This window comes from Acinonyx jubatus, chromosome E4 (assembly GCF_027475565.1).
Source record: "Acinonyx jubatus isolate Ajub_Pintada_27869175 chromosome E4, VMU_Ajub_asm_v1.0, whole genome shotgun sequence".
Taxonomy (NCBI): domain Eukaryota; kingdom Metazoa; phylum Chordata; class Mammalia; order Carnivora; family Felidae; genus Acinonyx; species Acinonyx jubatus.
This window is the reverse complement of record NC_069395.1, coordinates 66,191,669-66,331,819: the sequence shown is the minus strand read 5'-3', so window position 1 is coordinate 66,331,819 and position 140,151 is coordinate 66,191,669. Positions and strand designations below refer to the sequence as shown.

Below are 140,151 nucleotides of genomic sequence, written 5' to 3'. Positions count from 1 at the left end.
AAGGACAATTAAAGAAATCATACCCAGTACGGACTACAAGACAACTGCGTTGTCATCCAAAGCTCTGGATTTAGTCTCTTATCGGACCAAGATTTGCTACCATTACTGTGAGAGTCACCTCAAATTTACATAGAGCTAAGCACTGAGCATTCCGGCTCTGGAAGCAGGTTGGAAAACACTGGCATCCAGTCTGCAGCCCTGACACGGACAGGTTCGTGTCCGGCCTCCCCACGCCTGCTCGTCTGCCCCCTTGTACACATTACTTGGGTATCACTTTGTCATAACCTCCTGACTGAAAAGATTCCTTCTTATTCAGCCGAACCCCCAACGGCCCCAGCATTAATGCTCCAGATACAAAAAACACACACAGAAGCCAAGGACCATCGTTCTCCTTAAAATACCATTAAAAACACTGACCTAAAACTAGAAACAAACGTGCTGAGGTCTCAACTCCTCCTGAAGACACAGGACAGCCCCACCGAGCACAAGGAGGTTCTTACCTGGGGCCCGCGGGAGTCAAGTACAAACACCGTGTGAGTGTGCCATCTGTGCTGGGGTGTAAGGAGCGTGGGTTGTCACTGAGTGGAGACCCCCACCCCCCGGCCTCCATCCGGTCCTCGGGGGACGGCGTGACTCCTTCTCACCTTTGAGGACCGAGTCCTCCAGGCGCTCGGCCATCTCGTGGCACTGCCGCTGGTAGGCGGGGTTGGCCGAGCAGGGTCTGGGCTCCGCCAGCTTCCGCTGCAGCCGCTCCAGACGCTTCTGCTCCTTTTCAGCCTCTCGCTCGGCCTGCTGTTTCACCCACTCGGCCATCCTGGGACGCAAGAGACGATCACGCGCCCGCCCCTTTACGCAGAAAGAGCCCCTCCCAGGCGACAAATTCGCCCTGTCCCGCGCGTGCTGTGACTTTCCCTCGGACAGGGAGAGATGAGTCGAGAGCGATGGATGAGAGCGCTAACATTTCAAGTCTACGCATCCGTACACACGGCACGCACACGACCACCACCGACAGAAAACACCGCTCTCTTCGAAACAACCAAAACAGGGGGCGTCTTACGCCTTCTCGTGGTTGACATCTCGCAGCCTCCGCCCGCTGAGGTCCCGGCAAGCCTCTCGGTTGGTCGTCTTCTCGATCTGAGCACCAAGCGCGCGGAGCATAGATCCGAACCCTGAGCAGATACACACATTTGGAGAGAGCAGGTGAGGGGGTTCAAGGGGGTGGGTAAAGGCCAATTCGCGAAAACAGTGTTCGGCCACAAGAGTAAAAAGGATCTCTTTCATTCTTTTTTTTTTTTTTTTTAAGAAAGGGATGTCAGGACCCCACCCAGGTAAAAGTACCGATAAACTCGATTCAGCCTCACACCTTCGCCCTTCCTTTGGATCTCCGCAACACTGCATCCTCGCCACTGGGGCTCTTCGGAGGGCTTTGCCCAGTGCCACAGATCCCAAGATTCCCGGATGAAGAACTTAAACAAAACTTCATGGTGAGGGGCCCATGGGGTGGCTCAGTCAGCTAAGCAAGCGTCTGGTTTCAGCTCAGGTCAAGATCTCACAGTTCATGAGTTCAGAGCCCACATTGGGCTCTGTGCAGACAACGTGGAGCCTGCTTGGGGTTCTCCCTCTCCCTTCTCTCTGCCCCCGCCCCCTCCCCCGTTCGCATTCACGTGTCCACTGTCTCTTTAATTTTTCAAAAAAATTTTTTTTTGTTTTTGAGAGAGAGGGAGCACGCACGCGAGTGGGGGGGAGGGGCAGAGAGAGAAAGGGAGACACAGAATCCAAAGCAGGCTCCGGGCTCTGAGCTGTCAGCACAGACCCTGACACGGGGCTCGAACCCAGAAACGGCGAGATCATGACCTGAGTCGAAGTCGAACGCTTAACCGACTGAGCCACCCAGGTGCCCCAACTCTCTCTCTGTCTTAAATACACTTAGAAAAAATTTTAATAAAAAAATTAAGAAGTAATTTATGGTGAGATTTTGCAGTGAGTTTCAAAGGAAAAGCAATTTTAAGTTGTCACTGGCTCATATGATCAGCTTCATTCTCCCGGACACAGTTTCAAACATCAGCAGGATGATTGTAATTCGATGCCAGCTCTCTGAAAACCACACCAAAGCACGGTAGGTGTTGAGAAAGCTTCGGGATTACAGGCCAGTACATCAGGAGAAATACCCAGAACCCCTGTTATTCTCAGTGTTTGCTCGTTTAGTTTCTTTTCCCTCTTAATCTACCCCGACCTGGAAATGACTGTTATTTCACAAGCTGACGTCAGTCCTCCCTTGGAGCTACAATAACCAGACAAAATCTTGATGAAAGCAGCCAATTTAGTTGTGTTAACGTTCCTCCTTCAGCAAACTGGACAGAGTAATGATCATCTCTCATCAAATCTTCCCCGAAGTTTTAGAACCTAGGTTGCCCGAGTGCTATCCTGCTGACGAAGGTAGAAACTAATCAGACAATATAGTCCTCAGAAAGAATAAAAGAAACGGGTGCCTGGGTGGCTCGGTCAATTAAGCGTCCAACCCTTGATCCTGACTAGGTGATGACCTCAGGGTTCGCGAGATCAAGCCCCGCATCAGGCTCTGTGCTGACAGTGCAGAGCCTGTGTGGGATTCTCTCTCCCCCCCCGGCCCCTCCTCTGCTTGAGATCTCTCTCAAATAAACTTTAAAAAAAAAAAAAAAAAGGAATAAAAGAGAAAATATTCAAAACTAGGTAAGTAACTAAAGGATTTCAGAAGGCAAACAAAACCGGAAACTACAGAGGCCAAGGAGCCGGTGAATTTAACGCGCGGGGCTCAAGGTGGGGGCTCCACGGTGAGCAGCCGCCGCTCCTGTCCTACCTCCTTTGCCACCGCGGAGCCTGGGTTCCAGACTATAGACGGCGCCATGCCGCACTCTGTCACTGGTGTCCGTGAGCGATCCGTCGCACTTCACAAAGAAGCATTCCACTGGAACATCCTAGAGACAAGTTTGGGGTTTTTAAATGCTGTTTACGAGACAATACGAGTTTCCTGCAGGAAGGGGCCTGGCCCGTTATCTTTTCATTACTCCAGTTACACGCAGAGAGCGAGTGGTCAACGAGCATTTGCTGAACTGAAAGTCGAAACTACTGAAAGAAAAAAGTCATTTCGCACAATTTTTTCCTGACACTTCACCATGATACACGTACGAGAACTGTTTGTCTTTCGGGTGAAAATAAAAACCACCGCCTTCTTCTCTGGCAGGAAACCAGAGCCAAGGTAGGGAGCTGTATGGGGCTCAGACCCAGTAACTCTGCAAGTCCCATTCTGTCCTGACTTTTGTAAACGGGGAATGTCAAGCCGAACAGGTTTGGAAGTGACCGTAAGTATTCTGGGCCAGCTGGCGGCAGTGATCTCTGCTCGTGTCCCCGACTCACAGCAGAAGCCGGCAGAGCCCTAAGCCCGCTCCGTGTATTTCAAAAATTCTCAGAACAAGTGGTAGATAAAAAATATATAAACTGTTAAGTCTTTCCAACCAAGTCTGTGATGCCATAAAGTGAGACAACAGAGGAGTACCCTCCGAAGTACACAATTAAATCTGTAACATCAAGTGCTAAGAGACCAAACCCCAACAAAGGGAAAAATGCATGACTAGTGGGGTACCTGGGTGACTCTGTCCATTGAGCGTCGGACTCTTCATTTCGGCTCAGGTCAGGATCTCATGGTCGTGAGATCAAGTACCGTGTTGGGCTCCTCGCTGAGTGTGGGGCCTGCTTGGGATTCTCTCTCCCCCTCCCTCTGCCCCTTCCCAGCTTGCGCACACAAGCTCTAAGAATTTTTTTTTAAATGCATGACTGGAATCTTCCTAAAATAGACACAACGAACACTCACTCTGAACCACACCACACAGCTATTTCAACAGGAACTACCTGTTCATTCAACAAATATTAAGTCCCTACTGTTTGCCAGGTACTTTCTAAGCGCTGGGATACTGTAGTGAATAATACAGTGAACACAGACCTTCCCTCACGGAGCTTACACTCCAGTGGGGAAACCCAGATGATGAACACACGAAGTACATACTATGTCAAATGGCGATGAGCAGAGTGGAGGGGCAGCATACACAGACGGGCATGGTGGTAATACATTTTACATACAGGTGGTCAAGAGGAGCCTCTCGGGCCAAGTGACATTTGAGCAGAGAATTAAGCAAAGGGAGAGAACAGGCCACGTGGGGGACAGCACTCCAGAGAGCCCAAATGCAAAGGCGGGCAGGAGGGATAAGCCTAGATACGCATGGAACAGCAACCCCACCGATGTGTCTGGAAGAAATGTACAAAAGGGGAAGGAGAAGGCCTTAGAAGCCACCGTAAGGACTTTGGTTTTACTCTGAATGGAGCCACTGCAGGGTTTTGAACAAGTTGAGAGCTGAGTGATAGTCTTTAAGGATCACTCTATGGGGCGCCTGGGTGGCTCAGTCAGTTAAGCATCCGACTTCGGCTCAGGTCATGATCTTGAGATTCATGGGTTCGAGTCCCGTGTTGGGCTCTGGGCTGACAGCTCGGAGCCTGGAGCCTGCTTCGGATTCTGTGTCTCCCTCGCTCTCTCTCTGCCCCTCCCCTGCTCACGCTCTGTCTCTCTCTGTCTCAAAAATAAATAACACATTAAAACAATTAAAAAAAAAAAAAGGATCGGGGCGCCTGGGTGGCGCAGTCGGTTAAGCGTCCGACTTCAGCCAGGTCACGATCTCGCGGTCCGTGAGTTCGAGCCCCGCATCAGGCTCTGGGCTGATGGCTCGGAGCCTGGAGCCTGTTTCCGATTCTGTGTCTCCCTCTCTCTCTGCCCCTCCCCCGTTCATGCTCTGTCTCTCTCTGTCCCAAAAATAAATAAAAAACGTTGAAAAAAAATTAAAAAAAAATAAAAAATAAAAAAATTAAAAAAAAAAAAGGATCACTCAAGCTGGTGAACTGGAAATGAGACTACAGAAGCAGAGACGTCATATCATGACAATCCAGGTGAGACGCGAGGGCCATCTGCACCAGGGGTGGTAGACGGAAGGTGATGAGGACCGTGAGGGGCCCTAGTGCCCTGAGTGAGGGCAGTGAGATCAACAGAGGAATACAGAGGAGCCCAAAAATCTGGTCTAAGGGGAAGAGTGAGACGGCACGTATTTGGGGAGAGTACTGGTCTCATGCTGGGTGTGCTTCTTTGAGAGGCCTAATAGCCATGCGAGATGTGGGGTAACCTGGTGGGGACACAAGTCTGGAGTCTGGGGCAGAGGGCTGGGCTGGAGCCTCACATCTGGGAGACATCAACACACCGATGGTACTTACCGCCCTGAGAATGGACGAAGTTGCCCACGTGGGGGAGGAGGAAGCGTCAGAACAAGGATCAGAAAACTTGGCCCGGCCACTCTAAGGTTTAGAGACCAGGGAGATAAGGAGGAAGCGGCAAGAGACACTGGAAGGGAGGCTGGTGAGGTGGAAGAGAATGAGGGTGACGTCTGGACCGGTAAGCAAAGCATGCCAAGGAGGGAACGGTCGCCTGTGCCCACGGATGCTGAGAGGCCACGAGAGAGGAAGACTGGAAACTGATCACCAGATACGGCAACACATAAGACCCTGACCCGCGAGGCGCGAGTTGGTCTGCTGGAGTGATGGGCACGGAAGCCCAACTGGAGGACGTACCGAAGGAGAGAGGTTTACGTTCAAGGGTATTTTCTATAAAGAAAACCAGGGAAGATGAGGGGACAGCTGGAAGGGATGTGGGCTCAAGTATGCGCACTGGGAGGACTGATCCAGGAAAAAGGGAAAACACTGGGAAATGCAGGGGAGAACTAACTCTAAGTAAGCCATTCAGTAGGGAAGACGGGACAGGACACTGGGCAAAGCGAGGGTAATTACAATTTTTTTTTTAATTTTTAATGTTTACTCATTTATTTTCGAGAGAGAGAGAACACAAGCGGGGCACGGGCAGAGAGAGAGAGGGAGACACAGAATCCAAAACAGGCTCCAGGCTCCGAGCTATCAGCACAGAGACTACGTGGGGTCTGAACCCACAAACCGTGAGATCATGACCTGAGCCGAAGTTGGATGCTTAGCCGACTGGGCCACCCAGGTGCCCCCAAAATTCTAAATAACTTTAAAAGACATTCATGCGAAAGCAGAAAAATTATATACACCACACTCCATTTCCAAACAAGAACTGCTTGTTAAGACAACTGATCAACAAAATTGCATTTTCTACTTGTCACATTCTTGTCAACAATCACCAGTAGAAACAAAGAGTAAAGGAAATTTAGAATCAATTCAAGCGCCTTTAACCTTTGCACATTATCAAGTTTTTCGAACACAAAGCCTGAGGCTACCAGAGACAGACCAGTAGTTCAACAAAGCCAAGTTTACTGACTCACTGGGGGTGGGGGATTGCACTCGCAGGGGTGTCTCACCACCACCACCAAAAAATAATTGTTGCAGGATTTGGGGCAAGGGTGGAATTTGGGTGAAATTTAAATGAAAGTGTTTTGAGAGACTCAAAATGAGCTGAGCTGTGTCTAAAAGGGGCAACATCAGGTCCAGACTACGAAGTAGATTAGATCCAGGCTCCTGTCTCCTTGGAAACCACAAAGTTAACATAAACGTGGAATGTCGTGTTCAGAACTCCGAATCTGAAGTTCTGCGCCCGGGCTGGAAATCCAGAGAGAGTGCTTCTCTGGATCAAAGGGACTTAGATTCTCCAGGCAAGAGTGGGATGCTTCATTCTTACTGATAACGTTTCAAACAGGAAAGTGTCTCGTAGTCTGTAATTTTCTAGATCGAGGCTTCTCGGTGAATCAGAAAGCAGGAGACTGCCGAGGGAGTCACGATGACATTTCACAACCGCACCAGGTCCCCGGGAGAAATAAATTTCCTATTAATTCTGCAGCCGGCTTCATCTGTGCTATCCTAGGCTGCAGACCAGCCAACAGATTTTTACTCTCTCGGTGGGAACTAACACTGACTTCATCCTGCGTCCCAATAATTTGGCTTTAAAAAGCACAGATGTGGGGCACCTGGGGGGCTCAGGTCACGATCTCGCAGTTCCTGAGTTTGAGCCCCCGCATCAGGCTGTGTGCTGTCAGCTGGGAGCCTGGAGCTGCTTCCTATTCTGTGTCTCCCTGTGTCTCTGCCCCTCCCCTGCTCATGCTCTGTCTCACTCCGTCTCTCAAAGATAAATAAAGGTTTAAAAAAAATTTTTTTAATAAGTAAATAAAAATAAAAAGCACAGACGTGAACTTGAGCTATTTTTATTCGTTCCAGTATCTCATCAAATGCCCTTTTATAAGTTTCTTGTTTCTGTTCACACATGCCACGGTTAGATTTCTTGAGCACCCGACTGAATCCTTCATTTATATTTCTCCCCTCTTACTTAGAATTATTTTTTCCAATACTTCTCATGATTAAGATCCTATTCTTTCTGGTCATTTTGGATCAACTGCCATGAGATAAGAAATATTTTCAGAGATATTAAAATCCCATGTATTTCGTACTACATTCATGAAATACGATTTTCAGAGATATTAAAATCATTAAACTAATATTTCACTTATTCATGAAATAAGATTTTCAGAGATACTAAAACCTATTTTGTAAAACAGTTCCCCACCTGGATGGCCAAACACACCTCTGACAGCTTTCACACTGGACTGCAGTGTAGAAAAACAAATGGGGAAGCTGAAAAACCACATTATTTGGAAAGACGTGTTGCTTCCTCATGGAACCGGTCCAAATACAAATTCGGTTTAGACTGCAGTGTTAACATGTGTTAAGCCCGTAAGTAACAAAGCAGAAGAAACAGCCTAGGAAAAGAGGGACTTCGTGAAGTTATAAAGAAAAACAGACGACTCCATCAATTTCCAAAATTAAAATTAGATTCAGGGAGACCACTGAAGAACCAAACAGGTTCAAGGTTTACCAGTTTACGGCTGGTAAAAGCTGCTTGCTTGACTATTAAGTAAACCGCACACAGAACTTCACAAGTCCGTGACAGGTGTTCAAAAATATGCACGGACAAATGTGACCGCCAAATGAAGAGATGTAAACGACAGACCGCACGAACCCACGCCCTCACCAGGACACGAGTGGGAGGGCTGGGCCTCGACCAGCGACCTTAACAACCCACTTCCCGTCTCCCTCCGCCACCATCCTGTGGCCCGGGTTTGGACAGGGAACTCTGTCCCGGGTTGGAGCTAACCGGGCTGGGTGATCAGGGGACAAAACGCATAGGGTGCATGCATGGGAAATGTAAGGAAATGAACCTCAGAAGCCAGCGGGTCCCACGGCCTCCTGAACGCACGGAGGAACAATGCCCCGGGGCGCTGAGAGTCCAGACCGAGGGCTGGACTGAGCGCCTGAGAGCGGAGGGGCTGCTCCCCGCTCTGGAGGGAGACAGAACCACCACCACCCCAACACAAAAGCAAAACAAGGCCTCAGCAGCAGCTCGAAGCACCTTCACACTGGGGGGCCTTCAGCCCCAGAAACACAACCCCAGGGAAGAGACGCGCCCCCGCCAGACCCTGGTCACCCAGCCCTGCCCTCCCCGCCCCGCTCCGCCCGCCGCTGTCTCCCTCCTCCCGGGGAGCGCGAACCCCACCTGATCCTGGCAGTGTCGGCGGATCACATCGCGTACGGAGCACGAGGCCGAGGCACAGCGCACCGCCTGGCACCCGAGGCCGGGGCCGCGAACCCACACCAGCGCCGCAGCCTCCGCCATCTCAGCGAGCGACTGCCGGGAAGAAGCCACGACTCGCCGGCGCGCCTCGATGGCGTCACGGGGCCTTCAGCGCCCCGCCCCCACAGCGGCCGCTCGCCCCGCCCCTCCCCTGGGGCCAGTCACGTGGGCCGGGCCCCCGCGCCGCACCGCGCCGCGCCGGCGGGGAAGGGGAACGGGAAGGGCCTGGAGGAGGCCGATAAGGCGCCGCAGCGCGCGGGCGAGGCGTTGCTAGGAGACGCTGCTGGGGCGGGGCTCGGGGGACCCCGTATAAAAGGCCGCGCGGGGCCGGGTTTCCAGCGCTCTGGCCGCGCGCGATAAGGCGGGTGCGGGGCGCCGCCCGCGGGCCTCGGCCCCTTCGGTGACGCCGCGCGGTTATTTTTGGGTCTCGGCGAGCCGGGGCCGGAGGAGGCGCGCTCCCCCGGGGCGGGAGGCGCGGCCCTGCAGTCCCGGAAGCGGTTGGGGCGGCCTCCTCCGGCCTCGGAGCCGCCCCGCCCAAGGGCCAGGGAGCGGCCCGCGGGGGCTCCCCGGTGGCCCAGCGCCCACCTCCTAGGCAGCCGCTGCCGGCCGCGCGCAGGGCCTTCTTGCTTCCTGCTGTCGGCGCCGTTTGGACACCGCCTCCCCTCTCCCCGTGGAGCGGGCCGCGCGAGGGCTGGGGTGGGGCGGGGTGGAGAGCCCAGCGGCCCGCGGTGCGGGGACCCGGGGGCGATGGGGACCGCGGCTGGCCGCCCGCACAGCCAAGTCCCCCGAGGTGCAGAGGGCGAGGCAGACTGACCGCCCGGCGCGGGGACTCCACAGGGCTGACCCGAGGTGGCCACCCTATGCGGTTGAAGACACTGGGCAGAGGACACCTCGCAGAGACTCGGAAGTCACTGAAGGATGGCTGTAGGAGCGAACTCGGAAGGTCAAGGCCCCTGAAGTTACAGGCTCTAACTGGTGTGTTTATTTCCCTGACACCAGAGGGAAATGGACGCAAAGAAAGGGCCCAGGGACAGAAGAGTTACACCAAATGGTGAGGATGTCGTACCTCGAGAGCAGTGCTTCCGAGAGTGGCTCTGGTGGCCCCACCAAGTATGAAAACACAGTCGGGGGCGGGGGGGCGCTTGAGCGGCTCAGTCAGTTAAGCCTCTGACTCTGCGTTTCTACTCAGGTCATGGTCTCCTGCTTCGTGGGATCGAGGCCCACGTGGGGCTCTGCACTGACAGCATGGAGCCTGCTTGGGATTCTCTCTCAAAATAAACAGACATTAAAAAAGAAATTAAAAAAAAAAGGGGGGGGGCACCTGGGTGGCTAAGGTGGTTGAGCGGCAGACCAGCTCAGGTCATGAGCTTGCCATTTGTGAGTTCGAGCTCGGCGCCGAGCTCGCTTTGGATTCAGTCTCCCTCTCTCTGCCCCTCCCCTGCTTGCACGCTCTCTCTCTCAAAAATAAATAAACATTAAAAAACAACACAGTCCAAACTTTGGAAAACTTGAGCCTCCCCACTGTCCACCCTCAGTGCCCCCTGAACATGCAACCTCGAGGGAGCCAAGCCAAGCCCCAAGCCTCTTTGTTCATTCATTTCTTCTTCTTCCTTGGGATTAAAAAAAAAAAAAAAAAAAAAAAATGGCTATCTCAAAGGTCCTCCTCTCCACAAGCAAGCAGACAAAAGACCAGCCTCGCTTTATATAACATTTTTGTTTCAGGGCAATGATTCAAATATGTAAAGATCAATTAGTCCTTTTTAGTAAGGAAAGTCCACATCATTTATTTACTGGCATTAAATCTCATCCTTCTAAAACCAAGTCTGAATGAAACTGTTCACTCTTTATCTCATTCTTACACTTAAATTCCTATTATTAAAAAAAAACAACTCGAGGGGCACCTGGGGGGCTCAGTGTCTGACTCTTGATTTCGGCTCAGGTCATGATCCCAGACTTTGGTGGATGGAGCCTGCAGTCACACTAAGCCTGGAACCTTCTCTCTCCCTCCGCCCCTCCCCCACACAATGGTCTAGGTCTCTAAAATAAACAAATGAATAACAATAACGAGGAAACTGAGTTACCTAAAGCTAGAGCTCTGGCCAAGGTCATAGGAGTAGAAAAAATTCTAGGCAGGTAGCTGATTAGCTGGGCAGCTGAGAGTATACAGTGGTGTCTAATGGGCACTGTTGTGTGGCCAGGCTGGTCAGCGATTACGGAAACATAGAATTGCTGTCACCTTCCCCACCTCATGGTGTCAGGGGAGGCACAGGAAGATGCATGTAGGGTTGGGACCAGTAGGTGGTGAGTGGGTGGAGGTCAGTTCCTCTATTAGCAAAATAGTGTAGCCCTGCTCCGGGGACATATTCGGTGTTCTTTCCAATAAGCCACACTTTGTTCCTGCCCGCGTTCTCCAGAAGGTTGACTCTGGCTCCACCTTTGCTCTTTGAGGACTGGCTGGGGCCGGGAGGACACTGTGAGAGCGTCCCGGGGCGATGTGGGATAATTGTCCCCTGCCAGGAAATGACAGCTCCCGACAATGTTTGTGTGGCAACCCATGACGGGCTCAACTGAGCCAAAATGTCACGCTGGGCCGCAAGAACAGGAAGCGAGTCTGGACATTCTGGCAATTTTTACCAATGACAGCAGGGCTCCGAAACTAGCGAATTTGCAGACTACGTCCCTGTGTGACATTCAGGGCACACTTATGTGTTTTCAGCCATGTTCATGCTCAGGGGCAAGAAAAGGAAGTTGTTAATGCCATCGTTATGACAAAAGACAATGGTACGGCTTGGTTCCTCCTGTGCCACGAACACAAAAGTGCATAAACTCCTAAACTGGCAAGTGTTGCCTTCTAGATGGTTCCAGCCCCAGGAACAATGAGGTCAGCTCCTAGGATGGAAAAACAGCTTCTGGGTAGGAGCTGTGGAGTCCACACTGGGGGGTGGATGGCGTGGGAGGCGGAGCCTGACACAGGGACCCAAGACGTGTGGCAGCCAGAGAAGGCACAGCCCCACCCTGCCGCCTTTATTGGACAGAAGGAAACAGGACACGTCAAGGGCGAGGTGGAGTTGAGGGTAGAAAAGGTGTGCATTTAGCACTGGTGCTGGGCAGGAGCCGGAGAGGACAGAGGTTCCGGAGGAGTAGGGTGGCGGTGCCCGGCCGGGAGAAAAATCTGGACCCACAGCCAGTGCTGGGTACAGAAGCCCACCTCTCTGCAGTGTCCGCAAGAAGGAAGGATCTTCCTTCGGGGTGGACTTTCATCAATAAATTCAGTCACTCCCGATCGCCCTGGATATTACCTTGTTTGATTTATCACAACACTCGCTTCCAAAGGCCTCTTGGTTATCCTCATTCGTAAGTCGCCATCAAATAATGCTGTTACGATTAAAAAAAAAATTTAATTTCGGTCACTGTATTAGAATTATAAAGCAAACTGGCGTAGCACACATCTTCCATAAATGGAGTATCTGAGCACTGGAATTCTTTCAACATTGAAATTCAATTTCTCTCTTGGCAATAAAGACCCATAGTTCTTTATGAATTCTGCATGGCCAAGCCATTGAAAAGGGGATTTTTCTCCTGGAAAACTCATAGGTCTGTAGGAATATTTTTTAATGATCTGACGTTAGAATGTGTTGACTGTATTAGGGTTTTCTAGAGAAACAGAGCCAATAGGGTGGATAGAGAGAGAGAGAGCGAGAGAGAGAGAGAGGGAGGGAGGGAGGGGGGGTACAGGCATACCTCAGAGACATTGTGGGCTCAGTTCCAGACCGCCACAAGAAAGCCAATATCGCAATAAAGCAAGTCAAAGGAATTTCTTGGTTTCCCAGTGAATATAAAGGTTAGGTTTACACTATATTATAGTCTATTAAGTGTGCATTAGCATTACATCTAAAACAATGCACACACCTTAATGAAAAAATATCTCATTGCTAAAACACCCCAACCACCATCTGAGCTTTCAGTGAGTCATAATCCTTGTGTCTGGAAGGGTCTGCATATTGGGGGCTGCTAGTTGGTCAGGGTGGTTGGTGCTGAAGATTGGGGGGCTGTGGCAATTTCTTAAAATAAGACAGTGAAGTCTGCCTCATCGATGGACTCTTCCTTTTTTTTTTTTACTATCTTTAAAATTTTTGTTTAATGTTTATTTATTTTGCAGAGAGAGACAGACGGAATCCAAAGCAGGCTCCATGCTCTGAGCTGTCAGCACAGAGGCCGACGCGGGGCTCGATCTCACAGACCAAGAGACCATGACCTGAGCCTAACCCATGCTTTGGACGCTTAACCAACTGAGCCCCCGGGCACCCTCTGATACACATTTTAGAAGCCCACCAAACAGGGTAGAATTTTGAACATTCATGAACACATGGGTTAAACGCTAACGAAGAAAACTCAGCTGTCCAATATGGCGGCATGTGTCCCCAAAGCACTGGATACCAAGAGTCGTAGCCGCTCTGGTCCCCTCTCCTAAACACCTATTGTACTTTAAGGCAGTTCAAATAGAGGGTCAGACAAACTGTTTTGTGTACAAATAACCAATTTTCTCCAGTTACTATAAGATGACAGTGATTTCAACACATAATTTCTCTTTTAATTACCCAGAGCCTTGTGCCCCTCTGGATGAGAAGATAAAGGGATTCTCCGATTTTCTGTAAATTCGTAGAGGGCTCTCCTTTGAATATTTACTAAAAATCTGCAATGCATGTATCTGGGCTCTCGGAAGGAGTCATAAAGGAAACAGAATGCATGATATCCTGTAATCACCGTGGAAAGCCTCTGGACGCTGGCAGAAGGTTCGAAACAACACACATTAGCTGCTGCAATTTGAAGATGCAAGAAATTCATACACAGCCTCCAGCTGATATTAATATTAAATTAAAGGAGGGGGCCCCTGGCTGGCTCAGTGGGTGGAGCGTGTTGACTCTTGATCTCAGGATTGTGAGTTCGAGCCCCACGTTGGGTGTAGAGATTACTTGAAAGTAAAATCTTGGGGCGCCTGGGGAGCTCGGTTGAGCATCTGACTTTGGCTCAGGTCACGATCTCGCGGCTTGTGGGTTCGAGCCCCGCATCGGGCTCTGTGCTGACGGCTCGGAGCCTGGAGCCTGCTTGGGATTCTGTGTCTCCCTCTCTCTCTCTGCCTCTCCCCTGCTCAAGCTGTCTCTCTCTCTCTCTCAAAAATAAACATTAAAAAAAGAAAAAAAAATTTTTTTAATTTTTTAACGTTTACTTATTTTTGAAAGAGAAAGAGACAGAGCGAGAGCAGGGAAGGGGCAGAGAGAGGGAGACACAGAATCCCGAGCAGGCTCCAGGCTCCGAGCCGTAAGTGGGGCTTGAACCCACGAACCTGAACCACGAACCGGGAGATCATGACCTGAGCCGAGGTCAGACGCTTAACCAACTGAGCCACCCAGGCCATTCCGACAGGCGTGAAGTGATACCTCACTGTGGTTTGGATTTGCATTTCCCTGATGACTAATGAGGCTGAACCCCTTGTCATGTATTTTGGAAAATGTTCTTTGGAAAAAGTGTCTGTTCCGGTCCTCTGCCGTTTTTAATTGGATCATTTGCATTTTTGGTATTGAGTTGTGGGAGTCCTTTATCTACGTGTTGAATATTAACCAATGGGATATTTAAAAAAAAGAGAGAGAGAGAGAAACCAGGCAATTCCTCAGGGCATTTACGGAGCTCGGTTCATTGTAATACATAAAAGCACACTTTGTTCTCCATATACCCGCAAAACCTACTTTACCATATGTGTTTTTTCTGGCTTTTAGCATCGGTGCTGGTGAGCTATCTCGTTCTTTCCGCCTCTGGGGGGACAAGGTAATAACAGAACACAACGGCATTACTTGCCCTCCTCCTGCTCGGGAGCAGAGGCCAGCGCGCAGAGGAACTTACGGTGTCGAGAGAGCTTCTGCATGGTCCCAGCTCCCACCGAAGATTTAGTGGCCCGCCGTGCGAGTTGGTCGCTCAATTCAATTCCACCGCCATTCATTTCTCACCTCCTAAGTGCTGGAGAGGAGAGGTGGGCAGCAAGGGACTGGACGCAGAGACAGCGACATAAACAGGCGAGGGTCTGTGCGCCAGATGCTCCAAATCCCTAGCAAATACAAGCATCTTAAAGCATCTCAGACCAACACCGGTTGTGGCGGCGCGCACACGCACACGCACACGCACACGCGCACACGCACGGCATCCCGTAGGCACGTAGGAGAGACCGGAGCGGAGACGCCGGGTTTGGGAGGGGTGTGCGTGGATAAGCTGATTGGGGACACACGTTCGCGCACACGCGCTACTTTCTAGAAAGGCCCCGAGGAGCAGAGCTCGGGGTTCAGGAAACAGCGCGAAGTCCATCCGACGTTACTGTTAAACGCGTGTGCAGCCAGAGGGCGCCTGGGTGGCTCAGTCGGTTAATCGCCCAACTTCGGCTCAGGGCATGATCTCGCGGTTTGTGGGTTTGAGCCCCGCGTGGAGCGCTGTGCCGACAGCTCGGAGCCTGGAGCCTGCTTCGGATCCTGTGTCTCTCTTTCTGTCACCCGTTTGCACTCTCTGTCTCTAAATAAATAAATAAACGTTAAACACACACACACACACACACACACACACACACACACCCAGCCGGGGGTGGGGGGGAAGGGGTGGAAGCCGCAGAAGATAACGGCTGGGGAGTCGTTGGGCTTTTTAATGCCAGGCTGAGGCATCCAGACCTCAATCTGCACAGAAGGAGAGACCACAGAAGGCTCTTTCTGTTTCTGTTTGCGTTTCTGTTGAAATACAGCCGCCGCACAACGTTGCACTCGTTTCAGGCGTACAACATAGGGACTGGACAAGTCTACACTGTGTCCCTGTCATGCTGTGACAGGCTGCCACCTGTCACCCTGCAGCGATTACAATACCCCCGAGTCTTTTCCCTGCCTGTGCCTTCTGTCCCCGTGGGCAGAGCAGGTTTCAAACAGAGAAGAGACACGATCAGACGTGTACTTTAGAGCAATGACCCTGGAGACTCCTGGACCCTGGACTCCTCTTTGACTAGTATGGAAACAGGCTCAGAGAGGTTGAGTGGCTTCACCCAAGTCACACAGCAAGGGGGGGGGGGGGCGGTCAGAGCCAGGATTTCAGCTCCAGCTCTGATTCTGCAGCATGGAGACCTACAGTGAGTCTGCTGTTCTCAGGGAATGGGGCACTGGCGGGGGTCAGAGAACAGGTTTGGGGCGCCGAGGAAGCAGAATGGACAGGCGGCCGCCCAGAGAAATCACCGCCTGGAAGAGAGTAGGTCACGGAGCGAGAAAGGAGACGTTTGGCCAACCTCCAGCCTGGCGACTTCTTCCCACCAGAAACCCCCAAGGTCACTGCCAAGTACTGAGCGGGGCGTGTCCGGGGCTCCCTTCGGTCGTGTCTTTATCATCAAGGACCTTCTTGCCAGATGCCTTTTCGCCGCCTTTCCACGGGTCTGTCTGCCCCCCCTCCCCCCGCCACAGGCCGCGCTGTGAGTTCGTGTTCGTGATATTCTGCTGTTATCTGCACGAATCTGGAAGACGCTTGTGTGTTTGCGTCACAGACCTGTGCAAAGAGAAAAACCCCAGGAAAAGGCCAGCTGCTGCCACGGACTTTACGGAATGCAGGTGCAGGCGAACACGTGAGGTCCGCGCCCGGCCCAGAATCCCATGACGGGTCTTCGTACCTTGTTTGCACGTTGAAATGGTCATTTGCTGTCCCCGAAGCAGGGGCCCTGTGTGGTCATTTGCACGCCATCTAGGACTTTCTTCAGGGCTTTCTTCAGTGGCTTCCTGGAAACACCATTACCTTTTTTCTATGAAAGCTCAACACTCGCAAGACCTGTAAGCTGCCTGCCCTCAGGGTGTCCCAGTTGCTCTCAGGCCCCACCCCCCTGCCCCCAAAGCTTGTTTAACCTGCTGGATTCCCTAACCCAGTGACCGCCTCGCCTCTATCTACCCATGGCCTCAATTTGTAAAGCTGAGGGTCATCACAGATCCCCGTACTTTGTCATGCCCCAAATCTGATGGCTGTCCAAGGCCTTTACACCTCTCTCCCAGCCCTTCTGCCCCCAGGGCTAACGCCTGGTTTCAGCCCTCCCCACCTGGCCCCCTCCGCAACCCCCACCTGTACTCCACAGCTGCCAGGGACCTCCCTGAAACCGACTTAGTGACGTCAGATAGGGGACAGTCAGGTCCCCAGACTGGCCCTGCCGACCTCCGCCCCTCCCCCACCGGACTCAGCCCTGCTGGCTTCTTCTGCTCCTGTGTCCACCTCCTTATCCACCCCTGCCTGCCTTGCCCCAGCATCCCTCGCCCTCCACCAGCCCTCCGTGCTTCTAGCCTCCAGATAGTCGGTGCTCGATACGGATTCGGCCAGGGAACGTTTACTCATTGTCACTAGCTGCGTTGGAAGCTTTATTTTTCCTAACTTCAAGTTCTCGTTTTTGGGTGGGGATCGCGTCCTATTTGCTTCAAAACATCAGAGTTTAAGCTTTTTCTCCCATCGCCGTTCCCAGCCTAGAAAGGCTCTGACCTTTGGGGGCGCCTGGCTGGCTGAGTCAGAAGAGCGTGGGACTCTGGATCTTGGGGTCGTGAGTTCGAGCCCCACGCTGGGTGTGGAGATTCCCTAAAAATAAAACAAGCCTCTGACCTTCGTTATTCCAAGTGGGAAATAGAGAGGGGTGCTCTCTAGGACTACGGAGGCAGCTGAAACTCTGTTTATACCCAAATCTAGTCTCAAATTACGAAAGGTTTAACGTGGGGGTAGAGCTAAAAGCAGCAGGACAGGGGCGCCGGGGTGGCTCAGTCTGTTGAGCGTCTGACTTCGGCTCGGGTCATGATCTCGCGGCTCGTGGGTTCGAGCCCCGCGCCGGGCTCTGTGCTGACAGCTCGGAGCCTGGATCCCGCTTGGGATTCTGTGTCTCCCTCTCTCTCTGCCCTTCCCCGGCTCGTGCTCTCTCTCAAAAATAAGTAAACTTAAAAAAAAAAATGTTTAAAAAAAGTTACTCAAAAGCAGCAGAATAATCTTGAGTCCTGGAGAGTGCGGAAAACCTAGAGGTACACAAATGTTCTTAGTTTCAATGGAGTCAGATGTATCCGTGTTTCCTTTTGAGTTGAGCGGGTTTTCGTGTCTTAAGAAATGTTTCCAACTCCGAGGTCAGAAAGATTCACGTGTGTTTCCCAGTCGGAGTTTCTTATGTTTTGTTTTGGTATGAAAGTTCTTTATTTGGTGTTGAGTTTTATTATAGACCGAGGGAGGGATTCTGCTTCATCCTTTTTCATGCGGATAATAATTTCATCCAACTCCATTTATTGAACAGTCTCTCCTTTCCTCACTGTCTTAAATGTCACCTCTGACGTCCGGCAGCTTCGTACCGGCCCGCTCTATTCCGCCGGTCGGTTGGTGCCCCGGCCACCACGACTGCAGAGCTCTGATTACTATCATTCAAAATAGGCCTCGGTGTCTACAGGGACAGATGCGTCTGGCAGAACTTTTACAAGCATCGCGTCTCCTGTTCACAGGAGCAAAAACCCAAAACAACCCAAATGCCCCTCGGGACAAGAGTGGCTAGACAAGCTGTGGGTTTCTGTTTTGAGTTTATTTATTTATTTTGAGGCCGAGGGAGCGTGAGCAGGGGACGGGCAGAGAGAGAGAGAGGGAGAGGGAATCCCAAGCAGGCTCCGTGCCGTCGGCTCCGAGTCCGACACGGGGCTTGACCTCCCCAACCACGAGATCGCGCCCTGAGCCGAAATCAGGAGTCGACCGCTCGACCGATTGAGCCCCCCCCGGGCGCCCCCTTGGAGCAGCCGTGTTTTATCCCCACGGTACAAAATGATTCGGCAGTTACGAGAATGAACTACAGCCACCCATGACGATACGACTGAACCTCAGCAATCCATTAAGTGAGAAATTAAATTCCGCAAGATTGCATTCAACACAACATACCCTTTGCGTCAAGTCAAAGATGACCGAAATAGAAACGTACTTTTCCGGAATACACCGGCATGGACTAAAATGGTGTAAAAAGAAAAAAAGCAAGGGCCTGAGAGCAGAGGATTCGGGACGAAAGGTTCCTTCAGGTGGAGTCCCCGGTGTCCGCGGGGGCTGGGTTTGGGGGTGCCTGTCGCGTGGTTACAAAGAACTCAATAAACACATGCATGAATGAGGAGGATGTGTTTAGCCCAATGCTGAGGGCAGAAAGATTAAATAAAATAAAAGCTGTAGAAATGGGCTTTGCGAATGTATGTTGAGTTCTCAATGTCCCGGGACCGGGGGCACCCCGCGGGCCTGGTTGGTACAGCGTGTGGCTTTCGATCGCGGGGTCGTGAGTTCAAGCTCCACATCGGACGTAGGGCTTCTTTTAAAATAAATAACTGATAGGGGGCGCCTGGGGGGCTCGTGCGGTTAAGCATCCGACTCTCCGTTTCGGCTCAGGTCATGATATCACGGTTCCTGGGATCGAGCCCCGCGTCGGGCTCTGCAACGAGGGCGTGGAGCCTGCTTGGGACTCTCTCTCTCTCTCTCTCTCTCTCTCTCTCTCTGCCCCTCCCCCGCGCGTTCTCTCTGTCTCACTGTCTCTCTCTCAAAATGAATACACTTTAAAAACAAATAAATAAACAAACAGATAAACAAGGACCTAAATACCTGCTCGGAAACGGCCTGACAAAGATGTCATGAACACTGGCAGACCCGTGCGATTTAAAAACAATACAAAAACATCACGCTGTCCTGCGTGCGTAGACAGCACGCTCCTGGTGGGTAATACAGGGTTCTCTGCCCGGCGTCCCTGCCTGTCGCTTCCTCTCCCTACGGCCCCAGTTAGCAAGGGAAAGAATTTCTAGTTTCCCCGTGAAGACACGGAGTTGGGAGGGTTGTTCGTGCGAGCGTGGGGTCCACTCGGGGTAGACCATAGCACATCCTTCCCCACCTGTCTCCCTCTATCCATGCGTGCTCTTCCTATGGACCGGCGGTTCTCGAACCTCTGCGCCATCCAGAGGAGGTGTTCCAACGGAGTGCTGGGCCCCATCCCCAGGGCTTCCGATTCTGCAGGCCTGAGAATTTGCATTCCTAACAAGCTCCCGGGGCTGCCCGAGACCACGTTCCAGAGTCCCAGATCGAGGCGCTTGGGTCGTGACAGACCCTGGGATCCCTGGACCTCGGGCCTTCTACGAGAAGCCATTAGAAAGTGTGGAGTCCGGGGCTCCCCGGGGGGCTCGGTCGGTTGAGCGTCCGACCGCTGACGTCAGCTCAGGTCGTGAGTTCGAGCCCCGCGTCGGCCTCTGCGCGGACAGTGTGTCGCCTTCTCGGGACCCTCTCCCTCCCTTTCTCTCTCTGCCCCTCCCTGCTTGCACGCCGTCTCTGGGCCTGCGATCAGGACGCACAGTCAGCTGTCCACGGAGGGATTGGAGTCCAGAGGTGATAGGCCAGCCGTGATAGCTCAGGAAGCATTTTCCCGTCAGAGTAACGCAGGGAGGAGGCACGCCTGAGTTATCAGCCGCTCACGTTTGCCCAGAAGAGACGTCCTCTCACGGAAGCATGGCCTGAATTGGGCTCAAAGGGCATCCAGAGACTGAGCGTCGAGTCCGGGCCTCCTCCGCGGCCTGTCTGTTTTCCTAAAGTCTGAGTCAGGAGCCAAGGGCCACGCGCACCGACGCACGGGGACGAACCCAACAGTGAGCCCTTGAGGCCGGAGCACGAGCCTGGCTCACCGACGCCAGACTCGGGGTCAGGGCCGGCACCTTCCCCCCAAGGGTCTGGAGCGACATTTTCACCGTGGGCCTCGTCACTGCCGCCGCTGCAACCGAACGGCAGGCTTTCCGGCCCACGGGCCCTGGCAGGCCGAGGACTTCTGATCTCACGCGCTAGGCTAACCGAAGTCGCCCCTTGCCAACCGGGAGGTGGCTGGAGCCAGCCTCGCTGCCGAGAAGCCAGGTGGCCCGAGGTGAGGACACTCGACGTTTTCCAACACCTGCGAGGCAAGCTCGAACAGCATCTTGTGGTGATTTACTGCTTAATTATAACCGTACCCACGTCTGCCCGGGCCTGTACCAGCTGGGGACGTCTGTCCCTGTCATCCAGCACGAGGCAGTCACAGCGGCAGCTTCTGAGATGACCGTCGTTTACGGTTCACGAGTTATTTCTAAAGAGGTACCCAGCCAAGTCAACCAAAACAAGGATGCGGGAATAAAGCAAAGAGAAGAGAGAGAGGCAGGTTGTTGCCAAGGAAAACGGAGGCTGGCGGGGCGCCTGGGGGGCTCAGTGGGTTAAGCGTCTGACTTTGGCTCAGGTCACGATCTCACGGTTCGTGGGTTCAAGCCCCTCGTCGGGCTCTGTGCCGACAGCTCGGAGCCTGGAGCCTGCTTCGGATTCTGGGTCTCCCTCTCTCTCTGCCCCTCCCCTGCTCACGCTCTGTCTCTCTCTCTCTCTCAAAAATAAATAAACATACAAAAACTCAAATTAAAAAACAAACAAACAAGAAAACGGAGGCTGGAGAGGCCCTGAGCTTCGGCGTGATGCAACATTCTCCAACCTGGGCCACGGACGGGTTTTCGATCGGGATCAAGAGACCCCTGGAGCTGTCCCACGATGGGGTGCAGGAGTGGGGAGGGGGGACAGAGACAGAGAGACAGAGACAAATACATACTTCCTGGAGAGCAGAAGTCAGGCCAAAATCTCTACTTCCAAAGTGCCTCTGGGCTTCGATACCCTGAGCACAGAGGATCTGACGCGGGAGAGCCAGGGCATAAGACTGACCAGGGTGACCCCAGCAGCGAGGGGACAGCTGGCCCCGAGTCCACTGTCTCCCGGCCGGAGCATGAAAAGGGGTATCCGGGTTTCAGTCTTGCTCCAGAAGCCAAGCGTTCATCACCGGGATTTGGAGTTCCCTCCAGCCTTAAATTCGATTTTCCAGCCCGTCCCCAGTGGCGTCGAGAGGTGCCCCCTCGGTGGCTCTGGACCCTCCTCCCGGTCTGGGGAAACCTGAGGCACGCCGGGATATGTGGTCTGAGGCTTTGAAGGAGTCACGGGAGCCGTTGCCGTCATTCTGGAATCTTCTAAAGTCCCTTTCATCTGAAGATCTCAAAGACCCACGTAAACATTAATTATTCTCACAGGACTGGTTGGAGGTAAACAGATATTACGATCCCATGAGCCTCTCACCGATGCTTCGTCTACACCTGCAGACGTCAGTTCCCATCCTATTATTCGCTTCACGAAAAAGTAACTATTTTCCCTCAATTTGTAGGGAAAACGAACTTGCCTATTAAGTACGTAGCCGTGGGCCAAAGTCTCTGGGCTGTACAAAGAATTCCCCCGCCCTCAGGGAGCTCACAGCCTATTAAAGCGATAAGATAAGTACATACAATGAATAATAACATAAAAATTATTTTAAGACAGGACACGATTAGTGCAAAACGAGAGGTTTTCCGTGGGAAAGAGCATCATGGTTGCTGGTAGTCCAGGAGAGCTTCACGGAGGAGGATTTGGACTGGACCTTGGATACTCCGTGTGTGTGTGTGTGTGTGTGTGTGTGTGTGTGTGTGTGTGTGTAAGTGAACACGTGCATTCCAGCAGGGGATGAGAGCAGGGACAAAGGGACTGAGGTAGGAACGTGCCTGACTCCTTTAGATGCCAGACGGCTTGATATTGTCACAGCTAGAAGAACAGTGAACAATAAGATGGCTGACCCGGGGGCCCGGGACCAAATGGTGAAGAGCCTTGATAACAAATTCTCAAGATCTGGGGGCACCTGGGTGGGTCAGTCGGTTGAGCCTCTGACTCTTAATCTCAGGGTCGTGAGTTCGAGCCCCATGTTGGGTGTGGCGACTACTTAAAAACATTCTCAAGATCTTGACTCTTATATTGGGGTGCCTGGGTGGCTCAGTTGGTTAAGCATCCGACTTCGGTTCAGGTCACGATCTCACAGTTCATGGGACTGAACTCCACATCAGGCTCTGAGCTGGGCTCGGAGCCTGCTTGGGGTTCTCTCTCCCTCTCTCTCTCTGCCCATCCCCTGCTCTTTTGTGCGTGCCTCTCTCTTTCCCTCTCAAAATAAGTAAACTCAAAAACGAAAATAAAAAATAAAAATACAGTCAAATAGTCTAATACCTTCTAAATAGTCAAATATCCTTAGCTCAGTAAATTTCTAGAGTCAGAAGTAATAATAATAATCATACACAGTTGTATGGTCCTTTTAAGAACCTTACCTATATTGACCCATTTAGAGCCTGGAGCCTGCTTTGGATTCTGTGTCTCCCTCTCCCTCGGCTCCTCCCTCGCTCACGCTCTGACCGTCACCCTCTCTCTCTCTTGCAAAAATAAATGATAAAAAAAAAAACCTTAAAAGAAACCCCAACAGAAACCTTGATACTTACAAATCGATGAATCTCATTAGTGTATATTTGAGACACGGACATACCGTGTACATACGGACTTTATATTCTTGCAACTGTAGTTTGAGCCAGATGATGTCACAAAATACAGAAGATAAATCTGGGTCCCAACTGAAGTGAACCACCCCCAGGAAATTCAATACAGACTGCAGAGTTTAATTGTTTCACTGTCTTTCCTCAACCTTTTTGGGGAAGGACCCCTCCATCCCTCTGCCCTGTTCCCCCCACCTCCTCACCTGCCTCCTTCCCCCCTGTGTCTCCCTCAGCCATTTCACAAACGTGTCGCTTCGCCGCGTCTCATCGGGATTGCTTTTGTACGTTTGGGTACGAGGTAAGCAAGTGGCTAAAACCTCAAGGAGAGTAGACCGTATCGAAGAGAAGAGCCATTCCAAAAATAGTTGTCTGCCTCTCAGGGTTTTTTTTTTTTTTTTTTTTTCATGCCAGTAATGAAGCTCGCTGCCTTTAATTATAGTTTGAGACACTGTGTTGAAATATTTAATCTCAGAGTAATGACTGGATTTTAGTTTCCTAATTGGCATCCGTGCGTTCAGCATCTGTGCCAAAGCCCGAATCTGAGAAGCAGCGCACAACCCAAGACACGGACTGTATACGTAAAACTTTCTGATACCTGGCGCCTTAGCTCCAGAGCAATCGTGTCATACCCAAGGAAGGAAGGATACATATCACATATTTTATGATTCCGCTTATCTTTTAATCACTAACCAACAACCTGTTCGAGCGTAGGAGTCCAACAGAAAGCCTGTGCGTGATCAGCGTACAACGAAGAGTAATTATAGCCCCGAAGGACCCTTGGCCTCGGAAACAGATCTTGTGCTCATTCTCGAATGGTATCTCAGCTACCTGGGAGTAGTTCCCAGAAGGTACTGCCCCACCCACAACGGGGTGACTTATTTAAGACCTTGTGAAACCAGCTTGAAAGGGCTAGAAGGGGAGGTTGGGTGGAGAAGTCATCGGCTTGAACTCTGCCCACCGAAATTCTTTCCTGCCGCCCTGGGAGGAGAACCCCCAGATGCGTCGCTTGAGCCTCTTGCTCCGATCGCTGCTAGCTTCGTAGCATCTGGAGCAAGACACAAGTCTCCGTGCACAACAGCCTCTTTGGAGCGGCCCGATACTTGCTGTGGGCGTGGGACCTACATGCTCACATTCCCTGAATAATGTATGCTTCCTTTGGCGGTGTTTATCCAGCCTAAAGTTACACACCGTGGGGGTGGAGGTGGAGGCGGAGCTAGAGGTGGAGTCAGCTCATAGCGCTGCTCTCTCCGCTGCTAGTCTTGCAAACGTGGGAAAACAAATCCCCGACGGGCCCGACGGCAGCAGCCCTCTCCACTCAGGACAGGGTCTAACCAGCCACACTGGGAGCTTTGGAGCTCCGTGTGCTCCCGGAGGCCACGGTCCGCACGTTTCTCTGAAAGTGCAGACCGCGCTCTCTCCTGCCACGCGTGAGTAACAGCGCGTGGGACGGACACGAGGCCGGCGCGGGGACACGGTGAGTAACCACGGGAGCCACTCCCAAACACCGAACCATCCTGCTGGTTACTGAATAGGGTCACCGTGGCAGGCCTCTGGGGGCCACCAGATGCGGGCGGACGCCGGGCGCCCACGCTGACCCCTGCGGCCGCCTGCGTGTCCCCTGCATGTCATACGCCGCATCCTAAGTCCCCCGGGGCAGAGCCCCCAGTCTCAGCTTTTACTCTTTCCACCTTCAGATGAAGGGGCCCGATCACATTCCGGACGCCGCGCTCCATGCTGCTTCGTGAAACGAGATCTTTCTCCTCGCGTTACAGAGAAGAAACTGACGCTCAGGGGACAGACCGCCGGGAAGAGACGGCGCCAGGAAAGAACCCACGCCCATCTGACTCCAAAGGTGACACTCTTACCACTTCCTCATTTCCATCCCCCCCCCCGCCCCCCCGCCAACTCTGGCGGGAGTAGACCAGCAGTGGGGACGCCAGCCCCCAAGAATCACGCGCTCTGCTCAGGTCTGCTCCGGTGTCTGGAGGAACACAGCAGCAGCAGGTGGGAAGAGGAGCTGGTTCCTCTCGTTCCGCTTTCTCCACGGCGACACGGGCTGAAACCCGCCCCCCCCCCCCCCCGCCCCGTGCTTCCCCCTTGCACCCACCACAAGAACCAGCATGGCCTCCGCCCGAACGAAATCGAAGCGGTTGCCAGAAAAACACATCCGGTTCGGTTTGGGCCGCTGGGGATGGAGGGCCCAACTTTCAGCAGGATTTTTAATCCCAACCCACGAAGCGTGGGATCATGGCCTGAGCCGAAGTCAGACCCCTGGCCGACCGAGCCGCTTAGGTGCCTGGAGAGTGTGTTAAGGCACTGTGGCAGATTTACAGACTTGACAGTGAGAAAACCCATTCTGTTCTCATGGGGTTTATGAGCAAGTATTACTATTCAGCAAATAGTAATACAAGTAGGTGTGAGATTCTACGTTGATGATAGAGTGTCATTCACATAATCTAAAAACCCAACAGGAACATCACCGCTCATTTTTATAAACACACGTTGGGGGCGCCTGGGTGGCTCAGTCGGCTGAGTGTTCAACTCTTGATTTTGGCTCGTGGGATCGAGCCCTATGTCGAACTCCACGCTGAGTGTGGAGCCTGCTTAAGATTCTCTCTCTCCCTCTGTCCCTCTTCCCCATGCACACACTCTCTCTCTCTCTAAAATAATAATTAAAAAAAAACACACACATGGCATATTAAAAGCATAAAAATATGAGTGGCAGAGAAACACAATGAGATTCTTGATCACAGTTTCTCTGACAAGGGAAAAGAGTAGGACGGGGGAGGGGAACGGTGTTCAAAGTGGATTATGACCATATCCGTTTTGAGTCTCGTTCCTCTGCGAAGGGAAGGGAAACATTTGAAAGAAACATTTGTTAACACTGTACATTCTGGCTCATGACTGTATAGGTTCCTGATATGGTCTCTGAATTCCTCTCAATTTCTCTTGTCAAAATAAAATACGTTTACAAATGTTGTACGTCACAGCCACGATTGACTGCTGAAAGGGCACTGTGGGAGGTTATGGGGGTCTTGGGGTGGGTTGGAGGCATGGCCAGGAACTCTTCCCAAGGAAGGAGCAGAGCCTGTGGGAGTCGGGAGGGTCTCCCCCCAACCCCAGGAGTTCTAGAGTGACACGGGAGACGATTCTGGAAATCCAGATGGCAGGGACGTGGACGGGGCAGTCAGTGATGGATATGCAGGGGAACGGATGAACTCAACAGAAACTGAGGAGGTCAAATGGCCGGACCTGGGCGGGGACTGCGGGGAAGGGAGAAAAGGGAGCCAGACAGGGGCCTTCGTGTTCAGCTCTCGCCCTCCTGCGGGTGCCGGCGCCCCTTGAGCTATGGAATGCCGAAACGAGGCCAAGTTCAGCGAGGAGCGCCGTGGATTGGGTTTGGGACTTACCGATTTTGAGGTGCCCGTAAGACATGCACGGAAAATCGGGGTACAAGTGAGAAGGAAGTGGAGATAGATACGGGCCACCCCAAAGCCAGCGACACCGCTTGACTGATTGTCAGACGCGCCCAGGCCCGGCCTTTCCTCTGTGACGCGTCCACATGGCCACTCTCGGGTCGGCGGCTGAGCGTGCACAAACCCGCTTCATTACACCATGAGGATTCCTGGGGTATTACCCATCTACACCCGGGCAGCGTAACCCTTCCCAGCTTAGTTCCGCTTGACTAAGGTGTTGAGGAGTCTGTCTGGATTTCTGTTTTCCTCCTGTCCACCACCAGGCCCGCTAGGCTCTCTCTCGAATCCTTGCGGGTCCCTTTCAGGTCCCTTTCAGCTGGACTCCGCTGTGGTCCGAACGTCTGTGTCCCCCTCCCAAATTCTTCTGTTGCAAACCTAACGCCCAAGGAGGTGGGGCCCTGGGGGGCGATTAGGTCCCAAGGGCGGAGCCCTCATGAATGGGATTAGTGCCCCCCCCATAAAAGAGGCCCCGGAGAGCCCCCCACCCCTTCCACCTGGTGGAAGCGGGTCTCCATCAGACACAAAAACCACCGCGGTGGGGACTGCGGCTGGGGCCCGGCCCTGCGGGGGACCCTGGGAGACAACCTCGGACACACCTCCGAATTTTCCTGCGCGAGGGGTGAGGAAGTGAGGGACCCCCTCCCCCCCCCGCCACGTCCCATCAAGTCCACGGGAGTCAAGTCCAGGCATGTCTGTCCGTCACGTGGAAGGAGAGAATTACACGTGGGTAGAGAGTTACATACAGGTGCCTGGGGTAGGGCAGCCTTGAGAACGTCCTGGAATGCCATATGGGGAGGAGATGCGCCTCCCACGAGGACTCTCACACCCCGGGTGACAAACAGACTCTGAGGTGGCCCCCGTAACCCCCACGTCCCAGGACCCACCCCCTGATGTAATCCACTTTCCACGAGGGGGGCGGGACGCACCGTGACCCGCGATCACCGGCAGAATGTGGCAAAGGGGACGAGGTTACGTTATAAAGCTTCCCGTCCTCGATGGCCTTGCAGAACAAGCTGCCACACCGCAAGACGGCCTGTGGACGGACCCAGGCGGCAAGCCGCTCGTTGGGGAGGAGCGTGGCCTCCGGCTGGGCCCCGGGGGTCACGGCAGCAAGGCGCGGAGTCCTGCCAACAGCTGAGCCCGGACGCGGGTCCGTTGCCGGTCAAGCCTCCAGAAAAGCGTGGCCCGCGGACACTGGGACCACGGCGTCTTGTGGGACCCGGGCCTGACCGCACCTGCCGGGCCTCCCGACCCCCCCGGGGCGTGAGATAGCGAGCAAGCGTGGCTTTGAGGCTCGGGGTTTCTGGTCATTCGCTGCACATCACGGGAGCCAAACGCGCTTCCTCGTCCCCTGCGCCTCCCGCCTTCTCCTGGGGCCTTTCCTCCGCGTCCACCGCCCGCAACTGTTTTCCTTGAAACCAACGTCTCGCTTTTTTTTTCTTGTTACAGAACTAATACATGTGTATCCTACAACGTTTATAAAATCTCTATAAGCAGGGCGCCTGGGAGGGGCTCAGTCGGTTGAGCGTCCGGCTTCGGCTCGGGTCATGATCTCCCGGTTCGTGAGTTCGAGCCCCGCGTCAGGTTCTGTGCCGGCAGCTCGGAGCCTGAAGCTGCTTCGGATTCTGGGTCTCCCTCTCTCTCTGCTCCTCCCTCGCTCATGCTCTCTCTCTCTCTCTGTCAAAAATAAATAAAACATTAAAAATTTTTTTTAAAAATTACTAAAGGGGCGTCTGGGCGGCTCAGTCCATTAAGCACCTGGCTCTTAATTTCTGCTCAGGTCATTCTCACAGTCTGTGAGTTCAAGTGCTCTGTGCTGACAGCGTGGAGCCTGATTCAGATTCTCCCTCCCTCCCTCTCTCCCTCTCTCTCTCTCTCTCTGCCCTTCCTCTGCTAGCACTCTCTCTCTCTCTCAAAATAAATAAACTCTAAAAAAAATAAGCAAAAATTAAAATTAAAAGATTATTTTTTTTAAAAACTTGGGGGCGCCTGGGTGGCGCGGTCGGTTAAGCGTCCGACTTCAGCCAGGTCACGATCTCGCAGTCCGTGAGTTCGAGCCCCGCGTCGGGCTCTGGGCTGATGGCTCAGAGCCTGGAGCCTGTTTCCGATTCTGTGTCTCCCTCTCTCTCTGCCCCTCCCCTGTTCATGCTCTGTCTCTCTCTGTCCCAAAAATAAATAAACGTTGAAAAAAAAATTTAAAAAATCGGTGTAAGCCAAAAGAAACTGGCAAAATTCACTCAACCTTTTCGGAGGTAAGTTCAGATGCTCGCACGGGGCTTTCCCTGTGAGTCCCACGTGCATTTATTCCTTTTCACCCCTGCTCTGGACGAATCTTTGCCCAAATATAAGTTTCTAGTTAGAAACGATTGCATGCACATGGATTGTTCCTGGGCTTTCCCAAAGAGGAGCTCACTCCAAACACCCACCTACTTGGAAGGAGAGGGTATTCCCGGAGAGAAGAGCTCCCGAGGGACAGCAGAGCCATCGGTCAACATTTGCTCCGAGGGGGTCTCAGAATGCTCTCAAGAGGACACACGAACCAGGTGTCTAAGGCCGTGGATCCTGAACGTGTATTCGGTAAATAAAAGTCTTCTGAGCTGGGAATTCAGTGGCGGAATGTAGCAAAGGAGGGACAGCAGGGACAGCGTTGTTTTGTACCCTCCCTTCCCTTTTGTCTTCGGTCTTCACCCCCGGCAGGGGACAGCACACTCTCCCGCGGGCTCCGGGCTCCGGCTTGGAGTCTCCAGGTGGCGGCTCTAAGGCATTTCCTCTTTTCTCTCTTCCTCCCCAGCTGTCCCTCTTTCTGCCGCTCACAAAGCGGTTTCAATTCTACCGGGATGTGGCCTCCGTGAGGCCACCGGCCCATCAGTGAAGCTCCAAGAGCTTAGACCTAGAGGCGAAGCCCCTTGCGCTCACCGTGACATACTGTGTCGTCGTCGCTCTGGGCGCTCTCTGTGTCCCCAGCGCCGCGGGGAGCCGAGGAGAGGATGTGAGGCTGGAGAGGGGCCAAGGGGGAAGCCAGGAGCTCAGCCGCCACGGCACGGCACGCCCGCTAGGGTGGTCGTAATAATAAAGACAGCGACAAACGTCGGGGAGGGTGTGGAGAAATCCCTGTACCGCTGGCGGGAACGCAAAACGGTGCAGCCCTTCAGGGAGCAGCCTGGGGGTTCGTCCGGAGTCCCCCCTAGAGCCACCGCACGACTCAGCAATGCCACTGCTAGGTAGACACCGGAGCGTCTGTTGACAAGAAAAGTCACGTGGACACGAATGCGCCCAGCAGCCTCGTGCATAACAGCCCAGAAATGGAAACAACCCAAACGTCCGTCAACTGCTGAAAATGGAGAAGCATATCCCACTCAGTGAAACTGATTTGACCAATAAAAAAACAAAAAACGAAAAACAAATCACAGTCCCGGGGCTCCTGGGGGGGCTCAGCCGGTTGAGCGTCCGACTTCGGCTCAGGTCACGATCTCGCGGTCCGGGAGTTCGAGCCCCGCGTCGGGCTCTGTGCGGACGGCTCGGAGCCTGGAGCCTGTTTCCGATTCTGTGTCTCCCTCTCTCGCTGTCCCTCCCCCGTTCATGCTCTGTCTCTCTCTGTCCCAAAAATAAATAAACGTTTAAAAAATAAATAAATAAACATTAAAAAATTAAAAAAAAAAGAAGAAGAAAAAAAAGAAACGCAGTCCTGATACGTGCTACGATGTGGATGAACCTTGAAAACCGTCATGCGGAGTGAAAGAACCCAGACATCAGAGGCCACTCATTTTATGATTCCATTTCCACGAAATCTCTAGGCCAGACAAATGCTTGGAGACTGAAAGCAGATTGGTGGGTCTGGGGCCACGGATGGGCGTGGCTACTGATGAGGTCAGGGTTTCTTTCTGGGGTGATGAAAACGGTCTCGAAGCATGTGGTTGCGGGCACAGCTCTGTAAGTATACTAAGACCCCTGAGCTGCACGCATTAAAAGGGTGAACCTTTTGGGAGGCGACTCGTAGCTCAACCAAACATTTTTTTGTAAACAACTGAATATCAATATATCAGAATATCCTGCAGTTGTGTTTTTTTGTTTGTTTGTCTTTGGGGTTTTTTTTAATTGTTTTAGTTTATTGATTTTGAAAGATTGAGCGTGAGCACGACTGGGGGAGGGGCAGAGAGAGGGAATCCCAAGCAGGCTCCGCACCGCCAGCAAAGAGTCCCACGCGGGGCTTGAACCCACTAACCGCGAGATCATGACCCCAGCAGGAGTCAAGAGCCGACCGAGACACCCAGGTGCCCCTGTCTTGTCGTTTTTTTAAGGGTTACACGGAAAACGTTTATTTTTCATTTACCACTCGCGTTTAAATTACGGGAAGCTCCAGGACAGAGGCACGTTCCTCTGCCGGCTTAGTTTGATCTTCGGTCACCGCGTTCTGAGCGCGTTCCAATGAACTCGTCCCTTGGCGCAAGATGCGCGCTTCTGCGAACAGGTGGAAGAGACGCGCGCGCCCTAGGGTCTCCGGACAGGACTCGGGCCGCTGACCCTGCATCCTGCAGCCGCCGCTTGCTCTTTGGAAAAAGAGGCCCGTCCCCCTCACCCTGAGGCCACCGGGTGGTGTAGCCTCTTCTCTCAGCGTTCCCAGACGCCTTCTCTCCCGTCGAGCCCACCCTGTCCTTTGTGTTGAAGAAATATCCCTGGTGCTACTTTCGCTTCGACTTGCCAGTGCACGAAAGTTCATCTTTTGTTGAACGAGCGTATCTCGTCCCTTTGCTAGCACCCGTTTAGTGTCTCGTGCAAAAGGACCTCATAGCTGAGGCTCCAGCGATTATGGGACTTTCCGGCGCTGACCAAGGTGACCAAACTCTCGTCTCTAAGTGCCTCCCTGCCACACGGCCGGCCATCGCGGCCTAAGAGCGCCTATGAGCCGTATTCCCTTCTCCTGGATCTTGACCTCTGAGAGCAAGGCTCTCCACGCGCCCCGGGGCTGCCTGTCAGGACGGACACCCTACAGCGTCACTCACCTGAACACACAGAGGAGTCACACACGCTGAACGACACACGCTGTCAGGAGCCCGGAGGTGTTTACTCAGCACACGGATGGCCGTTCCCCACTGTTCCCACCGTGTCGAGGTTCAGTCTCCCCACGTCGGGGAGCTAATGACAATTGCCTATTTGCCTCTCTACCGAAGACACCGATCTGCGTGACGGTTCAGCGGGTGACAGCGGGGAAGCTGGGGACATTGCCGCGAACCTGCAGCCCGCGCCTCTGTCAGGGCGGGTCATTGGGGCCAGGTTTCGCCAGTTCTACACCTGTCTGTGTGCATCTGTGTGTGTGTGTGTGTGTGTGTGTGTGTGTGTGTGTGTTTAGTTCCGTGTACGTCTCCATTTCCCTTTTATTTAGGCTGCCGGGCGCTGCTGGTTTGTGACCACAAAACAGGTGTGACGGCCACCACCGTCGAGAGCCCCCCGTCACCCATCTCGCTGGTGCGTGGCCCTTCTGGCCAGCCATCCCTCCTCCCGTGCACCTGGTCCCTGCTTGCCATCTCTACAATTTCGTCGTTTCACGACGGTTAGACGAACAGAACGACACGCTCTCGCCTTCCAGGCTGACTGTCTCCACCGAGAGGGCTTCTTCGGCCACCCATCCAGGTGCCCGTGTACCCGCACCTCCTTTGGTTTAGATGCGGAGTCATATGCCACGGTACGGATGGACCACGGTGGAGGCCACCACAGTGGAGGTCATCGGTTTGGGCACTGGGGGTGGGGGTTGTTTCCGGTCTGGGGCCAATACGAAGAGAGCCACGACGAACATCCGTGCACAGGTTTTGGCGTGGATGTAAGTCTCCGTTTCCCTGGGACGGGTTCCCCGGGCGCTCACGGCGGGGTCACGTGGGACGTGCTGACTTAATGATGAAAGACCCAACCACGGTCCTTCGGAGACGGGCTGTTCCGTGTCACACGCTCTCCGGCGACATCCACGTGGTCCGATTTCTCTGTGTCCTCGCTGGCATTTACTGTTGTCATCGGTGTTTCTTTTAGCCATTCTGATTATACATATATATTTTTAAAGTTGAACAAACATGCATCAGACTTTTGGCAGAGTGGTTATTTCTGGGGTTTGTGTGTGTGTGTGTGTGTGTGTGTGTGTGTGTGTAGGGAAGTGCTTAACACGATGGAGGATTTTTTACTTTCTATGTTGTATATTTTTACAGTGTTCAGATTTTGCCTAACTCGGGGCAATTTTGCGTAACTGAGCCCGGCCGGCTCGGCGGGTGAAGCGTTTGACTCTCTATCTCGAGGTCATGAGTTTGAGCCCCACGTCGGACGGGGAGTCTACTGAAAACGATGTCTTTTGTGGGTCACCTGGGGGGGCTCAGTCGGCTCAGTGTCTGACTCTTGGTTTCAGCTCAGGTCGTGATCTCACGGTTCGCGAGTTCGAGCCCCGCATGGGGCTCTGCGCTGGCAGCTTGGGATTCCCTCTCTCCCTCTCTCTCTGCCCCTCCCCTGCTCTCTCTCTCGTGCTCTCTCTCTCTCAAAAGAAATAAATTTTTTAAAAAAATTTCTTTTTTTGCATAACCCAGTGAGTGTTTGAAATCTAAAACTTAGCGAGGATTTTTAAAGAGGTAACAGGGAAAAAGTAAAGTACTATAAACTAGTCTGGGGAAGAGCTTGCCCACAGAGGAAGGGAGAGGTGGGCGGTAGAGGGGAAGTTAGCCTCGAGGGAACGTTCTCTCTGATGGAGCCCAGAAAAGAAACCAACAAAAAGGGGAGAGGCTGATAGTTCCGGACGGAGGGAATGTCTGAGAGCTAGCTCTTCCCTGTTTGGCCAAGACCCTCCCTCCTCTGCCCTCCTCTGCGTCCCTCTCCCTCCTGCTTCCAGAATTCTCTATACAACTGAGAGGCAGGAGGAAGGAGAGGCGAGGCTTGCTGCTCTCTAGCACAACTGTACCCCATTCTCCCAGGCACCCCTCCCAGCGCCCTGGGACCACTGTCTCCCCTGGCCGGTACGGGGACCCAGAGCAGGAAAGTGAGGGGACACCCAGGTCTCTGAGCCCCAGGAACGCCGGGGAGGGTGGCCCGGTGGGGACGTCTGCAGGGGAGCAGGACCTGGTGCCCGATTCCCTGGATGTTCTTGGTGAACCAGGAGGCCACGGTTGAGCCATGGAGAACCAGACCGTGCTGCCTGAAGATGTGGTCGCCTTGGCCCCTCCTGAGGAATAAGGCCCTCGCTCTGCTCTCTTACTTAGGCTGCCGGGCGCTGCTGGTTTGATGACCACAAAACTAACAAGGGTTTAGGGACGCCACCCCCGGGGCTGGTCCGGTCCTATCATCCCTGTTCTGTGAGGCTGGATGGGGAAACTCGCCCCACGCCTCAGCTCTCTCGGCCATAAAATGGGGGGATTTGCTCTGAAGTTTCAGGAGAATAAAAGACTTACACGAGGAAAGCTCCTAGAATAACGCCTGGCCCTCGGCGGGCGCCGAGGACACATCGGCTGTAATCAGCCCAGAGGGAGCGGCGGAAGGGGCCGCCCGGAAGAGGTGGAGAAGGAGAGAGGACCGAGGACAGGCGACGAGTCCCCGAGAGGAAAGCTGGGGCCCGTCTGAGGTTGTTCATTCACGCCAAGACTGGTGTGGGGTGTTCGCTGTCTAACAAGAAATGCGCTGGGCTAGGCAGGGCTAGGACAGGTATGTCTGGGCTCCGTCTTCCGGCCACCCAGGGAAGGGGACGGCGGGGTGGCCCCACGAGGACAATGTGCTGATCCAGGCAGGTAATTGGGGCTGGAGGAACAGGAACCCACTGGAGCTCGCGGGGTCGAAAGAGGGTGTGGAGGGCAGGGCCCTATAGGAAATCTCACTTCTTAGATCCAAGAGCAGGGAAGGGGGGCAGGGGGGCGCGTGGGTGGAGCCTCAGGGGACCGATGGACGCAAGGGGAGGCTCCCCTCTGCTCTCCCAGGGGTTCTGGTCCCTTCTGCCCCACCTCTCCCGGGGCTGCTCTGCTCATCTCTGTCTCGACCAGTGCCCTCTGCTTAATTTTCTCTCCCACGGCCACTCTCGTCTATCAGATGCCGGCAGCTAATTCACAGTGTAGCCCGCCAGCTGGGGGACCGGGGGCCAGACTCCCAGCCCCGGTCCGTCAGCAGCGGGCAGGGTAGTCCGTCTGCCTCAGCAAGCGCATTGCCCCTTGAGTTTCCCTGCAGGATTGCTTTGCGTTTCTCTTCTCGCGTCGCAATGTCAATGTGAAGACAGAAATTTGGGGCCTTTGGGTTGAGGCTTTTCGTGCTTGGTCAGACCTGTCCACCTTGCCCTCCCACCTCCTAGGCCCAGAAGATTCTGGCTTAGCCCTCTCCAGAAATCCTTTCAAAGAACACAAAGGCCAGCCCCCTCCCCCCCCCCCCACCGCCTCTCACGCTCACTCCACACAGCCCTGGCAGGTGCAGAAGTAGCCTATCTCCCTGAGTGTCGGCCCTGCCTGCCCACTGTTGTCATGCGTCAAACCTCAGGCATGAGAGACATTGGCTCAGTAGATTCCTAGGGAGCCTCCTGGGCAGGTGGCCGTGACCCTCTCCTACCAGCAGAAGGACCCAAGGGTACCAAATGCCACAGGGGGACGCCGCTGTCCTGCTGGCCCTCACTCAAGAGACAGACGTAGGCAAAATGGTCTAGTAGGTGACGTTCGTCCCCAGTATGTCCTCCCCTCCCCTTTCTGCATCTCCCTCCAAGTTTGCAGCTGGTGGCATGCCTGGGGTGGGGGTGGGGGGGTCACCTGCCCTCCCAAAGCCCCTCCCCTCCTGCCCTCCCCAAAGCCCCTCCCCTCCTGCCCTCCCCAAAGCCCCTCCCCTCCTGCCCTCCCCAAAGCCCCTCCCCTCCTGCCCTCCCCAAAGCCCCTCCCCTCCTGCCCTCCCCAAAGCCCCTCCCCTCCTGCCCTCCCCAAAGCCCCTCCCCTCCTGCCCTGGGAGCCCTGCTCCCCAGAACAGGTGGCCCATCTCACGGAGTCCCCAGGTCCTAAACACACAGACCGGACTCCCCTTCCCCAGCAATTTCTGTGACTCTGACGTCATCGCCTGTAAACCGGGGGCAGGGGAAGGGATGATTGCTGTGCCCTTTCAATTCCAGCCCACAATACACGATGCCTGTTTTAATTAACCCTTTAATAGAATGAACAAATGACTGAATGAATCTTCAGGACTTTCATCAATACCTTTGTATTAAAACTAAATTTGGAGTTTATGTAATAGCGGCCGGGGGGTGGGGGAGGCAGGGGGGCACAGAAACCAGAAAACCACCATAAAAAGGAGCATCTGGTTTTTTCTCCGGCCTCCACCCTGGACCGGGCGCTGAAATGAGGCTCTTCTCCCAGGACAGGCAAAGCGGTCATCTGAACTCCCCCCTCAAAAGCCCCTAAATCATGGCTAAGAAGTTGTAAACTTTCGTACAGTGTTTCTGTCGGTCAGGACTGACGGACCTGCCTTTGTACAGAATGACGACACCTGCCAACAGAGACGCTTCCTGGGTCTGATAGTAACTCAAAAGACCCATTGTTTTAGCCACAGGAGGGCAGGGCATTGATTTTATTTGGTGCCCCGATATCTAACGCTGCCCTGAGACGATGGCACCATGGGTGGCCTTAAGTCACTGACACCACAGTGGCCAGAGCGGGGCCCTCAAATAAAGCCATTGGCACGATTCGTTCTGGCTGGCAGCCGTCACATGTATGTATGTGTGGGAGCCAGGAAAATAATTCCAATTTCAAACCAGGGGTCCAGTTGCCAGACTGTGACGTCAGGCCACGTGTCCTGGTGTTGTTGGTTGTGAAAATGCACATCACAATATCATATGGTTCTAATTGTACTTAGAAGAATTTTTGCATGAAAAATCTTTCCATGATAAAAGCCATATAATCATATTACTAACATTTTGGAATATTAAGAAGAAAAAGATCCCACCCATAATACCACTAGCCTGGCGTGTAGGTAGGCATACACAAGTGTATAATTTTCCCAGCACGTTACCAAAATAAACACACAATTTTATATCCTACTTTTTCCAACCAAATTACCCTTTTTTAAATTATTTTTTTAACGTTTCATTCATTGTTGAGAGACAGAGAGCTTGGGGGGGTGGTGCAGAGAGAGAGAGGGAGACATAGAATCCGAAACAGGCTCCAGGCTCTGAGCCCCACGCGGGGCTCGAACTCGCAACCCTGGGATCATGACCTGAGCCGAAATCAAGAGTCGGACACTCAGCCAACTGAGCCACCCAGGAGCCCCCAAAACCCTACTGTAGAAGGGAAAGTACAGGTACAAAATGAACAAGAAACAGAAGAGATGCTAAAGATAGTAAAAACTGGCCGGGGGTGTCTTTAAGCCAGGTGAGCAGGAGAAAAAAAGATAACGCACACACTGCCTCGTAGGAAAAGTCTTCCTTCTCTGCGGATCCCTTGGAAGGCGCCGTTGCCCCGCGTCGTCTCTCGAGCTCTGCTCATAGATGTGCTATGTGGGAACGACTCTCGTTTTGCAACGTGGTCGTAAACGGGGGCCAGACACAGACCAACCAGCTAGGCTCTGACCCAGGGACGGGGACATCAGCACTCGTGGGCACCTGCGGAGTCAGGTCCTTCCCACGGGGTTTCTCCCCTAATAAGCCGGGATCCGGGCGCCTGCGCGGCTCAGTGGGTTGAGCGTCTGCCTTTGGCTCAGGTCACGGTCTCACGATTCATGAGATCGAGCTCTGCATCGGGCTCTGTGCTGACAGCTCGGAGCCTGGAGCCTGCTTCCAATTCTGTGTCTCCCTCGCTTCCTGCCCCTCCCCTGCTCATGCTCTCTCTCTCTCTCTCAAAAATAAACACTAAAAAGAAGAAGAAGAAGAAGAAGAAGAAGAAGAAGAAGAAGAAGAAGAAGAAGAAGGAGAAGAAGGAGAAGAAAAAGAAGAAGGAAGAAAGGTGTTTGGTAAGTTTCACTGCTCACATGGCAAATGATTGATATTTACCCTCCTTACAGGAAGATTTTTGCATTTAGATACTAATCTCTCTGAGGGGTGGTGGCTCAGCCGGTTAAGCATCCAACTTTGGTTCAGGTCATGATGTCACAGTTTGTGAGTTCGAGCCCCAAGTCGGGCTCTGTGCTGACAGTGTGGAGCCTGCTTGGGATTCTCTGTCTCCCTCTTTCTCTGCTCCTCCCCTGCTCGCAATCTGTCTCTCTCTCAAAAATAAATAAAGATTTAAAAAATTTAAAAAAAAACCAAAAAACATTGTGGAGAAAGGTTAGGACTCATCCCCTCCCCAACACTCCCTGCCCCCGAGGCTTCCACAGAACCCCGAGCGCCTCCCAAGGATGCGTCACCCCAGGCTGAGGGTCACCCCTTTCTCAATGGGGCAGGAGCCACATTTTTCCCTTTGTAGCAAATGCCTCACATAGAGAAGGTACACAGTAGCCACTCAATAGATGCTGTCGAACTGCCCTCGTCACCCCTCGTGAGCCACTAGAAGGCCGGGGAAAGACCTGTGGGCAGACCCTGGCCTCACATCTGTAAAAGGCGACTTTGCTGTTCCCGCTTTGTCAGGAGCCGGAGTCACCTTCTCCCAGTTTTTATACTTCAATTTTTGCTGATGAGAGAATACAATCTTACTGTAAAAAAATTAAAATCTGAGGGCGCCTGAGCGGCTCAGTCGGTTAAGCAGCAGATTGTTGATTTTTAGCTCGGGTCGTGATCTCGTGGTTCACGGGATCGAGCCCCGAGTCGGGCTCTGTGCTGGCAGCGTGGACCCTGCTTGGGATCCTCTCTCTCTGCTCCTCCCCTGCTCGCTTGTTCTCAAAAATAAAGATTAAAAAAGAAAAAGAAATTAAAATCTGGGAAGCATAGACTACAATAAAGTAAGAAACAAAAATCTAACCCATCCAAATACCCACTACGTTTTAACCGGAATTATTTGGATCGATGTTTTTTCATTTTCTTTTCCCATTTGCTAGCACATATACTGACTTCTAAATTTTCCAAGCACTGGGCCGATTAGGAAGAGGGATTCTATGCCCACAAATGAAAATTTGTAGGGGCCCTTAGTGCAACAGATAAACTTTTAGTGATCTCTCTCTCTCTCTGTTTTTAATTTAAGAGAGAGCTCGCACCCTCGGGGGGCAGAGAGAGAATCTCAAGCAGGCTCCATAGTCAGCACAGAGCCTTACGCAGGGCTCAATGTCACGACTGTGAGATCTTGACCTGAGCCAATCAAGAGTCAGATGCTTAACTGACTGAACCCCCCAGGAGCCCCTTGGCGATCTCTTAGTGTTGGAGTTTCCTTTGTTTCCTGCTAAGGTTAAGGGACAGAGGGACAGAACCTTGCCTCTATAATGACAAGAGATGCCCCATCAGTGACTCCTGGTAGGTAGCTGTGAATAAGCCACTTTGGTGTCCAAGATAGCCCAGAAGAGCCAGGAAAAGCTGATCACCCTTGGAGGGAGTGCAAAGGTATTATCCGGGATAATTGAGTCTTATATAAAGTGGGGGGGGGAACCCTTCTCCATGGAATAATGGACTTTTCCCGTTGATGCTGAGTAGCACTGGGGTGTCCTTGCTGAGTATCCAGGGAAGGACAGCCCTCGCAGGCCCAAAGATGGCCCAGGTGGATTCAGTCTCTCTCTCTCTCTCTCTCTCTCTCTCTCTCTCTCTCCCAGGGAGATGTTAACGCTCCTGTGGACCCGGCACAGAAGGATCTTCCTCCCTCCCTCCTGTTCCCGCAATCACCATCCTGCCGCAGAGACTGAGGCACATTGTGGGGCTTCGAGTAACGTGTCTACCTCTTCCTTAAGCTTCTTCCCTAACCCTCATGTAGGAGTACCGGGCCGTGCTATGCCCTGGGGGACACTGACTGGCTACCCAGCAGGGGACGGAAGCCAAATCAAGCATGAGGAATCCTCTAAAGGTGACCAGGCCCTGCCCGCCTCCAAAGAGGTCACAGCGTGCACGGAAGAATGAACACGGCCATTGCACACTGTGGTCAGACACGGCAGATGACGCCTTCTGGAAACAGTAAAGGCAGAGTTGGTACAGTGAGCCCGGAATCTGTCAGTGCCCCGTACCTATCCTTTCTAACTCTCCCAGGGACCTGGCGGGGCAGGATTAGTGGTACACTTCAAGGTAATTTTACTCATTTTACAGACGGGGAAGCTAAGACCCAGAGAGGCTAATATTCAACTAGCCGGAAGCAGCAGGGCAGGATTCAAACTCAGGCCCATTCGATCCTGAAGCCTTGCCCCCTCCCGCCGGGCCTCCTTTTATCCCTGCTGTGCCTGGGGGTTAGGGAGGGAGGTGGGGGGGTGGGTTTGGGCTCAGGTCACCATCTCACAGTTCGCGGGTTCGAGCCCCACGTGGGCTCCGCGCTGACAGCGTGGAGCCTGCTTGGGATTCCCTCTCTCCCCGCTCTCTCTGCCCCTCCCCTGCTTGCTCCCTCTCTCCCTCTCTCTGTCTCTCTCAAAATTAATAAATAAACCTGAAAAAAAATTTTTTAAGAAAATTACTTTATTAAAAAAAAGAAAAACCTTCCCAGGTGCCACTCGCTTGGCGATTCGAGGCGTGGCCCTGGGCCTCCAGCCTCGGAAACTGCTGTCACTTCTTGGCACGCCCTCCTCACGGCGGGCCGACACTGACTGGTGGAACCAGGGCACCTGTTTCGTCATTTACGGAGAAGGTGAAGGTCTCCTGCGTCCAGAGAAGGCATCCCCGATGTACACAGGGGGCCCGGCTGCAATCCCACGGCTGCTGGGGGAGCAGGGAATACGGAGGGGACGCCACGAATCATTGACAGTGCGCCCGAAATCAATAAAACATGAATAGTGACCGCCCCAGGCCAACGGGCAGATTTCACGCTCACATCCTCATCCCGAGAAAAACATTTCCGACTGCCCTCTTCCCGCTGAGAATACAAGGAAACGTGTGCAAGGAAAGGCACATCTTTCCAGAAGCGCCTCTCCTACGAAATGCATCTCACGGTGGATTGCAAAACCCTGTGTAGTACAGTTGCTTTTTGTTTATTCTTCTGTCGTATACTTTTTGAAAAATGTTTTTTAAGTTTACTTATTTTGAGAGAGACCAAGAGAGCAGGGGAGGGGCAGTGAGAGAGGAGAGAGAGAGAAAAACCACGCAGGGGCCACACTGTCAGTGCAGAGCCCAACGTGGGGCTCGCACTCACAAGCCACGAGATCCTGACCTGAGTCGGATGCTTAACCAACTAAGCCACCCAAGCACCCCTTAGTTTTTTTTAAAGTAGGCTCCACGCCCAACGTGGGCTTGCACTCACGGCCCTGAGATCAAGAGCTACATGCTCAGGGCACCTGGGTGGCTCCTGATCTCGTGGGTCGTGGGTTTGAGGCCCGCGTCGGGCTCTGTGCCGACAGCTCGGAGCCTGGAGCCTGCTTCGGGTTCTGGGTCTCCCTCTCTCTGCCCCTCCCCTGCTTACGCTCTGTCTCTGTCTCTCTCTCTCTCTCAAAAAATAAATGAAACATTAAAAACAAATAAAAAGTATCCAAGCCCTTGCTCCCTCTGCGATTACAGTCTAGGTGGAGAGACCACAAATCAGGAAGCAAGTCAGCAAAATATCAGCTTGTGAGCATTGCTGTGATATGATCCCGGGAAGGTGACAGAGGACAATATGGGCGGTAGGGATGGGAACACGGGAACTTGGGGTCGTGCCCTGAGACCTCAGAGCAGACCAGCGGTCTGTGGGCTATCGGGGGGGGGACAGGAGATAGGTCCCTTGAGCCCTAAGGACTAGGGCCCCTGGGAGGGCGGCCTCAGCAGCGTGGGCCAGACCTGTGCCCCATGGTGAGGGCGGCGCCCCCCCCCCCCACTCACGGCTCCACGTGGTATGAGCACAGCCCCTCCCATCCCTGCCTTAGTCCTGCGGGGCGGGGAGCAGTCCCATCGTGGACAAGGACACGAAGAATACTCACGCCAGGCCCCCCGAGGAGCACCGGTGTGTCCCCAAATGCGGCCACTAGGGTTGGAGGCAAGGAGGCGACACAGGCTCCCGGGGCAGACCTGAATTTCCGTCTCCCTGCCGCATACTTCTCTCCACTGTAGAGCACAGTCCCTTTCGGTGGTGACCCAGGCGCATGTGCCTGCTACAGCTTTGAGCTGCATGATTATTTGTAAATACTTGACCTTTCAAAAGTTCATTGGATTTGGGGCGCCTGGGTGGCTCAGTCGGTTAAGCGTCCGACTTCAGCTCAGGTTATGATCTCACAGCTCCTGGGTTCAAGCCCCGAGTCGGGCTCTGTGCTGACAGCTCAGAGTCTGCTTGGCATTCTCTTCGTCTCTCTGTTCCTACCCCACTTCCGTGCACTCTCTCTCCCGCAGAAATAAATAAACTTAAAAAAAAAAGAATTTAAAGAGATCTTCATTATAAAGTCTTGATCGGGAATGGAATATGGCCATTTCAAGCATAAAACTTGATATAAAATATTATGTTCACAGACACAAGCTCAATGCTACCAATTGAAACCTTTGAAAACATCTTACTTGGGAGTGTTACGCTAGTTTCATGGTTAATATCTTCCTTAAGATGCAACTAGTTTTGTTTAGTGATTATGTAATGCAGAAAAATGAATAATGAAATTTTTTAAGCAATGGCTCCAAACCCCCTCCACTTTTCTTTCGTGTACCCTACAAACAGGATCCCTTTCTTTTTTTTTTTTTTTAATTTTTTTTTCCAACGTTTATTTATTTTTGGGACAGAGAGAGACAGAGCATGAACGGGGGAGGGGCAGAGAGAGAGGGAGACAGAATCGGAAACAGGCTCCAGGCTCTGAGCCATCCGCCCAGAGCCTGACGCGGGGCTCAAACTCCCGGACCGGACCGCGAGATCGTGACCTGGCTGAAGTCGGACGCTCAACCGACTGCGCCACCCAGGCGCCCCCAGGATCCCTTTCTAAGAGTAAAAAGATAGGAGAAAGTGGGAAATACCGCCCGACAAGACCAGTGAGGTAGCTCCCTGTGAAAACAGCCCCAAGGTGGTGGGCTGCAGCCCCAAGGTCGGGGTTCATTATACTATTCTTTCTACTTTGGTCATATCTTTGACAATTTCCAGGAGCGATCCCCGTCCTGCGAGCGCCGATTGTCACCAGAGCTGTGGGAGCCCCTGTGTGGATTTGAGCAAGGATGCGACTTCAGCTGATTTACCTTCTATAAAGGTGAGGAGAGACAGAAGTGGGTCATCCTGAGGACTTTTCAGAGGGAGGGACCAGCAGGACCACGAGGGGGAGAAGGGGGGTTTCCAGGAGGATGCCTGTGCTTTTTGGTGTGAGGACTGAGTAAATCACGGTGCTCTTTACTGGGCAAGACTGAAGGGCAAAACAGTTCTGGGGACAGCACTGGGATCCAAAGCCTCAGGATGGATTTTTCGATAAAGTGCAAAGGAGAGAATGTATAGATAAGAGATTGAATAGGCAGATCAGCCGTTTATTTGACTCCCACGATACCTACTGAAATATCTATAGATGAAATGATGTTAAAAAAAAAAAAAGTCTGGGATTAGCTGCAGAAGAATTCAAGTGGGAGAGGCAGGACAAGTGAGTAGATGAAATGCGAGACTGGTCACGAATAGCTCATTTTTGAAGCGAGATGATAGGTGCATGGGGGTTCATTATACTATTCTTTCTACTTTGGTCATATCTTTGATGATTTCCATGGCTAAGGACTACAGCAAATTCGGAAAGGTCCCTAACCGGGAGTGGAGTTAGGGTACTAGACCAGTGGAGACGGACAGATAACCCTGCTACTATCCTAGACTTCACATTCTTTGGGGGAAGAGACAGATAATACACAAGTAAACAAATAAGATCACAGAGCCCGATGCGGGGCTTGAACCCACGTATCGCGAGATCAGGACCTGAGCCAAAGGCGGACGCTTAAGCGATGGAGCCACCCAGGCGCCCCAGCCAAGAGCTTGAGAAGGAAGAACCAATTCAGGACTCACCCTGGTGCCCCTTCAGCATCCTGTTTTTGCCTGGGCAGCTCTCCCGCTCCATCGCCTGGACTGGAAAGCCTTCTTCTGTCGGCTACAGCTTTCTGCCACTCGTAGGAGCTCCAGAAGACCCCCTTCCTGTCCCTCCACCAAGCGCCTCTTCCTAGCCATGTTCCTAGAGATCATAAGCCCTATGAGGACAGGGTTGTTGCTTGCGCGGTCACTGCTGTGTTCCCAGCATCCAGAATTGTGCCTGACGCGCAGCTGTCACTCGATATATATTCACGCAGCGAGAGTGAACTTCCAGAATCCACCAGGTAAGTAACCCGACACGTACCCGGGTGCTTATGTATTCCACTCCACAACTAGAATGAACTTGTGGCCTATCTTCACAGGGATAGATAACACTTCCATTTCACAGATGGACAGTTCAGTTGGTTCAGATCATCCAAGACCCGAACGATTTCATGTAAAAGTCTCTCCCTTCCTTAGGAATATTTTTTACAGCCAAAAAAATAGACGCTCTGGAAAAATGGAGCCCGTGAAGGGAACGTTACCCACGTCATTTAACATTTCTCGAGGAGATAACGAATTTAATTGATGGGACACGGCTTTCCTGGATCGATTCAACAGCAAATATTTCGCTTCCCTGAAAACAAAACAGAACAAGCAAAACAAAACTCTGCTCGGCCTCAGTGACAGGAACTCTCCGCTAGCAGCTCTGCCTGGGCTGTTTTTTTGTTTTGTTTTGTTTTTTGCATGTGTGCTTTTAGGAGAGGCTTCCAGATCGCATGTGCTCTGCACAGCAACCACGGACACTTAACATCCATTAAATAATAATGAGACAGGAGGCCTGGAGTTTTTCTGCTGCTCCCAGGTCTGTCCCTTACTTAAGTGACCTTGGACAAACCCATTCCCTCCCTGCTCTCTGATTTCCGCGCTCCCGTTTCAGGGTAATGTTTACGACTAAGGTGCTTTATAAAATCTGGGGATCGCGACTGGCACTTCGCCCTTCGCCCGGGCGGCGTAGCTCCCGCGCTATCCCCCGGGGATGCCCGCAGGAGCCCCGGGGGAAGCGCCCGCGCACCGCCGTGCCGCGCTGGCGGGGCCGTCCCGGGGACGGTCCGGGCGTCCCGGGCCGCGGCGGGTCGGCTTCCCGGGCTACCGAGGGCTGGAAGGCGGGTGAAGGCGACCGTCCCCGGACTGCCCCTCCCTCCCGGCCGCCGCTCTGCGCCGCGCGCCAGCTGTGCCGGCCGCCCCGGCCGGCCGTCCCCGGGCACCGGGCCGCGGCCGCGGGGGGCCCCGGGCGGCCGGCGGGGAGGCGCGGGGACCGACAGGCGGGCCGCGCGGCCGCGCATTGTTGTCGCCCTCGCCGAGCACAGCCATCTTGCGTCGGGCGGCCCGGCGCCGCCACCTGCGGGGAAAGTTGCGCGCGGGCGGGCCGTCCGCCCCGGGGCCCCCGCGGCCGCGTAGCCCCCCCCCCCGGGCCGTCCCCCCCCCCCGCCGCCCCGCCCCCACGCCGCCCGCAGGCCCGGGCGTTCACCGGCCGCGCCCGCCGCCCCTCCCCCACCGCCCCTGGGCGCCCCGACCCCGGGCTCCGGGCGCGGGATGACGTGGGCGCCAGCGGGGTGGGGGGGGAGGAGGGGGCGGCGGGCGGCGGGCGGTGGGGGGGGGGGTAGCCGAGCGCGGGCGCGGGGCCGGGGGCGCGCGGGCCGGCGGGCCGGCGGGCGGCCGTCGCGGCGGGAGCCGGCGGCCCTCCGGCACGTCTTTTGTGTTTGTACACACTCGGCGCGAGGCGGCCGCGGGGAGGGAGCGGGCGGCGCGCGGGGGAGGGGCGAGCGCGCGCCAGCGAACGAACGCGCGGGGGGAGGGGCGGGGGCGGGGCGCTGGCGGGGGCCGGGGGCGGGGCCGAGCCTTCCCTCCATTGTGTGTGATTGGCTGGCGCGCGGCGCGGGGGCGGGGCGGCGTGTGTTGGGGGCCAGCCTCGGTGTCAGCCATCTTTCAATTGTGTTCGCAGCCGCCGCCGCGCCGCCGTCGCTCGCTAACGCCAGCGCCGCCTCTAGCTCGCCGAGCTCCAGCCGAAGGAGAAGGGGGGTAAGTTTCCCCGGCCGCCCGCCTCCCCGGGAACGGGCCCCGCTCGCCGCCCGCCGCCGCCCGGGCCCCGGCGCCGCGGGCACGGCCCCCCCCCCGGCCCCCCGGTCCCGGCCCGCAAACTTTTTGGCCCAGAAATGGAGGTGAGGAGCGAGTTTCCGCGTCCCCGAGGCGGCGGCGGCGGCGGCTCTCCCCCGTCTCTCGCCGCCTCAGCCCCACAGCAGCAGCCGCCGCGGCGCCGAGCCGCTCTCCCTCCTCCCCGCGCCCCCGGCTCCCCTTTCTTCGGCCAAATCCCGCCCGCCGCCCCTTCCCGGGACCCCAGACCCTCACCACGACCCGCGCGGGCCCCTTCCCTGCCGCCCCCGGGCCCCGGGCCCCGGTTTTCGGGCGGGAAAAGGGGGGAAATCGCCGCCGCTTCGCACCCCGGGCTAACTCGCTTTTTGCTGCCTCCCCACAGTTGTTGCTGAGCTTCACCATCTTGTCTCTCTTCTCTGGTCACCGACCATGTTTTCTCCCCCGTCTCTCTCTCTTCCCCGTTTCGAGAACGGAGGAGAATTTTTTCAGAGAGGGACATTTTTTTTTTTCTCCTTTTTTGGAGAAGCGGAAACTTGATGCATTGGAAATGCAAAAAAAACTTTTGCATTTTGGAGGGCGGCACGTGGCGGGGGATCGGGGCGTTTCGGAGCGGCTTGGGTGCGTCGTGCCCCCGGGAGGAAGGGGCTCCGGGCGCCGATTGTTGGCGTGTGGGTCGGGGCGCTGGGGGCCGCGGCGGGGGCGCGGGGGGCCGGGACCAAAAGTTTCCGCGGGCCGGCGCGGGCGGCGATCACAGCCCGGCTGCGGGGCGCTCGGCTGCGGCGGAGCCCACGACGGCCGGCCGCGGGACCGGGCTTTGTGGAGAGCCGGCCGCCGGGCGCCGCTGTCCCCTCCCGCGTCCCCGGGCGCCGTGTTGTCAACACGCTGTGGAAACGCGACCCCAGGCGTGTTTTCAGAGCTTCGCCCGGGTCCGTCCGCTGCCGGGCGCCCGGCGGTGGGGGGCGCGGGGCCGGGGGGGGGGACCGGAGGCTTTTTGCCGAAATTTGATTCGACCTTTCTGTGTTTTGTGGCTTCGTTCTTTGGACTTGTTTGCGGGTCGGATGTTTGCAGACGTTTCTGATTTCTACTTTAATTAAAGAGAGGGAGGCCGAGGCCGTTAGGGGGGTCTTTTTGTTTTGCCGTCGGTCTTTTGAGGGATGGTCGGCGTTAGAGGTCCCAATTTCCGAGTCCCACAGTTTGTTTCGAGAAGTCCTGTCTGGGTGGCAGGCGTGATCTGCACCCTGGCGAATTATATAACATGACGGACATTGTTGGGTTTGTTTTGTTTTGTTTTGTTTTGTGCTGGGCCTAATTTCCAGCCTGGCGGGGGCGGGGGCCGGCAGGGGCAGGAAAACTTGAACGTCTGGGGGGTCGTGTGTATGATTTTTGTTTTTGATGCTGGTAGGTAAGTGAGGAGGTCTCAGTACCATGGCTCGTACAAAGCAGACTGCCCGCAAATCGACCGGGGGTAAAGCACCGAGGAAGCAACTGGCTACAAAAGCCGCTCGCAAGAGTGCGCCCTCTACTGGAGGGGTGAAGAAACCTCATCGTTACAGGTATTTTTTTTTTTTTTTTTAAAGAGGAAATAGTGGGATAGAGTCCGTCTACGGAAGCAGCAATTGTAAAATATGATGAAAAGATGTATAACCAGCAGACTTTTTGATCTAGGGAAACCGATGTTTTTCTTCTTTTGAATATTTGCTAATACTTTAAAAACGTATGCGCGTGTGTGTCCCAAAACATAGTGTTGGGTTTTGTCGGAATGTTTTATTTCATTTGAAGCTGCCCAGAGCCCAAAGGAGACCTACTGAATCACCGATGATGTTAATGAGATAGGTTCTCGTTTTATTTAGTTGTTACGTTAGTAACGTGTGTTTTTAAAATAATAAAGTGCTTTTAAGTACATGTGTGAGGATGGACGCTCGTTTTTGGCAAAATAATACATTTTGATACCAATTCTATTTTAATAATACTCAAGGTGGGGTGTTTTGTTTGAGTAAAGTTCTCCTTCATTTACTTAAATTGGTGTATTTCCTTGTTAGCAGTCTGGTGTTGAGCTGCCCTCAGCAGTGTTGTTAAGGGCATCCGCCGTTAGAGGGCAGAAGCTGTCTGTACTTAGCCTCTGCAAATGATTTTATAGTTACTCTAAAATAAAAGCTCATAGAGTAGAAGAAATAAGTCAGACTTGAGGTACGTTTTTGTTGACACTTAGTAAAAAAAAAAAAAAAAAATGCACGAACACTCTGCCCTGTGGAAGGCACACCGCGCCATCAGGAGCATCCAGACTTCATTCCTGACGGATGAGCCGTAGTCAAAGTAAACGTGTTCTGGGAAATGGGCCTTGAATATACCTGAGTGTGTTTTTAAATGAAGCCCATTGAGTGGTGTTGGTGTGTCTTTTAGAAGAAGCAAAGCTAGTAATACCAAATTGACAAGAGTCTGAATGTTGACTTTTTATTAGTGGCCTCACACCCTCCCAAGTAATGATACGCTGTTGACGCCCCTGTGTTAAGACGAAGAAAGTGAATGGGACTCGGATAAATGCCCTGCTCAGAATCTTTCATGTTACGCTTTTTGCTTTCAAGGAATTGTTCTGTTACTCTCGACAGCTTTGAATATTCAGATCATAAACTGATGAGGGAAATTTTATACCCAAGCTAAAAAACAGAAAACGGGTGGTTTATTTTTTGGAAAATGACTGGATTTGTTAAAGCTAACCGCTTATCCTCGTATGTTTTTGTGTATGTCGATAACCATTTGTTTAATGTTGTTTTGTTTTGTGTTAAGGCCTGGTACCGTGGCACTCCGCGAAATTAGACGTTACCAGAAGTCCACTGAACTTCTGATCCGCAAACTTCCTTTCCAGCGTCTGGTGCGAGAAATTGCTCAGGACTTCAAAACAGACCTGCGCTTCCAGAGCGCGGCTATCGGTGCTTTGCAGGTAAAGTGGCGGGTGGGGACGGCTCTGAGAGTCGGCCGTCCTGCTGTGTACCAAGAACAGTTCTAAATCTTTCCACGTGCTGCTTTGATCGGCACAGCCCGTAAGGTGGGCCATACCTTTGCTTCGCCGTTGAGATGTCAGAAAGGTTAGCTTGCTCAAGGTCATACACACCGAAAATGCGACTTGAACCCATTTGGGTGACAGTCCTCATTTAAGCCCATCTGGCTCCGAACGGTATACCGTTCATTCCGGTATACCGTCTTTCAGTTTTTTAAACATTGCGTTGAGAACGGTGTCTTGAGGAAAAAGAACCCTCTTGTTCGGTCATGGGTGCTGCGGGACATTACAAAGATGTGGGACTAAGGTCTGTGTTGGTCATCAGCTTTAAGCAGTGATCGCTGGAAAAGGCATGGAGAGTTGGTGTCTTTCTGGATGTGCAGAGGCCACGCGAGAGGGGAGCGCGGTGTCGTTGGGGAGGCTGTGCACTGAGCTGAAGGAAGCACCCAGCTAGCTGGCATGGGCTTGGCCGTAGGGAGAAAAGGTGTGCTTCGAGATCAACACCGTACGTGTTAAGGGGCAGGGATGTCAGGACTTGGAGTTGGCCAAAGAGGATTATGGATCTCCGCTTAAATGGGAAGCACATTGAATTTAATCTCCACACCAGGTGTCAGAACTCTGAGAAGTACGGTCTTAGAGGTGGTTACATATCCATAATATTTGTGTCTTGTGCCAGCATTAAAACTTGAAATGCCCATGGGTAACATGCTTGATTAGGGGTGAGAATATAATTAATACCAATCACTAACGTGTAACCTGTTTTATATTGTGTTTGGCATGTTTTAGATCGGTGTATCTCAGACTACTGCCTCCATGAGAGCAGGGGTTTGGAAGTGACTAAAAGTGCGGATTTCTAGGCACCACAGACGTGAATCAGAATCTCTGGGGGTGCGGGGACCACAGTCCACATACACTCCATTGGAGGATTGTGAGGCTGCTGTTGCCGTGGCAAGCTTTGGCTTTACATGTGAGGGAGATTTGATAGGTGGGTTCTATGCTGAAGTGCGATTGGTTGAGCTGTTTCTATGGTTAGTCTGAACTGGGTTTGATTGGTGGATTCCAGGAGTAGGCATCCATTAAATTCTCAATGAATTGAAATTACTGAAATTTTAAACTACTAAAATCTTCTAGCGCTGGTACTTAAAACTCTTTTTTCTGTTTTAATCGTTGTTTACCGTAAGGTCTCCTTTTGTCTATCACTACAGTTGCAAGTCACATTTTGCCCGCTGTATTTTCCAAGATTGTCAAGCATTTGATACAAAGCTGCTAGTTTTGGTTCCTAGTCCCAGTTAGCCGGGACTGTGCTTAAAGAACCCATTATACTGGGAAGTCCCAACGCGTTCGTGTTAAACGGTCGGTCCGTGGTAGAGCCTTGTAAATGGAGATTACTAAGCAATCTGGGCAAAACACTATTGTCTTTCCAGTTCAGGTGTAAACTTCATGGTCACTGGCATGAAGGTGTGTGGTTTAGGTTAGCAAGTGTTCCTGTATTGGTTTTGAGCACAATGTTTCCTTCTGCTGCCTGTACTCCAGCAGTTAGATGGCTCTTGTTTGGAAAGAGTAATCTTTGTTACCAGTTTTTTTGTGCACGTGTTTGCTTTCTGTATCCACGCACTTCAGTTCTCTTAAAGACAGGGATGGAGAATTTGCTGGTGAAAATAACAGAAAAGAGCAGTTGAAATAAAATTCAAAAAGTCACTTTATTTTTGGTTTAGAATCACACAGTTGACAAGTTTCCTAATAGAACTAAATGAGATGGGGAGGTGGTGCAGGGGGGGTGAGGGGTAAAGAAATTAGTCTGGGTTTGCCATACGATACTCAGGAACGGACGGACTTAAAATCTAACCTTTGTCTTTAATGTCTGAGAGTTTAGACTTGAGGTATCTTCGTGTTAAAAACGTAGATATTGGTGTTTCGAAATGGTGGGAGAATCAGACATTGAATATAGTCAACGCGTTGTAAATTAACATTTCCTTCTAGTTGTAAGATATTTTTTCTTTTGCCATTATCTCAAAATTGGTTTGTTGGGCTATAAATTTATGTGGCAGTCTTTCGTTCCCATTAGAGCCTTCCCGTTGAGAAGGTTTTAGGATCTGTGTAATAGAATTAGAAATATATGGGTCATGGTCAAATCCCCCGTGGGTATAGAATACTCTCCCAGAGCCGACCAGACATAACCCTATAAAACCAGTAGCCGGCCTCCAAGACAGAAGTGAGAATGGCCACGTGCCATTCGGAGCAATACCAGGGAGCCCATGGATCATTCTGCTCTTAAATGGTCTCAGAACCACGGGACCTGTTGGCTTATCCATCTAGCAGCTCACAGTGCTACGTTTTGCAGAAGCATTCTGGATGGGCGTGAGGCTGGGTGAAACAAAATCGAACTGGTGTCTTGCCTGAGGAACGTCAGTCCTATCTGATGCATGTGGTGAGCCCATCGGAGCCCATACTATGCCTTGGTCTCCACACCTCTCAGCCATTCCTTAGAATATTGTAAGAATGAATCCCCGGCTGGTAAGGGCTTTTGCTTTCATTACATCCTTTGGAACGTTTGCATGGAAAAGATGTAAACTTACTTGGGGTTAGATTTAAAAAGCAAACATTTGTTGAACATCTACTTCAAGGCCAGGCGTCGTGAGTAGAAAACAAGACTCTGTTATAAAGTTATGTACATAAGAGGGTGGCTCTGGCTCCGCTGTACGAGGCCAGAGAAGCAGCAGGGAGTCTGGAGGAAGGAGTTCAAGGCTTTGTGCCCTCGGGAGCTGGGAGTGGAAGCGCTTGCTTCCTCCTGCTCGGAAAGTCTGAGCTAGACCTTCGTGGGTAGATAAAACCTGACTCTTAAATGCAGCAGGAGGCTCCTGGGGGGCCCAATCAACTAATTAGCTCAGGTCATGATCCCGCGGTTCCTGAGTTCGAGCCCCACATCCATTAGTGTAGAGATTCCTTGGGATTCTTTGTGTGTGTGTCTCTCTCTCTCTCTCTCTCAAAACTAAATAAACATTAAGAAAAAACGCAGCAGAAGAACATTGTAGGGGTTGTAAAATTTAGAGGAAACAAGTTTTCATAGAAGAGAGACATAAGGCAAAAAAGTTGAAGATATATAAATGTGAAGGGCGTACTTTTTCACAAGATGATAATGTGAACCAGTTGAATTAATTGTTGCTGCGTTGATGCTTGGGAAAGCAAGTCTCCGTAGTTTTATTGCAAAATCACAAGCGAACCTGCCTATTCCTGTCTACATCTTTTGTGTTATGTAGCATAAGTGGCTGAAATTGCTCAAATGTCGGGTGGCATCATTTTTAGCTTTATTGTTACCTAAGGGTTCCGAAATGGAAAATATTTTTTTTTATTAGGACAAAAACAGCAACTACAGGAATCTTGGTTTTTCTGAGTATCTCGATCAGAGAAGTAACTTTTCTACAGAGAAGGCGACAAGGCCAGACAGCCCCGTCTAATGCTCCTGAGCCACTAAAACAGCTGGGCGGGTGACCGGACTGGCAAAACGGTTTCTGCCTCTCGGAATGAGGAAGCAAATGTGACTTCGGCTAAAGGACTCTTTAGCTTTTCAGACAGCTGTAAGGTCTACTAACCTGACTTGCCAAGTGTCCGTGAACAGTTCCCACAGCTGGCGGTTTCTGAGTGGTGATAGAGAGAGGGGGGTGCCTTCAAAGACTCCTCGAGTGTAATGAGAAAAACTGGAGGGATCCATATTAATACGAGAGGGGAGAAGGTCACTGCGGGTTGGGGAGCACAGAGGAAGGTGCGCTTGGAGGGGGCACATCTAGGCAAAATAGGTCCAAGAATGTAAAGAACACCAGCGTGTTGTGTTCTGGGACCCGTGGGCCCCATGTGCTAGAACGGAGGTGGAAAAGAAAAGGTTGATGGGGACCATGTGATGGAAGCCAGTTGTCCGCTGTGTTGGATTATTGGCAAGCAAAGGTTCAGGCAGATACTCCGGGGCGAGTGGGATTCGGGATGAGGAGGACGCTGGCGAGGAGACAGGATTAGAGTCTAAACTGGAGTTCCTGGATTAAATGGGATTCACCGAAGACATTTCGGTGGATAAGAGATCGCGTGTTAACAGGAGAAAAATCGAAGCTTAGTAATGAAATCGTTTGACTCTTGTGTAGTTTGCTGAAGATTTCCAAGCTCGAGCCTTCCGCTTTTCCTAAACTGCCTTTCAGCTCGTCCCCCAGGTTTTAAAACGTACCTGTTTGGTGAACAGGTCAGCGTCTCCTGGAGCGGCTTTTCAGAGGTCCGAAAACCTCATCATCTGAACCGGTACAGACTTCCCCGTGGCGGGTGCTAATAACGCCATTGATGCCTTTTTCTTTGCTCCTTTGCAGGAGGCAAGCGAGGCCTACCTGGTGGGCCTCTTCGAAGACACCAACCTGTGTGCTATCCATGCCAAACGTGTAACAATTATGCCAAAAGACATCCAGCTAGCGCGCCGCATACGTGGAGAGCGTGCTTAAGAATCCACTCTGATGGAAACCGTTTCATTCTTTAAAAAAAAAAAAAAAAAATTTTCTCTTCTTCCTGTTATTGGTAGTTCTGAACGTTAGATATTTTTTTTCCATGGGGTCAAAAGGTACCGAAGTGTATGATTGCAAATGGAAAAATCGGGGACAGAAATCAGGTATTGGCAGTTTTTCCATTTTCATTCGTGTGTGAATTTTTAATATAAATGCGGGGACATGAAGCATTAATGCAAGTCAAAATGTTTCAGTGAACACGTTTCAGCAGTTCAACTTTATAACAATTATAAATAAACCTGTTAAATTTTTCTGGACAATGCCAGCATTTGGATTTTTTTAAAACGAGTAAATTTCTTATTGACGGCAACTAAATGGTGTTTGTAGCATTTTTATCATACGGTAGATTCCATCCATTCACTATACTTTTCTAACTGAGTTGTCCTACATGCAAGTACATGTTTTTAATGTTGTCTGTCTTCTGTGCTGTTCCTGTAAGTTTGCTATTAAAATACATTAAACTGTACCTGCTTTTGGTCTTTATTCTCACCCCTGCCCGTGTAGTTCAGTCACTTGAACCTTTAAGAGTCATTTTAGTGCCAAGCGGTTTGTCACCTCCCGTCTGAGACGAGACCGTTGAGAGACGGAGAAAGGATACGTTTTGTGTGGAAAGGAAGCTGGAGCTGTTGGTTTTCCTCCTGGTTTAAAATTTGCAGAGAGTAAATCTGTTCGTGAAAACCAGATCTTGACCCTTTGGATACGTGGTGCTCCAAACGGGCGAGTCCCCCCCCCCCCCCCACCCCCCCCCCCCCCGGCGGAAGCACATGGAAACGGGGAAACCTTCCTGAGGCCTGTCCATTGACAGACCTGCGCCGTTGAACTTTGCTCGGCACGTGCAACGGTAAGCGTGGCTCCGCAGCGAGGGCCCTGGAGGCGCGTCCACCCCGAGGTGACCGGTCAGGCCCCAAGACTTGCTTCCCGGCGCGGTTTCCCTCGGGGAGGGGAGCGCGCGTTGTGCGGCCGGGAACGCGGCCCTGGTGGACGCGCTGGTTCTAACGCCGCAGCGCGTGGAACTGCTCTCGAGTCCGGCGGAACTAGGTCATCGACGGGCCGAGAACAGTCCGGGAGAACGTTGGGCTGCCGCGCCGCTCGTTCACGGGCTCTTTCTTAACTTCATTTTCATTTTTATTTTTTATGTTGATTTATGTTTGACAGAGCATGGGCGGGGGAGGGGCAGAGAGGGAGACACATTTCAGAGCCTGCTTGCAGTTTGTTGACGTGGGGTCATAGTTTTGTGTTTGTTCTTAAGTAAACTCTGGTCCACGTGGGGCTTGAACCCTGAGGTCCGGAGTCACATGCGCCACCGACTGAGCCGGCCCGGCCGCCCCTTAAGAGCCAATTTTTAATGAGCTTCCCCAGTCCGGTTTTGGCAGGCGCGCACAATAGGCCCTCGCCGCCTGTTCGTGGAAACGGACGGCAGAGCGGGCGTCTCCGATGGGGTAGGAGAGGCCGCGCTTTGAGCCGAGTCCCGTAGGGTTTGTACTAAACTGTGCTTTACAAAGCCTTAGCTTTGCCAACTAAAAAGCCTGTTTCTGCCTTTCGCATGAAGCGGTCACGGTACCCGTTAACCCATCTTGTTGAGTGAGGAGTCCTTAACTGCTGCGGTCCGGGCACGAACATACAGTAAGTCGCAGGTTACAAAACGGGGCGGTTAGAAGCCGCCCGGGACCGCATAGATGAGGCTGGCGCTCCGCGCACGCTGTGATGGGCTCGTCCCGATATTCCACGGTCTGTCAACATCTGATGTGTTCTATTCCGAGGAGGTGGGGAATTCATTCCTACTTACAAAGGAAGCGATAACTTCGGGAGGATTATTCTTCGTTACCGGTGTGTACGACTCACACAGTTTTAGTTCGGGGCCGTTACTGGACTCGCGTCTGTGAGTGACCTGCCGGCCCCTTGGTCCCTGGGTTCATGCTCAGTAACAGGCTGGTAATCCTCTCCCCTGCTACGCTTTGGAATCCTTACCTGACAACGCCGCCCGGGAAAAGTGCCCAATCGGATTTGCCCCCAAAGTGACGGGGGGGGGGGGGGGGGGGGGGGGGGCTGCGGCTCAACTCCGTACGCCTGGTTAAGCTCAGTCTTCCACGTCTTCAACAAGCTGACCCACTTTGGAAGACCAAAGTAACTTGGCCAAAACAGCCAGTTAGCGCCCCTTAGGCTTCCAGAAAATATTCCTAAAGTCTTACGGAAGAAAAACCCGACATTACAGGGTAAGATACAAATTTAGGTTCGGTAGGTCTTGGGAAATCAGGGGAATACTTGAACTGGGAGAACTTTGGGGCAGGAATTTGGAGACCGTTCTCTTAAGCAAGTGGAGCGAATGTCACCTGGCTGATAGACTTGGGTGAGCGGGTGCCCGAAAGTGCCCAAGTTGTTTCCCCTCCGATCTGCACAGTCTAAAATCCGAGAGGAAATAAATTCCAATTTGCAGGCTTGACCCTATCAAGGATCTGCTAGATGCTGAGGATGTAAAAGCATAAATGCCCCCAACTCAACAGCCGGGACGGGGTCACCCTTCTCTACCGATGTCCTACATGAAGAAGCTTGTCCGAGGTCACAGTTCACCCAGACAGGATTTGGTCTCCATTGACTCCGTCCAGGGCCTCGCCCTCCCACTGCCATGCTCTGAGCGTTGTCGTTTTTGCTGGGAGTGACAGACGTTAGGGAAAGTCTCTGACAGTGGGAACAAGTCAGGAAAAAGGACAAAACTGGGAAGGAGGGGGACAGATGATAGAAATCACAGGAAAACCCTCTGCCTTTTTTGCCACCTGTTCCGTCTCCAGCAGTCCCCTAAATTCCTCCCTCTCACTCACTTCCGTAAATCCCATTGACTCCAAAAAGGCATCCAAGCCTTTGCAGTGACACTCCTGCCCCCTACTCCAAGCTGCCACCTTCCACCCGGACCACGGCAACACCTTATATCTGCCCCCCACCCCCACCCCCACCCCCACCCCTGGCCCTTCACACAGCCTTCGAAGAAATGCTGCTAAAGCCAATCATTTCAGGACGTCCCCAACTTAAAAAAATACCGAATGGTCAGGGCGCCTGGAGGGCTCTGTCGGCTGAGCATCCGACCCTTGATTTCAGCCCAGGTCATGATCTCACGGTTTGTGGGTTCAAGCCCCACGGCGGGCTCTGCACTGACAGTGTAGAGCCTGCTTGGGATTCTCTCCCCCGCCCCGTTCCTCCCCCCTTCCCCTTGTGCTCTCTCTCTCAGAATAAATAAACTTAAATTTTTTTAATTTTATTTTGAGAGAGAGAGAAAGCACGAGTGGGGGAAGGACAGAGAGGGAGACACAGACTCCAAAGCAGGCTCCAGGCTCCGAGCTGTCAGCACAGAGCCAGATGTGGGGCTTGAACTCATGAGTCGTGAGATCATGACCTGAGCCCCCCAGGTGTCCCCCCCCCACAATTCTTTTAAAATATCAAATGGCTTCCATTGCACACTGACTACCACCTAAACTCGTTGGCTCATGAGTCCCCATGTGACTTGGCCTTCCAGTCTGTCCACCTGTCGCTTACTAGGCTGCAGCCAAACCCCTGCCCACCTGCCTTTTTGTCACCCCCTTGGCTTTATTGCCTGAGGATGCATCGAAACCTGAAATGCCCTCGTTCGCTTTTTTATTGGGTATGCCCGCTAACACGAGCTGCAAGAACCAGGCTTCGCGAGCTTTCCACGGTAGCCCCAGGGGTGGCACAGAGTAAGCCTGTATGAAAATCGGCCGGAGTCCCGCTAGAGGGACGGGGTGTTGCGGCTTTCCTTCCGATTTTAACACTTCTGAGACCTTCACGGACGGGCTGCTGTTGGATCGGATCCCCACTGAACCTCATGTCATTCGGTGTGGGGCTCTAAACGAATCAGGACCAGGAGGGTGTACCTTCACCATTGATAAGGGGAGTCAAATCGATAACATTGTGGCGAAACCCTAGGCCAGAAGCATTCTCCTAAAGTCGTCATGAACACTTTTCGGCGCTATTAAACGTCTCTTGGAAAGTTCTAGTCAAGGAGAAAATATGTTTTTGCAAAAGGAAATCATTATTTGCAGGACGCCTTCATGGTTCAGAGTTCAGGCTCTGGGGGCGACGGGGTGACTCCGTCGGTGAGGCGTCCAACTCCAGCTCAGGTCATGAGCTCGCGGTTTGTGAGTTTGAGCCCCACGTCAGGCTCTGTGCCCACCGTGTGGAGCCTGCTTGGGATTCTGTCTCCTTCTCTCTCTCTGCCCCTCCCCCACTCACTGGTGCGCTCTCTCAGGAAATGAATAAACGTTAAAAAAAAAAAACTTTTTTTTAATTAAAAAGAGTTCAGGCTCTGGAGGGGCGCCTGGCTGGCTCAGAAGAGCACATGACCCTTGATCTCAGCGTCATGAGTTTGAACCCCACCTTGGGTGTGGAGATTACTAAAAAGAAATTTTTTTTGGTAAAGATCTCAGGAGCTGAACTGCCACTCTAAGCCACTCTCCTAGCGGTGTGACTTTGGAAAACTTGCCTAGTCTCCCATGCCTCATTCATGAAGTATGTAGGAAGCACCTACTATGCGCCAGGCGCTGTGGTGGGAATATGGAAGAGAGCAAAACAACGTCCCCAGTCCTCTTGGGGAAAGTACAGTCTCGTGGGGGAAATAGACGATAAAGAAATAAAACACATTTAAAAAATAAAGTAGGGGCGCCTGGGGGGCTCAGTTGGTTAAGCAACCAACTCAGTTTCAGCTCAGGTCACGATCTCACGGTTCGTGGGTTCGAGCCCTTGCATCGGGCCCTGGGTTCTCTCTCCTTCTCTCTGCTCCTCCCCTGCTGTGTCTCTCAAAATAAATAAACATTAAAAAAAAAAAAAAAAGACCTGCCTGAAGGAAAGGAGAGCCATTTTATTTTTGAGAGAGAGAGCGAGCGAGCAGGAGCAGGGGAGGGGCAGAGAGAGGGAGACACGGGATCTGAAGCAGGCTCCAGGCTCCCAGCCGTCAGCACAGAGCCCGACGCGGGGCTCGAACTGAGAGTTGTCCGCTGGAGATTGGCAACACGGAGGTGATCATGATCTTGACAAAAACAGTCTTGGTGAAATAGAGGGCGCGAGACCCGATGGGAGTGGATTCAAGAAGAGACCGGGGCTTCAATCAAAATAATTGCACTCGCAGGCGCCTGGCCGGCTGGATGGAACGCACGACTCTCGATCTCGGGGTGGTGAGTTCGAGCCCCACGTTGAGTGGGCTTAGAGCTGACTTGAAAAAATAAATAAAAAGAGAATCGGAGGAAAGGAATTGGAGTCAGCAAGAATAGGGAACTCCAGAAGGTTTGCTTAAAATGCAGGGAGATGGAAAGTAGCTAAAGAGAAAACAGGACCGTGGGTTGGTTGGTTTGTGTTTTTCTCCCTGTAAGATAAGAGAAATAGAATGATTGTTTGCTACTGAGTCTCTTCTATGTGTTGTTGGGGTTGTAAGGATTGTATGAATCAAAACATGGCAAGTACTTGGAACTCTTTCCGGCACGTAGTAAATGCTCAATAAATATTCACTGCTGGTTTTGTTACAAAATTATTTTTTTTCCATTTTTTTTAACGTTTATTTATTTTTGAGACAGAGCATGAACGGGGGAGGGTCAGAGAGAGGGAGACACAGAATCTGAAACAGGCTCCAGGCTCTGAGCTGTCAGCACAGAGCCCGACGCAGGGCTCGAACTCACGGACCGTGAGATCATGACCTGAGCCGAAGTCGGCCGCCCAACCGACTGAGCCACCCAGGCGCCCCTAAAATTGTTATTAACAAATAATACTTATCCTGAAAGCCTAAGAGTTTCAATTACAAAATTATTGGGTTTAAAAAAAAAGAGTTTAATGTTTGTTTATTTTGGAGAGACAGAGAAAGAGACAGAGCATGAGCAGGGGAGGAGCAGAGAGAGAGAGGGAGACCCAGAATCTGAAACAGGCTCCAGGCTCTGAGCTGTCAGCAAGGAGCCCGGCACGGGGCTCAAACTCACAAACCGCGAGATCATGACCTGAGCCAAAGTTGGACTGGACGCTTAACCGCCTGAGCCACCCAGGTGCCCCACAAAATTATTGGGTTTAATGAGATCTCAGTAAGATAGCAGGCTATAAAATATACAAAGGTCAACAGAATTTCTATACATTACCAATAACTAGTTACAAATTTATAATGAAACTAACTGTTGGTTATAAGATCAACATAAAAACTGTAATGTAAAAAATTCTATCTACAATGTCCACTTCTCTATAACACACCAAAAAATAAGCTTAGGAAGTGTGTGAGAATTATTTTTAAAAAATATTTTTTGAAGACCATAGAAAAGATCTGACTAAATCAAGAAAGATGTATGTTCCTTGATGGAAATGCTCAATACTGTAAAGATTTTAGATTCTTCCACACTGAGACAATCTCAACAAAATTTCTAACAAGATTTTTAATGGAACTTGGTGCTAATTCTGAGTTCATCCGGGAGAGAAAATATGCATGCAAGAATTAAGAAACTTTAGGGGCGCCCGGGTGGCTCTGTCGGTTAAGCATCGACTTCGGCTCAGGTCATGATCTCACGGTTCATGAGTTCAAGCCCCGCGTCGGGCTCTGCACTGACAGCTCGGAGCCTGGAGCCTGCTTTGGATTCTGGGTCTCCCTCTCTCTCTGCCCCTCCCCTGCTCACACTCTGTCTCTCTCTCAAATAAGATAAAAAAAATTGAAGAAAAAAAAAGAAATTTTGGAAACTTCCTTGAAACAAACGTCAAAGTATATTATAAAGCTAGAAGATGTAAAACTAATACCTGCAGAAGGTAAGCAAATAGATCAATGGAACTAAAGAGTCAAGAAACAGAACCCAGACTGTGTGGGAATGCAATATATAATAGTGTTAAAAACTTGGATAAGAGGGGCGCGCGGCTGGCTCCATCCGTGGAGTGTGCAACTCTTGATCTTGGGGTTGTAGGTTCGAGCCCCACCTTGGGTGTAGAGATTACTCAAAATAAAATAAAATCTTAAAAGAGGAAGAAGAAGAAGAAAACTTGGCTAAAGGTGACCCGTCGAGTTTTTAAAGCAAAAGAGAATTGCACTATTCACAAGAGAGCATGTGTCCATACATGTTTTTGTTTTTTTTTTTGTTTGTTTTTTTTACTTCTTTTAATGTTTATTTATTTTTGAGAGACAGAGATAGAGCATGAGTGGGGGTGGGGCAGAGAGGGAGACACAATCTGAAGCAGGCTCCAGGCTCCGGGCCGTCAGCACAGAGCCCGACGCGGGGCTCGAACTCTGGCACCGTGAGATCGTGACCTGAGCCGAAGTCGGATGTTTAACCGACTGAGCCACCCAGGCGCCCCTCTTCACATGTTTTAATACGCTTCCCCAACATCTCCACCATAAACCTACAAATGGCAGCACTGTTTTGTATAACCGAGACATCTGAACAACCCAAATGTCTATCAGTGGAGAAATGGCTAAATAAAATTTTATGGAGTGATACTAAGAAGTACCGTGTAGCCATTACACAGAACGAGGCAGAGAAACCTCTAGATGCTGACGTGGGAAAAGGTCCAAGCTCTACAGTGACACAGAACAAACACACTGCGGGTAGTAGGTTTCTTTCTAGGAGTTTAACAACAAAGGCAGTGAACACACACCCCAGAACCTCTGTAGGTACGTGCGTGGAGATGGCCATATTACACACACATATTACAGGCCCGGGCCTGGAAAGGTCTGGACACGCCCGCCGGGCGGCTCACCGCCCCAGCCCCAGGGGGACCTTGGGACAGGGCAACCACTCGCTCAGGAGCAAGGCCTCAGACGCCGCCGCCCAACTTGTCACAGCGGCGGGAAGGACGTACGGAGCGCCGAACACCTGCTCGCCCTAACCGCGCCTGGCTCTCCCGGGGACCTTCGGGGCCGAGCGCCACCGTGTGCGCCGCAGAGATGGCAGAACCCGGGCTCAGAGCGTCCCCACCTCCCCAGCCCCGCCCGGTCCGCGTCTCCGTCGCGTCCCTGGTTCCGCTTCGCGGGAGCCGTCGTGTCTGGACCCCCAGGTGGCATCCTTTTGCTGTCAGCAACGCGTGCACTGCGGCACCTGCAGGCGGCCTAGCCCGTACCCGCGGGCGGGACACGTAACCTCCACCAGCCTCAGTTTACCAGTCTGAAACACAGGGACCACGGGGACAGGCACGAGGGGATTTCATGGGGCTTATTAGGAGTGAGCCTCTTTTTTTTTTGTTTGTTTTTGTTTTTAAAGTTTCTTTCTTTCTTTTGAGGAATCTCCACCCGCAAGGCGGGGCGCGAACTCACCACCCCACCGGGAGATCAGGACTCCCACGCTCCACCCACCGATCCGGCCGGGCGCCCAGGACCGAGCATTTTTAAGACGTAAAAGACACGTGGTACAAGAACCCTGGGGTTCCGGACGGCACCTCTTTGGGTTTGCGTCGTGAGTGGATGAGATCGTGGAGAGGGTGCTGGCGGGGCCCGAAGCTGAGGGCGGCCGTGCGGGGTGCGTACACGACACGACAGGACGCGCGACAAGGGCTCCGCGCAGCCGGGGTCCCCGGGGTCCCGTCCACCTCCGCTCGGGGACGCCGGCCCTCCACGCCCTCCAGTCCCGCACATCGCCCCCACGTTCGCAGGGCGCACCGGGGGCTCCTCCCCGTCTGAGCGCTTCTGCAACCGTCTCCCGACCTCTGCTTGCGGTCTCCGCTCCCCTGCTCTGCATCCCCCCTCCCCTGCCTTCCTCTTTCCTCCCCTCTCCTGCGGACTTCCCTCCCCTGCCCTCCCCTCTCCGCCCCTTCGGACTTCCCTCTCCTGCCCTCCCCTTTCTTCCCGTTCCCTGCCCTCCCCTCCGCTCCCCAGCCCTCCCCTGCGGCCGCCCCTCCACGCCCTGGCCGCCTCCCCTGCTTTCAGCTCCCCTGCTCTCTCCTCCCCTCCCCTGTGGTCTCCCCTCCCCCCTCTTCCCCTCCCTCAGGCGTCCCGGAGACCTCCCCACCGAGCTAGCAGAGCGGGCCAGCCCCCGCCTTCCTCCAGGCCCCCTCGCCTCTCCCCCGCACTCCGCGGGCTGCAGCGGCCGTCCCCAGGCCACGCCCCTCGGGATCCACGCCCCTCGGGATCCCGCCGCGCCCTCCCTGACCACGCCCTCCGGCTTCCGGGGCGTCCTCGGGCCACGCCCGGGCCACGCCCCTCCCTAGCGCAGCTCCCTAGACCACGCCCCTGGAGAGTCTCGCCGCGCCCTCTCAGACCACGCCCTCCGAGACCACGCCCCCGCGCTCCCGCCGGGTCCCAGGCCACGCCCCTGATCACGCCTCTCCGAGTCCCGGCCGCTGCGCGCCCGCCTAGCGCTCCGCCCTGCAGCGCGCCCCGCGCGAGTCTCCCCCGCGACCGTGGGCCTCGGCCGCCCGGAGCTGGACGCGGGCTCGCTGTCCCCGCAGCCCCTCCGGCCACAGGTTCGGGACCCCGGCCCGCGAGCTGCAGCCGCGGCCCTGAGAATGCCGCGCCTCCTGCCGAGGGCGCCCGGCACGCGGCCCCTCGGAAGACAAAGCTGCTTAGTGCTCGCCGCGTCCCGAGCAGGTGGGAGAGAATGATCTCTTAGGCGGCCGAGGAGCCAGCAGCCGCGTCCCCCGGCGGGGCTGGGGGCAACCCCGGGGCAGCCCCCGCCCCCAGCTTCCCCCTACCCGCCGGCTCCCTTGCGCCGGGTTCGGCTTCGTCATTCCCGGGGCCGCGGCCTCGGGCTCGGCCTCTGCTAGGAGCTGGGACAGAGGATGACCCGGCGGCCCCCAGATCCCCGGTCGGGAGAAGGCTCGTCCTACGGGGACACGCGGGAGGGAAGGGGCTGGGACTGAGCGCTTGGCCAGGGTGTCATTCCCGACCGCCTCGACGGTGAGCAGGGCTTACACGGGTCAGGACCAGAGAGAAACACCCGGCCGCGCTCGGGCTCAGGATCAGATTTCACTTAGGAACCAGGCTTGCGGAGTTGCGGCAAAGAGGTCGGTTAGGAGGTCACCCCAAGGCCTGCGGAGCTGCCCCTGGGGAGGAGGGAATCCCAAGTCCTGGAGAAGCCAAGTCTTGGGGACAGGGAAGGTGGACGGGTATATAGGTGGCCTTCCACAGTCCCACGGTGGAAAGTCCCAAGGGCAAGGGCGCCTTTAAAGGCTCAGCTCCCATTGTCTGGGGAGAGGGCGTGGGGAGGCGGGAGGAAGGGATCCCAGCACAAGCATCACCTGCAAGGCAGCCTTGCCCAGAGGTCTTAACAGGACCATTTTGTACATCAGAGACTGCCTCCCCGCCCCCCCAACCAGACAGAATCAAGCTATTTTTCCAAGGAGAGGGCACATCCAGCCAGAAGGTGCTTCCTCCCTTTGGGGATCTCAGCCCAGGATCTCCCCAGAGCCTCCCTCCCTTCCCCTCTGCAGGGCAGGGGGGGCACCAAGGAAGTATTTCCCACTCTGGGGGAGTAAAGAACAATGGCTGAGACCCAGATTTCCGGGGACCCAGGAACCTAATGTTGAAAATGGTTGACAAACCCCTTTCAGGGGGAGATTTTGCCTCGTATTCGGGGTGAACAGAGATGTTCTTGAATATCTTCTCCACCATGAGCCAAGCACCGTGCTAAGCTTTCACGCTGCCCTCACAGCCACCCTCCCCCCCCCCCCAGATATAAGCGTTGTCCCCCCTGTTTCAGAGACAGGGACACTGAAGCTGCCGGTGGTGAGATGACAGGCCCCAATCACATAGCCATTAAGGGGCAGAGTCAGAATTGCAAAGCAATCTTGACCGCCTTCAATTTTAGCAGGAGAATGACTCCAGATAGGGTACCTAGGAAAGGTGTGAAATGCTCGGTAGGTTTTGTGAGGCCGCTAAGGACGGACACGGACACACTCTCAGGTCCGGTGAGCGGTGGCTTTCCGGCTGGACCGATGGGGACCGTACCTGGGCGTCTCTGCCCCGGCCCGGGTCCGAACCTCCTGCTTTCCTGCTGCCCCAGCAGGCTCCACTGGGAGCACTGGGCAGGAGGCCAAGGGGACTCCTCCCCCGTGGGCCTCCCGTGTTCCTTCTTGGGCCTCCAGGTCCTGGGCATGCCACCCCCAGTCTGAAGTGTTCATCCCGGTTCGTGGTCTGTCTGGCCTCCTCGTCACACGGCCGAATCCCCAGAGACATTAGCCCCACGTGGACGGGGCCCCTTTCAGGAGCCCACCCCCCAGCCAAGGCTCAGCGCCCACAGAGCAGCACCCTCTCGGAGGTCCCTGTGTGAGAAGTTTCCACATTCTCCTAATTCTTGCAGCCCTGGGAGGCTGGCCTTTTCCAGCAGTTGCTGCCTTCTTGAAGCCTCACGGTTTTCTCCTTACCTTTCGGTTACTAGCTAACGAGTTTTTCTTATGTGCTTAACACTCCTGTGGTTTTTTTTTTTTTTTAATTTTTTAATGTTTATTTATTTTTGAGACAGAGAGAGACACAGCATGAACGGGGGAGGGGCAGAGAGAGAGGGAGACACAGAATCGAAGCAGGCTCCAGGCTCCGAGCCGTCAGCCCAGAGCCCGACGCGGGGCTCGAACTCACGGGCCGCGAGATTGTGACCTGAGCCAAAGTCGGACGCTTAACCCACGGAGCGCCCCCCAGGCATCCCAAGACTCTTTTAAAATAAATGTCCGTTGTGACACTTGCGGTGACTTCTGTCTCGGGACCAGGCGTGGGGTGTCCGGGGCTCTCCCGCCCCCTCCTGCCCAGGCCCGAGTTTTGTGGCCGCGGGAGGGACAGCACGACACAGTGGGCTGTGATTCAGAGCCTCCGCTGGACCCCGGAAGCCAGGAACCCTTCCACAGTTGCTTCTGAGTGATGAGTGTGTGGTTAAACCAGTTAATTCCAGGGACATCGATCGGCCCCTTTGCTGCTGCGCTTCGGATGTGAAGCGACTTCCTTGATTGGAAGCAGTGTCGCGTGGAAGGTTAGGACATGAGCGAGGCAGGCCCGCGCGTGGTGGTGCCGGGGGACCCCTTCCGGGCGGGAAGGGCAGTTCCGTGTCCAGGATCTGGGTGGAATCTGCGGGGGACAAGTCTCTGCCCCTTCCACGAGGGGAAGGGACCGGTGTCATCAGCCTGCTGCTAGGAGGCCGGCCGGGCCCCGCGTGGTCGGTCTCTGCCGCTGGCACAGGGACAGCAGGTGGCCCCGTCGGCACTGGGGAGGAGAGGCCACGCAGAGCCCCACACCTGCCACCACAGCCGCTCGGTTGCCTCGTCCCTGGGACAAGACGCTGACTGATGCCCAGAGGACGAGTTTCCTCACCTGTCAGGAGCCTCTTCGGCAGTGGATCCCCTCCAGGGGGCAGTCGCGTGGGACACAGGTACCCTGACATGCCTTGTGCATTTGGAGAGACCCGTCGGGTCCTTCCCTCAGCCTCCTTGTCACCAGTGCCCACCATATTCCCTCCCTACCCTCCCCCCCCAGCGGACCTGTGCGGATCCACACTTCTGGCCGTCTCTCAGTCCAGACAAATGTGCCTCGGAGCGCTGTCCCCGGGGCAGGATCCCTGTCACCGCCGTCCACCAGGGCTTCCCCGGACGAGGGCTGGAGGGCTGCCGCTGTCCCCTTGCTGCCCATTCCTGCGGAACCATCCGTAAACTACACCTGAATTCTTTCCCTTTCAGCTGATTACAGGAATTTTCTTTTCTTTTCTTTTCTCTTTTCTTTTCTTTTCTTTTCTTTTCTTTTCTTTTCTTTTCTTTCTTTTCTTAAGTTTATTTATTTTGAAGGAGAGAAAGAGAGAGAGAAACCCAGGCAGGCTCTGCGCCGTCAGCACAGAGCCTGATGTGAGGCTCGAACCCACGAACTGTGAGATCATGACCTGAGCCGAGATCGAGAGTCGGATGCTCAACCGACTGAGCCTCCCCACCGCCCCCCCAAGGCGCCCCCAGGCCCGAGGATTATCAGATCTGCTACATCACCCGGTCCAAACAGAAGAGGACCTTGCCCCGCCCCCTGCCCTGGCCGCAGAACCTTCTCGCTTGCTCCGGTCCTCACTCGAAACTCTCGCCTCCTGTATTTCTTTACAACGACCCCCAATTTTTTACCTGCACGATCGCAACCTCACCCTTAGCAGTGGTGTCTGGGATGGACTGATTGTATTTCTCCTTGTGCGTAAAACAAATACTTGATTGAAAATAAGAAGTTTCCATCTGAACGCTCCCTGAAATACCCAGGGCCCTGCAGTCCCCCCTGGGGACACGCTCGCAGGGGCGAGGGGGGGCAGGACGGGCACAGCTGTTTGACCACACTTTTCAGTTCTTGTTTCTTGGAAGCAGCTGAAATCTGACTCTGAGCCCTTGGCCACCAAGGTGGGCAGAAATTTGATTTCGGCTGTGATGGCAGATGGGCCACCCTAGGTTCGTCTAGAACGAATGCCAGTCCCACATCGGGGGAGGGGGGCGTCTAGTTACCATCCCCCTGAACCTGGATGGACCCACGGCTCCCCTGTAGTCAGCGGAAAGCCGCGGAAGTGACTCTGTGCCACGGACTGTGACGCAAGGTGCACCTTGTGAGAGCCCGAGGCACCGGGCAGGCAATCTGACGCCCCTGAAGTGACCGGGCCCCAGGAGAGCCCTCTTCTGGGACCAGGCGTAAGCGACAGAGGCTTACGGGACCCAGGTCACCCCCAGCCCAGAGCCCCAGCCATCTCGGGGTAAAAACAAGCGGCCTCACTGTGGGTTGGTTCTAAAAAAATTCTTTTTTAATTTAATGTTTATTTATTTTTGAGAGAGACAGAGACAGAGCGTGAGCAGGGGAGGGACAGAGAAGGAGACAAAGAATCCGAAGCAGGCTCCAGGCTCTGAGCCATCAGCACAGAGCCGGCCGCGGGGCTCGAACTCAAACTGTGGGTTTGTTTTTTTTCTTTTTGAAAACTCCCGCCCCGCAGGAACCGTCTGCCTTCAAGACAAATGGTTGTTTTGTGCCACCAAGTCTGGGGGGTTTCTTACACGGCAGTAGGTGTGGGAGACCCTTCCCGATGGCCTTCTTTAGGTGACCGTGGGGTCACTCCCTCAGGACCCATTGTCCCCTCGCCCCCAGCGGAAAGCTGCCTTGTGTCCAGGCTCTGGAGGTGGACATCGAGGCTCGGGGCCAACGTTGCCCACACAGTCCCCATGTCGGCACAGTCTCGGGCTCGGGGCAGGGGCCTGTGTGACTCATTTGGAGCCGATGACAGTGGAGAGGATATATGATGGGAACTTTTGCATTTCAGATTTTATTTTTAAGTAATCTCCACGCGCAGTGTGGGGCTCGAACTCACAACCCGGAGACCAAGAGTCGCACGCTCCACCCACCCGGCCAGCCAGGCGCCCCCGATGGGACCTTCTGAGAAAACAATGAGGATTTCTCCCTCTTTGGAGACAGATTCCACAGGTGCCCCCACACACGTACGCAGCCCCCCACCCCACGGCCAAAGAAGAGGCGCTGACGACTTCGCCGTGACCATGAGAGGGAGCCAGCTTTCGGAGGAAAGTTAAGAGTGTCGAAACCAGATTCGAGGCAGAAAACAGCAACAGCAACAAACCAGGCCCCAAAAGGGAGAGCTGTGCCCCTAAATCAAACCCAGCCTGAAGCTGTCTCTAAGTGACCGCAGGTGAAGCCGGGGGCACGCTGTCGTCTCTCAACCAAGGAAACGGGTCACGAGGAGGCATTTAAACTAAACACGTCCCATAAGAATTCCAGGACTTGGGGCGCCCGGGGTGGGGGGCTCAGTCGGTTGAGCATCTGACTCTTGGTTTCAGCTCAGGTCACGATCTCACGGTTCTGTAGGTTCGAGCCCCACGTCAGGCTCCAAGCCTGCTTAGGATTCTCTCTCTGCCCCTCCCCTGCCCGTGCCCTCTCTCTCAAAATGAATAAACGTTAAAAAAATAAATAAAATGTTAGGGTAAAAACATTCTTTCTCCATCAGGATGCCCTTGCGCACAGAAGTGAGCCCTGCTCCGCGCGAGGGATGTCGGCATGGGAAGCAAGCTAACAGAAGCGCGAAGAATGACAGAGGGGCAGAGAGAAGTAGCCAGGGCCTTGGTGACGTCAGAAACCTCTGGAAGCCCTCTCCACCTCTGCACTGCTCAGTTATTAAGTTAATACACTGCCACGATGTTTTTTTATCTATTTATTTTTTTGTTGTTTTCAACGGGCTTTCTTACTTATTCATTTTTACGTAAGCTCTGCACCCAACATGGGGCTCGAACTCATGACCCCGAAATCAGGAGTCTCATGCCCCACCCGCTGAGCCAGCCAGGTACCCCATTAGGCTTTGTTTTTATTTCTCTCTCATCTATCTATCTATCACCTATCAATCACCTATCTATCTGTCTAAAGTTGGTTTCACTGCTCAGCACAAAGCCCAGCGCAGGGCTTGAACTCAGGACCCTGAGATCAAGACCTGAACTGAGACGCTTAACCGTCTTACCCACCCAGGTGCCCCTAGGCTTTACATTTTTGAGTAGTTTTAGGCTCCCGGCAAAATTAAGCAAAATGTACGAAGGGTTCCCCTACAGCCCTGCCCCACACAGGCACGGCCTCGGTCGTTTGCTGCATAGTTCAGCCCACTGTCAATGCCCCCCCCCCCCAGAGTGGGACATTTGCTACAGTCAGTGACCCTGTGCTGACACATCGCAATCGCCCGAAGGCCGCAGTTTAGGGTTCATGCTTGGGCTGTACATGCTGTGGGTCCACCATCATTATTGTTTTTTTTAAATATTTATGTATTTTGAGAGGGGGGAGGGACAGAGAGAGAGGGAGAGACAGGCTCCCAAGCAGAGATCAGCGCAGAGCCCGACGCGGGGCTCGAACCTCGAACTCCCGAACTCTGAGATTATGACCTGAGCCAAAGTCAGACACTTAACCGACTGAGCCACCCAAGCACCCCTTGATAAATTCTTATTTATTGAAAGACCTCCAGTCGAGAAATAGAGAAGTAATTATTAGGTAGGAATGCACGGCACATGATTATGAGGAAGTTCCACCAGATCCTATTCCCAAATTATAGTCTCTCTGCTAAATTCCAGAGCATTTATACTAGGAAGCATTGATTTTTTTTTTTTTTAATGTCATCAGATGCGTCTTTTTTGCAAGTATTTTCTCCCCATCTGGGGTTTCTCTTCTCGTTCACTTGATAGCATCTCTGTCCCAGAGCAGAAGGTTTTAATTTTAATGAAGTCTGGCTTCTTGATTATTTCTTTCATGGGTCACGTCTTGGATGCTGCAGCTAAAAAGTCGTCACCAGGGGCGCCCGGCTGGCTGGTCAGTTAAGTGTCAGACTTCGGCTCAGGTCATGATCCCACAGTTGGTGGGTTCGAGCTTCATGTCGGGCTCTGTGCCTACAGCTCGGAGCCCGGAGCCTGCTTCGGATTCTGTGTCCCCCTCTCTCTCGGCCCCTCCCCCACTCACACTCTGTCTCTCGCTCTCAAAAATAAATTAAAAAAAAAAACATTAAAAACATTTAAAAATAATAAAAAATAAAATAAAAAGTCGTCCCCAGACCCAAGGTCAGCTAGACATGCTCCTAAGGGTAACTTCTGGGAATTTTAGTTCCACATTGTACATTTGGGCCTGGGATCCCGTGAGAGTTCGCTTTGGTGAAGGCTGGAAGGTCTGTGTCTCGCGTCCCCTTTTTTGCATGCGGATGTCCGGCTGTTCTAGCATCACTTGCTGGAAAGCACAATTGCATTTCGGTTTTTGAATTTGCAGACAGCCGTCCCCCGCCCCTTATCCTTGGGGCACGCCTGCCAAGACCCCCAGGGGACGCCTGAGACCGCAGCTGGATCTGAGCCCCATCCAGACTGGTACACACACACCTCCGAGGAGGTTTAATTTCTAAACTAAGCACAGCGAGGGGCGAACAACAGTAACTAATGATCAAACAGAACGATTATTACAATGTATTGTAATAACAGGTATGTGCAAACGGTTTCTCTTTCTCTCTCTCTCTTGCTTTCAGAATATCTTACTGTCCTGTGCTCGCCCCCCCCCCCCAAATCTTGTGACGATGTGAGACGATGAGATGCCCCCGTGGTGAGGTGACGTGCGTACCTGACGGAGCACTGGGCTACCGTTGACCTTCTGAGGCTGAGTCAGAAGAAGGACCATCTGATCCTGACTGTGGTTGACCACGTGTCGCCGGGCTTCAGGGACTTCCGGAAGTTTCCGTGAGCATTTCTGTACAGGTTTTGCGTGAATATAAATTTTCATTTCTCTAGGGTAACTACACACGAACGGGTCCCTTTATCTTTTAGGTCAGTTTAATTATTTGGGGTTTTTTTTCTTTATTTTTTTAAGGTTCTATTTTGGGGGCTCCTGCGTGGCTCAGTCGGTTAAGCTTCTGACTCTTGATTTCTGCTCGGGTCCCGATCTCATGGTTTGTGCGATCGAGCACCGCATCCGGCCCTGCGCTGGTGGCATGGAGCCTGCTTGGGATTCTCTCTCTCCCTCTCTCTACCCCTCTACCACTCACGCTGTCTCTGTCTCTCTCAAAATAAATAAAATTTAAAAACTTGAAGTTTACATACTTATTCTCCAGGGAAGGACGCTTGCTCGTGGGGCCCAGGCCCCAGGCGGGGAGAAATCCCAGCAGCCCCGTGGCAGGTTCACGTGCAGGTGCGTGGCCACAGGTGCAGCTGAGGTCCCAGCCAACAAGCAGCGTGTGATCGAGCCGTCCTCTCGGTGATTCCGCCCCCAGCCTTTGAGTCCAGGCCCAAGCCGATGCCACAGAGGAGAGACCAGCTGTCCACGGCAAACCCTGCCCAAATAGCAGATTTGTGAGCAAAATAACTTGACGCTAAGTCCTGGGGCGCTCATTCTGCAGGAACAGGCAACCACAGCAGGACCCCTCTTCTGTCCCCGGCTCTCTCCTGCGGGCCTCACAACGTGTCCCCCCCGCCCCCCACCGGGGCGCCCAGCTAAGGCCGGAAAGGACAAGGTGGTAACTTACTACCTTGCCAGGTGTGTCCCCAATACCCTCTCCCCTCCTCTATAGTCACGTGGCCCAGTTCAGGTTAGCCCGTGCCGCGGGACCACATTGGGCCGCATCCCTGGAAGCGAGCTACATCTGCCTGCTTCCATCCCAGACGACTGGGTGTGAGCGGATGTAACGCGTCTGCGGACGTCAGGCCTGGGGCATGTGCCCGCACGCCGGCTGGGACACAGATGGGCTGACCTTACGACCCCTCCAGGGGGTGGAGGGACCACCGCACCCAGGAGACCGCGGTCCCTGAAGGACGACAGCAGCGGACCCGTCCTGAGCCGCTCTGCTCTCCCCGCGTCGGTGCCTGGGACGGAAAGAAACCGCGATCTTGCCCGAGTCGCTGTCTCGGGGTTTCTCAGTTACCCCGGCTTAGCCTCCACCCAAGTAATACCGGAAGTGAGTGTCTCAAGCCCGGTGAGCTGACTCTCGCTGAGACGAAGGGCACAGGAGAGCCCGTCTGCTTCCTTAACATGGGACAGGAAACACACAGGCAGGAAACATAGCTGGACACTCACCTGCTGTGAGGAGCCCCGCGTAGCAGGTGCCACCGAGGGGGCCGCGGGAAATCGGAAGGCGGAGAGAGAGCTTTCAGAAGGAGCCGTGAGCAAGGGTCCTGCGGAGACAGAGGCCGAAATCGAAGGCCAGAACCGGGGAGACGGAAGTGGGGGCCAAGGGCAGTCCAGATAAAGGAAGGAGAGGCACAGGGCTGACGCGGGAGGGCGCCCGATCCTTCGGGGGAGACGCGGAGGCCACGGTACGCGGTTCAAAGGGCTCGGTAAACACCGAGGAGCCGGTGCCGTGGGGCTTAAACCCAACGTGGCCAATCCTAAACGATTCTTTCCTGTTTCTATTCGGGAACTGTCTGCAAACAAATCTCTACTTGATGAGCAGCTTAAGCATAATTGCACCTCGTGTGTTACGTGCATATTTCACTGCTTTATTAAATCCTTCAAACAACATAGTTCTGGGAGGTGTAATTAACCTCTTGAGAACATTACCTCGCAACACAATAAATGAACCATACGCTTCGGTTAGTCTTTCGAAAGACCCCTCAGTCTGTGCGGTCTGCAGTGGCACTGAGTGGGGCCGTGTGGAGGACCCCATTCCCCACGCCTGAGTGATTGGGCCAGAGAGGGACACGTGGCCCAGGCAGGGCCAATCAGAGTCCTTCCCTACGATCCACCCACAAAGTCAGGAAGGGAAGTTTGCAGGGGACCTAATCGCAGGACTCTAAAGAGGGGCTGCCCTACGGGGGAAGAGAGCCTGTTGTCAAAGCCGAGCAGAGATGACAGATGGACAGAGACCCAACGGTGCCGAGTCCCCGGAGCCCCTCCCCCACCTGTTCCCAGGCTCCTGCCCGACTCGACTCTCGGGCTAGTGCATTCCTCCCCAAGTTGCATTTCCGTCACTTGCCACCAAGAATCCTGGCTCAGCGTGACCCTTAGTGCGACATCTCAACAAACTTCCAAACCCTTGACTGCAAAACATACTAACATGTCACGAGCCACGTCCCCCAGGGGGACAAGCTGCCAAATAGCTATGACAAGGCCCTGACCATAAGATGCACCCCGGTTTCAGAAACAGAAGAATAAGGGGGAAAAAGGGACTCCCTAGAACGGATAAAATATGGCAGCCATGTGCCCGTGGATGCGTCACTGAGTCTCTGTCATCGTCAGTGTCCTCATCCACAAAGCAAGGACGATCATACCCACGACACAGGATCAGGAGGGTTAGAAATACAACACAGTGGAACTGTCTACACACAGACGTTCTTAGCAGCGTTACTCAAGAGTCAAAAACTGGAAACACCATCAACTGGTTGGAGGGGTAGGCGGAGCGGGGGCCAGCCGGGCTCCCCAGCGAGAAGCGGGAATGACACCATGCTGTGCCACGATGTGCCTTGGAAACATTCTGCACCGGAAAGAAGCCAGACGTGAGAGACAGCACATCGTAGAATTGATTTATGTGAAATGTCCGGAAAAGACAAATCTATAGAGACAGAAAATGGATGAGTGCTTGTCTGGGGCAGGAAGAAAGCAGGAGCGACAGAGAAGGGGCGTGAGGGATCTTATCTGCGCCGCAGACGCGTTCTACAAACCCACCCACCGTGACGGGCGCGCGGCCGGGCGATCTACTAAAAATTGGTTGGGGTGTATCCTCGAAATGAGTGAATCAGACAACATGGAAAATACGACTCGATAAAGTGATTACTATTATTATTTTTATTTTGAGAGAGAGAGAGAGAGGCTGAGCAGGGGAGGGGCAGAGACAGAGGGAGACAAGAGAGAATCCCAAGCAGGCTCCGCATCGATAGCCCAGAGCCCGATGCGAGGCTCGAACCCACAAACCGTGAGATCACGACCTGAACTGAAGTCAGGAGTCAGCCGTGCACCCGACTGACCCACCCAGGCGCCCCAATAAAGTTATTATTAAAGAACTAGATGTCGGGGTGCCGGGGAGGGAGGGGGCTCAGTCAGTTAAGTGTCCGGCTCTTGGTTTTGGCCCAGGGCACGATCTCACGGTTCTCGAGTTCTAGCCCCACACAGAGCTCTGCGCTAATGGCGTAGAACCTGCTTGGGATCCTGTCTCTCCCTCTCTCCGCCCCTCCCCTGCTCAGTCTCTCGCTCTCTCTGTCTCCCTCTCAAAATAAATAAAAGATTAAAAAAAAAAGATGTCAAGTGTCTAGAACAGACACGGTGGGTGCTCAAGAAATGGCGACCCTCCTCTGATCCTGGGGTCCAGGTTCCTGACTCCACAAGGCCGCGCCTTCCTGGGCAGCTGGGTGGGAGGTGCGCTGTTCTTTGACGTGCTGCAGGGGCTCCCTGGGGGGCACCCAGAGGAAGCACTGCTTCTCGAAACTGCTGTGGTCAGAGACCGCAGCAAGGCCCCGTCTCCAGAGAGCCGACTGGGGAACCTCCCTCCACCCTCCGCCACCCCCACACACAGACCGAGAGGCTGGTGACCTACGGTGTCTCAGATCCGCCCTGGACTCAGTAAAACTCACAGGAACACCAAGAAACGAGGCTCATTTCACGTCCTGGAAAACGAGTCGCGTCCCCGAGACTCTGCAACCCAGGTGAACCTTAGGCTTGTCCGCCTCCTGAGGGCAGGGCGGCAAGGACGAGCCTCGGGACCTGTCCGCCCATCGGTTTAGTGACCCTCAGCGTGTCCAGATGCTCGGACACCGCCAGGAACTTGTGACACCATCCCAGAGAGACTCTTCTCGGAAGGCCGTCCAGCACAAGGCGGGACTCGGCTCCAGGAGAGGCCCTGGCCTCCCTTCCCTCCCCCTGCCCGGCCGCTGGACAGAAATGCGGGCTTCGGGATCAGGGAGCCCGCCAGGAACCACGGTGCTCTCTCTCTGCTGCAGACACCCAGCACGGGTCACCTTGTGGTGGACGACATTCTGGGACGCTGTGAGTGGCCACACCGTGCTGGCGGCTTCCTTCCCAGGGCTCCTTCCCGGCACCTGCTGGGGCCGATGGGGGAACTGAGAGGCAAGGATCAGAGCGCCAGCAGCCATCTTGTGTCACGAGGCAGCCTCAAGAATGGTGAAGAATTAAATGAGAATTAAATGGTGAAGCCCGGGTTCCTGTAACTGTGGGGCTGCCGTCCCAGCCTGGAGTCCCTGCCTCCCGATAACTCCGTTCAAGTTGACGTCGTGTCGCACGAGCCGCGTCTTCCTGAAACACAGCCTGCCCGTCAAATAAACTTTTCATTCACTGACTTCCACATGCAGGACGATCCTGGGTGCTAACCAGCGGTCCCCTAAAACGTTCTGTGCGAATCATCTCTCTGCAGATTCAGTCGCTGTTCCCCGTGGACTCACTTTATGAGTCTCAGGGAGGCCTTTGGGAGTCGGTATTCCATTGGCAGTGATGCCCTGCCCGTGTTGGCACAAGGCTTACAAATGCGTCACTCCCCGCTCGGGTGGGCAATGACCAAACAGCACTGGAGAGTCCTGCAGCGTCACTCGAAAGAGAAGAATCTTTCTGCCAGATGGGTGTAATTCCCACCCCTAACGTGTGTGCGACCTTGCAGTCAATAGAGCAGCCCACGGCTGAGGGGAGGTGACCCCGGGTCCACCCTGGAGGGTGGGGCCGGTGTTTTGGGTAGATGTGGCCTCAGAGGCAGGCCCCCGGCAGAGGCCAGGGGACATAGGAGGAGCGGGCTCACCCGAAGGCCCTCCCGGTCCTCCGGTAACTGCCCACCCTTGAAGCGGGTGCGTTGCAAGCCAGGAGGGTAGAGGCACAGCCCCTGAGCAGGTGCATCCGGGGCCCCTGAGCTGGCTGAAACCAGCCCCTGGGGAGAAATTCCCAGAGAGCGCATCCTCCCTAGGACATTCACGGCCTCGGGTGTTATTAACAAGCATTTTAAAGGGGTCCAAGGTCAGATCCATTTAGGAAAAGTGCCCACACGGATCTCTCCAAGCCTTGCCCTCGCCCCAGTCCCACTGTTCCAGGACCCTGGGGGTGGGCGAGCGCAGGGCACCCTCAGGGGGACTCTGCCCACCACGCAGGCCGGTGCTAGGTTAAGGCGCCGCTTCTTCCCAAGTCCCAGCTTCCTTTCGTTACCGACCACCGGGCACCAGGCACCGCGCTGGGCTCTGCTCAGCGCCCCGGAACCCAGGGTCGTAGGACGGCGGGTGGCCAGTGAGGCGCGAGGCAGGGGCTCCAGGCTCGGCGAGGGCGGCGCCCGTTGGGGTGCACAGATCCTCACGTGGAGGACTGCCAGCCGCACCCCTCCCCAGCACGCTCCCCGAAGGCGGATGGGAAGGACCGAGTTCCTTGTGTCCAGTGGGGCGCCAGGCCCCGCCCACAGCCCGAGAAGAGGAAGTAACTCTGGGGGCGGGGCGGGGCCAGCTCTGCCCGAACCGGGGAGGGGAGAGGGGAGGAAGGGAGAGGGAGGAGGGGAAGGGAGGGGAGGGGGAAGGGTAGGAAGGAGGAGGAAAGGAGGGGGAGGGGAGGAGGAAGGGAGAGAGAGGGGAGAGGAGAAAGGGGAAGGGAGGGGCGCCCTGGGGTGCACAGGAAGCAAAGGAGAAATGCCACTTCCTTCTCCCCTGGCTACTTCCCTGTTTTGTAGTCAAAGAGATGAGCTCTCCTCGCCCAGCTCAGTCCCTGGAGACCGCTCTTGAGGTGAGTTGTGAGTTCGAGCCCCACACTGGATGTACAGATGACTCAAATCTCAGAGAAACAAAGGCGGGCAGGATTGGGAGGGGGGGCACACCCACCTAGGGGCAAATCAGGTGGCTTCCGGCAGTCCTGGAACAGCACTACCCAGCGGCCGGGCCACCCATCCGGACACCCACCCATCCGGCCACCCGCCCCGCCACCGCCAGGCCCCAGCTCGCTGCCTTGCCCTAGGTCCTGTGGACGCTTCACGCCCCACAGAAGGCCTCTGCTCTCTGTCCCTCAAGGGGACACGTCCTTGTCTCTGCCCCTCAAGGACGTGACTCCAGCCGCTGTCCCCTCTCCACAGGTCACCTCGGGCGGCAGGGACAGTGCCACCATCTCTCCCACTTCTCGGGCCACAGGAGCGCTTTCCAGCTCACCTCCCTCCCTCCCTCCCAGCTACCCGCTCCTCTCCCTTTACTGCGAAACTCTGCGGTGCGCCTCCCCCTTCCTCCTGGACCCACCCTGGGCTCCCCTCCTTGCCCCTCCAGCAAGGCTCTTGCCACCTCAGCAGTGACCTCGTGGCCGCTGGACCACGTGCTCAGTCCTCATCGTCGACCTTGCGACAAGGGACAGGATGCTCACTCCGTCCTCCTGGCGACACCCTCTCAGGGGGTTGTGGGACACCACACCTGCCCGCCTTCCCACCCGGCTCCCTGCTCCTGCAGGCTTTCCCTCCCTCTGACTGGCTGTGTTATGGGGGGTCCGTGGCTCAGTCAGTCCGTGGACCCCTTCTCTCTCCAAGTCCCTCCCTAGATGGACACTGTCCAACGTAAGCCTAATATGAACCGCATGTGTCCTTTAGCATCTTCTAGGGGCGCCTGGGTGGTCGGTTAAGCGTCTGACTCCCGACTTCAGCTCATGGCATGATGGCGGGTCACGGGATGGAGCCCCGAGCAGGGCTCCGAGAAGCCTGCTTAAGATTCTCTCTCTCCCTCTCTTCTTCCCAACCTGTGCCCCCTCTCTCTCTCTCAAAATAGAATATAAAATAAAATCAATTTTCTAGGAACCAGGTTGGAAACGTAAAAAGGAAACAGCGAGGGGCGCCTGGGTGGCGCAGTCGGTTAAGCGTCCGACTTCAGCCAGGTCACGATCTCGCGGTCTGAGAGTTCGAGCCCCGCGTCAGGCTCTGGGCTGATGGCTCAGAGCCTGGAGCCTGTTTCCGATTCTGTGCCTCCCTCTCTCTCTGCCCCTCCCCCGTTCATGCTCTGTCTCTCTCTGTCCCAAAAATAAATAAACGTTGAAAAAAAAAATTAAACAAACAAACAAAAAAGGAAACAGCGAGATTGATTTTAAGACTACATTAACCCTAGGGGCACCTGGTATTCGATGTAAAAATTATTGAGATACTTTACTTTCTTGTACTAAACCTTCGAAATCCAGTTTGCATTGAACACCTGCAGCGTCTCTCAATGTGGACACTAAATTTTCACTGGACTTTTTAAATTTATTTTTCGTAATCTCGACGCCAAGGCGGGGGCTCAAACTCACCACCCCGAGGTCAGGAGTCCCATGCTCTTGCAAGTGAGCCAGCCAGGCGCCCCTCCCTGGAAACTCTTTTTTTTTTTTTTTTTTTAAATGTATATTTATTTTTGAGAGACAGAGAACGTGTGCGGGAGGGGCCGAGAGAGGGAGACACGGAATCCAGGCTCCAGGCTCCGAGCTGTCAGCACAGAGCCCGACGCGGGGCTCGAACCCCTGAACCGTGAGACGGTGACCTGAGCCGGAGTCGGAGGCCTAACCGCCTGGGCCCCCAGGCGTCCCTCCACTAACTTCAAGTGCTCAGTAGCCACAGGAGGCTGGTGGTTCCCGCAGGTCACAGCGCGGAGCTAGATAATCCCAGCAAACTGTGGCTGTCAACGCCAGGAGGGCTGGCGGCCGGCGCATCTCCGCACTGCAGACCCGTCGGACCGGTGTCTGCTCAACCCTGCGCCTGGATGTCTAACGGGTGCCTCGGCCCGGCCTGTTCAAACCGGGCTCCCACAACTAGCAAGGCGTTTTCCCCGACCCAGCTAATGACAACGACTCTCTTCCGGTTGCTGAGGCCCAAACCGTGGTGCTCCTGGACTCCCTTCCCTCTCTCCTACCTCCTATCTGGCGCGGCCATAAGCCCTTCGAGAGACGTCCAGAATCCCACCGACCACTTCTCCTGTCCCTGTCACCCTCCTTGGCCACGCCCGGTCGGCTCTCCTGGGATTGGGATTTGTTCTGAGGACCTTCCGTCTGGGCCGGCAGCTCCGGGCGCGGCTCCTGCCGTCTGTTCGCCACTCAGAACGCTGTCTGGGAAAGAAGTCACACTTGTGCCCCCCTCCGCTCACAAGCCTGCAGGGCTCCCAACTCCCCCAGGAGAGAGTCAGCGGTGGCCCACAAGGCCATCCAGCGCGTGACCCTGCCCTGGTGCCCCTCCACCCCCAGCTCCTGCTGCTCCCGCCACACTGCCCCCCCCCCACCTCTCCCCCCCGCGGCTCTGGAGCGCGGCGGGCCACCACGTGTCTCTCTCTGCATGACTGCCTCCTTCAGGCCTGTCCTCAAACTCCACCGTCGCCTTCCCAGTCACCTACCTGAAAGCCACCTCTCCTGTGAGCACATTTCCTATCCCCCCCCTTCCCTGCTGCTTTTCCCCTAGCCCTCGTCGCCAACATGTGGCGCATTCCACTGAGGCTAGTCTGCCTCTGCCATCACAACCTCCGCTCGATCCCCAGTGCCCGGAACGGTGCCCTGGAACCTCTGAGGCCCCGCATGCACATTTTGAACGAACGGATGGAGTCGCAGGCAGGGAGAGCCCTGGCGCAAACCCGGGGGCGGCTGCTACCTTCCGAGGCCTGGAGGCGGGGAGGCCTCGCGCGCCGGAACTGCCCTCTGCGGGAGGGCGGCGGGGCTGCGGGCGAAGGGGCTGCGGGGAAGGCGGGGGCGGCGACCGCCTCCGGGCCCATGGGGTCCGGGCGGATCCGGAAACTCGGAAGCAGCAGAGCGCGGCTTTCAACGCCAGGTGGGTGGGTGGTATCGAGGACCCTGAACGACGCACGGCCCCTCGGGCGGGCCGGGCTTTGTCCCGGGAGGAGGAGCCGCGGACCCCGGGCCCCGGTGGGCCCAGGGCCCAGGCGGCCCTCCCCCCGCTCCGTCCTCCGTCCCGCCCGCGGGGCCGCAAAAGAGGCGCGTGGAGGCCGCGGAGGCGCGCGCGAGGGCGCGGGGGCGCGCAGGGCCGCGCGGAGAAGGCGGGCGCTCGGCCGGGAAGGGCGCCGGCGCGGGGAGGCCTCGGAGGCGGGGGGAGGCGAGCGCGGGGGAGGGCGCGGGGGCGCGCAGGGCGCGGGGCCGTGCGCGGAGGGCGGGCGCGCCCCCGCGGGGCGCACAAAGAGGCGCCCCTTCCCGGGCACCTGCGAGCCGCGCGGGGCTTCCCTGCTCGCGGCCGCCGACCCCCCACCCCCACCCCGCGGCCGGTATTTATTTGCGCTGGCGGAGGGGGGCGGGGCCTCCGTCTGGGACGAGAAAATCTTTCCAGGAAGTTTGCTCCTATTAATACTCGAGTTCCTGGCAGCTGCTCTCTGCGCGGCGGGGCGGGGCGCAGTCCTGGCGCCTCCCGGGACCGTCCCCGTCGGTGCGGGTTCTCGGGAGCGGGGCGGGGTGGCCGGGCCGCCAGCTTTGGGCGATTAGCGGGCGGGGTGGGGGGGGGGATGGCGGTGGGACCCCTTCCCGGGCGGGGGCGACCTGGAGGCCCCGAGGTCCGATGCCCGCCGCGACCTTGGTGCAGCCACGGGGCGGGAGGACGCTGCGGCAGCCGCTTGACCTTTGAAACTTGCGTGCTTCTCGCCGCCACCTTGCAAGCTCAGCGTCAGCTCCAGTCTGCAGAGGGGGACAATGGAGCTCAGAGAAGTTCGGCACGCTGAGGTCACGGCGCCGCCGCCCAAGCGAGGGCCCAGGTTTCTGACACGTGTCTCGCGGGACGCGGTCCCTTGGAAGCAGGCGTAACAGGACTGATCCTGTCGTAGCGGCCAACGGAATCGGCCCCCAAAGGGGCACCGCGGGAAGCTGCCGGCCCGCACGCGGCATCTGGGAGCCTGCCGGGTGTCGTCGATCCCCTTCGGGCGCCGCAGAGAGGCCTGCGCGGCGCCCATCACCTCCCCGCCCCCCGGCGCATCAATCACTTCGCCAAAGAAAATTTGTTCTTAACATCCCTCAGGTGCATGTGTAGATGAGATCGGAAGCGGTTGACAGCCGCCTCTGGAGTCGTGGGTTCCTGACAAATGCTAAGGGACACATGGGCACAGCCACATGGCACTGTCTCTTCCCCAGTATTTTCTTTCTTTCTTTTTTAAACGTTTATTCACCTTTGAGAGACAGAGCGTCAGCAGGGGAGGAACAGAGAGAGAGGGAGACACAGGATCCGAAGCAGGCTGCAGGCTCCGAGCTGTCAGCACAGACCCCACGCGGGGCTGGAACCCATGAGACCATGACCTGAGCCAAAGTCGGAGCCTTAACCGACTGAGCTCCCCAGGCATCCCTCTCTTCCCCAGTATTGTGAAGGCAGCCGTGGACACAAGGGCAACCTTTCCGCTCCGGGGTATCGGCCCCCACCTGCTCAGGGACTCTGTCCAGCTCCGCGTGGAGGTGGGTCACCACTCCAGGGCCGCACTTGGAAACTTGGGCCAAAGGAAGTTTGGCTCGTGAGCCTTCTTACTCTCGTCGCCAGGGTCCCCTCCCCCTCCCCGCCTCCTCCGCCACCCACCCGTGTATCTCCCAGGTGGCCGGAGGAGGATGGAACACATCCGGGCATTTTCAGGTGGGACCTGCCAGCCAGAAAGTCCTCCCCGACGCGCCCTCGCAGGAACAATACTTAAAGCCCCCTGATGGAGCACGGAGAGCCGGCTGTCGCATCTGTCTCCCTGGGACACCGGGCTTGGTGATCAGTGGGGGGAATCTCAGCCCTCTGCTGGCTGCAGTCAGCTGAGGAGGCTTTCTGGAAGCTTAAGTCCTCAAGCATGGCTGCCTCCGGGAGCTTCCCCCGCTGCCCTGAGCTGGACCCAAAGGGCCCTGCTTCTGTTTGCATTCATGCTACCAGAGCGGTCCGTGGGGGTGGGGGGAGGGGGGGGCCCGCGACACAAATGCCCACTCCCCACTTGGGTGGCCCCGGCCCACCAGCTGCCTTCACTTTTGGTAGCATCAGCTATTTTAATGCAGAGTTAGGCACACAATCCTTGCTAAAAATAAATACAAAGGAAAACCCCAAAGTAGCTGAGCCTATTTCAATACCTTTTACTTTTCTTGTCCCTGGTTCTTTTGTCTTCTCCTTGTAAGTCTGGAGCTGCCTGTCGCACAGGGCCCACCCTGAGCGGCGCGGGGCTCCCGCCCTTGTCCTGTGGCCGCACAGCCCAGACGTGACCATGGGCAAGAACAGAGTCAGAGGGACTGAGGGAAGGAAAGAAGGGAGCCCCCACAGCCATTTCTTGGAGCGCGGTTTATTTAAAAAAAAAAAAAAATTTTTTTTTTTTTACATTTATTTATTTTTGAGAGAGGGCACGAGTGGGGGAGGGGCAGAGAGAGAAGGAGACACAATCGGAAGGCGGCTGCAGGCTCCGAGCTGTCAGCACAGAGCCCGACGTGGGGCTCGAACTCACGAACCTCTAGATCGTGACCTGAGCCCAAGTCGGACGCTTAACCGACTGAGCCGCCCCAGCAGCCCCAGGGTAAAGGTTTTTCTTGGGTTGCTGGGTTCTGATTGCCTTGGGCTCTAAATAACCCACGGACCGGACCGAGGTGGCGTATTTTGGGGTGTTGTGTTTCCCTCTCCCACTGACGCAAAGAGGACAGACACCTTTGGGGTATCCACTCTTCCATTTAATTAAACAAGGAGGCCACGAGACTGATGTGGCGGCAATCCCCTGGGGGCCCACCTGAGCAAACCAAAATCCTAGTCTGTAAATGCCTCAAGGTCCCAATATCCAAGATGGAGACAGGATCACAAAGCGGGGGGGCTTAGGCTATGGCCAAGTGCACCATTTCCTTTCTCTGCTCTGCACTTTCTCTATTTAAGTCCTGCCCCTGGCTCCTGGCCGAGCCCTCCTCACCACTTCCTGCTTGGTGCTGGGCCAGGCCAAACGATTTTTGCTCAAATAAATTCTTAAAATGCCTTTTTTTTTTTTTTTTTTTTTTTAATATACAACCTGGACTGGAGTCGATGACCCTTCTATTTTTCTGGGGACTGATCCTCATCCAAGGAGGTAATTTCCACCTGGCGTGTCATTATAGCCTTCCCAATCCCTGGTCCCCTAAGGTGGACAGCCTCAGGGGTGGACACACGGCCAGATCCCTGGAAGTTGGCACTGGGCAAGGGAGAGAAGGAGAGGGACAAAGTCCAACACCTGGGTCCCTCAGTGAGTTTCTACTCCCTCCCTTTTCAGAATACGGGTCAAACTTGCCTGTTTCTTTGCACGTCTCACACTTTTTTTTTTTTTATTGAGAAATGGACATTTTATTTTCTGTCATGTTAGGAATACTTTTTTTTTTTTTTTTTACAAACGGACATTTTAAAGTTTATTTCTTTGAGAGAGAGAAAGAGGGAGAGCTTGAGCGCAAGTGGGGGGTGGCGGGCAGAGAGAGAGAATCCCAAGCAGAATCCACGCTATCAGCGCAGAGCCCCAAGCGGGGCTCGAACCCACGAACTGTGAGATTATGCCCTGAGCCCAAACCAAGAGCTGGACGCTCAACCGAGTGAGCCACCCAGGCGCCCCCCAGTGGACATTTTAGATAATACATGGTACCAGGTCTGGGTTCCGGGCCCTCCCCTTGCCATGGTCATTGTTGGATTTGGGGCGTTCATTGGCTTGATAGGAAGAATCCTGTGGAGTGTGGCTCCTGCTCCCTGCTCAGTTTTGTCTTTTCTTTTTAAAATTTATTTTGAGAGAGAGAACACGCGTGAGAATGTGAGTGGGGGAGGGGCCGAGGGAGGGAGACACAGAATGCGAAGCAGGCTCCAGGCTCCCACCTGTCAGCACTGATCCCGACACGGGGCGTGAACTCACGAACCGTGAGATCATGACCTGAGCCCAAATCAAGAGTCGGACGCTCAACCCACGGGCCTCAACCCCAGGAGCCCCTTCTTGTTTTGTTTTGTTTTGAACAGTATGTGACTCTGTTGTGATTCCTTTTGGTTTTGCACGCCTCACTCTTGATACGAATTTGACTCACTTATTTACTTGTGTAGATGACACAGTCACATGGTTCAGAATTGGAAAGGATCCAAAAGGTACCGAGGGCCAAGCCCCCTCCATCCCCGGGGCCCCGCACGCCAGCCCGGTCTGTGGAGGCCCACCCAGCTCGGCATGCCTGGCGGAAGGTTCCAGCTCCCAGCCACACGGCAAATGTGTCCCTGCCACTGGGGTGATGGGGCCACCGCGCAGGCAGGACCGCCTTGACCAGAGGGAGGCCTTGTCCTTCAAGGACCCAGCGCGTGTTCGTGGGAGGGGTGGGCAATCAAGGGACCAACACCGTTTAACATTTTAACTCAGGGGAAACTGAGGCTCAGAAAACTCAGGTGACTTCCCAAAGGACACTCAGCTTTTAAGGAGTTTTATTGGTTACCTACTGCTGGGTAACAAATTACCCTAAGACTCAAGTGACTTAAAAACAACACATCTTGGGGCGCCTGGGGGGGCTCTGTCAGGTAAGCGTCTGACTCTTGATTTCAGTTCAGGTCATGATCGCGTGATTTGTGAGTTCAAGCACCACGACCGGTTCCACACTGATAGAAGCCTGCTTGGGACTCTCTCTCTCTCTCTCTGCCCCTCCCCCACTCACTCTCTTTGTCTCTCAAAATAAGCAACAACAACAAAACTAAAAAAAAACCCAATACATCTTGCTTATGCCGCACATTGTATGTGGGAGTTCAGGTCTGGCTGTTTCTGGCTCCGGGTCTCTCAGGAGGCTGTCGCCAGGAGAGGAGCCCGAGCTACAGTCATCTGAAGGCTTGACCGGGGCCGGAGGCTTCACCCCCAAGGCCGCTCACTCCCGCGGCTGGCAAGTTAGTGCGGCCTGTTGGCGGGAGCCTCAGCCCCTTGCCAGGGGCCTCTCTGAAGGTGGCTCAAAGGGCCTCACGACACGCTGGCTTCTTCCCCCAGAGCGAGCAAGGCCAGCGAGAGGGAGGCACGCGGAGGCCACGACACCCTTTGTGACCCAGGCTCGGACGTCACCTGTCATGACCGCCACCTCCTGTTCCCTCTATGGGAGTCATCAGGCGAGGTCCAGCTGGCACCCCACGGGAGGGGACTGTGCCCCATCCCTGGAAGGGAGTCGTGCCGAGGAATCGAGGGCACGTTTTAACGCCATCACAGGGCCGATCCAGGCCTTGACTTTAGTGTGCAGGACCCCAAAGCCCTGGGGGCTCGTGGGGCCCGCTCTCAGGATGTGAGGTACTGGGGCGGGCAGTGAGGCCTTTGCCCTCACGATGCCCCCATCTGGATGCATCACGAGGACAAGACCCCACGAGGCAACAGAGGCCCTGGCTTGAGGGGTGCAGACGGCGATCACGGCCAAGGCCAGAGTGGGCCCGGGGCCCGGGGGGAGACTGACATGCTGACATGGCAGGAGGGAGGAGGTGTCCCGGACCAGGGCACGTGTGACAATGAACCCGGAGAGACGGAGCTGGGAGAGTGGCTGGGGGACACCGGGGGGCCCCCGAATTGAGGGGGAAAGCCACAACCAGGTCCCGGGACTGGAGAGCTAGGCCCTTGTGTCCCAGCCCACCCCACGCTGGCCGTGTCTCTTCCTGGAACAGCACGACCGTCAGCTGCCCGGGCCCCAGCATCAGGCTCCGTGGTCCCAGACCAGAACACTGCATGACTCTCCCTACCTTCTGGGCGTCACGGCTCCACCTGGGCCCCAGGACGGGTGCCGGTGGCCTCACATGTGCCTTGTCTCCCCCGTGATCACAAAAGCGCCTCTCCTTTCTGGGCTCGGATTTCTGCTGAACCTCGTCTTCCTGCCGTGTCCCAAAGCCCTGCTCACCCTCCCTCGGGCTGCTCGGGGACCCGGCCTGTCAGGAAAGCGTCCCACTCTGGGTGTCTCTGACCCCCACCTCCAGGCAGCTCCCGAGGGTGACCCCCGTCCCTGGGAGAGAGGCCCCCTCTTGCCAGACGCACCCTGGATGATGTGAGGGCTGGTAGCCTTGGGGGGGGTGGGTCCGAGTCGGGGGGGGTATTCTCCCCCGTCAGGTGATCCCTTTCCAGGGGGGGCGATGTCACCTCCTGAGGGGCAGTGTCTGCCATCAGCGGGGAGGTTCATTCAAGGAGCACCCCCTCGACACTGACGGTAACGATGATGACTGTGAGGGAGCCGAGCCCATCAGCCAGGCCCCGCACCCCTGCAGGCTCCTCACCAGGATGGCCGAGGGGGAGGGCGATGCTCTGTGACATCTGTCACCCCTCCGACCTTGGGCTGCTGTGCGCTATGTTCAGGAAGGGAGGAGGGGGAGGGAGGACGGGGAGGCTTCTGAGGCCGGGCACCTGCTTTGGTGGGTAGGAGGAGGAGTAAAAGGCCCATTTTGGGGAGCAGGAGGGAGTCTGAAGGAGGAGGTGATGGGTCGGGATGAAGCAAATGTCTTCCTGCTGACTGCAGGCAGGGAGACTGAGGGGCTTGGTACCTGCCCGAGCAGGCCCTGCGGGGGGGGGGGGGGGGCGGGTGAGGCCGAAGGGAAGAGGGCCCTCGGGGCTGAGCCAGGGGGGACAAGGCCTCCCGACTCTGCCGCTCTTGCTGTCCTCATGGGACATCTGTCCCTATCCCAGACAGGGGTCCCAAGGGGCCGTGGCTATTCAGTCAGTGGATAACCAGTCCTGCCTCCAGGAGGCGGGGGACATGTGGGAAAATGGAAGGAAGAAAGCCCAAGGGGCTTCAGGGAGGAGGGTCCAGGCTACGCGCACAGCCCCGAGCCCCAGGCTATCCTGCGGTGGCCAGAGAAAGTTCCACGGGGAACCTCTCGCAGCCTTTTGGCCAACCCTGGCGGTGGAGGTCTCTGGGCAAGGCACCCCTGGTCTCAGAGAGGCCGAGGGACTTGGCCCAGGCCACACAGCTCGTAAGCAATGAAATCAGAGTCCTTTGCCCCAGTATTAGGAAGTAAGAAGTGCTCTCCGGGAACCCCCAGCTCCTCGGGACAGCCTGATTCAGAGGAAGGGTCAGGAAGTGCGGGCAGGACAAATACACAAAGAACAGACAGAATAGGACGAATGAGATCTGCAGCACCAGGGCCTTCTGCACCTGCTGCCCACGGGACGGGGCCCCTCTCTCCTGAATGGCCTCTAAAGCCTCCCACGTCGCAAGGGTCCGGGACAGTGGGGGAGTGTGCGGAAGGCAAGCAGGTGGCCCTCACCCTCCGGCCAGGGCAGGTAGGGCGTCACCCCCAGAGGAGGCACAAGGCTGCCGGGGAGGGGGCTTAACAATCCAGACGGGTGTCAGGAGGGCCCCGCCAAAGACCGGCTTCCCTGGCCTCGGCCTCCTCCCGCAGCCCGGGAGGCCGCCTCTTCGGACTCGGGAAAAATTCACAAAGTGCAGGGGACTTCAATGCGGTGAACTGGCAGTGACATCTACTAATGGACAGGTCCTGCCCAGCACCGAATGGCCCAGGGAAGGGCAGAGTGACCACCCCCCATGCTGGAGTCTCTCCTTGCCAGAGGGCCCACACCCCACATGGAGTCCTCGAGCCCAAGATGCCGTCTCCTCCATCCTGGAGTCTTGTCTGGACTGGGGTGGTGGGGAGCAGGGAAGGAGTGGGGGTCCCCACAAGCAGCACCCACTCCAGGCAGGGCTGGAGGTCCTGGCCAGCACACCTAGGACAGCTGGCCAGTGAGAATACTCCCCAGATGGTCTCCAGATCGCTTCCAGCTGGGGCATATAGAGTGGCCAAAGAATCTGTCCTAGGGAGTGGGGGTGTAGAAGGGGAAACTGAGGCAGGACGAGACCCAGCTTTAGTAGCCCCGAGCTAAGTAGGCCAGGATCCTGACTCCCTTCTGGAAAGGACTGAGGGACCAGGAGGAAACTGGTACTTACTGACCAGCCCCGAGCCAGCTCCCCATCGCATACCTGCCCTTGGCCCTGAAGGGGTTCAGAGCAAGTCTCCCCAGAATGTGCCCCTCTGTGGGCTATTTGAGGTGAAGGCCATGAAGGCGTAGCCGACTCAAGAGACACTTGTGCCCTTCCCTTAACGTTCTAGAATGAAAATCGTCCTGCCCAGAATGAAGAGTTGTGACCAGAGAGAGATTATATGCGAGTGGCCCGCCTGTGTGGCCAGGCAAACATCTTACCCAACACCATCCCATTTCTTAGCGCCAGATGGCAAATGTCTCACCCAACCTCTTTGAACCTCTCGTGTGTGGGGTTCTGGGAGGTACGAGATTAAATTCGATGTGTTCCTGTTAGTCTGTCTCGTGTCAGTGTCGTTCGTAGAGCGGCCAGAAGGAACTTGGAAGGGTGAACATTTTCCTCCCAACAGCCCTCCGTCCACCTTAACCAGGGAGGCTGGTCTCCTGCCCCGGTTACTTAAGGGAAGGTCTGCCCAACGCAGCGCCCGGTCTATGCCTGCTCGGGGAAGGGCCACACAGGGGGCCGCCAGGGTGGGGTCCGGGGGACCTTCAATCGCCCAAGTTAGAGACAGACGGGAAACCTTGGCACAGGGAGGGCCAGCACCTGCCCTGAGGTCACACAGTGACCTAGCTGGGTTCTCCGACGGGTGGCCCGGGTCTGGATCCCAGGCAGAGTGTGCTCCGGGGAGAGGGCGACGGCGCCGAGGCGCCCTCCGGTGGCCGCCGCGCGCAGAAGCCGGCCGCCCGGAGTCCCCCGGCCGGCAGCCGGACGGGGGCGACAGCGGCCGGGGACCGCCTCGCGCTCGCGTTTCCTTTTTAAAAGAAGCACGTCGGCGCCGAAAGCGAATTTCTGTAAAATCGAGGAGATCGCTAGGGCCCCGCGGTCTGCAAAGCCCCCGCCGCCCAGCCGGCGCGGAAGAGCGAGAGCGGGGAGCGGCGGCGAGCGGCCCCCTCGCCTATTGTTGTGGCCGCGCGGGGCCCACCCCGGGGGGGCGGGGCGCCGGCCCGTGACGTCAAGCCCCGCCCACCGGCCCGCACCGCCTTTGTCCGTCGCGGGTCCCCAGCGCGGCCGGGCCCCGAGCTCCCGGACAGACCCCGGGCCCCTCCGCGTCCTAAGAACCGCCTTCCTTTGCGGACGCAGCGGGAGGCGCCCGGGCCTGCGTTCCGCTCCTCGTTGCTGCCGGGCGGGGGCGGGGCGGGCCCTCCGGCGGGACGAGCAGGGAGTCACAGCGGGGCACTGCAAGCACCGCCCCGGGACCCGCACGCGTGGTGGCCGAGCGCAGAGGGCTGGAAGGGGGGTGGGGGTGGAGGCCGGGGCCTGAACCTGGCAGGTGCCCGGGGCCTTTTGGGAGGGGTGGGGGGGAACCGCTTGGAGGAGCAGAGGCTGCAGGTTGGCCAGGTATTGGGGGAATGGGGCGGGGGAGGGAATAAGGCCGAGGGTCCCACAGGGTAGAAAGGGCACCTGTGAGGTGGCCCTCGGGGCGGAGCGGGGCCGAGCCTGGGTGAAAGGGTACTAAGCTCACGGCTCGTAGAAGTGGCAGCTTACTGCGGACCTAGGGACAGCACGGCAGCAGCCAACGTGGGCCAGGCGGCTCTTCTCTCGGGCTCCTTCCTGCGACGTGCTGAGGGCGACCACGGTCGGTCCTGTCGGGATGAGGCTCCCAAATCTCTTAGGTCCTCAACTACTTTGAAAACCCGGCCATATCGCCTCCTGTGGTTGTGGAAACTGCCTTCATAAGGTCACAGCCCCCCCCCCCCCCCCCCCCCCCCGCAACACCTGGGTCCTGACCCTTCTTGCTAGGCCGCAGCCCCTCGCTCCGCAGACTACAGGTCGCTGCTCCGATCAGGTGTCCCTCACACCTCTGGCACTTGGAAGGAACCCCTGAAAGGTGCCTGGGCCCCACAGGGAGGTGGCCGGCAATCACGACCAACCCTGGCGACCTTCAGCAGAAGAGTTATTGGTCGGGGGACGGGTGGCACATGTCCCTGCATCTCCGCCTCGCTGGCTCCAGGGGGAGCTCTCGGTGCGCCCCCTGGGTCTGGGTTCTGCGCCCCAGCTCCCCACAGCGGGGAGAAAGGGTAGCTGGACCCTGTCACCCCTGGCGACTCACACGAGGGGGATCGCTCCCCATAGGAAGGCGGTGTGGACGCTGGAACCCCCCCCCCCTTAATTGGGGCAGCAAGACACAGGTCTCAGAGCCCCGTGCTGGGCGTGAGATGTAGGAAGGCGCTAGCATCCCAGGCTGAGGGCATCCCGAGGGGAGAGGAGAGGGCCACTGGGGACCTGGTAGCCCAGGAAGGGGCGGAGTCAGAGGACGGCAACACGTTTTTGTTTTGTTTTTTTTTTGTCTTAGAAACTTAAAAAAAAAAAATGTACAGAAAGAGTATATAAGAGGAAAGCCTCCCTCCCCCCACCCCCACCCCCAGAGGCCCGTGTACTGACCAGCCGCCCCCACCCCCCATTTTCAAAATTCTAAGAGGCCAGGTTTGGGTTTGTTTCTTTTAGTGCCCACAAGCAGACTCAGGCAGGAGGGTGGCTGGACTGTGGATTTGGGACCCACAGGCCGGTGGCGTTGTGTGTGACAGGGAAGTGGCTGGTTTTCCTCCCTGCCATGAATTCCTTTCCCTTTTGTTAGTTTGGGAAACTCTCTCCTATTCTGAAGGATAGCCTTGCCGGCTAGTGTTCTTGGCTGCAGACTTTTGCCTCTTAGCACCTGAATATATCATGCTGCTCCCTTCTAATCTCTGAAGTTTCTGCTGAAAAATCCAGATAGCCTTATGGGATTTTCCTTGGATGTAACTGCTTTCTCTCCTCTTGATGCTTTTAAAATTCTCTCTTTATCCTTAGGTTTTGCCATTTTATTTACTGGCTGGCCTGGTATGGAACTCTACGGGTTGGTTTTTTGGGGGGCTCCCTGCGCCTCCTGGGTCTGGGTTTCTGTTTCCTTCCCCAGATTCAGGAAGTTTTCAGCTTTTATCTCCTCAAATAAATGTTCTGCCTCCTTTTCTCTCTCTTCTCCTGCTGCAACCCCTGTAACTCGACTGTTACGCTTGATGGTGTCGCGGAGGTCCCTAGGTCTGTTCTCATCTTGCACAACTTTTCTCACTCTCACTGGCTCAGCTTGGTGACTTTCCATTACTTTGTCCGGGCTGCTGCTCTGCCCTTGTCCGGTCTCTTCTTTCTTATTTTTTCCAGATGGTCTCTTGTTCGTTTCTTTTAGTGAGTTGATCATCTCTTCCCGGTCCTTTTTTAGGTGTTTTAGGTCTTTCTGGATGTTCTCCAGGCTTTCCTCGACTGTAGCCAACATCTTTAGGAGGGTTACTCTAAATTCTAGATCAGTTACAGAACACGTCTCCGTTTTGGTTACGTCTCTCGCTGTGGTTTTGTTCTGTTCTTTCATTTGGGACCTATTCCTCCGTCTCCTCATTTTGTCTACTGCTGCGTCTGTGTCTCTGTTAGCAAAGTCAGCTGCGTCTCCTGCACTTAAAGCAGTGGCCTTAGGAAGACGAGGTCCTGTAGTGCCCCGCGGTGCAGTGTCCCCTGTTAACGGGAAGATGGCGCTTCAGGGGCGTCCCTGTGTGCGTTGCTAGGGTAGCAGTTGCTACCGCTGTGACTGAACTGCCCTCGCCTTCCGTGCAGTGGCTCTACCTGTTGTGGGCAGGATCGGGTCCCTGTGCGGTTAGTGGGTCGGTCTGGGGCGCACTGGATCAGACCCGGAGTTTGCTAGAGATCCGGTAGCTCCAAACTGCAGGGCACTTCCCCTGCGCTGTCGGGGCGGGGGGGAAAGGTTTATTGGTGGGCAGGCCGCAGTCACACTGGTGTGTACCTTATCTTCCCCTCTCCCAGGGGCAGGACTCACTGTGGAGTGGTGTGGCCCGTCTGGGCTGCTCGCACACTGCCAGGCTTGTGGTGCTGCTTCGATGGGATCTGGCCACGAACCGACCGAGCGGATCCCAGGGGGTGGATCTGCACAGGGGCGGGAGGGACAGGTTTAGCTCGCTTTGCCCACGGCGGTCCCCTGCGGGAGGGGCCCTGCAGCACCGGGAGGGCAGACCCGGCGGAGGGATGGATCCCCAGAAGCACAGCGTTGGGGGATTGCGCGGTGCAAGTTCGGTGGCGGGAACTGGTTCCCTTTGGAATTTCCGCTGGGGGATGGGAGAGGGAAATGGCGCCCGCCAGCTCCTTTGTTCCCCCGCCAAGGTCTGTCCTCCCAGGCTCAACAACTCCCTCCCGTAGGCCCCAGGCACTTTTCAAACTGTGGTTCCGGCCGGTATCCCCGCGGCTCTTTGTCCCGCAGTCTTTGTAGAGGGAGGACTTGGCGTCCACTCGCCCTCCCCCCTCCCCGCTCTCCGAGAGCAGAGATGCTGACTTTTAACATTCCAGAGGTTGAGTCCCGCTGGCTGTCAGAACCCACGCAGTCCGGCCCCTCCGCTTTCGCCGGCCAGACTCCGGGGGCTCTGCCTTGCCGGGCGGGCTGCCCCTCCGCGCGCGCCGCTCCCTCCCGCCAGTCCGTGCAGCGCGCACCGGCTCTCCGGCCTTCCTACCCTCTTCCGTGGGCCTCTCGTCTACGCTTGGCTCCGGAGAGTCCGTTCTGCTAGTCTTCTGGCGGTTTTCTGGGTTACTTAGGCCGATATGGGTGGAATCTAATCGATCAGCGGGACCAGGTGAGCCGAGCGTCCTCCTGCGCCACCATCTTCCCAGCGTGTGCGCTTCCCGCCTCCAGGCTTCCCAAGTCTGCGCCTCCCGCTTCCCAGCGGGCAGTGCGGGGCTGCTCCGGCATGGCCACTAGAGGGCGCCAACGCCAGGAACATGAGGCCCCCGGGGGGCGGGCTCGTGATTCACTGCACTTCCGGGAGCACCAGCGGGGGCCCACAGGAGCGACTGCGGGGTCCGCGCGTCCCGTGACCTGCCCCTGCAGGGGAAGCTGGCGGGGGTTCTCTCCGCTGGGCACCGTGGTTCGGGATGGCTCTGGATGGCCGCACCCGGGGGGCCTGCCATCAGGTAGAGGAAGGAGACAAGACGCTGGACGGACCACAGTAGGCGTTCTGGGCCCTGCTCTAGTGGGTCGGTTCCCAAACAGGGTGACGCGAGGGAGACGCGCGGGAGCCCCCAGCCTGCAGCCAGGGGAGGGAGGAGGTGATCCTTGTCCCCTTTATCCAGGAAAGCAGTAGGATTCCTGTCCCATCCCCAACCTCCCTGTCTCCAAGTTCAGCGCCCCCAGCCAGGTCACCCACCCACAGCAGGGCCACGTCTCCCCCTCCTCCCCGCGCCCACCCGGGGACTGGCACTCCTGCCTGCCTTTGTTAAAGAAATGAATTTGCAGGGGCACTCGTGTGGCCCAGGTGGTTGAGCCTGGGACTTCGGCTCAGGTCGTGATCTTTCTGTTCGTGAGTTCGAGCCCTGCATCAGGCTCTCTGCGGTCAGTACAGACCCTGCTTCGCATCCTCTGTCCCCCTCCCTGCCCCTCCGCAGTTCACGTGCGCGCGCTCTCTCTCAAAAATGAATAAGCATTAAGAAAACATGAATTTGCAGAGAAACATTAGCCCCCAGTCCCAGTTCCCGCACACTGTAGGTGCTGGAGGGGGGTTGTGGAGGAGAACAGAGTCCAGGCCGATTCGAATCCCCTCCCCAGAGTCTTCTGGCTGCGAGACAAGCTGTGGCCCAGAGGATTTCCCAAGGATGGGTGAGCACCCCGACCCCGGGGTGACCTTGCACACTTGTGCAATGGGGGGGGTGTGTGTGTGTGTGCTCCGTTTCCTCCCCCTCGGATCTGGGGAGCCTGGGACTACGTCTGAAGCCACGTTCGAAGATGGTAGTCCACGCACTGGCACTGGATGCTCTCTCCAGGGACATCTCACCCACCCTCCACGCTTGAGCGCCGCGGAGAAGTCCACCTACCCCGAAGATGTTGGGCGGCGGGACTGCGGGGAACCAGACACGCCGAGGCCTCGCTGTCCTAGTCTTAGTGGTGGAGTCACGGCAGCCTGAGCCAGAGGCAGCAGTGAGCCTTCTGGTGGCCGCAGCCAGAGGTGACAGAGATGGGCACCGATGGGCTGGCCCGACCCGAGCTGCAGATTCGCTACCGACGTGGGTAGTTTTAGGTCACTCCATCCTGGCTTGGTGGGTCTCACAGCATCAGACACTGAAACACAACCCCAAAGCTGGGGATGACCGACCGTCCCCATTCGCTTGGGCCTGAACGGTTTGCTAAAACTGAGAGAGCCCCGGGACTGCGGAGGGGGGTGAAGCAGTGACTCCCAACTTGGTGTGTCCCTGCCCAAAAGGCTGCCAGATGGCAGGGCCCTTGCTGGCTTGATGCCCCAGTGTCACGGGCATCCACACCGCGAGGGCAGGTGCTCAAGGCTATTTGCTGTGACTTGTCACTGAATGTTGTAGAGTCCCCGCTCCAAAATGCTCCCGAGCCCCAACAATGCATTTGTGTGGCCTGGTGACCTCCCTGTCCCCGACAGCATCTAGTGTCAAGCTGAGATGATCGGGTGTCCCCCTCAACGACAGACTCAGCCACCTTCCCCAGCACAGTCCGGGGCGTCGGCCCCATCGCCTGCTCTGGGGGTGGGGGTGGGGAACGACACTCCTTGTAGGGACACCACCCACTCCTTACTAGGGTTTGAAGGTGGCCTGACGGTACCGGCAGGAGCTGGTGGTTGCTGGAGGTGGGAGACGGATGGTCCTGGGCGCAGAGCAGGTGGGTGAAAGCGGAGAAGGCCCCCGCATCCAAATCTGGCTCATCAGGTTTCCAGAGGGTAACTGTGTCTCCAAACTGGGCGCCTCCCACTTACTGACCGCCAAGGGCGTTTACACACAAATCTCTCCGCGCCAGCTAAGAGGGCCAAGCAGGATCTCCCATTTCCTGGATTACAAAGGCAGACGGCCCTAAACCGGCCTCCCCTGGTCCCCAGGAACCCCGGCCTGAGAGACCCGCGGCCCAGGAACCGGCACGGCGCCAGCAGGACACTGGGGGCCAGCGGAGCAATGATCTTCAAGAAGCAAGCAGTCACTGGGGTCAGATACCGTAAAGCAGCTGGGCACAGAGGTAGCGATAGCTTTACCCACAGATCGTTGGTGACCTTCGGGGGGGGGGGGGGGGGCACAAGCCAGCCTCTTGTGGAGACCGCAGAGGCCAGGACTCCTTCCGCAGTGTGCGGTGAGGGGAGAACGGGCAGGAGCAAATGGGGGCGGGGCTCAGGGGACTTGAGCTTTCTTCCTCTATGACGACCGTGAACCTGCTTCCGGGCTAAGGAGGAGCGCGGCCAGGTGGGGGCGGCGGGGACAAGGTCAGCAGAGGTGGGGGGGGGGGGTGTGCAACAAACAGGCTCCAGGCTTGCGTCTCTTTGCCCATCCTGCAAACCTTCCATGAGCCGGCAGCCTCGTCCCCACTTTGTTGGTGGTGCGGCGCCCCGAGTGGCGCTCTTACCAATGAACCACAGTCACGGGCCTGTATTTACAGGAAAATGGTAAATCCACTGGAGCGCACATATCGAGGCCCACAGGATGAGAAGACCAGGGTTCCCGTGTGAAATGGTAGCTTCAAATCTAGTTTGGGTTCTGCCACAAATGACACGTTTGAGGGAGGTGTGGGGTAGCTGGAAGGGGGTGGGACAGGCCGCTGGGGACTGTGACAAGTCTGGACTTGGCTTCCGCTCATTTTTCCTTTAAATGTGTCTCCAGAACCTGGGGCTGTTTCTGGCCAGGGTGGAGGACGGAGAGCTCTGTGGTAGGGGTACCAGCACGAATGGACCCCCGCGCCCGGAGGCTCCTCACCTCCTCTCCTGTCCTTGGACTGGGGCCCCGGGAGCCCTCTCCGGGAAGCTGCCCCAAGGACGGCCTTGAGATAGAGATGGGGCGCCGGGACCATCTGGAGGGTATGGGTGACCGAACCCCGTTGTGGCCACTCTGTGAACTGTTAGGACGTGGCGGGCAGGTGCGGGGGTCCAGCATCCTGCAGCCTCGTAGGTCAGTTCCTTGTGTTCACTGCACCTGCCCCCTGCCCACCTGGAGCGGCCTCTTTCCTCCGTCCCTCCCTGTCCTCCGTGTCTGGGGGCCGGACTCCGATCACGGCTGGGAGCTAGCACTGTGAACCAGCCCCCGGGAGGGAAGATCGGTCACGGGCATCTCAGATGTCAGTCGTCTGGTCCGACCCTCCTACTTCACGGGCAAGGAACCCAAGTCTGGCCCAGGGAAGTCTACCGTCCCGTCAGCCTCAGAGCTGCTGGCCGTGCGCACCCGTCACGCTGGGTGACGGGTGGGAGCGGCCGTCCCGGCAAGACGGGGAAACTGAGGAAAAGACACACGCAGCCCGTTCGGACGCTAGCAACTAGCACATGGGGCCAGAAAGTACTCCCGAGACTCCAGCACACCACTTTTAGGCCAGGAGAAACAAAAACCCTTTCATCGTACGTGACCGCCCAGGACTGGCTGGCTGTCCGCGTGCTCTGTGCCGGCTTCCCCCGCGACTCCACGGACAGCCCCTCGGCCAGAGACAACACTCACAGAATAGTGGTAAATGGGACGTGAATGTTCGCCGCAGGATTTTCCAATCCTTTGAGGCATTTCATCATACGAAAGAGCTAAATGAGCCTGTTCCAGGAGAGATTCTGGCCCATTTTCCCAGGCAGCTCACCACGAACGGCTTCTGGGGACAGGTATCAGCCCTGTCACTCCCCAACCCCCACCCCACCCACAATTAACTGAGGCTTCAGGCTATCGCTGGTTGCATATTTACAAAAGGCTCGGCTCTGAGGACCCCCGACGACCACTGTGGGGGAAAACACAGGCCGAGCCCCTCAGTCTCCTCCCAGACTGAGAAAAAAAAAAACCAAAACAAACAAGGGCATAAACTCCTCGAAGAGCATTCAAATAAACGTCTTTGAGACGGCAAAGGAAATGCTTAACCAAGCGCTCACCTCAAAGGATGATCGGCCACCAGCCACGACAGGGCCGTCCCTCCGACCTGACGGGGACTCTGAAGTCCAGCGGGTGGGCTGGTGTGTCAGCCCCTCCTCTCCGTCCTCTGTGCTGGTCGTCGAACGGGGTTAGCAATCCGACTCATGCCACTCAGTCAAAAAGCAACGGCCTCCCCAAAATTCGTCCGTCCAACCCACAGCATGGGAGAAAATATTCGCTCATCACAGAGCTGCTAAGGAATGGCTACCCAGGATACAAAGAACCTCCACGACTCAAAGACAAAACGACCCGATTTAAAAACTGGCAAAGGACTCGAATAGGTGTTTCTCTGGAGCAAACATATAAACAGCCAAGAGGCAGACAAAAAGATGCTCCAAAGCACAGAGCTCCATGTGGGCTCTGCGAGCTTCCATATGTTGCCCACATGGAATTAAATTACAAACCAACAAAAGAAAAACATTTGGGAAATACCCAAATATTTAAAAAGAAACCATGCACTTATCTAAATAACTCCTGCATCAAAGAAGAAATCACACAACAAACTAGAAAGTATTTTAAATGAAGGCAAAAAAAAAAAAAAAGCCAAATACCAAACTTACGGGATGCAGCGTTTTAAACCAAAGTTTAACGGGCAATTTACATCTTCAGATTAAAGAAAGATCTCTAATTAATAACCTAAGTTTCTACCTTAAGAAACTGGTGGGAAAGGGGGACAATTAAGCCCAAAATAAACAAAAAGAACGAATAAGTAGAATCAATTCAATTTAAAACATAGAGACAATGAGAGGGGAAAAAAAATCAATGAAACCAACAGCTTATTCTTGGAGAAAATCAATAAATTTATATTTCTCTAGCCAATGAGATCAAGAAAGAGAGAAGACAGAAATTACCTATCGGAACAAAAGAAGACAACACTACAGATCAAGATAGTATATAATGTGAAAAGTTATGATAGAATTTATGCATAGTAGTTGATAAAATGGAAAAATTCCTTGAAAGGAAAAAACTACAAAGCAGCTCCATTCAAGAAGAAATCAATAACCCAAATATACACATCAAAGAAAAGGAATTCACAGGTAAAATCAATCAATAAATAAAATTCCAGGCCTACATGTAGCTTCTCTGGAGATTTCTCCCAAAATTTAAAGAAGAAATAACTATTCCAGCAAATAGAAGAGTATACTTCCTAATTCATTTTATGAGGCCTTCATTAGTGACACCAAAGGCAGACCAACACACTACCAGGAAACAAACTCCATATTGATATCCTTCATGAACACAGGCATAAAAATCCTTCATAGGTATTAACAAATTGAATGCAGGGGTATACAAAAAGGATCATTACCAAGTGGGATTTATCCTAGAAATATGAAGTTGGTTCAACATCTGAAATCAGTGTAATTTACCACAGTAACAGGCTAATAAAGAAAAATCACATGATCTCATCTCTGCAGATGCAGAAAAAGCATTTGGCAATATTCAACATATAATAAAAACTCCCAGCAAACTAAGAGTAGATGGGAACTTCCTCAACCTGATAAAGAAAAGCCTAGAGCAATCATCATCCTTAATGGTTCAAGACTGAATGTCTTCCCTTTAAGATGGAATGAAGAAAGGACTTCTTCCTACTCTTTCTAATACAATGTTTAGAGAGAGAGAGACAGACAGACATAGGATATGAAGCAGGCTTCACACTGTCAGCACAGAGCCCGATGTGGGGCGCGAACTCCCAGAACTGTGAGATCATGACCTGAGCCAAAGTCAGACACTTAACCGACTGTGCCACCCGGGAGCCCCACTACATAGACAGTCTTAAATAATTTACAAAAAAGTGACTAGATGTAAAAAAATTTAGCAAGTACACACTCCATACTAAAAAAGTCAACTGAACAACTGGAAATTGCAATTATAGGGGAAAAAAAAAGTACCATTTATAATATTATCAAAAAAACATAAAATACCTAGAAATAACTCTAAAAAAATGTTTAAGAACTGTACAGTATGAATCACAAACTACCGCTGAGAAAGTTAAAGGCTTAAATAAATGGATATATACCATGTTCATGAACTGGAAGACCCAATATTGTTAAGATGTCAATTCTCCCACACATACGATTGATTCATTCATTCCTTCACTCATTCTAAAAGTAATCACTGTACCCAACATGAGGCTTGAACTCATGATCCTGAGTTCAGGAGTCCCATGCTCTACTGACTGAGCCAGCCAGAAGCCCCTATGATCAACTCGTTTTTGACAAAAGATGCCAAGGTAATTCAAGAGGAAAGATCGTTTTTTAAATAAATGGTGGTAGAACAAGCAGGAGACAGGAGACCATGACAACACAGCTAAAATAAAAACGGTCACTCTTGAGGGGCGCCGGCACTGGGCGGCAGGCGGGGAACGTGGGGACTCAGTCGGTTAAGCGTCCGACTCTTGATTTCAGCTCAGGTCATGATCTCACAGTTCCTGAGTTCGAGCCCCACATTGGGCTCCGCACTGACAGTGCAAAGCCTGCTTGGGATTCTGTCTCCCTCTCTGCCCCTCCTCCACTCAGGTACCCTCCCTCTCTCTAATAAACATTCCCACACTCAGTGCGGAGCCTGACACAGGGCTCGATCTCACAACCATGAGATCATAACCTGAGTCAAAATCAAGGGCCAGAAGCTTAACCGACTAAGCCACCCAGACGCCCCACAAAATAATTTTCAAGTGAAGAAAGCTACAGAGTGTATTAAGGGAGAATGTAGAAATGTGTACTTACCTCCTTGGATTTCATATAAAGTTCAAAAGCATTCTGCATAACCATATTATCTCCCTTTTCTGGCAACACAGTTATAATCATCATATAGAATTAAAACATCAAAATCAGGGTAATGATCTTTGGAAGGAGGAAAGAGCAAGTGTAATCAGGAAAAGGTCCATAGGGATCAAACTCTTTCATTAACGTTTTAATACTTAGACAAGCTCTGAAGCACAGAAGGCAAAGAAAAAAAAAAAAAAAAAAAAGGCAAATGTGACCAGTGTGGGTGGTAGGTACGTGAGTCTCATACTGCATATTTTTCCGAATGCTAGATTTTTGTTAACTGAAAATTAGGGGAAAAAAAGACCAGAAGGAAATTCCCAAATGACAGCTATTCTTAGTGGTAAGTTTATAATTTTAGTTTTATGCTTTTCATCTGTATATACTGTCTAAATTTTCCACAATAAGTGAGTAGGACTCTTGTAATGGTAAAAAAATTAACGAGCTACGTATTTCAAAACTCACCTGACAAATGCAGTCTGTCCACTGGAACCCACTCCTTTTTCAGAACAGACACGCCGTGTCTTGAGTTTTGGCTGGGCGTGAGTCTGCAGCTAGAGGGGGCCATGGAACTCAGTACTTGTGGGTGGAAAAGGAAGGGAAATGAGGGTTCTCTCCTTAATAGTGGGCATGCACCCCACCCCCAAAGTGGAAATGTGTTCCAGGCAAGCCTGCTTTTTTGTTTTTTAATTTATTTGAGACAGAGCGAGAGAGAGAATCCCAAGCAGGCTCCGCGCTGTCAGCACAGAGCCCGACATGGGGCTCGATCCCACAAACCAAACCGTGAGATCATGGCCTGTGCGAGACCACGAGTTGGACGCTTCACTGAGCCCCCCAGGCGCCCCTAGGCAGGTCTGCTTCTAACCATGCACACGAAACACCACCATCCCAGGGGATGGTGCTGTGGAGAAACAAGATTAAAGAAACCTGGGGGCGGTGCCTGGGCGGCTCACTCGGTTGAGCATCCGGGCCCTTGATTTCGGACGATCCCAGGGTCATGGGATTGAGCTCTGTGTCAGGCTCTGCCCTGAGCACGGAGCCTGCTTGAACCTGTCTCTGTTCCTCTCCCCCACTCTCTCTAAAATAAAATTAAGAGAAACTCGGGGCTCTCACTCACCTCATGACGTACCAGACAGATTCGCCCTGCATTGCCTGCCTCCTCTGGCCTGTTCGTAAGATCAAATGATCTTATTTGAGCTACTTTATTTTCGAGCCTCTGTTGTCCCAGGTTAGCCCGCATCATAACTAATGATGGCAGGGAAGACCGCTACAGGGCTGCGTTTTCCATCTCTGCTACTGAAAATACCACCTAAGAACACGGAACTATCTTTTATTTATTTATCGTTTAAAAAAAAAATTTAAGGGGGCGCCTGGGTGGCTCAGCCGGTTGAGTGTCCGACTCCGGCTCAGGTCATGATCTCACGGCTCGTGAGTTTGAGCCCCGTGTCGGGCTCTGTGCTGACAGTTCAGAGCCTGGATGGAGACTGCTTCCGATTCTGTGTCTCCCTCTCTCTCTGCTCCTAACCCACTCACTTTCTGTCTCTGTCTCTCTCAAAAATAAACAAACATTAAAAAAAAATTTTTTTTAAATAAATAAACTTAAAAAAAAAAATTAAGAGAGCACACATGGGTGCATGTATGCATGAACAGAGGAGGGGCAGAGAGGGAGAGAGGGAATCTTAAGCAGGCTCCACGCCCAAAATGGAGCCCAACACAGGGCTAGATCTCATGACCCTGGGGATCATGACCTGAGCCAAAATCAAAAGTCAGATGCTTAGGGGCGCCAGGGTGGCTCAGTCGGTTAAATGTCCGACTCCGGCTCAGGTCATGATCTTGCAGTTTGTGAGTTCAAGCCCCGCGAAGGGCTCTGTGCTGACAGTTCAGAGCCTGGAGCCTACTTCCTATTCTGTGTCTCCCTCTCTCTCTGCCCCTCCCCTGTTCATGCTCTGTCTCTCAATAATAAATAAACGTGAAAAAAAATTTTTTTTTAAATAGAAAAAAAAAGATGCTTAACCGACTGAGCCACCCACGCACCCCTCAATCTTCTATGAATGCAGTCTAAGCTCTCTCAATCAACCTAGAAAGTACTACAATATTCCAAAGTAAATCCCACGAAGCTTTTTCATGACATATGACAGGCTAATGATTAAATGTTCATACAGAGAAATGGTTCAAAAATACTAAAGAAAGAGCATCAAAAAAAAAAAACCAAACAAACAGGGGAGAGTTGCCTTGTATGAAAATACATTTTAAAACTATAGTAATTTATAGTATTAGCACACTGAATTGTCAGATAAATGGGACAGAGCTCAGAAGCGGATATACATAGATATACATACATATTATCTATGGACACAAACAGAAGTCATAAACGAAAAAGCTGAATAAAACTAACAATGTGGTTTAGAATGTCTACGACCAAACACAGACACGTATAAACACACCTAACGCCACAAACAAAATTAACAGACCTGCAAGAAACTGGAAGAAATACTTATATCTAATGAATGATGAGCATACGGCCCATATTTTTAATGCTAATAAATCCATATAAAAACGATCTAATTGAAAAATGGGTCAAAGGACACAAACCGGCAATTTACAGGAGAGGAAATACAAAGGACCAATGAAACTTGACGCTTCACCTTACTGGCTATCAGGGAAACACACGTGAAAATGAAACTTCATCTTTCACCCGTCGGATAGACTTAGACTGAAGTCTGATGATGTCAAGGGTTGGAAAAAGCGGTATCTTCTCGGACACTATGGAGCTGGAGGGAAATTAGTTCAGCCACTCTGGAGGACAATTTGGCAGGGTGTATCAAAATTAAAAATGCACAGAACTCATGATCCAGCAGTCCTCACTTCTCAGTATCTACAGATGTGCGGAAAGACACGTAAAAGAATGCTCACTGGAACGGCACTTAGGATGAAAAACCAGAAGCAACCTCAAAGGTTCAATTCACAGAAAAATGGCCAAAGAAGCACTCTGTGGAAGAGACCCAGCCGATGGCAAGAACACGGCAGACCTACACTTAGTAAAAGGAAAATCCCCCATTAACACAGACTGGAATTTTAAAAGTTGCAAAATGCAGGCCTTACGAAAACCAGGTTTACATTTCTCTATTTGACCACACCAAAAAAAAAAAAAAAAAATTATGTCACCTTCAACGAGATATTTAAGTTAGTGATCTTGGCAAAGGGGAAAAACTTGGACTTGTACAGACACGACATTAAAGAAAGGTTAAAACAAATCAGCACTTGTAATCAAATTTGTACCTGCTCTCTTCACAGACCTGCAAGTTGCCAGTTCAGCGCCAGGCTGAACTGGGCAATCACGCTTAAGGCCTGGTTAGAGAACTACAAGGAAGGAGTTAAGTGCTCCGGTTTACATACTGTTATCCCACGTGTGATGGCCTGAGTCCAAATGCCAAGGTCAATTCTGGAGAAGCCAGCCAGCTGGTTTCCCGGTACTTAGATTAAGTATCCTAATCAAATCACAACCTACTAAGGGGCACGTCAGCTAATGGAAATGGAGCCAATGCTTCTTTCGTTACAAGAGCAATCGGGCAAAACAGTTAAGTACCTGAGACAGCGATCATGTAATAAGTTCAAAATAAGGGTGTCAAAAGGACAATAACCAAGTTGATTTCAAAAACTTTGAATAAGAAGGTCAAAGAATCCCAGGCAAATAATATGCGAGATCAAACTGCAACTCTGATCAGTACACATTTTTGAAAAATTAAGGGAAGGGAAATAAAGTTAAGATTCGCTCTACCCCGAGTAGATCACATGCACACGTATTTGGGCGGCAGACAGGAGTGCTGGATTGAGCTCGGGGAAAGACAGGTTTGGCTGCAGACTGCCAGTGAATTACCAGCAGTCGCGTATTTCGAACCGGCTGCTTCTCCTCTCCCGGAAGGCAGACGGTCAAGGCTCAGCGGCACGGTCCAGGATGTGCTCACACATCAACAGCTCTCAGCTGTTCTCTGGTCTGGCTTCCCGGAACCCCAACAGCTCAGAATGACACCTCATTCTGTGTCTCCAAGTTTCAACCAAACAGAATTTAAATTTAAGGTCCGAGTGGCCCTGCGTCTCAGTGGGGTCATTTTTAGAGGAGTTTCTGGCACTCCGCGTGATACGGACCGGGGAACTCCCCTGATGGGTACTTCTCGGGCGTCACACCTCAGGAGCTATTTGAAAGCGGGTGGTCCCCACGTCCTTCAAGGAATGCGCTACGCACGTGGTTGTACAGGGAAAACGATTTTATACGTCCTCAAGAAGTCTTTCCGTCATAAGTCTGGAAAGTTCAAAATCTATTTTCACTCACCGGGATAATTCATGGCAAAAACTATCAATAATCAGTCAGAAATAGTTTGTTGTTGGTTTTTAACTTCTTAAAACAGGAAAGATCTTTTAGAACATCTCTTCTGGTCCGTCTAAAATGAGGCAATACGGAGCTAACGCTTCCGAGAGTAACGGTATCAATGAAACGTTGACAGGTTACAGATAAACATTTTAATTGATTAAATATATTATTTTCAAGATCTTTTTGAAATCGCACTTGTACTGTACTAATCAACAGCCAAAGGCAATAGAAAAGTCTAAAACCAAAAATGTTCTGACGTGAGCACATGACGAACCACCGCTACGTAAAGTGACATAAACTGCTCCCGAGAACGAGGGTCTTTTCAGAAGACGATTTATCTTAACATGGGCAAGAACAAATCTGTACTCAAAGGCTGGAAGAAATATATATTAGTGCCTGCTTTTTAAAAGTTTATTTTACATTTTAAATACAATATTTTCTCGTTAAAAAAAAAAAGCCAAGAAGCGCCTAACCCCATGGTTCCTCTACCGTACGTACGCGCACGCGCATGGACAGCCTGAACGTGTTCTGGACAGAACGGTGTGGACATCTTTGAGCTGGAACCAGTGAATCCAAATTAAAGAACACAAATCAAGCACTGCTCAGAGGAGAAAATAATCCAGTTTCCGAATAACCAAAAGAGAAGAGGGTTAGGTATGTACAAAACCAGGTATTAAAAACCAGAAAAGAAACGCACACACGACAAACAGCCCCTCGCGTAGTGAACTGTATAGAACGCAGCTTAATCAACGGAGACCCTCCTACAAGAAGTGATTTAAGATCTGAAGTTTTAAAAATCTAAAAATCTAAGTATTTCAGCAACAACATCCAGTAACGTTTCGTGTGTAGTGCCGTCTCGGTCACGTTCTATCTACACCACCCTCCCTCCTGAAAACAAGAATCTCTACGCTAGTCCATCACTTCTACCAACTTGCGGCTGTTTATCCATATATGTTCTTGGTAAGGGACACGAAGGTGTCCTCTTCCCATCTACAAAGACATAATGCAGATTAAAGCTATAGAACAATTTAAGCATGGGCATCTGTTTTTCCAATTCTCTCCAGTACGCAATTCCCCACCGGAACTGGGTAGGGTTCATGCCTAAGCATGAACACAGGAAAGGAAAACAGACGGTCTCTGGCAGTGATTTCCTTGTAGTGCAACGTTATTCCCCATACACTCAATTGTACTGAAGTGATTTTACATACTTTAATTCAGTAGGTGTCAATTTGAGTTTACAAAACCCCCTAACTATATGCTCGCGTAGAAAACAGGTTCAATTTGAGATGCTCTACGAAGCCAAATCGAGACAAAAATGAATTAATTCTGCTTTGTCACCGGTAGGGGGGAGTCCCGGAGGGAGAGAAAAGGACCCGCGTTTGCAGAGGCCTGCTAACAACATGGACCTCTGAGGTGTTGTGTGTCTTGACGGTTCAATTACCAATCGGCTTTGAACGCTAAGATTATCTCGGAAAATAATTCTCTGTAATAGGCCTCTGAACTAGACGGCGTACTCAATGCAAAGACAATCTGGGTCGTTCAGAACAAAAGCGAATCGAGGCAACTTTTCTATTATAACCTGTGGGGTCTTGAGTCTGTAAGTTTTCAAAACGATGACCTTCATTTCAAAACGATGACCTTCGTCCAAGTCAGCTGCACCTCAGGCAGACTGCGAACGTAAGGATTTCCGATCCGAGGTCACCGTGACCACGGGCTCTCGTCAACCGCATGCAGCGGGCAGCAATGGACTCACCGTCAGCCGGGTGGGGTCAACGTGGGGAGGTTTTATTTCAGAGACCTTATAGATTTCACACGTAGCTCGCGTAACTTCTGCATCCACTAGCGACCCTGCCGGTTGGCACCCAAGGGCCAGACGGGTCCGAGGACTCCCTCTAACCCCAGAGGATTAATGCTAGAGTCTCAAGGAAACCCTGAGTCCCGACGAGAGTTCACGGACCATCAGACCAAAATCAAAAGGCGAGACGCTGACTGCAATGCTCCACAAAAGTCAAAAGAAATTCCGAACCAAGTGCCATCTTCTGCCCAACCCTAGACTCCAGACTCTGCGACACCATCTTTATCTAGTATAATAGACTCTGTAGTAGACCGACTTTGACCTCCACAAAGAGTAGGAGTTGTCAAACTTGAGGAGGTAGACTCCTCTCCCTGGGTATTGGTGGCTGCCGGCATACACCTCCTCGTGACAGTCCCGCCGGTACACAGGCACGACCTCGTCCAGCAGGGGCTTGGTGGCGTTCTTTCTGGCTTTCTCCTCACTGCTGACGTTCTCTGTGGGAAAGAATGGAGGCATGTCAGTGAACGGGTCCGGGACAGCCACGTGCGTCCAGCACTGAAACCCCATCCTTCGAGAAACTGCTCACCGGGAACTCTCCGGAGCCATCTGTGACTTTCGCACGCGGGCTTATTCCCGCCTTCCTTGGTTCGCTCACTCCTCTCCCTGAGCAGCCACAATCGGGGGGTGCGGGCGGCCGGCGCCCTCTCTCCCCCTGGACTCTGACAACCGCTCCCGCTTCGGAGCCCCGGTCCTCCCTCCCTGTCCGCACCCAGCCAGCCTCCTCTTCCTCCAGGTGGGCGGTATCTCGCTGTCCGAGCGACACCAAGGGAAACGAAGCTCTCGTTCTCTCCCTCCTCGACAATATGAAAACCCCGTTTCGGGAAGGGGGACCGAAGGACTGTTACCTTCTGTCGATCTTAGATATAAAGAGTAAAATGGGGAAGCCACAGTAGAGGTAGGCACCGAGAGATACTCTGAAAGCCCATTACTGTCATCACAGGCCCGTGTAACCCAGGGATGATCCCAGTGGCAAAACACGAGCTCTGATTCTGGGTTTGCCCCTGGGAATAGTTCCCGAACTGTAATGAGATGAGGTTAGGAAAAAAGAGCGAGCGAGAACAACGTCGAACCAGCTTAAAATCGGTTTCACGTATTGAACATAAACACTGTTGGCAAAGCAGGTCAGAGGAACATGCAGGTTCCTAACTCGGCACGGTGAATTCCAGCCACGGCAGTTAACCGCGCAAGGGCTGTCGTCAGGAATTTAAACCAGGCAAGTCTGAGAAAGTCTTCCAGTCCAGAGGAACTGAATGAGACAGGGTGACTCAATGTAATGCGGCGTCCCGGATGGGATCCTGGAACGTTAGACAAAAACTAGGGAAATCTGAATACATAACGGCCTTGAGCTCATGACGACGTAGCCACATGGGTCCATCGGTGACGATGAACGTGCCACAGTGCAACACGGATGCTAGCTGGGTGCGCGTATACAGGAACTCTTTGTACTATCTGCAACTTTTCTCTGTAAGTCTAAGACTGTTTTAAAATAAAAAATTGAAAAAAAAAAAAAAAAAAAAAGAGCAAACGACACTCTGATAAAATAGGCCCAAATCCAATTTGCTTTATCGCAGCAATACTGAAGTGTTTGCAAATGGGAAATACAGAGTCATTCAAAATGCAAAACCCTTAGGGCGCCTGGGTGGCTCAGTTGGTTAAGCGGCCGACTTCGGCTCAGGTCATGATCTCACGGTCCGTGAGTTCGAGCCCCGCGTCGGGCTCTGTGCTGACAGCTCAGAGCCTGGAACCTGTCTCAGATTCTGTGTCTCCCTCTCTCTGCCCCTCCCCCATTCATGCTCTGTCTCTGTCTCAAAAATAAATAAATGTTAAAAAAAATAATAATAAAAAAACAAAACAAAATGCAAACCCTTGCCTATAAGGATACCCATGGATTATTGGTCCATTAACCCAGGATCCCGATTCTGTTCAAAATCTGTAAAACTGGAGGCTGCTGGGATACGTGAGCAGTGCACCTTTCGTCAGTTAAGCAAAGACTCGGGACCTGGCAACACTAATGCCAGTGACGAATCTGGACAGGAAGGAGTTACCGGCCACAGAGGAAACCAACCCCTCTGGCTTTCAAGCCCGAGTGGAGAAAAACCAAGACAACGAATGGGAGGACTGGCCTGCCCTTCCCCCTTAAACCAAGCTACGAGGACCCCCATCAAAAGCGCAGTGGCCTTTGCAAGGGGGCACGCGGACAAACGCGGCCTGGGAGCTCATCTCCCAAAGGAGACAGGCTCTCTCCTGGCAAACATCTCCCGGGAGCCGGAAATCCTCACTGCGGTCTCTGTCCACACAGAGGGACGAATGGATTAGCTGCAGATGGCAACCATCTCATGACTGGGAACAGCACGGGCACCGGGGACTCCATTCCCACCCGAGGGGCACCGAATGCTAGGGCAAAGGTCCGGGGTCACGGTCCCGCCTCTGGACAGGCACCGGACCCCAGCCCTTTTTACCAGCGCCCTTCCCAAAATTGAGAGCCCCCAAACGACTCAGCGGAGGGCTCACACCGGGAAGCAACCTCCCTCTAAGAGGCAGGCCTGGAGAAATCTGTCTCCTTCTGAACCGAGAATGCCTCTCTCTGATTCACAAAGCCCTTCAGAATCACAACCGTCCGCACACAAGCTCCCCTTCCCAGACTCCTGTGATGCCCGTCCTTCTGGTGCAGGCAGCAGCGTGCACGGGCAATGCTTTCTCTCGCTGCTGCCCCCCTCCACCCCGAGACAAGGCTGCTGTGAACAGAATGCCACGTGAAGACAGAGCTCCCCCTCCAGGCCCCGGGCCCACGCGTGTGTTTCCGTAAGTGACCTGAGGGCCAGGCGTGCGCACGTGCGGTGATGCGGTCCCACTGCCCACCTCGAAAGCCGACTCAACTTTTAGCCTCCCTACAACTACCTCTTTTAATCTACCCCAGCGGGATCTCCGTGAAACACCGCCAACCCTCTCCAGGACAAACGGTCTGTTCACAAGTCAGCCGAAAGGTGAGCTGGGCCCCAGGACGGAGGAGGTGCCTCTCCACTGTCACGGTCAGGACATTCCTCCCATGCCGCCCTCCACCGAGCTGACATACGGACCCAAGCGCCCAACTAGTACGCGCACAAGCCCCGGGCTCTCACTTCCATGCAAACAAAACCAAGGAGACCATCTTCTCAATTAGTAAGCGTGTATCTTATAACCTACCTCCCAGACGAGAGAGTTTACACTGCTCTTGGAAACACTCCATTTTGCTTACTTAGAGAAAATAAAAAATTACTTTCCTGTAAAATGGGGAATGGCTGAAATTTTTCTTTAGCTACGATATTCTGGCATGAGCTTCTGTATCTATGTAAAAACAAAGTCTTAAGAGTAAAATCAAAAAAGCGGATGATCAGAAATGTAAATTTAAGTAAATTCCAGAGTTGGCAGAATTTCTTGCTTACTCTTTAAAAAATTTTCAGAATCATCTTGCACATTTGGCTTTTCAATACAAAATGCTCAAAATAAAACACTATTCAGGAGGCAGTAAAACGGCCCCCTGCCAGAGAGCCCTGCTGGGCACTACAACAATGTCCCGTTCAGGCCCCAGTCCCTTCCGGGAGGCTGGCCCGTCCCTCAGCCTTTATGGCTAAGGTCACACTAATGAAGACACGAATCCCTGTCACAAAAGTGTTAACCAAGAAGCACGAGGCGGGCTGATGCGTGACACCCCCCACCCCCCTCGGCACCTGACACTGTGGACCCACGGCCTTACCTTCCTCTTCCTCGTCGTCGTCACTGGACTCGCTGACGTGCACGCTGACAGCAGTGTTTGGAGAGTCTGTCCATTCAAAGTACACCCCAAATCCAATGTCATAATTGTCTGTAGCAAATTCCCAAAAGAGATACGATCCCTCTTCGTGGGTGGGGACGCGAACGGTGACCACTTCTCCTCGGCCCACTGTAATCACGGAGTCCGCGTCCTGCCGAATCTTCTCTTTGAAGTCTTTGATCTGGGGTCGTGTCCACATGGACGGAGCTGCTATTACTGGAAGAGATTCTAAAAACAACAGGAATGCAGGAATGACACACGCTGAAGAGGACGAGCCTTCACCTGCAGGCACCGAACCCGCACACTGCCCCTGCCCGCCCCAGGCAGGCGCACCAAGGGCCATCTGGTCTACCTCGGTTGTACTTGGGGTTGAGGACTCCGAGGAACATACGGGTTTCCCGTGGAAGCCTCTCCCCCACTGGCTACATCTGCCAATGTCACCAGCTATCCAGAGGCCACCACACTACTTCAGGGGACAAATGCAATCCACAATCTAAGAAGTGATTTTTTTTTTTTTCCAACACTCCGATTACGTATGGGGATTTAAGACCGACCCTGGAAAACTTGTAGCTGGACCCAGGAAAATATTCTAATAAAGAAGGGAGACCCGGGGGCCCCGGATGGCTCAGTCGGTTATGCATCCAGCTCTTGACCGGCTCAGGTCATGATCTCACAGTTCATGGGTTCAAGCCCTATGTTGGGCTCTACACTGGCAGTGTGGAGTCTGCTTGGGATTCTCTCTCTCCCTCTCTCTCTGCCCCTCCCCCACTCATGTGCACACACGTTCTCTCTCAAAATAAACAAACTTAAAAAAAAAAAAGAAGATGGGGCGCCTGGGTGGCTCAGTCGGTTGAGCGTCCAACTTCAGCTCAGGTCACGATCTCGCGGTCCGTGAGTTCGAGCCCCGCATCAGGCTCTGGGCTGATGGCTCAGAGCCTGGAGCCCACTTCCGATTCTGTGTCTCCCTCTCTCTCTGCCCCTCCCCCGTTCATGCTCTGTCTTTCTCTGTCTCAAAAATAAACATAAACATTAAAAAAAAAAAATTAAAAAAAAAAAAAAGAAGAAAAAGAAGGGAGATCTGGATTTAGGAATAAATTCACTTTTGGATCTGGACAAAGAAAACCGGGCTTTGACTTCAATCACTCTGTCAAAAACAAACAAACAAAAACAACAACAACAACAACACTCTTGACCTCTGAAGTCAAGTTCTAGGGGCTATTCTAAAGGAGCTCAAAGAAACAGAAAAACTCAGACAGGACTGGCCCCACTAGGGACTGAACAGAGAGGATTAAGTCTTGTCGCTGAGCAGCGTTTATGTGCACCAGACTACTCAGGTTTTCCAGATGTGGTCACAGAACCTTTGAGAAAGGTTCATTTGAAAATACTGACAAACATGGGGCGCCTGACTGGCTCAGTCGGTAGAGCATCCGACTCTTGATCTTGGGATCGTGAGTTCGAGCCCCACATCGGGTGTAGAGATTACTTGAAAAAAACAAAAACAAAAAACTGATAAACTCTTACAGGGGAAAAAAAGAAGACGGGTTAAGCCACAGGATATCAGGTCTTTTCCAAGCTGTTTTCTGTTACTCTAACAAGACAAGGCAGATGTCTGAAACCGCCTTTCTTGTGAACCACACCACCGCCCAGGCCGTGTCCCTGACACGCTCTCCCTTCCTTCCTCAGTTAGCTCCTACTCTGGCTTCGGCTCTCACGGCTCAGTCGTCTCTTCCCCAGGAAGCCTCTGCTGACCTCTGTGACTAGGTCACAGTCCCCTCATCACACACTCTCCACCTACGACCGCAGTACTCCAGTTTCAAAACCACAGGTAACGCGTGATAGGCAGCCTCCGAGACGCACCCCACCCCATGAGCCTCACCTCTGGGGACTCACGCACTTGGGAGGTCGCCAGCCACCATGTCCCGGGGCCGGTATGTGGGACCAAGAGACTACAGCAGAAGCGCGGACACGTGATTTCCAAAGTCAGAATATAAGAGACGTGCCACCTCTGCGTTGATCTCTTGGACTGTGTTCCCTGGAGGAGAGGCTTCACGGGGCAAGGAACCGAGGTCTCCCGCCAAGAGCCAGCCCCGACTTGGCGGTCGGGAGAAGGAACCACCCTGGGCAGAACCTCTGCCCCCTGGCAGCATCCTGACCCACGGGACCAGGACGACCACCGCTCGACTGAGCCGCGCCTCCGTTCCCGAACCCCCCGTAATCCCTCACCCACCGTGTGAGACGACGACCACTGGTTACCCGTGAGCTGCGAGATTTTGGTCTTATTTGTTACACAGCAGCAGATAACCAACACACAACCCCAAGTGTCCAAAAGACATCCGACCTGCCCTTCCTTCCATGCTGTCCTAACGGTCACCAGAAGCATCAGATTCTGACGTAAAGGGTAAAAAAGCATCCAACTCTCACAAATAGGTAACTGCTCTCCGAAGCTAGTTAGCCGGACTCCCGACGTGCCTTCCATGAACTCAATTACGACCTCTGGACAGATCAACACAGAGGCCAAACCATACCTTTTGGTCCATTCTCCACGGCTTCTTCTGCAGCTTCTGGTTCGAGGTCTTTCTCGGAGCTGTCCGTGTGGGCTTTGGCCTGTCCGTTAACCGACGTCCTATCACTCGGCACAGCTGCGTTCACCTTTGCCGGCGTAGGCAAAGCGGCTCCCCCAACCGCTACCTCCTGCTGCTTCTGGAGCGCTGCCTGCGAGTGGAGAAAGAGTGAATATCCGCTGACCGGGCCAGCATACAACACGTGGGCCCTGGGGCAGACTCTGGCCCATGTCTGGGTCCTACCAAAGCACTCTGCTCCAAGAAATTACTAATAGACTTCATCCACTGTATCCCATCTGTGATGAACATTACAGATGTGACATCGGAGTAAAAGCTAAAAATGATCCAAATTATCATGGACAAAACCTGCAACGGAAGGTCACGTTTGCGTGACCTGAGGATCACTAGAAAAACTGACCAGGAAAAATTAAAATAGAGAGAAATAATCAACCCCAAATACAACCGAAGGTAAACACTGAACACAGTAACATTTCTTCTTAAAACGGACAGAGGAAGATCTCGATCAGATTCAGAAACCTACAATCTGAATCAGGAAAATTACACTGGGTAGAAATAAATGATCACGAAGGAAAACTCACAAAGGCAGAAACTATCATTGGTAAAAGCTCCCTTCCGGGCCTTCCCTCCCCCTCCCCCCACTGTAAGTGCTATGACCAGCCTCACCTAGAACACTGCAGATGTGCTTTGCCTGTGTGTCAACATTATCCACTTGGAATGTATAATAAATGCTCTTTTTCGTGTCTGGCATCTTTTACTAAACATTATTTCTGTAAGGTTCATCCACAGAGTGGTAAGTAATTGTAATTTGCGCTGCTAGGACATTTCATTGTGAAATTACAAAATTCATCTGTTTTACTGTTGGTGAGCCCTCGGGCATTTAAGTAACTTTAAACTAAAACAAGAGGTCATAAGTAAGCGTATGTTTATGAAAGTAGAAAATAAAGCACAGGGGAAAAAGCGTCGGTAATCTCACGGTTCAGGACAGTGACGCAGTTTAGCGTATCTGTATTTACATTTAACGTGTCACCTGCAAACCGACTACTTCAACGAACAGCGACACTTTCTCCGGTGCTAACGCAGGCGAGTGATACACGGAAGACTTCAAAATACCTTCTTCCGAGGCCTGGATTCTCAGTCTTTCCCCATCAGTCTCCAGAAAGAGTACCAGCGTCCAGAAAAAGAGCATGCAACCAACCCAAGTGGGCAAACCCAGAACATTCAGTGAATGACAGGCAAGCAAAAGAAAGCATTTCTGTTGGTGATCAGCAAGCCCGGCTCACACGGTCGCTGTCCAGGAGACCACGCCTGAATTCCTCCAGCAGAGCGAACCCCCTTGGGGATCCCACTGTCCACCAACGGATTCTAACTATCACGTAAAACAGATCATACCTCTTTCTTTATATCATCTCTCATCTGCACTTTGGGAAGTTTTAAAAGCACAGGAAGGTATAGGAACAATCACCCACGTAACTACACCTCCACACGAACAAGTCTTAGCATTCTGTCACTTTGCTCAGTATTTATAAAGAAAATTACCACTTCATGAGGGCTGAGGTTTTCTCTGATCCTTCCCCAACCCCTTTCCTTCTCCATTCCCAACGACATCCAATATGGTCGATCACGGTAATCCAAATTATGGATTCCAGTTCTTTCTGGTTCTCTTTCCAAGATTCTTGGTTTGCAGGTATCTTGATTTGCAAGGTTCTTGACTGCAAGATTCTGTTCTCTTATTTAAACGACAGCAACCTCTAAACAGGACGGGGCGTGTGAGCTACCCTGCTGAAAAACTACCTCGAGGCCCGTCACAGAAGCAGGGATGGGGGTGGCAGGCTAAAATAAGACACGGGCTTTCGAGGACAGCAGAGAAACCCCCTGGAATTCCCACTTATTGTCTTGAATAAACTAGGTGAACGTCGTTTTCATCCTCTCACAAACACAAAAATCTGCCTTTTCCCTCTCGGTAACACTGAAGACCCCAGGGAAGAGGTACTTGAAGCGAGGAGTGAATTTTCAAAGAACTTAAAAAGGTTGGCAAGATGACGAGGAACGCAGAGCCACCACCGCGCCCCACGTTCTCCTCGCTCTGACTTTTGGACCGGCAACGGGTGCTTTAGGAGCGAAAACTCCATGAGCAAAGCCGGCCAGGTTAACTCCAGAGGCAGTCACGCCTCGGCCCGATGGGCAACGCGAGTGTCAGACCGGCCCTCTGCTGGAGGCACCGGACACTTTCACGTGGCAGCTCGCTCTGTGAGGGGAACGGGACAGGCACCGGGACTTTCGTCGCCTTCTTGCGGACCAGGGGAAAGGGCGGGAAACTCAGACAGCAGGCGACGCGTATGAGAGGCAACAAGACAACGGCAGAGCCGGGACAGGATCCGAGTGTCATGTGACCCCCCCCCCCCCCACCACTGCTGCGCCTCTCCCCTCCTGCGTGGGGCAGGGAGCCGGAGGAGCACCGGCGGCCACGGCACCTGCCGCTGCCGTCAACGCGGCCAGCCCGGCTCTGCCGGATCAGCCGACGGCCTCCGGGGACGGTCCTCCCGCGGGCGGTGGTCCGCCCGTGATCCCCGCCTGCCAGGGCCGCCCTGGGAGACACTGCCCCCCCCCCCCCAGCCCCGGGCGCACCTGCTGCTGGGCCAGCTGCGCCTGGTACAGCTGCTGCATGTACTGCTGGTAGTGCTGCTCCTGCAGCTGGCGCACCAGGAGCTGCTGCTGCTCCGAGCTGCCCGGGTACTGCTGCGCCGCGTACTGCCGGAACTGCGCGGCCGTCTGCGAGTTCAGCGCCGCCATGATCTGCTGCCTGCAAAACGCGGAGAACGCCCGCCGGTCGCACCACGGCCGCCGCGCCGGGCCGCGCGTCCCCGCTCTCCGTCCCGACCGGCCGTCGCCCCTCGAAGGTTCCAGGCGGCCGACGCGGACCCGTCGGCCCGGCTCCCGGGCCCAGAGGAAAGGTCTCGGGAAACAAGCTCGGCCTCGGGTCCGTCGGGAGGCTCTCCGAGGAAGAGCCGGCACGGACGCGGAGGGTACTACGTGCCACCGGACCCGGCGCCGCCGCGACGACGGACCCCGCGGCCCCCGGTGCGCGCCCCTTGGCCCGAGCGTTCCCGCGAGGCCACCCGGCGCTCAGCACCCCGGCGGGGGCGAGGCCGAGAGGCGGGGCCCGGCGTCCGGGGACGTGCCCGAGATCACGCCAACGGAGCGGCCAGGACCGAGGTTCAAGTCCCGGCAGGCCTCTCGGACCTGGCCGCTGTCAGAGGGGGACTGGCCTCTAGGCCAGAGGGGAGACACTGAACCGTGGGCCGCGGCTTCTCGACCTGAATAGAGGAGGAGCAGCGAGGGGCAGAAGAGTGACTAGAAGAGGATGCGAGGGGCCCTGGGACGTGGAAAGAAAGCCAGTGAAAACCTGAGGGTCTCTTGCATTTAATTTAAAGCCCGCCTCGGGGCACCTGAGTGGCTCAGTCTGTTAAGTGGCCGACTTCGGTTCAGGCCGTTGATCTCACGGTTCGTGGGCTCGAGCCCCGTGTCAGGCTCTGAGCTGTCAGCGCCACTTCGGATTCTGTGTCTCCCTCTCTCTCTGCCCCTCCCCCGCTCGCACTCTGTCTTTCTCTCAAAAATAAACATTAAAAAAAAAAATTTTAAGCCCGCCTTAAAGGAGACCACGGAAAACGGTATCCGGGCCCATCTGTTACTATAAATGTCTGTCGTGTTCTTCCAGACAGGCTCCACGTGCTTAACTCAGTTATGTGACCAACTCCACAAAGACCTCAACAGGCCAATGACAGATAAAGCAGAATGTCACAATGACACTGGGCCTGGCCGCCCCCAGAGCGGTGTACTCCTAGTCTCTCTCCAAAGCGGAACGAGGCCCGGGGTGGGTCGGGGACTAGCCCGACACCTTTCCGAGGAACTACCGAGAAATAATGAGACATCAGCAGACCCTCACGTTCTCTGCAGACCTTCCCCGACGTCTGCAGTGTTAAGCCCTTCCTGCCTGTACCCAGAGCTCCCTCTGCAAGAGCCGGTCCCCTGGGAGACGGCTGCACTCACCGCCCCGAACAGGAAACGGTTTCGGGTCCCAAACCCCGTACTCAGAACGGCACCTGCCACGGGCCGCACCGCCCAGATTCTCTGTCCCGGGCCCGTGTCTCTGGGCCTCTCGGACTCTGGCCGGTCTGGCGGATGCACGAACACCCAGAGAGGGCAAAGCAGACGCACAAGCAGGGAAGCAAGACAAGGTCACGGGGACGCGGAGACAGAGCGAGCGGACGGCGGGCACAGGTGGCTCACTTCTGCTGTTCCAGCCGCAGCCGCTCCTCCTCCAGCCGCCGCCGCTCTTCCTCCTCCCGCCGAAGCCGCTCCTCCTCCTCTCTCCTGCGCTTCTCCTCCTCCTTCTGCACTCGCTCTCGCTCCTCTTCTTCCCGCCGCCTTCGCTCCTCCTCCTCCTTCCTACGGGGGAGGACAGGGAGGACAGACACCATGAGCGCCGCACGAGGGCTCCCGCTTCAAAATAACCCAGGCCGTCTTTCCCAGTGACCACGGACTCAGCCCCGAGAGGACGTGGTGGTCTTCTCACACTGCAAAACATGCGCGCTCCGCCAGGAGCCATCTCCCCTCTGGAGCCCACGTCACTGCACGCAGGACCACGGCAGGGACATCGGCCACCGGGCAGCACAGAGAGGTGTCCGTCGGGAAGACACCACTGCAATCACTACCATACGCCCACAGCCCAAAGGTTTCCCAGCCCAGCGCCCTCCCAGCCCGGCACGGTGCTCTCGACACCAGTACAGAAGTGAACATTGCCCCTCTAGTGCCACGGAGCCACAAAACTACGAGTCGTGGCCGAACGCACTGACGTTTACTCTGCTCGTGTAATGCAAGAGCAGGCAAATACAAAGGACGCCTTCCTGGGTCCGTTACCATCTGTGGAGAGAAGACGGCACTGACAGCAAAGCGGGGACAGGGCTCTGGCCTGTGCTTTACGTGTTGCTAATGAAAAACATTTATAGGGCACAGATCTGTAGGTTACTTCTGAGTTTAAAAAATATCAAAGCTTTCAGACGCCCACTGGCTTAGTCGGTAGAGCATGAGACTCTTAATCTCAGGGTTGTGAGTTCAAGGCCCATGTTGCGGTGGAGCCTACTTAAAATTAAAATAAGGGGCGCCTGGGTGGCTCAGTTGGTTAAGTGTCTGACTTCAACTCAGGTCACGATCTCACGGTTCGTGAGTTCGAGCCCTGCGATGGGCTCTGTGCTGACAGCTCGGAGCCTGGAGCCTGCTTCGGATTCTGGGTCTCCTCCCTCTCTCTGCCCCTCCCTCCTTCACACTCTGCGTGTGTCTCTCTCTCTCTCAAAAATTAACAAACGTTTAAAAAAATTTATTTAAAAAAATAAGTTACAAAGCTTTGAACATAAAAGACAAAAAGAACAGCAGGAAATGCAGGCGCCGCCCCATCCAGCTCTCACCCTCCCCTGGTGCCTCTCTGGCTACGCGCGGTGTGGACGGCAGGGTGGCTGAGGTCGGGACACAGAAGACCTCTGAGGATCTGAGAAGACACCACACTTCTTGGTCTTACCATGACAACTGCTTGGGTCACCCCGCTTTTCTCCCAAAACTCCTATAATTGATTAACAACACATCCGAGCCACAGCCAAGGCTCAAAATATAGCGATAACATGACCTACTTGTAACCTGTCACAGCTGGCAGGGGGTAAGATGTTCCAAGGCCAGAGCGAGACTTCTGGACTGAGGAACTCTAGTCTTAAATGCTTTCAAGGAGTGCTAGATGAACTTGATCTCATGACAGAACTACAGTTTTAAAAAGAAAAATACAGGGCGCCTAGGTGGTTCAGTTGGTTAAACTTCCAACTTCAGCTCAGGTCATGATCTTGAAGTTCAAGAGTTTGAGCCCCACCTTGGGCTCTGTGCCAACAGCCCGGAGCCCGGAGCCTGCTTCGGATTCTGTGTCTCCCTCTCTCTCTGCCCCTCCTCCGCTTGCACACGCTCTCTTAAGAATAAACAAACGTGGGGCGCCTGAGTGGCTCAGTCGGTTGAGCATCTGACTTCAGCTCAGGTCATGATCTCAGTTTGTGAGCTGGCACCCCACATCGGGCTTGCTGCTGTCAGCACAGAACCCGCTTGGGATCCTCTGTCCCCCTTTCTCTCTGCCCCTCCCTGGCTTGCGCGTGCTCTCCCAAAAATAAACAAACATTTAAAAATAAATATCTAAGTAAACAAGTAAATAAATAAATACGCAAATGAACGAACGTTTTTTAAAAAATCAAAACTTGTCCTTTAGATAAAAACAATCTTCTTTTGGATAAGTGCCTTCTGAAAACGTCCGAAATGATTTCCTATCATCTTACACAGGAACGGACTGCACCTAGGGCTGTCCCTTGATGAGCCGGTGGTTACAACCACAGACACAAGGGCTGTCTACGTCCTTGTGCTGTGACGGAGAAGTTCACCTTCACGTTAAGTGGCCCTGACAGCTATCCTTCTCTAGTGTTTGTGCCTATTTTTCACGGTTTCTGTCTTCTTCCTATCAGGCTGTTTTCTCTTCTGTTGTTTCCAATTCAGGTTAAGGTAGAACACCAGAGAACCCACTGTTTCCAAAGTAAATACAATCTGAGGAAAAACTGGTTTTATGGTGTCACTTTCATTACCCAGAAATTTTAGATAATCAAAGTCATCGGAAGTATACCCTGTAGATAAACGCGTTCACTGCAATGCTGCTGGACTCACAACCACGATAGAAAACCCCATAAACCTAAACAGCGTATTCAGCAACTCCCCCTCCAACCTCTGCAAATACCTAACAGGCCATCTGGGAGCCAGAGCCAATACGAATGTCTCCATAAGGCCGACCGAGTAGCACGGGTGACAGCCGTGCTACGGAGCACACTGTTCTAGAAGACCGAGGGAAAAGGCAGCAAAGGGTGAGTCGGACCAGGGGTGCAGGGTGGGGACGGTGGCCCAGGTTACGGGGGAGCTCGCTCAAAACCTCAGCGTGACCAGGAGGAGGAACGGCACCACGACGGGGAGGAGGTGTCTGTGGAAGGGACAGGCAGGCGAGAGTGGCAGCCCAGCCCCCAAACTCCCAGGACAATCGGCCGCTCCCACCAGCGGGGCTGGACGACCGCCCTAAGGAGTGGGCACCCGATGGAGGACAGACCCCACACGCAGCAGCGTCGGGCTGGGCCGCACCAGGAGGACACGCGCCGTGCCCTCGAACCTCACCTTTTCTTTTCTTGCTCCTCCTTCTCGATTTTGTGGGACGCGACGTACGTGGAGAAGAGATGGCAACACCTGTTCAGGAGCTCGACAAACTCTACCATGGCATCCTCTTTAGAGGTATTTCCCAGGGCCGCCCACTCTCTCCTGGAGGCAAAGCGGGACAGGTCACCTCCTCGCCACAGAGCGGAACGTGCCTTCACATAAGCCTACGCGCGAGCAATTCTCAATCAGAACTAAACTGGAGAGGGACCCTAGCATAAGGCAAAGGCTCAAGTCCTCAGTTTCAACGAGCAAGCGGGGTTGACTGAACGAGCTAGGCCACGCGCGGCCCAAACTCACAGCCGTAACTGCGGACTGAATGCCCTGCGGGTCCTTTCCACGCTAGCAAAGGGGTATAGGAGAGTCCCTCTCCTCCTGTCACCGCATTTTAGTCGTAACTGAACGCGCTCCACGGTGCATTCTTTTTCTGCCACAACTCTGTGCGCGTCCCACAAGGACATGGCTTATTGTATACTTTATGTGGCTGCTTTTCGTGTTATTTGGGGAGGATCAACTTTAGCTGCACTTGTCTTATGTTCATAATCAGAGGAGTAAACTTCTTCCACATTATTTATGCAAACACATCTCCACGCCAAACACACACACACGTGAAGATTCCAGAAGCTGCGAGCAGCAATGTCTGTTTCAGTCTGACTCTAAGCTAAGGAGCCTGCTGTTTACATCTTAACCAACTGGCTCTCCATTCAACATTACTGTCGCTAAATCTGTTATACAACAAAACATCGTTACCTCCTGTCATTCCCCAACACATCAAAGAATCCAACCTCAGGACAAGTGTCTGGATTATATGGACCCATAAGAACCTGCTTATGCAGTGCCACAAGCTTCAGTTTTTCTTCGTAAGTGGGATGAAAGGCTTTGCCATCTTTTTCTGCAAGAAAAAGAAACACAAAAACAATCAGAATTGGCAAAAAAAAAGTACTTTTGGTATCCGACGACGCCGTTTCGCTCTCTAAGGTAGTCACAAACTACCTGCAATAGATACAGATCTTACGGTGAGAGTTTGATTTCATATACTGAATTTTAATGGAGTCTAAGGCAGAAACCCTTTATGCGGAGTTGTTTTTAATGAAGCCAAACACCAATATCTATGTTAAAACTTCTACAGAAGAAACCAATCTGTCAAGCTAACAGGCACACACATACAAACTGTACCACCTGACATCTTCTACACATATTAAAACTTGTGCAACAATCATTTTTATAGTTATTTAACTTCATTTCAGAGAGAGAGCATGGGAGCAGGGGAGAGGGGCAGGGGTGGTGGAGGAGAGGGAGAGACAGAGAGAGAGAGAGGGAGGGAGGGAGAGGGAGGAAGAGGGAGGGAGGGAGAGGGGGGGAGAGGGAGGGAGGGAGAGAGGGAGAGAGGGAGGGAGAAAGAGAGAGAGAATGAATGAATTCCAAGCAGGCTCCATACTGTGTCGAGCCCAATGCGGGGCTTGATCCCACAACCCAGGATCACCCCCTGAGCCGAAATCAAGAGTTGGACACTCGGGGAGCCCAGGTGGCTCAATTGGTTAAGCGTCCAACTCTTGGTTTTGGCTCAAGTCATGATCTCAAGATTCATTGGTTCAAGCCCTGGTCAGGCTCTGTGCTGACGGTGCGGAGCCTGCTTGGAATTCTCTCATATTCTCTCTCTCTCTCGCTCTCTCTCTGCTCCTCCGCCACTTGCATATGTGCTCTCTCTCTCACTCGCTCTCAAAATAAATAAAAATAAACCTAAAAAAAGAAGGTGTTTTTGTTTTTTTTTAATATTTTTTTAAAATGTTTGTTTTTGAGAGAGAGAGAGAGAGATACAGCACTAGTGGAGGAGGGGCAGAGAGAGAAGGAGACACAGAATCCGAAGCAGGCTCCAGGCTCTGAGCTGTCAGCACAGAGCCCGACAAGGGGCTCGAACTCACGGACTGCGAGATCGTGACCTGAGCCGAAGTCGGACGCTCAACCGACTGAGCCACCCAGGCGCCCCATGTTTTGTTTTTTAAAGCCAAAAAGAACTACTCTAAGGATACCATTTTGAGCCTTATAAAAAGAAATTACGTGCTGGTGACTCAAGGTGAAGTGAGCCTAAGAAACAGCAGGGGTGGAGCACAGGAGGTACAAGTCCTTGCTTTGTTCAGTCAGGATTGCTGGGGTTTGTCGCTTTCTCCTTTAGGGGAAAAAAAAAAGCCTGAATTGTATGGAAGTGGTTGCTCTGACCTAAATAAATGTAAATAAAGATAAAATCAGATGGAAACTTTATCCACTAGAAGACCAAACACTTTCCCGATTAGTCATGTAATATAGCAATTTTCAAACCCACACACACACACACACACACACATTCTTACTTGCTGCAGGGAGAGGATTTGACAGCAACAGTCTAGTAGATATCAACACAATTTTTCTAGCCTATTGACTACTACAGTTATTTCAGTGGAGGGAGGGTCCATTTCTTAACAGGTAATGAATTTACTCCTTTATTTCAAAGACCTAGCCTTGCAAACTAGGAGCAGGGGAAGAAGGGAGAAGGTAGGCAAACAACGAAACTGTGACAGTTAATTACCAAGTTGTCAGCCTAACCTCCCGCCCTAAAAAGTGACTCACCCACAGGCAGGGTGAGTTTCCGGATTTCTGAATGTCGTTTTAACATGTGCCCTTTTTACTGCCTGGCTCAGCTGGAGCAGCATGGTACTCGTGATGTCTGGTCTGTGAGTTTGAGCCCCAGGCTGGGTGTAGAGATTACTTAAAAATAAAATTTCACACGGGTTCCTGGGGGGCTCAGTCGGTTAAGCGTCCGACTTCGGCTCGGGTCATGATCTCACGGTTCATGGGTTCGAGACCCATGTCGGGCTCTGTGCGGACGCCTCGGAGCCTCAAGTCTGCTTCGGATTCTCTCTCTCTCTGCCCCTTCCCTGCTTGCACTCTGTGTGTCTCTCTCTCTCTCTCTCTCAAAAATAAATAAAATGTAAAAAAATAAATAAATAAAATCTCACACACAAAAAAATAAAGAAAGAGGAATACATTTTCAGTGTTAGCTCTGGCCCAGCGTCAAATTAATCTGTTCACCACCATGAACCCGAGCACTCAGCACCACGCTTGGTTCATGGGTACCACCTAACCCATGCCCGACTAAAGAAAAAACTAACTTCACAGGTCAATTTCTGTGAGAATTAGCAAAACGGTACATTCGTTCTTATCAACTGTACTGGCATTTCCACAGAATCATGTGCACACTTGTTCAAGAACTGTTCTATCATCTTTCGTTAAATTCTACTATGGGATCTTCACATTAATTGGCATCATCCAAGCTGGGGACCAAATGTGTCTGAACCAAAAACAAGCACGACAAGACAAAGAAAAGGAAACGCATCGAAACGTCATCTTTCTGAAAGATCGGCTTACACAGTTTTCTTTAGTCATTTTTTATTCCCAAATTTTCTTCAATATGCATAACGTACTTTCATATCAAATACATATACACTTTTTTCTTTTTTAACAAACATTTGTAAAAAGTCAAGACAACTCATCTTCCAGCCTTTGGGACAAGGTTAACAGATCCATTATCCTCCCCGGAAGAAGAGACACAACCCAGGAGGATGTGCAAATCCCACCCTCGGTACACACAGCCCACACGGTGCTCGTGTTCTCAACGCAGGATGTGTTTTGTTCGGTTTTCCAAGTCAGATGAGAATAATTTTCTTCTCAATTACTTACGGTTCCACAGGCATTAAATACGCTTAATAGGGAAGTTGTAACTGCCATTAACTACACAGAAAAAGCCTTGATGAAACTCAAAAATCTCTCACCAGGACCACATTCCTAAAGGGAAGTTCTAGTTCAGTGCTGCCGGAAAGGAATACAGACTGGCATCACCTTAGGTTCCTGCAGTCACACGGTTAATTATTACCAAGTTATACTCTGTTTTCTACGGCAACCAAAAAACAAATGTGAAGTACGCTTAGAAAGAAACGGCAGGGCTATTTTTCAGGTACAACCGCATAAAGACACAGCAACAAGCAGACGGCTACCATCACCAAAGGGAAGCGTGACTGCAAAGCTAGCCATTCTTTTTTTTTTTTTTTTTAACGTTTATTTATTATTGAGACAGAGCGAGACAGAGCGAGACAGAGCATGAGCATGGGAGGGGCACAGAGAGGGGGAGACACAGAATCCGAAGCAGGCTCCAGGCTCCGAGCCGTCAGCACAGAGCCCGATGCGGGGCTCGAACTCACAAACCAGGAGATCATGACCTGAGCTGAAGTTGGATGCCTAAATGACTGAGCCACACAGGCGCCCCGCAAAGCTAGTCATTCTTAACTGACTGGACTGAAAGGGATCACCTGTTGGCATCTGTCCAGCAACAACGATTTTAAAAAGTTCATTTTCTATAAAACCGAAGACCGATAAAAGGTTAAAAATCAGTTTTACCTAAAGGAGACAGACTAAAGCAGGGAGTGGCAAACTGGATCGATCATGCCCACTGCTGTCTTTATAAGACCTGGGAGCTAAGAATGGCTTTTGTAAAGTTTTCTTGTTTAAAGTAAGCGCTATGCCCAACGTGGGGCTTCAAATCATGACCCTGAGATCAAGAGTCACATCTCTACCGAATGAGCCGGCCAGGTGCCCCTGGCTTTTACGGTTTTCAAGGGCTGTAAAGCAACAACAAAAAAGCAAAAATGGAAAAACAAAAACAAAGAATATAAATGAACACAGACCATATGTAGCCATTAGAGACTAAAATACTATCTAGCCCTTTATTTTTTTTTTTTGATGTTTATTTATTGACAGAAATAGACGGACAGACAGAATGTGAGCAGGGGAGGGGCAGACAGAGAAGGAGACACAGAATCCGAAGCAGGCTCCAGACTCTGAGCTGTCAGCAGAGCCCACAAACCGCGAGATCATAACCTGAGCCAAAGTCAGACGCTTAACCGACTGAGCCACCCGGGCACCCCCTATCTGGCCCTTTTATAGGGAAAGTTTGCCGACTCCTGACTAGAGGAAGAAGTAAACTCAGAAGCCAAATGACTTCCAGGTATTCAAAAAAAAATGCCAGTATAATTAAAAGGATAGAGAAAGTATTCACAAACTTCCAGCTAACCATGATGAATTAAACACACACCATTAGCTCTGATCCTCGATGAAAAACCTCCACGCAAACAAACAAGGCAGGCAATTTAGAGAACGCTGGGAAGGTTCAGGAACCGGGTTCCTGAGGCTCCAGGTTCATAAGAAGCTGGAGTCTAGGGGCGCCTGGGTGGCGCAATCGGTTGAGCGTCCGACTTCAGCCAGGTCACGATCTCGCGGTCCATGAGTTCGAGCCCCGCGTCGGGCTCTGGGCTGATGGCTCGGAGCCTGGAGCCTGTTTCCGATTCTGTGTCTCTCTCTCTCTCTCTGTCCCTCCCCCGTTCATGCTCTGTCTCTCTCTGTCCCAAAAATTAAAATAAAATAAAATAAAATAAAAAAGCTGGAGTCTAGATGGAAATAGTAATGCTTCTTAGGGATACTAAGGAGGAGGCACCCCTCCCTCCCACTGTGTTCGACAACCCCAAGCAGGCAGGCGGCTACCCGCCCCTACTTCAGCAGAGGGCTGACGTTTACTGGAGAACCCGAATCACACATGCTCCAGATGGGGGAGCACCAGGCTGGGAGTGAAATGCAGGACTAAAAACCAAGCAACGAGTTGCCCTCATCAACGGTCAACAACTTCCCCCCACCCTCCCTTCTCCGGCCTACTTCCCGAATGCTGACAACTAAGTTCCTACAACCCAGGAAGCAGCCAGGAGTATCTGCGGGAAAAACTGACCCCAAAGATAAAACCTACAATTACTGGGGCGCCTGGGTGGCTCAGTCGGTTAAGCGTCCAACTTCGGCTCAGATCACGATCTCGCGGTCCGTGGGTTCGAGCCCCGTGTCGGGCTCTGTGCTGACAGCTCAGAGCCTGGAGCCTGTTTCAGATTCTGTGTCTCCCTCTTTCTCTGACCCTCCCCTGTTCATGCTCTCTCTCTCAAAAATAAATAAATGTTAAAAAAAATTAAAAAAAAAACCCTACAATTACTAATTCGAAAGGTACTGATGGTTTGAGGGTTCCCCTATGAAACCTCTGCTTCATCACCCTGCAATTAAGGCTGCTACTCAAGGCTACAGTAACTGTTCGGTCCCTTACCCTCCAACAGGAATGAATACTTGATGATCACCAGATATTTGAGAATGCTTCCAACACGGGAACACCCACACCCCCACAACTAAACTTTTTTTTTTTTTTTAACATTTATTTATTATTGAGAGACAGAGGGTGACAGAGCATGAGCAGGGGAGGGGCAGAGAGAGAGAGAGACACTGAATCCGAAACAGGCTCCAGGCTCCAAGCTGTCGGCACAGAGCCCGACGTGGGGCTCGAACTCACAGACTGCGAGATCGTGACCTGAGCCAAAGTCGGACGCTTAACCGACTGAGCCACCCAGGCTTACACTTAATATCCTTCAACTTTCAATATTACTTCAACTTACACTTAATATCCTCAGAGACAGAAGCTAATGTGTCCATTAAGCAAAACGAGGGACGAGAAAGAAAGACAATTTAGGGAATAAAAACTCTTAGAAATGGAAAATGTAAAAACAAATTAAAAAAAAAAAATCTTCCGGGGCGCCTGGGTGGCTCAGTCAGTTGGGCATCCGACTTTGGCTCAGGTCATGATTTCGCAGTTGATGACTTAAAGCCTGGCCTGGCTCTGTACTCACAGCTCAGAACCTGGAGTCTACTTCGGATTCTATGTCTCCTCTCTCTGCGCCCCCCTCTCTAAAACAAACATTAGAAAAGTATTTTTAAATATTTCATTGGCTAGAAAATGGAGTTGAGAATATCTCCTAAAAGACAGAGATGGAAAAGATAAGAGAATCAGAAGTTCAATTCAGAAGATCCAATATCTTTTTTTTTTAACGTTTATTTTTGAGAGAGAGACAGCACAAGCAGGGGAGGGGCAGAGAGAGAGAGAGAGGAAGATACAGAATCGGAAGCAGGCTCCAGCCTCTGAGCTGTCAGCACAGAGCCTGACATGAGGCCTGAACCCACAAACCGTGAGATCATGACCTCAGCCAAAGTCGGATGCTCAACTGACTGAGCCACCCAGGTGCCCCAGAAATTCCAGTAACTTAGTATTAACATTATCATAGAGTGAAATCAGAGGAAAAAAGGGTGGAAATTATCATGAAATAATATAAGGAAATTTCCCAAAAATGAAGGATGCAGCTTGAGACTAGGATGACTATCAAATATTGAACATAATCATTCAAAACAGAAAGGAGATAAACAGAAATTTTCAAATGCTAAAGACAGAGAAAATTCTCAAACTTGTAGGAAGAGAAACAGGTCACAGCACAGGATCAGGAATAAGAAAGACTACAGACATCTTTAGAGCTGGAATACTGAAAGCTAGAACACAACGGAATTATACCTTGAAATTCTGGGAAGGGACTCATCTTGAACTCTTGACCCCCAGCACTGTAAAATAGGTGTTGTTTTAAGCCACTGAACTTGTGGTAATTTGTTTCAGCAGTAATAGGACACTAACACAATACACAAAACATATTTTCCCAAGCAATTAAAAATAGAAGTGGCTTCTAGATTATGTTCTTATTAAATTCATAAAGGGGCGCCTGGGTGGCTCAGTCAGTTAGGGATCCGACTCTTGTCTTCAGCTCAGGTCATGATCTCACGGATTATGGGATCGAGCCCCATGCTATCAGTGCAGACCCTATCTGGGATTCTTTCTCTGCCCTTCCCCCGCTCTTGCTCACCTCACACACTCTCTCTCAAAATAAACTTTAAAAAAAATTCACAAGTATTTACAGTTCTAATATGACAACATAATCTGATAATAGTGTCATTTTAAAAAATGCACAAGTATTTAACAGTTCTAATACAACAACATAATTGGTAACAGTACTGGAGTCAGTTACCAAGCCCAAAGCTCTGAAAAATTAAGTCCCTTCCACCTGAAATTAATTATACAAAAGGTTATTAGTCTCACACATCGACTGCAAGAATAGGTTTATACACAGAAATCCTATTTTTCTCTTTTCTTTGGAGGTAAAGGTGGAGTGATGTAATAAACTATTTCAATGTCCCTTCTGGCCTTTATCTGTGAAACGAAACCATACAATCTATGAGCCGGAAAGGACAGTAACGATCAGTGACTGAATCTCGCAACCAAAGCTCAGACCCCCTGTACATTTCCACATGGCCCACAACAACGTGTCTCTGGATACACAACATAATAAAGATGTAAACAGCAGCAGCAGTAAACCTGAAGTGTGAGAGAAGGAGAAGCGGTGGAGGCTACAGCTTAAACTAATGTGAACTAGAAACTATTTCACTAAGTCTCGTGGTCACCGCAAAGAAAAAACCTGTAGCAGGTTCACCAACGATTAAGAAAGGGGACTCAAAGCATATCCCCCCTAGCAACTGCTACCTTACGCCTGAGCAGGTGCAGGTGATGGGAACTCCCTGTCCCAGGCACGTGATTCCATCTCCGCGTGGCTGTGGTTTTTAGTTCTTTACTGAGTCGATCTCTCGCACTTCTTTTTTTGTTTTATTTTGAGAGAGAGAGAGAGAGCAAGTGTGTGCAACCAGGGGCGGCAGAGAAAGGAAAAGAGAGAGAATCTCAAGCAGGCTCCGTGCTGTCAGTGCAGAGCCTGACACAGGGCTCGATCTCACAAATCGTGAGATCATGACCTGAGCTGAGATCGAGCAGGAAGCTTAACTGACTGAGCCACCCAGGCGTCTCGATCTCTCAAATTTCTATCCACAGGGTCTGTTTCCAGCTCTCGGCATTAAAGAAAACACATTTCACAGATAAGACCTCAAAAAAGCCACAAAATACCCATCATGTTTGCCCAGAGTTCTCTACGCTCTAGGCTAAACATCCGTAGCTAATTCCCTCACACTTGCTAAAGATCTACGTTTTATATCCCAGCTCTGTTAAGTATACAATAGGGACAAATTATTTAACCTTTCTGAGCCTCAGTATTGTCACCTATAAAATGGAGATGACTTCTCCATAGGGTTCTTGTGAGGGTTACAAACAACGTGTTCCAATGTGGTGGTGGAGTGCCCACAAAGCACACACTGACAGTGGCCATTATGCTAACGATGTCCCACACCTGGACAAGTGGCTCTCTTCTGAAAGACTCGATTTGTCTTTAACCCTAAAGGATGCTGCCTCAAACAAAAAGCATTACCCAGGGATGGCCGGATCTGCACCATCCGGAGCATGTCTCTCTCTTCCCTCACCCTAGATACTGTATTTCCATCAAACCAGCCCGAGATCAGATTAATGTGCTGGTTGGGGGGGGGGGGGGGGGGTTGGGCAGAGAGAGGGAGACACAGAAGCCGAAGCAGGCTCCAGGCTCTGAGCTGCCAGCACAGAGCCCGATGCGGGGCTCCAGCCCACAAACCAGGAGATCATGACCTGAGCCAAGTCGGATGCTTAACCGACTGAGTTCCCCAGGTGCCCCACAACAAACCTCTGAATAAAGGAAGACACAGGGTTTACAAAACTGAGTGGCAGGATAAGAAAAAGCACCCTAGACGGTGCTGACTCCAGAGCTCAACTTAGTAAATCTTAAGCCACAGTAGCTCCCATGTAGCAAACAGATAAAAGCACAGTAGCCCTCCCTTATCCGTGGGGTACACAATACAAGACCCCTGAGGATGACTGAAACCACGGAGAGGACCGAACCCTATATATAGAATGCTTTTTCCTATACATATACATCCGTGATAAAACTAGATTTATCAAATTAGGCACAGTAACAGAACAAGAATAATAAAACAATTCTAACAATACGCTGTAATAAAAGTGATGTGGACGTGGCCTTACTGGCCCGTACTCACCCTTGTGATGACGGGAGATGATAAAACACGCACGCGATGAATGAGGTGACGAACGAGGTGATGTGGGGTAAACGACGCAGGAGCTGGGACGCGGCATCAAGGCTACCAAGACCTTCTGACGCGGTGTCAGGAAGATCACCAGCTTCCGGACCCCAGCTGACCACCGTGGGGGGTGAAACCAGCGGTGAGGGGAGCTACTGCAGACACTATCTCCTCTTGGGGGCGGTTTCCAGAGTGGGCGCCTTGTGGAAGTTCATCACCACACACTTATGAGCTGTGTACTTTCCTGAATATGTATTAAATGAAGGGGAGGCCTCTGGGGGAATGTCAAAGTAACTCACATGAAACACACACGTACACATATCCCTGAATCTGTCTTCAGGTGAAAATTTCAGTTCAGCTCAAATGTAAGTAACATGAACTAGCCAGAAAGAAAATCAGACGCATGAAAGGTATTACTATTCTCAGCGCCTATCGTTCCTTTCTTAGGATAGTCTCGTAGGTCTGTATGTTCTCTTACACTATTACACCCTTGTATCTAAAGGTGAAGACAATGAAGAAAGCAGGAAAATATAAATTCAAAATTTAATAGATGGTGGATAGTAATAATTTAATTTCAAATTATCTGGGGCTAGACCACTCAAGTCCAGGAGGCACACACTAATTACACAGGCTACCGAAGAATGAACGACAGCTGCACATCACTGTAAAACCTTGATGGGGCCATTCATACAAATGGTGGGAAATGCCTGTGCTTAAAGATGACAAAACGAAAGGAACCATCTCAGCATGTCCACGTGACTGCCTCTCTGAGACCCGTAACATAACTGAGCGGATGACCAAGTCTAATCAACAGGAATGCTAGTGGAAATGCATCAACAATTCCATATTCCATAAAGACACTGAGTCCAAGACTTACGACTTAAGTTCTTCCGAATTCGACTACAGGTTTTACATACCATACCCTCAAAAATACTCCTGCCATGCTCGCTCGCTCTCACACATGCACTCACTCACTCACTCACACACACACACACACACCCCCCCCCCAGATCCCTAGATCTGTCTACTGAAAAGGCCTAGAAACAATGACCAATCCAGTAGCAAAGAGGAGCCACTCCTATCACCCAGACGATGGCTCTTCAAAGGCTGTTTCCCACTAACAGGTTGGAACCTCGTCTCCTTGGACAAATGGCTAATTCCTGCTGAGGCAGGAAATGTATACGAATAACCTGGAACATCTCATCATACCAGATAGCAAGGAAGCTATGAAAAACTACTGGTCATGTCAAAGGAACTTATGAGCGAATTTGACAAGGCTCCCACTTGCTAAAGACAGTATTGAGCATCGATAAGAGCTTAAAAAAAAATAAATCAGGGGCGCCTGGGTGGCGCAGTCAGTTAAGCGTCCGACTTCAGCCAGGTCACTATCTCGCCGTCCGTGAGTTCGAGCCCCGCGTCGGGCTCTGGGCTGATGGCTCAGAGCCTGGAGCCTGTTTCCGATTCTGTGTCTCCCTCTCTCTTTGCCCCTCCCCCGTTCATGCTCTGTCTCTGTCCCCAAAAAAATAAAAAAACGTAAAAAAAAACATTAAAATCAATCAATCAATCAACTACGTGTAAAAGCATGAGTACGTAATGACATCAAAAAAAGTGTCACCTGTTGAGGCCACTAGAGAAAGAACTCATTATTCTGAAAACTAATAAAGGGAAAGACGCATTCTTCCTTTCCTGTTTGAATTTCTACTCCAAACCAAATAACATATGAAGAAAAGCATTCCAGTGAAAGAAAGACCATTAGACTATCACCATTTTTCAATCCCTAATGAATTAACACATCCATTTTCAATTTACACGAGTTTAAAAAGATCATTACATTAGCTAAGTGCAGGCCTCCCCAAAAAATCTAATACTGTATTAGCAGCAATGGGATTTAGCAGGTCAATATTTTGATGAGCACATTTACTTGTCCTTTGGAGGCAATTTTTGCCCCATCACATTCAAAATCTCGAACCTGATAGCAATATTACATAGGAATTCAGATGGCTCTCTCACACTTCACTCCTCCAGATATCCAAAGAGACTCCATAAAGTGATCACGTGGAGAAAAACCGTATGCATCTTTCCATGAGCCCTTAATACTTCCAGGCAAACATATTTAAAAAGTTCCCAAAAAGCGATGAAGCAGCAGGGCAGTAACTCTGAATATTTTCCTCAGCACACCTTCAGAAGAAGCAGAGTGTGCTTTCCACCTCCTGCAGTGGGGAGACCTCTCTGGAATCAGAGAGTGAGCCGGCCCTGCCTCTAACGCCCCAGTGGCCTGGATCAAGTTTCTCAACTAGGAAGCCCCAACAATACCCCAAATACTCAAAGGTCTGTGGCAACAAAATAACATTATCTAGGGTTCTCAAAATGGTACCTGATGTGACTGCCACAGGGTCTTTAACTCCTCTTTTGGACCCTAAGTCCCTTCACAGCAAAAGTGAATGTACTGTTCATCTATATTGGTGACCTAACCCACCTACTTAGAACGTTATCTGTACTAGGGACTTAACACCGTCTGAAGTTTGTTTATTTAGTCTTAAATTCATTTGTTTAAATAACCTTGACACCCAGTGTGGGGCTCGAACTCACAACCCCAAGATCAAGAAACACAGGCTCTACCGACCGAGCCAGCCGGGTGCCCCAACGAGGTCTGAAGTCTAGATGGGAAGATGCTAACTTACATTTACCTGTATTTTCATCTATGATTTTATTTTTACCTAAATAAAATTAAGACAGTAGGTAGTTGACATACTGGGTCCGGTTACCGGCTTGTGACCACAGTGACAGGGTGGAATGAGAAAGGGGGTCTGTGACTCCCAATCCAAGTTATTTTCAACAGATATCCACACTCTCAAGGTTCCTATTTATTCCACAGCAGAAGATAAAATGGAATGCCATTTCTAATTCTTGTTGAGATTCTAGTACAAAACCACAAAACAGCGATCTATTAGAAAACGTTGCAGGGCGCCTGGGTGGCTCAGTCGGTTACAGTGTCTGACCTTGGCTCAGGTCATGGTCTCATGGTTCATGAGTTCGAGTCCCCGCATCAGGCTCTCTGCTGTCAGTATGCAGCCTGCTTTGGATCCTCTGTCTCCCTCGCTCTCTGCCCCTTCCCCACTCGCACTCTCCCTCTCAAAATTGAACAAACCTTTAAAAAATTTTTTTAAAAAAAACCTTGCAAAACTGACAAAAATGCCAAGCACCGCGCTGGGATTACATGTTAAAACAAAGGCAGCAACAGTTGACTCACCCATAATTCTGACTGCTTTTGGACGCCCCCCACCAGGTGTCTCCTATCCTAACAGCCTCATCATTGCTGACCACGAAGTGATCTACACAGAAAGGTAACTTTAACTGCCATGTTATTTCTCCTTTTAAGTATTTGAATGCCGCTTTGAGAGCTTAATTTAGGAACTAAATGAACCATACCTATCAATGTAGCTTTTATTCTCCAAGGTCACTGGTAACTAGGCCCCCAAATTACAGGTTCCTCAAGGACTCCTACTACTCAACAAGAATGTTAAAAGAATGTTAGCTTTAGACCAAATCTTAAGTCGGAGACGTCAAATATCATCATCTAATCCAGCTGTACACACACACACACACACAAACTGAGTCTGGAAAAGTTAACTGCCTAGGAATTTACATGGTAAATAGAATCCAGGGCTTCCCGACCCCCAAAACAATGCCAAATTTACTGCAGGTTATACAGTGTTTTAATCTTACAAAGAAAATATTATTTTCAAATAAGACAGGCTCAGAAAATTGTTACCTTTTTTGTTGGTCATGTGGCCAAAGCTAGGATTAAAAATTGGCCCTTTCCTATTCTCAAATACCTTTGTGCTACAATATACTTGAAGCTTATTGAACATTGGAAAAGTTAAGTTCCAAGAATAAAAGTTTGAAGTAAAATGTAGTTATAGGAGTTGTATAGGAGCCACCAGATTTTTATCTAAGTGGTAATCTATCACCACCATAGGAAACACGAAATTCAAGCCAGTGACCTAAGACTCATTAGCCATTACCAATTCCCCACGCTGGCCAGTGCTCAGAGGGCTGAACTCAATGTGCAAGGACAATGAACATTTCAAGGGTAAGCTTTTTAATTAAAAAAAAAAAAAAAATGGAATGAATGTGGAATAACCAAATGTTCTAGAAAACTTATAAAACGCTTCCATTAGTTTGCACAAAGTTATGCAGAGAGAAAACAAGTAACCTCTGAATGTATCCCTACCACGAACTACACAACTTCAGCTACTCAAGTATGTCCTGCCCTCCAAAAGGAACTCCCTCTGGGAAAAGTGTCATAAATATGCTGTTCTGGAATGTACCCGAAACCTAGCAACCACTTTTAAAGTTGCATTCGGCCGCGGATCCGCCCCACAAGATCTAAATATCTCTAAGAATCAAACTAACAGGAGTCTCATCAGTCTTTCCCACTGAAAAGATCATGTGATTGGTATCGCCACCAGTGAATCACCCAAAAAAGGAGAAAGAAAAAAAAAAACAACCCACACACCACAATCCTGCTCCAAGACAAGACACGTCTTACAATTAATTGTGCGAGACACAGAGGATACTTGTAGGCCTTAACTGAGAACTCACTCTTACACATTGCTTCCAAGTGCAATTTTAACCATCTAGAAGTTACTAGAACACTGAGGGCACCCCTTCCTTTTAGAGGTGGACGAGCCGGAGGGGACGCATTAGCTTAATACTTCCTCCTCGCGGCCACATCAAAACCGCCAGGTGTGCAAGTCCTATTCGAGTTGATGGTTCCCCAGAATGACTGCAAAGGGAAGGTAAGGAACCGATGGGAAGATATCTTCCTCCCCAGAAAAGGGGTAAAAATCGGGGGAACCTGGTGTGCCAAACCATAGGAAGAAAAGGAACACGACCGTTAAAAAAAAGCAAAGCAAAACAAAACGAAACCAAGACCAACCGCAAACAAAAAACCATCCCAGAACGGGATCATCTAGGAGAGAAAAGGGCTCATTCTTCCACCCCGGCCCGTGGAAACCCGAGAAGCTGAATCAGGTCAAACGTCCTGGTAACCTCGGGGAGGCAGGACCAGGACCGCAAAACCCAGGTTCCGGGCCCGTCAGAGGTGTGTGACCCAGCGGCCCAGAGGGGGCAGACAAACTTCGGGGACCCCCCCAAGGACGCAGCCTGCTCGGGTCGCCGCGGCCCGGGCGGGCCAGGCGGGCACTGGCCCCATCACGCTCGGGCCCCGGGCGGACTCCGCGGGGCGGCCGAGGCGGGGGTGCGGCCGGGCCGGCTCACCTTTGAAGAAGCGCAGCGCCAGGCCGTACAGCTCCTCCAGGCCGAAGCCCCAGCGCTGCTCCAGCCGCCGCGCCTCCTCCGCCGCGCCCCCGGCCGCCGCCTCCCCGGGCTCCGGCTGCTGCCCTGCGGCGCCCGGCCCCCGGCCCGCCCCGGGAGGAGAGGGCGGCGGCAGCGGCGGCGGCAGCAGCGGGGCGCCCTCCGCGCCGGGCCGCTCCTCCGGGTCCGGGCTCAGCGTGAGGCCGTCGACCGAGACCTCGAGCCGCTCTGCGTTCAGCACCGCCGCCATCTCCGGCTGCTGCGCCTCCTCGGCGGGGGACAGGCGGCGGCCACGTATCGACTTCCTGCTGACCTCTGACGCTCGGCGACGCCGGAACTTCCGCCGCTGAGAAGGATCTCCGGCTCCGCGAGAGGGGCTGAGGCCCGCGCCCCGCCCCTCCGCGACCCCCAGGCCCGCTGGCCCCGCCCCGGCCAGCCCCGGCCCGCCCCCCCGGCCCGCGTCCGCCCGCGGGCGTCGTCCTCCGCCCCCCCCCCCCCCCCGCTCCTTCAGCACGGCGGTCAGGGCCCCGCGGGGCGGGGTCGCGGGGGAACGTCGGAGCCAGCGAGGCCCGCGGGGCTCGGGTCGGAGATGGGGGTGGGGGTCGCGGAGGGGAGGTGCCTACGGGGCCGGAGTCGTGGAGGAGGTGGGGCCTGCGGGGACTGACGCCGCAGTGGGGCGGGGGTCACGGAGGGGCGGGGCCAGCGGGGCCCTCGGGGTTCCGGTCGGAGGGGGGCGCGGGTCACGGAGGGGCGGGGCCCGCGGGGCTGTGGTCGCGGAGGGACGGGGCCTCTGGGGGCGGGGCCACTGGGGGCGGGGCCAGAGGAACTGGGGTCGCAGACGGGAGAGCTGGGGTCACTGCGGGCACGTGTCCTGCCCTACCGGCCGAGACTCCTCCCGTCCGCGGGGTCGTGTGCTTCCCACAACCGCCCCCCACTCTGCCTCGGTCTCCACGCAAACCGAAGGAAACGCTGAGCCAATGCCTTTTTTTTTAAGGGGTAACTGAGGCTGCAGAAAGTTCCTGGGCTCCTGTGAGGGTGTATTAAATTGGTAGACGCTGGTTTTGCAGGACCGGGAGCTCATACGATTTGTGGGGCCCCTATTAAAAAAAATACCCAAGGGGCTCCTGGGGGGGCTCGGCTGGTTAAGCATCTGACTTGGTTTTGGCTCAGGTCATGATCTAGTTAGTGAGTTCGAGACTCCGCCTACAGGCTGGCTGTCAGTGAGGAGCCTGCTTGGGATTCTCTGTCCCTCACCCTCTGTCTCTCCCCTGCTCATTCATTCTCTCTCTGTCTCAAAATAAGTAAACTTAAAAAAAACAAAAAACCCTTCTTTAAAAAAATCCGAAAGAAAGAAAAAACCCTTCTTTAAAAAAATCCAAAAATTATGTAGGTAAATGTGTTTAGAAAGAGAAATCACAAATGACACTTTGATAAGTTGAAAAAAGCCACAAGCATCACACACGACCATAAAATATTTGTTAACTTCCTGACACACTTCTACAGGGTGTCCAAAAGTCCAGAAACACACCTTATTTTTTTTTAAGATTGAAAATGCCCTTGGCAGCATTATGCATATTTACCTGTGTGTCTAGACTTTATGGGCACCATTTATGATAATTTTCCCCACGTTTTCAGGCCGCATACTTTCAATCACCTTTTCCTATGACATTGTGTAATAGTTTCCATTTCTATAAAGAAAATAGAAAGGTCAGTCTTATTCTCAGCATGATGATCAAAAACTTTTTTATTAGGGGACCCCTGGGTGGCTCATGGCTCAGTTGGTTAAGTGTCTGACTTTGACTCAGGTCATGACCTCACGGCTGGTGGGTTCGAGCCCCAACCTGTCAGCACGGAACCTGGAACCTGCTTCTGATTCTGTGTCTCCCTCTTTCTCTCTGACCCTCCCCTACTCGCACTGTCTCTCAAAAATAAATATTTTTTTAAAAAAACTTTTTATTCGGAGGGAAGGAAAAATAAGATAAAACCAGAGAGGGAGGCAAACCATAAGAAACTTTTAAATAAAGAGAACAAACCAGGGGTTGATGGGGTGGGGAAAATGGGTGATGGGCATTGAGGAGGGCCCTTGTTGGGATGAACCCTGGGTGTCATTTGCGATGAATCACTGGGTTCTACTCCTGAAGCCAAGACTATACTGTATGTTAACTAACTTGAGAATGAAAAATAAAGTCGTAGATACTTTGACAGGACAAAAAAAAAAGTGTATTATTGTTTATGTTTTAGTTTCCCACATCATTACTGTTATTAGTGTGTATTGTTTTAAGGATTATTGTTAAATTTGGAAAAACTTGTATCGAGTTTCTTTCACATCTGAGCTCTAATATTTCAGGGATGTTTGGCGGCTTGAATGGCCATTTTGTGTATGGTTTTTGGTGGATTCCCAGTGTTTTTCAGAACAAGATTTGTCTGCTCCGTTAAGACAGGTTCTGATTCATTAAGATAAACAAAACATGTGACTTCAACTACAGACAGATTCGTTGTAGTAAGAAAGAGTACGAGTTTGTATCCCATAAACCCAAGAATTCTAATATGTTCCATTATTTTTTTTCAATTTTTTAATGTTTTATTTATTTTTGAGAGAGAGAGAGAATGAGCAGGGGAGGAGCAGAGAGAGAGGGAGACACAGAATCTGAAGCAGGCTCCAGGCTCTGAGGTGTCAGCACAGAGCCCGGCGTGGGGCTGGAACTCATGAACTACAAGATCATAACCTGAGCCAAAATCGGACGCTCGAGCGACTGAGCCACCCAGGCGCCCCTTATTATTATTATTATTTTTTCAACATTTATTTATTTTTGGGACAGGGAGAGACAGAGCATGAACGGGGGAGGGGCAGAGAGAGAGAGGGAGACACAGAATCGGACACAGGCTCCAGGCTCCGAGCCATCAGCCCAGAGCCCGACGCGGGGCTCGAACTCACGGACCGCGAGATCGTGACCTGGCTGAAGTCAGACGCTTAACCGACTGCGCCACCCAGGCGCCCCTATTTTTTTAATGTTTATTTTGAGAGAGCGATTGAGTGCAATCAGGGGAGGGGCAGAGAGAGAAGAGAAAGAGAATCCCAAGCAGGCTCAGCATTCAGCACAGAGCCCATCACGGGGCTCAAACCCACGAACCGTGAGATCGCGACCTGAGCTGAAACCGAGAGTTGCACACGCTTAACTGACTGAGCCCCCCCAGGCGCCCTGGTTGGGCATTTGAGATTAGGCATTGAGAGACTTGATTCTTCCACCAATAATTTTTTCCTCTTGATGATTGCAAGGATTTCCTGTGGACCAGTTTCTCATTTCCTTTCACATCTTGTCCCTCCCCCACCCCGGTCCCCCACTGCCCATGTATTTTCTGTGCCAGGTGTCACAGAGCTCCTTTGCCCCCTGGCCGTGCACGTTTGTGACACGGTGCTGGCTGAGTTGGCATTTCGGGTAGTAGGTGTATTTCAGAAAGCCGTTCCTACACCCACCGTGAGCACTGATTTAACAGAGCTCCAGTTAAAGGTATCCCTTAATCATTGTCCCCAGGTCCCCAGAAAGTCCCATTCCTGAACCCTCTAACGCGGAGGAGTGACAGAGGGAAGTGAGGACGCAAAGAGACAGTGGTCTTACGTATCTTGTTTTAGAAACTTCGACAGAAGCTTTGGACCAGGCGAAAATACCGCAGCGGCCTTGGAAGGGCCTGTGTGCGCGCGGGCTTGGGAACGAGCTTCGTTCATTGATGGTGAACCCGCCTCTAGTCGTAGGGTACTCTCATTCTGCTACTCTGAGCCCCAGTGACTCGTTTCCACTTAGCCTGGATCTTTATTCGTATTACATATTACATATTTATTCGCATTCATATTACATGGCCAAAGCTCCAAGAAGTCCCAACTGTATTTCCTTGATGTGCTAGGCTCACTGCTCCAGCCTGAGTAGCCAGTAACTGTCACGCGACGGGTAAATAGAATTCTTCTTGGAAATACAGATTCCGTCTTCTGAGTTTTCTGCAATAAGCATTCCTTTCGTAACCTGAAAAAAAAATTTTTTTTTAACAAGTATAAATAGGGGCGCCTGGGTGGCTCAGTCGGTTAGGCATCGGACTTCGGCTCAGGTCAGGATCTCCGGGTTTGTGAGATCGAGCCCCGCGTCGGGCTCCGTGCTGTCCGCATGGAGCCTGCTCTGGATTCTCTGTTCCCATCTCTCTTTCTGCCCCCCTCCCCCGGCACTCACTCTCTCTCACTTTCTCTCAAAAATAAACATAAAAAAAAAAAGATTTTAAAAAAACAGTATAAGTATTAAAACCTATAGAACACACCTAGGAAGATGGACAGGTAAAATCTGATAAACTAATCATTGACTTTTTTTTTTTTTTTTTTTTACTGTTTTGGAGTTTAACATATTGAATAATCTTTTTTTATGTTTATTTATTTTGAGAGAGAGAGAGCATGGGGTAGAGAGAGGGAGGCATAGAATCCCAAGCAGGCTTTTTTTTTTTCTTTCAAAAAAAATTTTAATGTTTATTTATTTTTGAGAGAGACAGAGTGTGAGCGGGGAAGGGGGGCAGAGAGAGAAGGAGACACAGAATCCGAAGCAGGCTCCAGGCTCTGAGCTGTCAGCCCAGAGCCCAACACGGGGCTCGATCCCACGAACGATGAGATCATGACCTGAGCCAAAATCACGAGTCAGACACTCAGCCAACTGAGCCGCCCAGGCGTCCCAGTTTTACCATTTCTGAAATTCTTTTAGAAGTTTCCTCCCTCAGATCAACGTTTCCCTCTGTTCCCTCCGCACAGTATTCACCTTCTCTGCGAAATGTTATTAGATTCCCAGAGACTGAGTTCAACTCCGTGTATTTCCTGCTTTCTCTGTGATAATCAGTACTCCATAAATGTTGCGCTTTAGTCACACAGAACGCTTTAGTGGGGATAATTATTTTGTACTCCTTGACTGCAAGCACAGGGAGGGCCAAGGTCATCCCTCTGGAGCCCCACAGCCCCTGTCACAGGACAGAAGTGTTTTATGAGGCTTGCAAGGTTGTTAGCTTGAATTGGTTGTTACCGCCTTCAGATCTGCGCCTGCCCTTGGCGCTGGATGACCATGACCGGAGGCTGCCTCCTTGAGGAGGGACATGTGCTCTAAGTTTGCAACAGTCGCCCCAGCCAGTCACGAGGGACACCGTCCTTGCTGTGATTGGTCATTTTGCACCAATATCTGTTTACAGTGGTACCTGCGTGGCCACCATGGGCATGTATTCGTGTTTGTAACTCCCTAATACAGAAGAAAGAAAATGGCATCCTGCCTGGAAGATCTGAAGAGATAATTCTGATTGATCATTGATAATTCTTTAAAAAAACTTTGTTTAATGTTTATTTATTTTTGAGAGAGAGTCAGTGTGAGCGGCGGAGGGGCAGAGAGAGAGAGGGAGACACAGAATCCGAAGCAGGCTCCAGGCTCTGAGCCATCAGCACAGAGCCCAATGCAGGGCTCGAACTCACGAACCGTGAGATCGTGACCTGAGCCGAAGTCGGACGCTTAATGGACGGAGCCACCCAGGTGCCCCTCGATCTGTCACTTTTTAGATGCTGTGACCTTAGACTCACTTTCCGGGCCTCTGTCTCTTTATCTGGAAAAAAGTCAAAATTGTTCTGGGCTGTCAGCCTAGAGCCTGCATCGGATCCTCTGTCCGCCTCTCTCTGCTCCTCCCCTACTCTCTCTTTTAAAAATAAATATATTTTTAAAAGTATGTGCTTTTAGGAGCACCTGCATGGCTCAGTCGGTTGAATGTCCGACTTCGGCTCAGGTCATGATCTCACGGCCTGTGAGTTCGAGCCCCGCGTCGGGCTCTGTGCCGACAGTTCAGATCCTGGAGCCTGCTTCGGATTCTGTGTCTCCCTCTCTCTCTGCCCCTCCTCCCCTGCTCATGCTCCGTCTCCCTCTG

At 52.9% G+C, this 140,151-nt stretch overlaps 4 protein-coding genes and 2 long non-coding RNA genes across 7 annotated transcripts in view; 1 reads left to right on the top strand and 5 right to left on the bottom strand.

Moving 5' to 3' along the window:
• The window catches only part of SDE2 (SDE2 telomere maintenance homolog), a 14,167-nt gene extending 5,445 nt beyond the window's left edge, over positions 1–8,722 (bottom strand). The window contains exons 1-4 of the mRNA XM_027046232.2: positions 8,588–8,722; positions 2,837–2,954; positions 1,058–1,169; positions 645–814 (exon numbers count right to left, since the gene is read on the bottom strand). Of these exons, the coding sequence (XP_026902033.1) occupies positions 645–814; positions 1,058–1,169; positions 2,837–2,954; positions 8,588–8,707 (520 nt within the window). The 5' untranslated portion in view covers positions 8,708–8,722. The remainder of the gene's footprint in view (positions 1–644; positions 815–1,057; positions 1,170–2,836; positions 2,955–8,587) is intronic.
• Positions 8,723–45,436: 36,714 nt separating this feature from the next.
• LOC106968593 (histone H3.3A) lies at positions 45,437–53,657 on the top strand. Its single transcript, XM_027046347.2, has 4 exons — positions 45,437–45,589; positions 47,064–47,214; positions 48,446–48,599; positions 53,003–53,657. The coding sequence occupies exons 2-4, from the start codon at positions 47,087–47,089 to the stop codon at positions 53,129–53,131; spliced, it is 411 nt and encodes a 136-aa protein (XP_026902148.1). The 5' UTR covers positions 45,437–45,589; positions 47,064–47,086; the 3' UTR covers positions 53,132–53,657.
• An 11,501-nt stretch (positions 53,658–65,158) lies between these two features.
• LOC128313113 (uncharacterized) lies at positions 65,159–66,294 on the bottom strand. Its single transcript, XR_008293353.1, has 3 exons — positions 66,224–66,294; positions 65,606–65,755; positions 65,159–65,297 (listed from the first exon to the last, which is right to left on the bottom strand). It is a non-coding gene; the product is annotated as an uncharacterized LOC128313113 (long non-coding RNA).
• Positions 66,295–68,860: 2,566 nt separating this feature from the next.
• LOC106968594 (translation initiation factor IF-2-like) lies at positions 68,861–80,425 on the bottom strand. The gene is made up of 6 exons (XM_027046345.2): positions 80,098–80,425; positions 79,126–79,950; positions 71,658–71,755; positions 70,688–70,917; positions 70,212–70,337; positions 68,861–69,826 (listed from the first exon to the last, which is right to left on the bottom strand). The coding sequence occupies exons 1-5, from the start codon at positions 80,423–80,425 to the stop codon at positions 70,253–70,255; spliced, it is 1,566 nt and encodes a 521-aa protein (XP_026902146.2). The 3' UTR covers positions 68,861–69,826; positions 70,212–70,252.
• Positions 80,426–89,793: 9,368 nt separating this feature from the next.
• LOC106968595 (uncharacterized) lies at positions 89,794–92,577 on the bottom strand. The gene is made up of 3 exons (XR_003416211.2): positions 91,922–92,577; positions 91,237–91,343; positions 89,794–91,143 (listed from the first exon to the last, which is right to left on the bottom strand). It is a non-coding gene; the product is annotated as an uncharacterized LOC106968595 (long non-coding RNA).
• Positions 92,578–103,869: 11,292 nt separating this feature from the next.
• On the bottom strand, positions 103,870–134,549 carry ACBD3 (acyl-CoA binding domain containing 3). 2 transcript variants are annotated; one of them, XM_027046446.2, is made up of 8 exons: positions 134,191–134,549; positions 119,722–119,863; positions 118,936–119,076; positions 115,987–116,145; positions 114,325–114,499; positions 111,643–111,829; positions 109,061–109,345; positions 103,870–105,761 (listed from the first exon to the last, which is right to left on the bottom strand). In XM_027046446.2, exons 1-8 carry the CDS (start codon positions 134,474–134,476, stop codon positions 105,550–105,552), a joined length of 1,587 nt encoding a protein of 528 aa, XP_026902247.2. In that variant the 5' UTR covers positions 134,477–134,549; the 3' UTR covers positions 103,870–105,549. The 2 variants fall into 2 exon arrangements, with proteins under 2 accessions (XP_026902247.2, XP_026902248.1); XM_027046447.2 differs by lacking the exon at positions 134,191–134,549 and adding an exon at positions 128,866–130,212.
• Positions 134,550–140,151: the final 5,602 nt, after the last annotated feature.

Coding starts and splice junctions, on each gene's coding strand:
- LOC106968593 (XM_027046347.2), top strand. CDS start 47,087: ATGGCTCGTACAAAGCAGACTGCCCGCAAATCGACCGGGGGTAAAGCA. Junction 47,215..48,445: donor AAGAAACCTCATCGTTACAG/GTATTTTTTTTT, acceptor TTTTGTGTTAAG/GCCTGGTACCGTGGCACTCC. Junction 48,600..53,002: donor CGGCTATCGGTGCTTTGCAG/GTAAAGTGGCGG, acceptor GCTCCTTTGCAG/GAGGCAAGCGAGGCCTACCT.
- LOC106968594 (XM_027046345.2), bottom strand. CDS start 80,425: ATGGGCGCCGCGCAGGCCTCTCTGCGGCGCCCGAAGGGGATCGACGAC. Junction 79,951..80,097: donor GAAGCACGCAAGTTTCAAAG/GTCAAGCGGCTG, acceptor AATCGCCCAAAG/CTGGCGGCCCGGCCACCCCG. Junction 70,338..70,687: donor CGTCCTTCCCTGGAGAATAA/GTATGTAAACTT, acceptor AAACCTGTACAG/AAATGCTCACGGAAACTTCC.
- ACBD3 (XM_027046446.2), bottom strand. CDS start 134,476: ATGGCGGCGGTGCTGAACGCAGAGCGGCTCGAGGTCTCGGTCGACGGC. Junction 119,864..134,190: donor GGCGCTGCGCTTCTTCAAAG/GTGAGCCGGCCC, acceptor TTTTTCTTGCAG/AAAAAGATGGCAAAGCCTTT. Junction 109,346..111,642: donor CGTGGAGAATGGACCAAAAG/GTATGGTTTGGC, acceptor TGTTGTTTTTAG/AATCTCTTCCAGTAATAGCA.